The sequence below is a fragment of the Arabidopsis lyrata genome (assembly GCF_000004255.2).
Source record: "Arabidopsis lyrata subsp. lyrata unplaced genomic scaffold ARALYscaffold_7, whole genome shotgun sequence".
Lineage (NCBI taxonomy): Eukaryota > Viridiplantae > Streptophyta > Magnoliopsida > Brassicales > Brassicaceae > Arabidopsis > Arabidopsis lyrata.
This window is the reverse complement of record NW_003302549.1, coordinates 21,139,944-21,274,481: the sequence shown is the minus strand read 5'-3', so window position 1 is coordinate 21,274,481 and position 134,538 is coordinate 21,139,944. Positions and strand designations below refer to the sequence as shown.

Sequence of the window (134,538 nt, the reverse complement as noted above, 5' to 3'; positions counted from 1 at the left end):
GTTGAATATCAAGATGCTTAACCTATGATCTGGATTCTGTAAAAGCCAAATTATTATTAGTTTACTAAAGTTGTTATTATATACCAACATACATAAATGTGAAAAGGATGGTACCTCTTTTCTAATTAAATATTGGCATTTAATGTGAACAAGTTAGTTTTGCTAATCTTAACGTTTCTTCTGATAAGTTTCTCTGTGAATTGTGTTTGGTCACAGGTGAAGATTGAGTTTCTTGTTTGATGATATTTGGTTGAAGAAGTTATCAAAGAAACTGAAGAAAAAAGACATGAAAAAGAATAAGTTTAGAGAGACCTTGAAGTCTTTCTTTGAGAAAGGTGAAATGCTTAAAGGAACTAAAACTGGTAATTTTCCTACCTACGCAACTAAGTTTTGATTCACATGTAAAATGAAATTCTTAGTTCTTGGTCTGATGCTTACATGAAAAGTACTGTCATCGTCTGATGCAGAAATAGATGAAAAGGTGAACAAAATCTTGGGACTGGTTGAGAGTGGAGACGTCAGTGAGGATGAATCTAAAAGACAAGTGGTTGCAGACTTAGTGAAGGAATTCTACAGCGAGTACCAGTCTCTGTATCGCCAGTACGATGATCTAACTGGAGAGATTAGGAAAAAGGTCAATGGGAAAGGAGAAAGCTCCTCTTCATCGAGCTCAGACTCGGATTCTGACCATTCTTCTAAGAGGAAGACCAAGAGAAATGGAAATGGAAAAGTAGAGAAAGATGTAGAGTCGGTAACGGATGCCCTGAAGCAACAAATCGAAGCTGCAAATCTCGAAATTGCTGATCTGAAAGGGAAGTTAACGACAACTGTTGAGGAAAAAGAAGCAGTAGATTCTGAGCTTGAAGTAGCTTTGATGAAGTTAAAAGAATCAGAAGAGATTGGTAATAAGTTGAAACTTGAAAATGAGAAGTTAGAGCACGAAAAGACAACAGCACTGAGTGATAACAGGGAATTGCATCAGAAACTGGAAGTTGCTGGCAAAACAGTAACTGATCTGAACCAGAAGTTTGAAGATATCAAAAAAGAGAGAGATGAACTGCAAACTGAGAGAGACAATGGTATCAAGAGATTTCAAGAAGCTGAAAAAGTTGCAGAAGATTGGAAAACAACGAGTGATCAGCTCAAAGATGAAGCTACTAATTTCAAGCAGCAGCTAGAAGCATCAGAGCAGCGAGTTTCAGAGCTGACCACCGGTATGAATAGTGCTGAGGAAGAGAATAAATCTCTATCCTTGAAAGTTTCCGAGATTTCAGATGAGATCCAACAGGCACAGAAAACCATACAAAAACTAATTTCCGAATTGGGAGAGATGAAAGAAAAGTACAAGGAAAAAGAGAGTGAGCATTCTAGTTTGGTGGAGTTACATAATACCCATGAGAGAGATTCATCGAGTCATGTGAAAGAATTAGAAGAGCAAGTGGAAGCATCAAAGAAATTAGTTGCAGAGTTGAACCAAAGCCTGAACAATGCAGAGGAAGAGAAAAAACTGCTATCTCAGAAAATAGCAGAACTCTCTAACGAGATTAAAGAGGCACAAAACACCATACAAGAACTCATATCTGAGTCTGGACAGTTGAAAGAGAGCCATAGTGTAAAGGAGAGAGATCTTTTCAGCTTGAGGGACATCCACGAGACTCATCAAAGAGAATCATCCTCTCGCGTGAGTGAATTAGAAGCTCAACTGGAATCCTTAGAACAGCGGATCTCAGAGTTGAGTGTGGGTCTGAAGGATGCAGAGAAAGAAAACAAAGCTATCTCCTCGAAAAATTTGGAAACTATGGACAAGCTTGAACAAGCGCAGAACACGATACAAGAACTCAGGGATGAATTAGGAGAGTTGAAAGACCGTCACAAAGAGAAAGAGAGTGAGCTTTCTAGTTTGGTGGAGGTACACGAGGCATATCAGAGAGATTCAACAAGTCGAGTGGAAGAATTAGTTGCAATGGTGAAATCAGCAGATCAACAGGTTGCAGATATGAAGCAGAGTCTGGAGAATGCAGAGGAAGAGAAAAAACTGTTATCTCAGAGAATCTCAGAAATCTCTAATGAGATTCAAGAGGCACAAAAAACCATAGAAGAACACCTGTCTGAGTCTGAACAGTTGAAAGAGAGCCACGGTGAGAAAGAGAGGGAACTTACTGGTTTGAGGGATATTCACGAGACTCATCAAAGAGAATCATCCACTCGTTTGAGTGAATTAGAAACTCAACTGACATTATCAGAACAACGGGTCGTAGATTTGAGTGCGAGTCTGAATGCTGCAGAGGAAGAAAAGAAGTCCATGTCCTCAGAGATTTTGGAAATTACGGATGAGCTCAAACAGGCCCAAAGCAAGGTACACGAACTTATGACTGAATTGGCAGAGTCTAAAGATACACACATACAAAAAGAAAGTGAGCTTTCTAGTTTGGTGGAGGTACATGAGGCCCATAAGAGAGATTCCTCAAGTCAGGTGAAAGAATTAGAAGCACGGGTGGAATTAACAGAGAAACAGGTCGAAGAATTGAACCAGAGCCTGAACAGTTCAGAGGAAGAGAAGAAAGTGTTATCTCAGCGAAATTCAGAAATGTCGATTGAGATCAAGCGGGCGGAGAGCACCATACAAGAACTCAAGTCTGAGTCTGAACAATTAAAAGGGAGCCACACTGAGAAAGACAATGAACTTTTCAGTTTGAGGGATATCCATGAGACTCATCAGAGAGAATCATCCACTCAGCTAAGAGATTTAGAAGTGCAACTGGAATCATCTGAACACAGGGTTTCGGAATTGAGCGAAAGTCTGAAGGCTGCAGAAGAAGAAAGCAAAACTATGTCCACAAAAATCTCAGAAACTTCAGACGAGCTTGAACGGGCACAGATCATGGTACAGGAACTCACAGCTGATTCGAGCAAACTGAAAGAGCAGCTCGCTGAGAAAGAAGGCGAACTTTTACTTCTTACAGAGAAGGACAGCAAATCACAGGTGCAAATAAAAGAACTAGAAGCAACAGTAGCGACACTGGAGCTGGAACTAGAGTCACTTCGTGCCCGTATAACAGATCTTGAGACAGAGATTGCAAGCAAGACCACCGTAGTTGAGCAATTGGAAGCGCAAAACAGAGAAATGGTTGCTAGAATCTCAGAACTTGAGAAGACAATGGACGAGAGAGGAACTGAACTCTCAGCTTTAACTCAAAAACTTGAGGATAACGAGAAGCAATCATCGTCCTCAATTGAAAGTTTGACAGCTGAGATCGATGGCCTACGAGCAGAACTTGATTCAATGTCTGTTCAAAAGGAAGAGTTGGAGAAACAAATGGTGTGCAAAAGCGAAGAAGCCTCAGTGCAGATTAAGAGTTTGGATGATGAGATCAATGGTTTGAGACAGCAAGTGGCCTCACTTGATAGCCAGAGAGCAGAACTTGAGATCCAACTTGAAAAGAAGTCCGAGGAGATCTCTGAATATTTGAGTCAGATTACAAATCTAAAAGAGGAGATCATAAACAAGGTTAAAGATCACGAGAGTATTCTAGAAGAAAGAAATGTTTTATCTGAGAAGATTAAGGGTCTTGAACTTGAGTTAGAGACTCTACAGAAACAGAGAAGTCAGCTTGAAGAGGAGCTGAGAACTAAGACAGAAGAGAACGTTCAAATGCGCGATAAGATCAACGAAGCGTCTTCTGAAATAATGGCCTTAACAGAACAGATCAACAATCTGAAGCATGAGCTTGATTCTCTACATGTGCAGAAGAGCCAAACCGAAGCTGAGCTTGAGAGTGAGAAGCAAGAGAAATCAGAATTGTCGAATCAGGTCACCAATGTCCAGAAAGCATTGGTAGAGCAAGAAGCTGCTTACAATACGCTGAAAGAGGAACACAATCAGATTAACGAACTGTTCAAAGAAAGTGAAACAACACTAAATAAGCTAACAGATGATTACAAAGAAGCTCAAAGATTGTTGGAGGAGAGAACTAAAGAAGTGACATCCAGAGATTCTGCAATTGGGGTTCATGAAGAGACGATGGAGAGTTTACGTAACGAGCTGGAAATGAAAGGAGACGAGATCGAAACTCTCATGGAGAAGATCAGTAACATCGAGGTTAAGCTACGCTTATCGAACCAGAAACTGAGAGTAACCGAACAGGTACTAACAGAGAAAGAAGAAGCTTTCAGAAAAGAAGAGGCTAAGCACTTAGAGGAGCAAGCATTGCTTGAGAAGAATCTCACCGTCACACACGAGACATATCGAGGTATGATCAAAGAGATAGCAGATAAAGTGAACATAACAGTAAACGGGTTTGAATCCATGTCGGAAAAACTCAAGGAGAAACAGGGGAGATACGAGAAAACTGTAATGGAGGCATCGAAAATACTGTGGACAGCGACGAATTGGGTGATAGAGAGAAATCACGAGAAGGAGAAGATGAAGAAAGAGATAGAGAAGAAAGATGAAGAAATAAAAAAGCTTGGAGGAAAAGTAAGAGAGGATGAAAAAGAGAAGGAGATGATGAAAGAGACTTTGATGGGACTTGGAGAAGAGAAAAGAGAAGCGATAAGGCAATTATGTGTTTGGATCGATCACCATAGAAGTCGTTGTGAATATCTTGAGGAGGTTTTGTCTAAGACCGTTGTGGCTCGAGGCCAAAGAAGAGTGTCACAGCGAGCTTAAGGACTCAAGCCACGGTACGTTGTTTATCTTTCCCAAGCCTAGTTTCATCACCTCACATGAATTTAAACAATGAAATAATATGTGTTTATTATTAGGTCTTGGACTCTGGTCTATCAAGAAGCTGGTGGAGAGGTAATTTTTGGTTGGGTACTTTTGGTGTACTTGTGTTCGATTATTTTGTTGCATTTTAATATGTTTGTGTAACTTTTGTTGTTTTTAAAGTCAATTTTGGTTTATTGTGGGCAAAGTTGGTGGTGGTTTTTATGGGAAGGAATAAAGTGGCTCACACAAATGGATTTGATATTTTTGTTTTTTTGTGGGTGGGATTGTATAGAACGATTAAATGTTGCTGTTGGTATAGTGTTTTTACTTGGTTGGTATTTGACTATTTGTTATAGTATCATCTTTGCTCTTTCATAACAAAAAGTTATACATATCACTAAAGAGTTTGGTTCTCTCATTCATCACTTATTTTAATTGTTTTTTTTTTTACATCTCGCCTTAAATTTCTAATGTGAACTAATTTTAAATGTTTAATTCTTTGAATAGCAATCGCTTTCTCTTTTGTTTACTACTGTTTTTCATACCAAAAAAGTCAAACATGTGAATGATAAACAAAACAGAAAAAGTCAGCCAGCCGGATTGGTGATGTTAGATCAATCAATATTTGAAAAAAAATCTATAACTAGTTGATATTTCCTAAATCGAAGTAAAATTGAAAATTAAGTACAACTTGGGAATATCTTAATTCTCTTATTATTAACTTTTAAATAGAAGCTCTATCTACTTTTACTCTAATCTCTCTTAGAAATTAGTGATATAACATCAACATTTATTAAAAACTATAAAGATATATTTAAAATTTGAAAGGAGATAATCATGTGTCTACAATATAACATGTTATAATTTCCAAGTACTTTAATATATTCATATAAATCATATTGGATTATTCCAAAAAAAAAACACTCTCAAAATTTGTTTTCTTATTTAAAAACAATACATTACAGAACAAACTCTACACAAAACTATGAAAAAATAATTTCAAAATCTTGTTTTGCCAATTCAATATTTCTATTTTTATAAAAAATACTAGATTTTAACCCGCGGTACACCGCGGGATGATTTAATTTTAAAGTTAGTATAAAAATATTTTGTAAATTGTATCTCCTTATAACATATTTATTTATATTATAGTTTACAACTGTTATTAAGTAACGGTATACCACGAGTCCACGAGATAATTATTAATAAACTGAGGATTTAACCCGTATTAAAGCGGTATATAAATATTGATTCAAATTCGTCCGCCATATAAATCATTTCCGAAATATAACCCGTTCCGTAATTTCTTAACCCGTCCTGTGATTTGTATTAAAAAAAAAGGATTAAATCCGCATTGAAGCGGCGGATTAATGATATTTTAATCTTTTTATTATTGTTGATTCAAAAACCCGTCCCGCCAAACCCATCCCGCCAAAAAACTCATTTATTTTATTAATGTTCTTATTTATGATATGATTCTGAATCATTGTCTAAATATTTTAATCGATGTAGAACGTTGAACACACATTTTCGTCAATTGGATAATATATGTCCGTTTTTAAAATTTCGAATCACAGTATATGCAGAAAAAAAATTGATTTTTTTTTTACTTTATGTATTATATGATGATTCAAAACAGTTAAAAACAAATCAAACAAAGATGATAGGAGAATCATAATTATAAATCTTAATCAAATCTTCTAAAAATCTAAATTATTAAATATGGAATATTCGGTGTATGAGTTGGGTTAAATATAACCCGACCCAACAAATTTTTTGTGAAGGAATTTTTAAAATGGGTCGGATATCCGATATATCCGAAAGCTTTTTTACCCACCCGTCACAAAAAGTGCTGCGATTATACTAGTATAGATATAAGCCGGCCAGCCGGATTGGTGATGTTAGATCAATCAATATTTGAAAAAAATTCCATAACTAGTTGATATTTCCTAAATCGAAGTTAATTGAAAATTAAGTACAACTTGGCAATATCTTAATTCTCTTATTATTAACTTTTAAATAGAAACTCTATCTACTTTTATGTGTTTATGGAAATACTCTAATCTCTCTTAGAAAATTAGTGATACACTGATACATCAACATTTATTAAAAACTATATAAAGATATAATCATGTGTCTACAATATAACATGTTATAATTTCCAAGTACATTAATATATGATTAATTCTTCAAGATACATTCTAAAATTATTGTGATATATATTCATATAAATCATATTGGATTATTCCAAAAAAAAAAAAAAAACACTCTTCAAATTTGTTTTCTTATTTATAAACAATACATTAATGAAAAAAAAAAAACTCTACATAAAACTATGAAAAAGTAATTTCAAAATCTTGTTTTGTCAATTCAATATTTCTATTTTTATCAACAAAAAAAAAAATCTGTAACATGCATAGAAGCCACAAGTAAAGTACAAGTGGAAATGTATGAGCATAAAACTAATTTTTTAATTTTAATGAAAGGAATCTGAAAAAAAGCAAAATTTTATCACACCCGAATAAAGAGGAAAATGCAAAATATGTCTCCTTTTCCCACTAAGCCACTAGGACAGGTTGTTGTTTCTTTAAAGAAGCAACGGAATTTAACATTTTAGCAAACATTAACTATCACCAGCTATCATGCGCCCACCTCTCCACCGTGCTCTCCATCATCATCATTCATCATCATTCCATATATAAATCATTCACTTGCAGAATCTTCTTCTCTTTCACACTAAATCATCAATGACGGATCCTCCAAGACCCGACCCGTTTTCTGTTACCCGACTCGATTCCGACGCCGGAGCTCTCTTCGTCCTCCAATCAAAAGGTAAAAAAACTTCTCTGATTTTAAATTCAATCTCCGATTTTGGAATTTTTAACTGATTTGAGATTAATTCTCAGGCGAGTGGTGGCACGCCGGATTTCATCTAACGACGGCGATTGTTGGTCCGACGATATTGACATTACCGTATGCGTTCAGAGGATTAGGATGGTGGTTAGGGTTTGTTTGTTTAACGACGATGGGACTCGTTACTTTCTACGCTTATTACCTCATGTCTAAGGTTCTTGATCACTGTGAAAAATCCGGCCGCCGTCACATCCGTTTCCGGGAACTCGCCGCCGATGTTCTTGGTATCATTCGAAATCTCTTCTTTATTTATTTGTTTTTTTTGCTTTTTTTGGATAAATCCGTAAAGGTTGGATCGAGTTTCAATATTGGATACTTTGACTTCTTGTTAGATTCGCCATCCATCACACGTGTCTCTGTAACCGGTTTTTGGTTAGTTAGGTTAGGTCTCTGTATTTCGGTTTATGATGTGTTTAGATTAAACCGGTCAATTTTGAATTTTGAGTCGGTTATTGTGATGTGGTGCAGGATCTGGATGGATGTTTTATGTAGTGATCTTTATTCAAACAGCTATCAACACTGGAATTGGTATTGGCGCTATTCTACTTGCAGGTCAATGTCTTGATGTAAGAAGAAACCTAATTATTTTAATTACTTGCTAAACAAGGTACTATAAGAACTGTAAGGATCATCCTCTGTTTTGTGTTACTACACAGATAATGTACTCGAGTCTTTACCCGCAAGGAACGTTGAAGCTTTACGAGTTCATTGCTATGGTGACTGCTGTGATGATGGTTCTCTCACAGCTCCCAAGTTTTCACTCTCTTAGACACATTAACTTTGCGTCTCTGATTCTCAGCTTAGGATATACTTTCCTCGTCGTTGGGGCTTGTATTAACCTAGGTATAATGATTATTACGTTAGCGAAGAAACAACAAACTACTAATGTTTGAAAATGGAGACTAATTGCTCTGTTTTGGTTCTACAGGTTTGTCTAAAAACGCTCCTAAACGCGACTATTCTTTGGAGCATTCGGATTCAGGGAAAGTTTTTAGTGCCTTCACATCGATTTCGATCATAGCTGCTATTTTCGGAAATGGAATCCTACCCGAAATACAGGTGAGAAATGTCAGCAAGTTATTCAGTTCAAACATTGTATGGTTTGTGCTTGAGATTTTTATGTGATAATTATGTATATGCAGGCAACTCTTGCTCCACCAGCCACAGGGAAGATGTTGAAAGGACTATTGTTGTGTTATAGTGTGATCTTCTTCACGTTTTACTCGGCTGCAATTTCGGGATATTGGGTTTTTGGTAACAATTCGAGCTCTAATATTCTCAAGAACTTAATGCCTGATGAAGGACCGACTTTGGCTCCTATCGTGGTGATTGGCTTAGCGGTCATCTTTGTCCTTCTTCAGCTTTTCGCCATTGGCCTCGTAAGTTTAACTAGTGTGATCGTATTGGATGTTACTTGGCTGTGAGACGAGTGACTAAACGTTTAAATATGTTTCTTTTTTTTTGTTAACTGGTTAGGTGTATTCTCAAGTTGCATATGAGATAATGGAGAAGAAATCAGCGGATACAACAAAAGGGATATTCTCAAGACGTAACCTTGTACCGCGATTGATACTAAGAACGCTATATATGGCGTTTTGCGGGTTCATGGCAGCTATGCTACCGTTCTTTGGTGATATAAACGCTGTGGTAGGAGCGTTTGGGTTTATCCCACTCGATTTCGTGCTGCCAATGCTTCTATACAACATGACCTATAAGCCAACGAAACGGAGCTTCACGTATTGGATAAACATGACGATAATGGTTGTGTTCACTTGTACGGGACTCATGGGAGCTTTCTCCTCCATTAGGAAACTTGTTCTTGATGCTAATAAGTTCAAGTTGTTTAGCAGTGAAGTTGTTGATTAGATGGTTATGATAGTATGGTAAAACATAGACAACACTTGTTTTGTGGGTTTTTTTTACACTTGTACATGAATTTTTTGAGTCGATTTCACCACATGTCCATTATCACACAAAATGCAAAACCAAACTAGTTACAATCAAAGATGCAAGTAAAATCTAACAGGCAGAGATGGAGAGAGAGAGAGAGTTTCCATAGGACCTTGTTCTACATCACCCCAACATTCTTACTCTTGATTCAACTTCTTGATGCAAAGTTTCATCTCCAACCGTCACCACTCAATAAACTGTGAGGGATCAACATGTAACTCTCTTCAGGTCTTTGGAAGCTCAATTCAAGAAATCGCTTCACTGTCGATTTGTGAGTTATAGAGTTCCCATCGACAGTGTAGGAACATCAAAGGGTTTGCCACAAGTGAAGCCACCAGACCAGTAAATAATCTTGTGGATAGGTTGAGTAAAATGTTTGTAGAGATCCGTGTATGAGCCAGTGTAATCACAGTCCAATGCAGGGCATGAGCATTGAGTGAAAGTGCATTCTTTTTCATGAACCCTCTCCATTGCTACACATCGATTGTTTCCAATAGGCAAAGAACATGCAGGGCACTTATTACTCAGTTTGGGACAGCAAGAAGAGCAAGCCAAGTGCCCATTATCACACTGAAATAAGCAAAAACCAATGAAATAACAATTACAACAAGATTCGAGAAAACATAACAAAGCCATTTCCACATGACTTTACATCAAATAAGCATCACAAGAACAAGAATATGAAACAAACCCAACTTAATAAATTCTTCGCTTTAACTCTTAAGTTCACATCTAAGTGACTACAATTTATGAAAAACAAATGTAATATTCGAAACGTAACCTGGAAGGTATGAATAGTGAGTGGCTCGCAGCAAACAGGACAATCGAGTACATACAAATCCAGCCTCCCAGAGCATTTTCTATCGTCTGTTCGTTGCAAGTGAATGTGGCTAGAAGAACCATTTACAAAGCTTGAGGTACTCGCCATATCGAGAAGCTTAACACAAAATGAAATTGAAACGAGTTGATTAGTCCTAAATAGGAGAGATGAGTTTAACCCTAAAATCCCTTTTGCCTTCTTCTCTTTTAGAGCATCTTCAACCCACCTCTATATTTGCTTCTAAACTCTATTTTAGAGGCAAATTTGCTCCAACCCACCTCTATTCTCACCTCTATTCTCACCTCTAAAATAGCGATCTCTATTTTTTTCTCTATATATAGAGGTGAGAATAGAGAATCTCTATTTTTTTCTCTATAAATAAAGTTAAACTTTTTAGAGGAAAAAATAGAGAAACACATTGAAGTAAAAATAGAGAAAACTTATCTCTATTATAAAAATAGAGCTAAAAATAGGGAAATACATTGTAGATGGTCTTAGGCTCCTATTTCCAAAGAGAGTTTAAAGTAAAAGGTGCAAGCAAACATAATGACTAGCTTGGACGGAATTCGAAGAGTTTGATGGGACTATACAAGTTAGTCACACACGTCATTTTACGTTCTTACATTTTTTGCCACGTTGTACACTTACAACAATTGTTCTTGATTAATATTTTCTTTTGTTAAAGGATTTTCTATTTAAATATTATAAAAAGGTAGATTATATACAAAAGCAGATAAGTTAGCGAACTATGCGTTTTAATAGATTAGCTGACCGCCTTGCGGATAAGTTAGCGAACTATGCGTTTTCTCTACCTTTAGGTTTTCATGCTTTAGACTCTCCTCCGGATTCGGTTGGTGTTGTTTTGTTAGAGGATACCGGTGGGACTGCGTTCCCACGTCGGGTACGATTGTAATTTTTTCTTTATGTTTTTAATAATACGGGAGACATTGTTTCCCTTTTCCGACCAAAAAAAAAAGCAGAGTTCCTTTGGGCATAACAGATTAATGGGTTCAGTCCGGATTGGTGTAATACCCTCTCACAGTGGGATTTTTCAGTATTTGTAGATGATTGGTTCGGGTTACACCGGTCAATTTGAATTTCAAACCGGTTATTGTACTGTCGTGCATGATCTGGAATTCAGATACACCGGTCAACTATAAAATAGTTTTTACCTCCTTTGTATTTCATAATTTGCATTGAAGAAAAAATAAGAGCTAAAGCCATTTAAATCTCTTTTAGAATTATTTATCTTGGATTATGACATAGGATTTTGTTTGCGTTTGTGCCTTGATCAGTTCATGTGAACTATTGGGTTGGATTATCTTGGCTATTTATGAACTTGGTCGCTAATTCTACCATAATCTGTATAGTTTCATTCAAATCTGTCTAGTTATATACATTGATAAAATATCGGTTTAGCTCTGTTAGAGCACCATTATCAATGTTCTCTTAATTTTGGTTCTTAATAATTTTTTAGTATTAAATTTAAAAATTTTGGTTCTTAACTTTTTTTTTTGTTCCTTAGCTAAGGAACCCATCTTAGATTTAATGCATTTGGGAATTAATTTTAATCAATTAATTGTTAAGATCATCTTAAGATTTTCTTAAGAATTCATTGATAAAGATGGTCTTAGGCTTTAGCTTTCTATACGAGAAAGTAGGAGTTAAAAATTTGAAATTTGAATTAATGGGCCGTATTGGGCCTAACTTTAACTCTATTAGGCCTATCACTAATCGTGAATCGTGGAAGATGAAGGACCGTCCGATTGGAGTATCCGTTGATACGTTGGGAAATATAACCGTTAGCAAAACGCGTTTGCTGTGAAGACGCATCGAAATATATCTCAGAACTAGATTTGAACCCGCGGTACACCGCGGAGCTATATTTTTTTTTTAAAATTAAAATATAAATTATTTTGTTTATTAATAGAGAAAAATATATTTATTTATATATTTTAAATGTACCATTCATATATCTATATCTATATTTTTTTTTAGGTTTACGGTTGAAAAATATAGGAACGGTAACATATAATTCCGTAAGTAACGATTGATTTGTTAGAGAATTTTTTTTTTGTTTTCTTAATTTAGAAATTATAGTTTCTAATTAAATATATTAAATTTTGTAATATAAGTTAAGTATTATTATGTTTGATCATTTTGTTTGTTTCTAAAATAAATAATGTATCACTTTAGAATATATATAGTTGTGTTGTGCATTGAAAATATGAGTGGGAACAATTATGAATTTCATACCAAATATAGTTTTAAGTTAATTTTGTTATAAACTTTGATTATTAAATTGAACCAATTCTAATATAATTTTTACGAATTAAAAAAAAATGTATGTTGGTCTTTAAAAAAATAACTATCCTATAGACACATTTGGTAATTATATTGTTGTGTAAAAAAAGAAAGTGAGTAGATAATTTATTTTTTTTTAATTTTTTTTTTTCATCAGTGAGTAGATAATTAAGTGTAGTTTGTTGTCGGCACCAATTTTCACTCTTCTTCGATAACCTAAGATTTTCTTTCTCTATGCACAAAATCGTTGTCATAAGGAGCTGAAAGTTCAATCGATTGCTTCATCTGCTCCAAAGAATAGATCAATGTTACACTGTTGTTTGCTACGAATTCCACCGTTTCAACATCAGGGCTCATGAGAACTAAATCGTATACTTCGTTTCCTTTTCTCTTTTTAATCGACGAATCCATCTGGTTTTATTCCTGAATCTTGTAATTTTATTCTCGATTAGAGCTGTGAATAGAAGATTTCATCACAAATCGTCCATAACCCCAAATCCAAACGATTCTATGTATGGATCTAAGGTAAAATCTGCAAATCTATCTTATTTACTTTTTAAATCGATCCCAATAGAGAACAGATATGTTCATTTATACTTTTCGTTTCCGTTTCTCTATCTACGAATCCCTTAATCGATTAGCTAAGTTAAGGGATAATTTATGATTAACATGTTTATAACTTTTCATTGATGATGTAGTTCGATATACGTTTTCCTGCTCTAGCATGTTCGATTCTTAGTGTTGATGCTATGGATATTAGTGGAGAACTGCTTTGCGACGTGGTATGTTTGAAATTGTTCACTGTCTTACTCCAGTGACAATTTTTGTGTTTGAAACATGTTTAAGCTTGTGCAATGTGTGAATTACAGAAACATGATATTATAAAGAGAAGATTAGATTCAAATGGCAACACTTTAAGAGGCAAGACATGACGTAATAGGCGCTACTAAGGTTTGTTCTCTGTCTTTCTGGACTGGATAATCTGTGATTTTTAAAATGGAAGATTGAAACTATTTCGGTATGCTTTTCATTCTATTCTTTAGGATTAAGTGAAAGGTCAGATTCAGTTAGAGTATTGTTTGCTTTTTCTGATCTTAGAAGTGTTCGGTTTCATTGTCCATGGCTTGTTTGTTATTATGTTAATTTGATGATTTTTTTTAAAATCTCTTCAAATTAAGTCTCTGAAGTTGGGACAGAAGAACTGAGTCTCTGCAAAACTGAGTCTTAACAATTACATCGTACGAATTAACTATTTGTGTATCTAAAACTGTCTTTTATGAAAATATCATCCCTAACTATTATAATAGAAAGTATAAATATAAGTATTCTCAGTTATACAATATTCTATCTAATTGTGCAGATGTTGTTTAGAAAAAGTTTTCCACGTCATTGCAATATTTATCCATGTTATATGTTGCTAATTGCTAATAATTTTATGCAGACCAAAACTGCAGTTTAAGAATTAGCAAGGATGGTTCTTTCCAGGTGCGTATTTACTCTACCAGTAAAACTATTTTATGAAATAAACTTAGCATTGAAGTGACATAGGGAAGAAACTGTAAAAGAATGTTGTAGATAAAAATTGAAACCTGAGTCATAACCTCTTCATTTGAAAGTAATAATCACTGTTTGAGTAAAATAGCAACGTAATATGATGCTAATTGTCTTTTCTCTGATATTGTTGTGTCCTTCTCTTCATCTTGATTGAATTGATTGGTAACGTGTGATCTCCATGAACAAAAAAAAAAAACATATTAGTTAGTAATTGTCTGTATTCGAATATATAGATTGAAATTGGTAAGACATAAAAGTAAAGTTGTGTATTAGTAGGGAATAAGTGAAGTCTTTCTTTACTGTTGCATGCATTTTTTTCCCCTGCAAATAATAATAGGTAAAGTTGTGTATTAGTAGGGAATAAGTGAAGTGTTTTGAACATAATTATAAAATAGAGATTAATATGACTAACACCTGTTCATCAGAGATGATAATCTCTAGTGTTTCACCAGTACTCTGCATATACTGGCGCCAGGAGTGCAAGATTTTGACTTGGACCCTCCAAGAAGTCTTGTAGGGACGCACGTCGTTGAGGAAAGCAAAAGTGCAAGCCATTTCGTTTAGGTAAAAGTTTTCAATATCGGGTTTTAGAGCTTTTTAGGTTTGTGAGAGATATTGGAGCTTAGGAGTAGAGTTTATATAGGGAAAAGAATTAGGTTACATGAACCAAAACGTGTGGAATAATATCTTTCAATATAATAGGTTTGTTAGGAATATACCATCTTTATGCTTATAGAATAACGAAATTGATTAATTTTCTAGATTTGTAGGTTGATATTGGAATGAGGATTTCGTGGGATTGAATTAATTAGTTTGTTAAGAGAAGAAAGTTAGGAGATATGGAATTGTGATTAGGAAATTAGTTTTGTTAGGTTGTTAAGAATAGAATTTTAGGAGAAACAAAATTACTAAAAGTGAGAATTCGAAATTTTTTGCTAATAAAATGTAGATTAGTGTAAGGAAGTTTATTAATATATGAATCTCATTTATTATTGCAGGAGATACAATCGGAAATATGAGACTGAAAGAATGGTGAATTGGTTTTGGAATATAACGTGAAGAATATATAAATTGATGATCGAATTAAGTTTGAGATATTTTAGGAAGATTTGAATCCAATATGTCGTTTAAGTATAGTAACTAATTCTGTAGTTAAATATTTGGAGATTGGTAAGTTTAGATTTTATATGTTGATTTAAGATTATTTAATTAATGTGGTTTTGCCAAATAAATAAAAAAAGGTAACGTGATTAAGATGGGCCTAATATTGGGCCTGGTCGTTTCTTTGTTTCACTAAATATTCGACGCAGAGTTTTTCGGAAGTATCCGATTTCTGATTCCTGGTCAAACGTAATTAAAACAACCCGACCCAACCAATGGCATTCTTTGTAAATACTTAGCAACTCCAGTATTTATTTGCTAAGTATTAGATTTTACCCCGCGGTACACCGCGGGTCAATTTTTTTATAACTAAAAATTATTTAGCAAAATTTTAAATTGTATTTGTTTTGTTAATATTGTTTATTTTGTTTAGTGTTTCTGATTTTATAATTAAATTTTGATTTTAAATTCTAAGATTTCATCCATAGTATATTGTTTAATATTAATATCGATCTAAACCCGTTGCACCATATAACCCCGTCCCGTAAAATTAAACATCATTTTTTATTTTTTTGAATAATATTTTTATCCACTACGGGTCGCAGGTTCATGCGGATAAGCCCGTGGAGAGTTGCGGGTTTGCGTGTCGACCCGCCAAAAGAGAAGCTATCTTTTGAAACCTTTTGTTTTATTTAGAGGTTTTGAGAAAGTATCCCTAAAAAATAATTTTCATTATATGAAAAAAAAAAAGTAGAAGAAATTATAATATCAACATTCCCGATTTTTACATCACTCGTTACTATTAATTTTTTTCTTTTTTGCAGATAAAAATCAGAAGTTAACTAAGTCGAGATTTTTAAAAAGATTGTGTAGAGATTTTTGGTAAATTGTTGAGAACATATTTGATTTCAAAATCTTTACTTAAATAGATAAGGAAAGATTTTGTACAGACTTTTGCTAAATATATGAGAAATGAATTTCATTTAACAATCTTTACTTAAATAAAACAAATCTAAATAATTAATGCTAATGGCATGCCATTGTAAATACTTCTCAACTTCAGGATTTATTTGCTAATTGTGATCCAAAAATGTATATATAGATAAATATTTTCTCAATTCTTCAAAGACAAAAAAAAATCGTAATTTTTCTCTCAAATTTCTTTTTTCTTCTTATTTCTTTTGAGAAATTTTCACGATCAATCGGAGATCGGTCTCAAATATTCTTAGATTAGTAAGTTTCTTTTGATTTCTGTAGATCACGAATATACTTCTACGATTTATGTCTCGAGTAATGGATCTGATGTTGTATTGATCTAGGGTTTTGGAGGATGCTTGATTCGGCGTGAAATTGCTACCATGGTCTGGGTTTCTTCTTCCTCGTGGTAATTTGATTTGATTTCTTTCTAATATTTCGTGAATTTGTATTCTAATAGTTCGTATATAATTTCTTGTTTAGGGTTTTGATTCAGTACTTGAAGGTTGCTTGATTCGGCGTGAAATTGCTACCATGGTCTGGGTTTCTTCTTCCTCGTGGTAATTTGATTTGATTTCTTCCTAATTTTTCGCGATTTTCCATTTTTAGGGTTTCTAATTGTTCGTATATAATATCTTGTTTAGGGTTTTGATTACTGGAAGCTTTAGTCTCCGCTTGTAACCCGTCGTCGTCGAGGTATGCATGTCTCTGTCTTTCTCGATTTTAAATTTTGGTTTTGGTTTTGGTTTTGGTTTTTGTCTTTCAACATTTTTAGGATTGAAATTGAACCAGACCAAAATTGTATGATCAGTTCTCGTCGATGAGAATGTTTTGCAATTGACATCTGTTTTGATTTTGATCCAAGTGAGCAAAATTCTGCTTTTAATAAGATTTCAAAGCCTTTTAATTGTTCTGCGGATTCATAGTTTTGAAATCAAGATTTTGTTTTCTCGATCTAACAACAAAATTCCTCTCTTTAATAAGATTTTCAAAGGATTTTAAAAGGATTTTTGGTTTTGATGTTTTTGTTTTTTCTTTCAAAACCCAAAAAAGATCATGGGCAGGGCACTCATATGATAGTGTTCTGTCAGATTCTATTTTGGGGACATTGTCCCGGGCAAAATTTTGAGTTATTGGATGGGTAGTGCATGCATGTTGGGAGATGGGAAAAGTGGTTTCGATTTGTTGGATGGGAATGATCTTACCTCTTAATAAAGTCTTGAAACAGAGACTGAATCATAAAAAGACTTCACAATTGTGCAACCATCGGCTTAGAAAAATCAAAAGACAAAGAGTCAAAGACTTGTTGGATGGTAAAAACGACCAACTGTTTAAGATAAAGACTATGGAAAGAATAAGACTTGTTGGATGGTAAAAACGACCAACAGAGAGAAAGACTATGGAAAGAATAAGACTTGTTGGATGGTATAAACGACCAACAGAGAGAAAGACTATGAAGGGTTATTAAGACTTGTTGGATGGTACAAACGACCAACAGTTTAAGATAAAGACTCTGAAAGGGTTAAGACTTGTTGGATGGTAAAAACGACCAACAGAAATAAATACTATGGAAGGGTTATGAAAACTTGTTGGATGGTACAAACGACCAACAATTTAAGATAAAGACTATGAAAGGGTTAAGATTTGTTGGATGGTAAAAACGACCAACAGTTTTTAAGATAAAGGCTGAACCTAAAAGTAATAGACTCACGGCTTGAAGAGGTCATAAGAGAAAGGCGATGAAGCGGTTTAAGACTTGTTGGATGGTAAAAACGACCAACATATATGGAGTAGTGTAAGATTCGCTGGATGGTAAAAACGACCAGTAGATATGAAGCATTTTGAGACTTGTTGGATGGTAAAAACGACCAACAACTTGTTGGATAAAATCAGACTAACGGCTTAAAAAGATACAAGACATATATACTTGGCAAAGTTCTAAGAATTGTTGGATGGTAAAAACGACCAACATATGTGGAGCAATTTAAGACTTCCTGGATGGTAAAAACGACCAGCAGCTTGGTAGATGGAAACAGACCAACAGCTTAAAAAGAGACATAAGACAAAAAAGACTTGACAAAGTTCTAAGATTTGTTGGATGGTAAAAACGACCAACGCATATGAAGACTTGACAAAGTTCTAAGATTTGTTGGATGGTAAAAACGACCAACGCATATGAAGACTTGACAAAGTTCTAAGATTTGTTGGATGGTAAAAACGACCAACGCATATGAAGCAGTTTATGACTTACTGGATGGCCAGTTTAAGACTTGTTGGATGGTAAAAACGACCAACAGATTTGGCGCAGTTTAGATTTGCTGGATGCTAAAAACGACTAGCAACTATGAAGCGTTTTGAGACTTGTTGGATGGTAAAAACGACCAACATATATGGAGCAGTTTAAGACTGGATGGTAAAAACGACCAGCAGCTATGTAGCGTTTTGAGACTTGTTGGATGGTAAAAACGACCAACAGCTATGTAGCGTTTTGAGACCAACAACTTGTTAGATGAAAACAGACCAACGGCTTAAAAAGAGACATAAGACAGAAACAATTGAAATTGTTCTAAGACTTGTTGGATGGTAAAAACGACCAACATATATGGAGCAGTTTAAGACTGGATGGTAAAAACGACCAGCAGCTATGTAGCGTTTTGAGACTTGTTGGATGGTAAAAACGACCAACAGCTATATAGCGTTTTGAGACTTGTTGGATGGTAAAAACGACCAACAGCTGAAGAAGTCATAAGGCAAAGAGTATGCTACGGTAATTTGACAAACCTAATAGTCTCACGTCTTAAAGAATTCATGAGACAAAGATTATGAGCGGTTTAAGATTTGTTGGATGGTATAAACGACCAGCAGCTTGAAGAAGGCTTAAGATAAAGAGTGAACCTAAATCTTGAAAAAGTCATAAGGCAAAGAGTACGGAGAGGTAAGTATTAGGCATTTACATTATATGAAGACTAACCAATTCTGTTTTCTTCCTCAGGTATGTGCTTCTAAAGGCGTTCAAATTGATAGACTCTGAGGAGATTTCAAGTGTAGCAGACTTCTTTGACAGGTATGTACTTTTCAAACTTTGTAATTAGCTGATACAATTATGAAACTCACAAGTAAGAGACACATACTTGAAGTAGACACTAATTTTGATTTTTTTAGGTATATATATATATGCTTCAGAGGTATTCACATTTTCCTTCCCACCAAAGAGATTCTGAATGTAGCAAAATTCTATGATCAGGTATATGCTTTTCTATACTTTTCTATGGTACATTGATAATTTTCACACGTAATAATAAGTTAAGTGTTATATATATTTATAGTAAAGAAATTAGAAATGAAAACCTAAGCACCATCTATAGTTAAATGTTTCTTAGCATTACTATCCTTGATCTAGTATCTGGCATATTCTAGAAACTTATTGCTAACATATCCATTGATAAAATGGTAGATTTTGCTTTGGGTATTGGAACACTACATTGTGTGTAAAAAATATTCATTATTTTTGTTTCAGTGCTTATATGTATCATAAGTTCTCTCATTTTATGAAATAGATGCATTTTGGAGTCTTCCAATAGATATTTATATTAAATGTAGGTTAGTAATAGGTCATACAGATTCTGATAGTAGTTTCCGTGAATCTCAAATGTATTTGTTTTGCCTTATTCTCTAAACCCTTGGTGATCATTTTAAACATATGAAACGACATTCTGAAAATTCTGCATCATACACTGATAAAAAGGTAGATTCCACTTATGGAAATTGAGAATTTTACATTGTGTATAAAATACTTATTATGCTTCTATGAATGATGAAGTTTCTTATGAAATACACATCTTGTAGTTTCTTGTAGATATTTATTTTGAATGTAGGTGCAAGTGCTGCAGATGATGGTAGTAGTTTTATTGATTCTCGAATGTCTTTGTTTTGCATTATGCTTTAATCCCATGGTGATTGACATTTTGGATTTCTGCATTATCGACTGATGATTACTGTGTTAGATTCCATAAATTGTACTCGTTAGCTTGTGTGTATATTATACAATGAGTGTCTCTGTTATGGAACTAGAATGTGCAATGGATCTTTCTTGATTTATTTACCATTTTTTAATAACACTTTTCTGTGATTGATTTCAAAATCTGAAATTAGTACACTTTTATCATCCCCATTGCAAGCTTGTAATAGGTGCTCTGATCTTCTCTGCTATTTTATGTGGACTACATGTATTCTTTGTCCAATGTTTTGTTTCAGTTCTAGGAACCGTACTACCGTTGTTTGCTATATAGATGTTAGACTTCAAATTTCTTGACTCTCTACACAGATTTATATACAAATTCTAGTTTTGTTATTCACACATCCCCGATTTATATAACATTGTATAAGAGTCTCTGTTTAGTTACGTTTCTAAGAAATGACTCAATTCACTATAAGGTCCATCTTGCAGAATTACAGATATTGTAGGTAAATTCACATGTAACCTTTCTATGTGTATATATATTTCACCTCTTGTCTATTCCATGTTTTATTCTATTTATTGTTGTTTGTTTGTTTACAATGCTTTATGTAATTTTTGAGTTTTGTGTTGCATTATAAAATCTGTATGGTGATCATAGTTCATGCATTTTGGTTGGTTGTGTGATAGTCTTTTGATCATTCTTTGGATGATACCATTGTGACTTTTGCTTCTTGATTCTTGGAATATTTAGTGTGATAAATTTGATTTTTGTGGGAGTATTTATTTTTGCGTGTTTATCCTAAATTATTCCCAATTACGGGGTTCATCAATGTCTATGATTGGTATTATCTCTGTTTTCTTGCTTGTGTGGATCATAATGTCTCTCGTTTTGTGAAATGAATGCATCTTCGAGTCTCATGTAGATATTTATTGTGAACGTAGGTGAGACTCCAGAAGTGTGGTAGTAGTTTCCTTGAATCTCAAATGTATTTTTCTTACGTTATGCTCTAAACATGCGAAATGACATTCTCGAATTCTGCATCATACTCTGATGATTACTGTGTTAGATTCTACCAATTGTACTCTTTGGCTTGATTTTTTTAAAGTACAATGATTGAAAATATCTCTGTTATCGCACTAGTGTCTTTACATTGTTGATGGAAAATTGGAAACTCTTAACTCAATTGAATCAATGTTGTTTTTATTTAGAATGTGCAATGGATCTTTCTTGATTTTCTTAACATGTTTTTTGTTTTATAATAACATTAATTTATGATTGATGTCAAAAACAAAAAATTAGCAGAGAATCTTATCATCCCCATTGTAGGCATGTTGGCATGGTTCTCTGATCTTTTGGTCGACTAAATATACTCTTATGTTTAATATTTTGTTTCAGCTTTATTAACCATAGTTTGCTATAATACTTGTGAGACCTGAAATTTCTCGACTCTCTCTACTCTAGTACAGAGATTTCTATACAAAATCTAGTTTTTGGTTTTTTTTGTATGTTAATATATGTACAAAATCCTACATAGGTAAAGTAACTCATTAAGTTACTCTTCTAGCACTATAAGAGTCTGTTATGTTTCTAAGAAACAGGACATTTGATTGCCAAACCTTTCCAAATTCAGCTTTATCTTTTCAAAATTGACGTTGGGTTATATACCATTTGTAACCTTTTAAAAAATGAATTTTATTGTTGTTTGTTTGTTTAAAATGCACATTTGAAATTTGGATGTTGGTGTTGCTGAAAACCAATGTTTTATGTATTGTTTAGCTTACGGTACTTGCATTTTTTGGTTGGTTGTCCCGGTCGTTTTATTAATCATTCTTTGGATGATACCATATTTACTTTCGCTTCTCTATTCGTTGATTGCTTAGTGTGGTAAATTGCTTCAATTTCTTTGTGAATATTTTTATTCTTGTATGTTTGTCCTAAATTATTATACCCAATTAAGGGTCCATTTAGTCTTGGGCAAAATACCTGAGCCAAAGTATCAAACCGGGACCAAATATGCTTGAACCGAATGGTACTTGAACCGGAACCAAACCGAAATTTCTTCGGTTCTTATATTCATCATTAAGTTGAGAACCGAAGAAAACGGGGACGATGGTTAAGAACCATATACCCGAACGCCTATGACTTGGTCCAATGTCTATGATTGGTTATGCGTACAAACATGACTTGAATCTTTTGTTCAGTGCATAGTATTTTATACGACGAAACCACCTTGAACACTATTTAAACTAATTAAACCAAATAAAGTTAGTTTTTTCAAAGCTGCCAGTAATAAAACAAACTAGTTTATTCAAAGAAAAACAGAGATGTATCTTAAATTATTCCTAATTGGACAAATATCTGGTTTTGGAATATTTCGAGTTCCATTTGAAGATGGGACTGAAACATGATGAGTTCTATACTATACAAGGGAAAATTCATAAGATAGTAATTTTTTTTTTAAATAGTCTTTCCATCTAATTTATTTATGATATAGAATCCAAGGGTGAAATACATGGAATACAAAGGCCGGCAGGACTTTAACCCTTTGAAACTGAGCTTCAAACTCGGGGAGGCAAACAAAAAACGAAAACTTAACATATCTAAACATAAATACAATTTTCTTTTTACTCAAATAAACCGAGATTGCAAAAACTAGCAGGCTATCTATAAAGAAGCATATCACAACCTTGAAATACTCCCATCATCTTGCTTCACTTGGTGATTAAGAGTCTTCAGAAGAAAAACTTTGGGATATCTTCAGTGGCGGAACGGTGGAACCTTAACCAAAAATGTAAAGACCATCATAATCGCCATGGCCGGAGATGTCAAGTAAGCGACTTGAACCGGTAAGAGGAACTCAAACCTAGGGTGATCTCGCCTAATTAGATCCGATTGTTGAAACTGTGTGAGGAAACCCAACAAATTGGGTTGCCCAAATCGAATCACTACCACACCGATAGAGAGTGGCTTAGAGCTATCATGGTTTGGGGCAAGGAAATTCAAGAAAAAAAAAAAGAAAACTGAAACCTGCAACAAAATCAAACAAACCAAACCCTAAATCTAAAAGGAGAAAGGTTGGGAAGGAAAAGAAAAATCGAGACTGAAACGAAGATCTCTCCACACGAAACCAAAGCTAGCTAACTAAACAAAAGCCCAAAAGCTGAACGGAAGCAGTGGCCCACACGGCCACACGCGCCAGTCGGAAACAAAGACCTTAAGCAGCGTCGAGTTCTTAAAGAGAGGAGAGTGATATTTAAGAGAGAGAAAAAAGTGCACGGATTCCGACCTCCATGTGAAAAATAGTCTATAAACCATTCTTGTATAAACAACATAGGAATGCAAATGTAAAGAGGACCAAAAATTTCTGATTTAGAGACTATGTAAACAATTCAAGAATTTATTTTTCTCAAATATTTTTTATTCCGATTTTTGTCTATTGAAGGCTTAAACCCCACATTTCTATATTTATTCGTAATTGTTCGGATACAACATCCACAATTATTATTATTAGGAATGCAAATGTAAAGAGGACCAAAAATTTCTGATTTAGAGACTATGTAAACAATTCAAGAATTTATTTTTCTCAAATATTTTTTATTCCGATTTTTGTCTATTGAAGGCTTAAACCCCACATTTCTATATTTATTCGTAATTGTTCGGATACAACATCCACAATTATTATTATTATTATTATTATTATTATTATTATTATTATTATTATTATTATTATTATTATTATTATTATTATTATTATTATTATTATTATTAGTCTAACACTTAAAAAATGTAACTTCACTCTTCCGCGTACCGTTTTTTTTTTGTTATTTTGAGATGTTAGTTTTGTAGTGCAATTTCAACATCGTCTTTTCAAAAAAATTAGAGTATTTTAAATATGTTTTTCCAATTTTTTGGGTTAAAAGCATTTGATTCAAATAATGAAATCTCAAACCTATTTTTTTTTTTATCATGTTATAGATTTGTAGTTCTACTTGAGAATAGACCTTTCTCTTAAGATATGCGACACAAATTACATATCACTTTCTTTTTAATGTCTTATCTATCATTTTTTGTATATTTTGTTGTAGAATTCATGAATAATATGACCATTGATTATTTATTTTTTTAGAAGATGGATTAATAATGTGTTGAGATTTTCAAGATTTTCTTTTATGATTTCACAAAAAAGTGTGACACTTATGTCTTTATCTTAAATTAAAATTTTAAGTTGAGTTTAGTAATTTTTATTTTTCATTAAGTGAATAATAAATTAAAATTCTTTGTAAGATATCATTCTCTGAAACTAATGTTTCACTTTATATCTATTTTCCTCTTTAGAAACACAGTTACACAAATTGTTTTTAACTATATCATGGATTTAAATTACTTCCATCTAAAACTTATTAACACATTCAAAAATTTAAATATGATCAGTTTAAATTATTTTTTTCTGTTAAAATTTGAATTACATTATTATTACTAATAAAATTCTCATAGTGTTGTTTTTACTATTTAAAATTTTCATTTATTTTCCGTAATTTGTTTTTTTTGTGTTAAATTTTTTATTAATTATAAGTAACATAAATATATACTAAATTAACATTATAAATATATTTTAGTACAAAAATAATAATATAGTTTAAGTGTATTCTTAGATAGACATCTTAGATGGATGAAAACTCCTAAATTAGTACTATAGATTTGTATTTATATAGTATCTTTTGGCAATTTTATGTGAGTATGTATTATATTGAGAGTATGATTTGAGGATCTTCATCATAAATGAAAAATTAAATATATGTGGGGACAAAATCAAATTAATTATTGCTGTGGATCAGTGATAGTATTTGTTAAATATTTCTAAGGTTTACGTGATAGGATTGGGAACGAGCACGAATAGTCAACATACAGAACCTAACTCGTTTTGTTTTAATTGTATGGTAATTAGATACATATTACATGCCTCATGTGTGTAAGACAGTAAGAGTTAAACTCGTTTATTATTACATTTTTCGTTGTTAATCGACTAACTATACATGAAACTTCATAAAAGCCATGTGATTTACGTATTTGTTTAGAAGAACTAGTTAAACTACGCTAATGTTAGTTTAGTAAACGCTAGAGTTCGGGCTTAATAATGGTTAAGTTTACCCAAATTTTAGAATAAATCACTAAGAATATCATAGATTAGTATATGATTGATTATTAATATAATAAATATATAGTCAATTGCACTACATTCACGTGATAATTCCACCAAGCTCGCCTCGGACACGCGTAGAGGTGTCAAGCGGGCCGATAGCCCGCGGGTTTTGTCCAAGTAGCCTACAGCGGGGCGGGCTTGGACATCATTTTTCATGCCCATTAAATAGCGGGCCTCGCGGACAAGCCCAGGCGGATTGCGGGTTTTGTCCGCGGATTTGTGGGCCGGCCCGCGTACTATAAATATTTAATAAAAATAAATAATTAATATAAATAAATAAATATTTTTACATAATTTTAAAAATATATATGTGAAATATGTGAACATATAACGAAATTTAATGTATAAAATTATAAGATTTACAAAAAATTAATCCTAAAAGTTTTTTTTATTGAAAAATTGTTAATTTCAAATTTTAAAAATTAATTTTATTTTTTTTTAATTATTTTTAAAATATTTAAAACTAAGCCCGCGGGCCGGTCCGCTAACTCGTTGGACTTAGCGGGGCGGGCCTGGACATATTATTTTTGCCCGCGATCCTAGCGGGCCGACCCGCCGCGGTCTCATAAATTTAAATGCCCATCGCGAGCCGGCCCAGATGGACGCAGGCCGGCCTGTTTGACACCTTTAGACACGCGTACAGGTAGGTTATCACTTCTCACTTTCCATATCATTTGATGATTTTTAATCATCTAGTCAACTAATTGAGCCTATGGGTCAAACTTATCAATCAATTACTCTAAATTAAAATTAAAAAATGGATTAAGCTTTGTGACATAAAAATTAGGGTCAGTAAAATTAGTTGAGAAACTTTCAGCATTAATAGATCTAGATTAATTTAACAACATGAGCTGATTATATACCACTAATAGGTCTAAATTAATGTTTATTAATTAAATTAGAGCCAAAAAATCCAAAACTATAAACAAAAACATAGAAACCTGTTGTCTTTCACTAAGAAAGTCATTATCGTGGGATTAATTATTTAATATCAAGTATTTAATTAATAAACATTAATTGCAATACTTTCATGTACATACATAAAGAAATGATCAGACCGTCAACACCATTCATAATTCACCACCAAGTACCCACTTCTCTGTCTCTCTCTCCATACATATACTATATTATAGATCAATATCCCATCAATACGTAACAACCACCGAAAGATTACAATTCACAGGCTTCCATTTTCCATAGTTATTGTAGACAAAAAGATTTTGGGGGATATAGATCGATCCATTTTCTACTGTTTGGTACGAAAATATAAAGATGGAGATCAAAGTCAAACCAAAAGCCGTAGAGTCTACGATGATGGCAACTAAAGAGGAGGATGAGATCAAGAAGATGAAAGAGTGTGTGGTGATTGGTCAAAAGGCAGATGAGGAGGTTAGTAGAGGACAAGAAACTATGAAGATCTTGGAGGGTTCACGACAAAACCAAAATGAAACAAAACAAGATGATTTTAAGAATATTGACTCACCATCGTCATCATCATCACTTGAGATGAAGAAGAAGGTGGAAATTGGTAAGTTTCTAATATTTTGCTCCATTTATGTTGATATCTTGTCATATACTTTCTTCTTTTGGTATGACTAATTCATATATGGAACTAATTCATATATGGAACCAACTAATTAAGTTATACATACATATAAAAAATTTAGACAAAATATAACATCTCCTTAGAAATTGTCTCTTACATTCATATACCAAATCATAGATATTTGGGTGAAAAATATTATAACTTTATGGATTTAGCTATTAACTCATGTGGGAACAGAGATGATCAAAACTTAATTAGTCTTTCATTTTTTATTTTTTTAGCTATACTATAAAGTACTATGCTTGTATGTATAATCCGTATTAAGAGTTCACAAATTTTGCAGACAAAAAATTTACGAGTCAAAACGAAGAAAACACCAAAAAGGAAGAGGAGAAGAAGAAAGAGACTAATTACAATAATAATCTTTCTAACATGAAGCATAAGAAGACGAGTTCACACGTATGGGACTGTGGGAGCACTCTCTACGACTCGTTCGAGCTAAACTCGTTCAAACGTCAACTCGACTCAGCCATCTCTGCTTCTTCCGCCAGAACCATGTCCATGTCTCACCTCCCCGACCGCCGTGTCCCTTCTCTCATCTCACTTTCGCCGGAGTATTCTCCTCCTCTTCCTCCTCCACCGACAACTTCTTCTTCCTCCTCCGCCGGTGGAAAGAAACACTCGAACAAGATCTCTCGTTCTCTACAGAGATTCTTGAAGTCAGTGTTCAAACCTAAACAACACCAAAGCTTAAGCACTCCTTCTTCGCCGGTCTACAAGGCGGTGGGTCACGGCGGTGGCGATAAAGATAGATACTACGTTGTTTATGACAAAACGGGTTCGTTGACAACTATTCCAGAGTCAACGGAGAAGGAAGTGAGCCCCGAGATCAACTCTCTTGTTAGGAAGACCGTGTCCGAGAGATTCCCGGCGAGTCGAGTCGTTGGTATTTCATGTGCATGATTATAATATACATCTAAGTCGTATATTTGATATAAATTAATAAATATAAACATGTTATGACTTATGAGATTAGAGTCTTCTTTTCCTTTTTATAAAATAAACATTTTGGAAATGAATAATCGTTGGACGTATGTGAATGTATATAAGTTTTTTTTTTTTTGATAATTAATGTGTTGAATTGAAGTTTGATGCATTTATGATATATATGCAACGTACGATCGTAACCGTTTAGTTTCGATTTATCTACCTTTGAATATGATGTATAACAATAGTATGGGTTATAAAGGAAACTACGTGACGGTTTTGTGTTAAAGTTGAAAAATATGTGATGGAGTTACGCTCAAATATAAGTGGAATATATATATATTAACAATTCATATTTAATGAGTCATTTTCATGGTGAGTATTGAAAATTAGGTGTGGACTCACGTTATGTATGCGCGTTTTATTTATTATTGATTTAGTTATGAATTTTTAACTAGTACATGTAAGGTAAACTTTAAGTTAAAATATGAATTGTTATAAATTTTTTGATGTATGCACGACATGAGGTAGGGTCTATAGGATAAGTCAATTAAAGTGTTCCTTAATAAAGAAAGGTAGGTATAATAGTATATAGTATACACCTTGTTTTTATTTAATGCATTGCAACGTCTTCAATAACGTTGATGTTTTGATGAGATATGTCTCCTCTATGTACCACCATAACCTCGATTTCTTTGCGTACGGCTAAAATAATGATAATTAAACTATACGTTTTGCTTTTAATCTACGGACTACGAAAATTTGATAAGTCCTATAATCTGTACTCAAGATTTATTTTTTTTATTTTTTTTATAATTCATATTGTCTTGTTTTAAACAAGCACTCATTTGGTCTTAAAATTATATGCTTACAAGTTACAATATTCCTATTTTAAATTCATTTTATCTTATTTCATATAATTCCCCAAAATCAAAGGTTAGTCAATGAATGTAAAGATATGTGAAATGAAAGATGATTTTGTCTAAATATCAAATTCAATAGAAGATGATTTAACCTTCATTTCTATAAATTGATCATATTAGTCTATATATATATATATAGATTGTCCCAAGTGGTGATTGCAGAGGTATATACGTGGAAATGAGTAAGCACACAAATAATGATTTGAAAACGTAACAGAGTGAGATTTGTTTTTTCTTTCTCAGAATTTTCTCAACAAAATCCATTGGCTTCAGCGTCACGTTTCATATATTTTTTTTTCGTTTTTGGGGTTAAATCAGGAGTGAGCAGGAGTTTTTGTCGGTAGTTGCATTTGTTTGATGTTTAGGAATCTAAAGAAGCCATTATATGTTCTGTTTTGCTCTGTTTCTTGATTGTTCTCGCAGATTTTAGTCTGTATAATAAACTCTTTAAGTGCAGTAGCATTGCTTAATATATAGCAATTCATAATAATCAAGAAACTGTGATCCATTTCAAGAAGTAAACAATGAGTGCTAATTTACTTCAACAGACTAGAAGAAGAGAGACACACAAAAGATTATCACCATTCTCAGTCAAAAGAAGAAAGCATTAAACACGAGACATTAAGGGAAGTGAAACCAAGATACAAGAAAAGGAAAGAGAGTCATCATAGGAAGAACGGACGGGAGAAGCAAAGAGAATCATAGGATTGAGTTTAGATCTTTTAGCAACTATACAAACTGAGGTTATCTGAGATTTTTGAAACCAGAAATATATCTTCTTCTACCCCGTCTGGTAAACCACTGATTAAATCTCTATAACCTTCTTTTTCTTTTTCGATTTCATTTTGAGACAGACACAGAACAACAACACTTATAACCTGAACAAAAGCATGAAAGTCCTCCGGCAAGAAATTCGAAACAACAGGATGTCAAATAACAAAGTAACAGTCAAGGTCTTTGAGGTTTCTATTAAAACACTTATCTACTCGAAACCACATCAGATGATCTAAATCATTATATTAAGATACATAACCGAGAACAAAAAAAATATTAAGAGCTAGACAGAGACAAATACACTACAAAACCAAATCGCTGGAGACAAAATAGACATGAAAAGTGAGACCACAAGAAGAAAACTTACTTAATTAAGAATCAAATCCAAGCACTGTTTTCGTGTGTGTGTTTGTTAAGTCGCATTGTTTCTCAAGAGTCTTACGTTAAAACTGTGGTTAGCTACAACATTAATTTATCCCACGAAATCATTTTCGTAATTTTCAATTGAACCGGTATCGTAACTTTTGATTGAACTCGGTTTACTCGGACCGGTTCTTTTATCATCTATACATTGTTGTTTCTAGGTTTCCGATGGGAAGCCAAAACTAGAAGACGTCATTGTGAAGCAATTCCCTAAATCTCAATGCACGGTCGTGAGAGGAACGAGGCTTCGAAGCCAGAAGAGACCGCTGCTAAAGCCCTTGAGCTCCGGTCACTCCAGTCCCAGTTCATGTCCAATCACCATCAAAAGATGTAAGTACAATCAGTCTTTTTCTTCTCTTTCCTTCCTCTCAATCAATCAATCATTTGGTTTTGGTTTTCTAGTTACACACAGGAAGCAATTCAATTAAGCGCAAAGCTTCTAGGTATCAATCCGGAGGCCTACACGGCTTGGAACTATCGAAAACTCGCCCTCGAGTCCCGAATCGACGAGGACTCTGATCCAAGCTTGGTCGACTCTATTATCGATGAAGAACTTAGAGTCGTGAGTGTTTTTTTTCTAGCTGTGTTGCTTCACATCCGATTCATGTGAAATTTTGCTCATGATCTCGTTGGTTGTTAATGCTCAGGTACAAAATGCCTTGAAGCGAAACCCTAAGTCCTATGGAGCTTGGTATCATCGAAAGTGGGTTTTGAGTAAAAAAGGACATTATTATTCCTCCTTAGAAAAAGAGTTGCAACTTTTGAATGACTATCAAAAGCAATGCCTTGTGAATGACTATCAAAAGCAAGACGATCCAAAAAAGCAAGACAATGCCAGGAACTTTCACGCTTGGAACTATCGCAGGTGAGAGATTTAGGGGCACATTTTCAATCTCAGCTTTTGCATATTTCTTCATATTTTGTCTCTTGTTCCAGGTTTGTTGTGGAGCTAACCGAGACGTCAGAAGAGGATGAGTTGCAGTATACAAATATGATCAATGATATTTGTTTCAGCATCTATTCTGCGTGGCACTATCGTAGGTATGCATCATATTTCAAGAACTAGATTATATTGATGGTGAGAGAGATGTATATAATTTGCTTTTAAATTCTGCAGTGTTCTAGTTTCAAGTTTAGTGGCAAAAAATGCTGATGGGTTTATGCCAAAGGAAACGATTCGTCGTGAACTTGATTATGTACATAATGCTATTTTTACGGACGAACTTGGCCAAAGTGGATGGTTTTATTACCTTTGGCTTCTTGATCAAACTCTTAAAATGGAGACTCCTCTTCGCTTTTCCTCATGGCCATCAGATGGTTCCATTATCACTACTTTCTGTTCCGAGTCTGGTTCTTTTCCACTGATTCTTTACTTTGACCAAGCCGTCAGTGGAGTTAGCTCGTCTACTGTTACTATTGATTCTGAACTCAAAGCCAATGAGGATCTTGTTTGGGAACCAGTTTCGGATAATAAGAACTCTCAAGTGGACTCTTGTGTATGGGTTGCTCATCTGAAATTTGACAGTAGAGGACCTTGCTTTAGTCGCAAGGAAAACAAAGTCAAGGTCAGCCTTGGAGGAATTGTTTCTTCCATGGGATGTAACTTGAGCACTCCTTATGAGTTTGTATTTACAGTACTGCACACTGTTGGAGAGTCGTCACAACAAGGCATTGTTTCATGGACGGATGGTTTTAACAATTGGGATGATGCACAGTCGAAGGATTTGAATTCTTTTATCGCCTTAAACGCTGATGCGGGTTTTGAGTGGCGTAAGGAAGCTATAAAGATAGAGATTGATCATCTTCGTAATTTGCCTGACAGGTATAAATAATCTTGTAAACTTTCTAGATTTATTAGAAAAGAGTCTTGACCTTTTGAGTTCTTGTTCTTTCCTTGTTTAGCAAATTTGGAAAGCTCATTCTTGCAAGGCTTTTGATGGCTGAGGAAACTATGATCTCGGATGATGCTGTTAAAGGTTTCCATTATACAGAAATCCTCCAGCTCTATAACGATCTCATTGCCCTTGATTCCTGGCATGCCCAGTACTACAAGGATGAGCACAGTGTAGCTCTTCTCCACAAGGTACTTAGTCTTCCTTTTAGCTGTCAATTTGAGTTTCTTCTCTTAAATGTTTTTATGGGACTGTTGATGTTGATGTACAGGTGACTTCAAGCACTGAATCCATGTTCAGACACCTCTTTCGGTACAGGAATATGAACAATATTGTATGTCTTAGGCTCAATAACTTAACACTATCTCGGATAGCCGCGGTTGAGAAGTTGCTATTTGTTCAAATGTTAGATCTCAGCAACAATGAGCTTCATTCAGCTGAAGGTACATTATGTAGTGTGTTTTCTAACGCTTTTTGAGTCATGTTCTATATCAGTTGTTGGATCTTTTAACTATGTATGGGTCTGTATGTAGGATTGGAGGCGATGCAGCTTCTCTGTTGCCTAAATCTGAGTCACAACAGAATCATGAGCTTTTCAGCACTTGACTCTCTAAGACATCTGAAGCAGCTTAGAGTGTTGGATGTTTCACATAACCTCATCGGCGGGGAGCACCCAGTGGACACAACAAGGTACCTTTGTTCTTCGCCGCTCTCTAATTCGGGTGAAGTTGGAAGAGAGGTGCCTTGTAAATACTGGGATGCGTATTTGGTGCTTAGAGATTTGATGAAACTGAAGCAGTTAGATATTAGAGGCAACGACCTAATATTTTCAGGGGAAGAGTTCAGCTCTTTTGTCCGCCAGGTTGTGCCAAAGCTTGTATGGCTTGATGGCCACAAACTCACAAATTAAATGTTGTTAGGCCACTTCTTTTTACTTAAGACAAATCTATTGTTTTTGGTTCCAGACCTAACTAAATAAATTATGGAACTTGTGTGGTTTACTGGTTTAGTTTGATCTAAAATTGTCAGGTTTGATTTGGTTTAACTTGACAAGCAAGTTACAAACACCGTAAACTAAAAACATAAGAAACACACAAATTCATAACAAAAATCAACAAAAGAACACAAAAGGTTCATTGGTCTGTAAGATAAAATCCAATAAAGAAAACAAAAACCAAAGAGCAAAAGGAAGAAACAGAGTTTAGAGTTTTTAGCAACTATGCGAACTTCTTGTAGCTTGACTGAAACATATCCATGGCTGAGAAACCGGAAAAGGATCTTCTAAAGATTAGTACCCTTTATCATCGATAGGTTGAGGTTATCAGAGATTATTTGGATCTCACACTTGGCTGAAGCTACTCTAGGAAGCTTCTGAAGTTCCTTGAATACTTTCATCACATCTTCAACCTCTGGTGTATTGTAGTACAACATCACTTGTTCGAGCTCCGGCATTGTCTCTAGGAATTGCTTGACCTGCATTATCTTATCCGCCACATTTTCTTCAAATTCAGTATCTTCTTCACCAAAATTCAATATCTTTATAACCTTCACCGGACTTGATGATAGGCAAACATCAATATCCTTCTTCACCCTCATATTATCCATACGTTTCAACATGCACCGCCCGTTCTCGTCCCCGAAGTATCTCTCATATCTTTTCCTATATCTATGATGCAGTCCCTGAAACATAAAAGAATCAGTATCAAAGTCAAATTATGTGTGTTTCAAAAGCATGTCAGCGGATGATTTAAAAGATGTATACGGTACCTCGAATATAAGGGTTTGTAGATTTGGACAATTCATGAGTAGAGGTGGTAATGATTTCCATCCTACATGTAGTCCAGTACTAATAGTTAACTGAATCAGGTTCTCGAATACCGGCATTGTTTCACGGCAGCAACCAAGTACCTGAAACAAAACCAAATCAACTCACTTGTGAATTTTCAACATCAACTCAAACAGAGACTAGACTAGTCAAATATCTGAGTAGAAATTTAAAAGATTAGGAGAAAGATCTGACTAACCCTAAGACCATCTGCAGTCAAGTGGAGAGTTTTGACATTGCATATACCCATGAACAGCTTTCTTACATTATTCTTGTCATCTTTAATCTGTTTAGGGTTCTTACAAAGACCGAGTTTAGCTTCGACAAGTGAGTCAAAACTCACTTGTTGATACATGTCCGCAATTGTATCCAAGTACTCTAGGTAGACCAGCTTCGGAAAATCAAATGACAATAAGACGATCGGTTTGAAATCTGTAACCTTACTAAAATTTTCAAAACGAGAAAACTTGAGTATCTTGAGTGTTGGGACAGACACGGTCACTAAGCAAGGTTCAGGTTTTGAAGACTCTTCCCATATCAAATTAAACAGCAATAATTCTTCGAGCGCGTGACAACCAGAAAGAAGCTTGTGAAACATTCTGGTATCTAGCTTAACATAATCAAGATGGAGAGTCTTAAGCTTCGGAAGAGAAACATCACCTTCCACATCAATCTTGACAGCATCCTCAAAGTGTATCTTCAGCCTAACCAATTTCTTGCTCGTAAAGATCTCTGAAGGCAGAGGATAAAAAACCGAGTTTGGACGAAAATGGCGAGGCGAATATGGCATGTGTAGATCAATATCTAACACACCACGTTTCAATACTTTGGGTATCCATTCAAGCACCCAGTTTTGATCAACATCTTGACACTTAACGTGAAATCTGTTCAACGGAGCATTCTCTTCCGCTTGCAAAGCCAATACACCATCCACGAAAAGCATAAAACTTTCAGAACCCTTTCTCATCTCTTCAACAGTCCTTGGACGATCAAAGTCAAGACTGGGTACAAACCGAAGCAAAGGCTTCCATCTTTTGGCAAGAACAGTAGTTGAAGCAGCTTCTTTAGTTGGAAGAAATGATAAGATGTGACATAGCATTGCGTCTGGTAAACCACTGATTCTATCTCCAGAACCATCAAAACCCATCTTTTTCGAACCCATTTTGTGACAGAAACAGATCAGAACACTTACAACCTGAACAAAGACATGTAACTCCTGTAAGAAGAAGCAAGTACCCTCAAAAGTCAAAACCAAAATCGTTGGAGACACATACGAAATGAGAAGTGGGAGCATAAGAAGAAAAATGGAGAAAACTTTCTTAAGTATCAAAGAAGAGTTTTGGCATCACTGGATGGAGAAACCAAATTCAGGGTTTTGTATCTAAAGGGAAGCGAGAAGACGAAAGGTGATAAAGAAAAAAAAAGAGAAGACGAAAGGTTATTCTTTGAAAATCATCGACGATTGGTTTTTTTTTTTTTTTTTTTTTTTTTTTTTTTTTTTTTTTTTTGTTAAAAACGGTAGTTACACTCTTTCTGTAATTAACGCATAGTTACATTCAAGATATATATCATATATATTTTGAATGTAATACTATGCGATTATACTTTTTATGTTAACAGGGAAAGTTTTACTGTTTTATGTGATCCTTATGTTTCAAAATATACGTAAATGTTAAATGTTTATATTTTAAGAAATTTATTTTTGTTTTACAAACTATCATTTACAGTAAAACCTCTATAAATTAAAATTGTTGGGACCATGATATTTTCTTAATTTATAGTAATATTAATTTATTTATAAATTAATAAATATTAATTTATAGTGTAAATGAATAAATATTAATTTATAAAAGGATTTATTTTAGTTCTCAAAATTTTAGAAAGAAATGAATTGAGACAATTTTATCTAAATAAAATTAATGTTTTGAATGGTATAAATTTTGTAGTTTTGGATTTGAAATTTTAATAGTTAGAAGAAAAAAAAATTGAAAAAATATTAGACAATAAAATTACTAAGACTATAAGTGAATTCACTTATACAAGCGATATACGCTAGTAATAATTAATGACCTCAATTGTCGTATTTTAACAGCAATAAGACCATCGAAATTAGAATGATGCATATTCAAAAATTAAAAACTTACAGAAAATCTTGACTATTTTATGATACAGTTAAAGAGTATACTAAAACACTATAATTTTAAACCACAATAGACCAATAAATTTTATTCAATAAAACACTAAAAACATACCTTAGTATAACAATTATATATATATATATATATATATATATATATATATATATTATGTGTGTGTGTGTGTAAATTTATATGATTATTAATTTATGATATTAATAGGACAATATATTTATATATGGATTATGAATACAATATTATCTTATTATCTAATCAAATTTTGTCAAATTTTACACTGGCCTGACTTGGGACCGGATAATTTTATTCATTTATAGTGTTTCTTAATTTATCGAGTATTAATTTATAGAGGTTCTACTGTAGTTTTGTTTTGAAACAATTATATAAAAAAAAAAGACTGCAGAATATAAATAGTTGCAAAATATAATTATATATATATATATATATATATATATAATTTTCATAGAAATTTGTAAAACATCCGATATTTTGAATAGAAATTTGCAAAACAACCTATATTTTGAAAGAAGTGAAGTTTAAATAAAATATGATTTTTGAAAAATATATACAATTATTTTTCGTCGAAATGTTAAATTTCTTGTGTAAGAAAAAAGTTTATATACAAGTCAAAAAATGAATATATTATTTTTTGTTAAGAAACTATAAATGAAACATATCAAATCAATTTCACTTCAAACAACGATGAAATAAAATTGAGCTTTCAAGATCATCCACATCTAGGGACGTGCAAAATATCAGGGATATCCGATCCGATTCTGAAAATGTTTGAAGCTTACAGATCCGAATTCGGATATTTTATATGATATTTCCTATTAGATTTTTATATATTCTTTATCTATTATTGTGTAGATCTGGATAGTCACAGATATTGGCGGATCTAGATCTCGATAGTTGTTTCACGGATCCGTCCACATCCAGCGGTTCCGGATCTAGGTATCCCAAAATTCTATTGAAACTAATATGTGCTCATCTCTATCCACAACCAAGAAACAAAACCAATCATTTTGAGAAATTGAAAGAGTTCGATGATGAGATTATTACCTTTTTCGAGTAATACTAATGCGCGGAATACCTCGTCTCGAGATTAGGGAGAACTTTTCTCGAACGCCGTCGCCATGTCCTTTGTTTGTTTTGAAAAATAAGGGCAGTTAAACATTAGGAGGCGGAGAAATTCGAAGAGGTATATATAAGAGGAACAACATTTTTTGAGGTCAAGGGTTTTCAAAGATTTATTTCCTAAATGTAATAATCTTTTCGAAACAAATATTTAGCATTGACTAAAAGTTTTAGTAAAGACCTTATTTTCATAAAACTTGGAAAAAATAAAAGCGACCGATTTTATTAATTAAAACAATATCTTTTAGATAAACTTTGAAAAATTGCTCAAAAGATGTTTAAAGTAAAATATTTATATAATCTTTTTTTAGCTAATAATTTAAATTAAAGTTCATCAGAAATATTTTTAAATCATTTATAAGATACAATTAAATAACTTTGATGCTTTTTTCACAAGTTAGTGAAGTCCTTTTTCATGTTAAAGAAATAAGTGTACATTTTCCTTCTAAAAAACATTTTCTAAATTGTTCTATATAATTTTATAGATTAAAATTAGTGAAACTTTCTTTGTCAAAACAATTTATTATATCCTTATGTTTTTTTTTGCGTATAATTCCTCATCACATAATATAAATATTTGCCAAAGGAGATTGTAAATTTCTGCAAAATATAGTAAATAATTATCACTCAGAAGAAGTTTAAATTCACAATTGGAGTCATATGATTGAGGGTGGAGTGAAAACTGAAAAATAGATTTGAGAAATATGTTAAAGCTACGGAATCATCTATGTTCCCGTTTTCATTTTAAAGAAGAGCTATATTAATTTATATATCTAGAAGACTAAAAATTAAGAATATATCTATAGTTTTTATATAATTAGTTCTTTCTCATCAACTTATATAAGTTGGACAAAAATGTCTCTCTGTATATAACATATTGTTTAGCAATATAATAAAAATATTATCGATGATTTTTTTATCTGATTATGATAAAATTGTTCATCAAATAGAGTAAGAACATATTATGAGTTACATGTTTATTTACTAGGTTAATATGATAACAGTATATATATATATATATATATATATATATATATATATATATATATATATATATATATATATCCATAAGTTTAGAAATATATCGTGTTAAATCATATTGTATCGCGATAAATTTATAATTTATGTGATAAATATGAATTTATTATGTTAACAAATTTATTATATCAGAATATCATATACAACAAAATAATGAGTTACAAATAATATAATATTTGTGTAGATAACTATTTGATTAACATGTTAACTACTATAATATCATAATAAATTCATATATTATGTGTTAACTATCTATTTATCATGTTAAATCAGTTATCATATTTATATATAGTTATGAAATTCATATATTATGTGTTAAATATCTATTTATCATATTTATACATAATTATGATAAAATGCATATTTATGCATAATTACTCTTTTGTTAACGTGATTAGCTTGACTAAAAATTTAATAACCACTATATATTATTATGAAAGATAAAAAATAATAATAACATGTTAAGTAATATCATATCGTTAATAACAATAAGATAATAATTTATTTACTCCATAAAAAAATTAGGTAATAAATTCTTTAATGTTACATGTATTTATAACGGGTTAATGGTTTATTTAACTTAGTATTACAATCTTTTAGTCGTTAATTTATAAATTATCGGATCATTTTGGATTAATCTCAATTTATGCAGAACCAAGGCATTAATCTGCTTGTTTTCACCAAAATTATTAAACATGGGTAAAGTAGTCAGAAAGTGACAAAAAAGGGAATAGTGGTATGGAGAGGTAACTAATTTTTAGTTCTTTCATATTACATTTGAGGAATACAGTAAAACCTCTATAAATTAATAAACACGATACAATAACAAATTTAGTTGGTCCCGAGTCGGGCCAGTGTAAAAATTAATCATAATCGATAAGATAATAAGCTAATTCTTTTTTTTTGAAATCCCTATGTAGAAATATGGTTTCAAAAATATCATAAATTAATAATCATGTAAATATGTATATATATATATATATATAATATTTTTAGTGTTTTCATAAATATAGCCAAAAAGTTTCTATAAAATTTTCAAATTTTGAATATGCATAATTTTTGTTTTAATAGTCGTATAGGTTTTTCAAATACAACAATGAATGTCACCATTTATAAATTCAAATTTATGTATATCGTTTGTATATGTGAATTCTATTAATCTTTATTATTCATTGTAAAAAAATTTAATTTTTTCGAAATATTAAATATTTTTGAGTCTAAAACTAGAAAATTTATAACATCCAAAACATTAATTTTATTTAGATCACATTGTTTTAACTCATATTTTTAAATTTTTTTTTAACAATTAATACAAAACTTTCTATAAATTAATAAATATTAATTTACATTATAAATTAATATTTTACATTATTAATCAATAAATATTAATTTTTAAGTAAATTATTATAGCTATAAATTAAGAAAATATTATGGTCCCAACTTATTAATTTATAGAGATTTTATTGTAAGTTAAATAGTAAGAAAAGGATTTTGGGTTGTCAAGGCCCAAATAAAGCCCAGAAATGAGTGGGCTAGATGGATAACCGAGTCACAAACCTTAATAGATTGCGTGGACAAAAAGCATAAGCCACTTGCTTCAGACGATGTTGTTGTGGCTCGAAAGCAAAAGCACTTGCGTGCCTCATTTTTAGTATTACCAAGAAAATGTGATCCAGTTCAAGAAGAAAACAAACATTAAACCCAAGTCACTAAAGGAAGAACAAAAAGCAGAAACAATAGAATCTTAGATATTGAGTTTAGCCTAAGACATTATCCATGGCTGAGAAACCACAAGAAGAAACTTCTAAAGAAGAGTACCTCGTTTAGTCGAAGTAGATGATAAGCTGAGGTTCTTTGCTTTTATTTGGACATTGCAATTGGCTGAAGCTACTCCAGGAAGCTTCTCAAGTTTCTTGAATACTTTCATCACATCTTCATCCTTTGGTGTATTGTAGTACAATATCACTTGTTCAAGATCCGGCATTGTCTCTAGGAAGTGCTTGACATGCTCTATCTGCTCCTCTACGACACCACCAACTTCATCACAAGACTCAACATCTTCATCATCGTAGTCATCATGATCCTCATCAACACCATCATCATCAAAAGTTTCACCAAACTTCAATATCTTTAGAACCGTCACCGGACTTGATGATAAGCAAGTATGGACATCCAACTTCGCCCCCCAATGATTCTCATATTTGCACAAGCATCCGTCCTTGTCCCCACATCTATCTGTATATTTGTGATGCAGTCCCTGAACCATAAAAGAATCAGTCTCAAAATCAGATTGTGTATTTAAAAAAACGTGTCAGCAGTTGTTGTAAAGGGTGTGTATAGTACTTCGAATACAAGGGTTTCTAGACTTGGACAACTCTTAAGTAGAGGAGGCAATGATTTCCATCCTACATATGGTGTAGTATTAATAGTTAACTCGATTAGGTTGTCGAATACCGGTATTCTTTCTCGGCAGCAAGAAAGTACCTGACACACAAACCAAATCAATTACAGCATCACTCAGTTGTGAATCATGATTATTAAACTCAAGCCCTTAATCATTTCTCTACTAACATAAACAAAAGTAGTCAATAAAAAGATTAGGAGAAAGATGATACTAACCTCAAGAGTGTCATTAGACAAGTAGAGGATCTTAACATTGCGTATTCCCATGAGAAGCTTTGTTACATTAATCTTGTCAGTTTTAGTCTGATCATCAGTTGTCTTTCGAAGTCTGAGATTAGCTTCGACAAGCGAGTCAAATCTCACTTGTTTAAACCTGTCCACAATAGCATCAGAATATTCAAAGTAGACCAAATTCGGGTTATCAAACGACAATGACACTCCCGCGTTAATGTTCTCCTCATCATAGTCTTCATACTCATGAAATTCAGCCTCATAGAAATCTTCAGAACGGCAAAGCTTTAGTCTCTTGAGGGTTGGGATAGACACTGTCACAGGGCAAGCTTCATGTTCCAAAGAATCACCCCACATCATATTAACCAGCACTAGTTCTTCGAGCGCGTGACAGGCAGAAAGAAGCTTGTTAAACGTACTGGTATCGATCCGAAAATAATCAAGATGGAGGGTCTTAAGCTTGGGAAGAGAAACACCACGTTTAACATGAATGCTGACACCATCCTGAAACTGTATCTTGAGCCTAACCAATGTCTTGCTCTCAAAGATCTTAGAAGGCAGAGGATAAAAACTCGAGTTTTCACAAAAACCACGAGACGAAGGGATGTGTAGATCAATATCTAACACACCACGTTTCAAGACTTTGGGTATCCATTCAAGCACCCAATATTGATCAACAACATCTTTACACTTGACGTGGAACCTCTTCAACGGAGTTTTAGCTTCCATCTTTTGGCTAGGGCAGTAGTTGAAGCAGCTTCTTTAGTTGGAAGGAATGATAAGATGTGACATATCAGTGGGTCTGGTAAATCGCTGATTCTATCTTTAGAAACACCAACAACTTTCTTTCTCGATTTCATATTGAGACAGACTCTGATCAACAGTTACAACCTGAACAAAAGACACAGATACACTCCGGTAAAGAAAAGGATTCGAATTTCATTTACTAACTGATAACAAAAATACCAAAAAGGCTAGATACAAAACGATTCTTTATCACAGAGAGATCCATTACTACTTACTTACAACCTGAACAAAAAGACTAGATACAAAAGAAGAAAATGGAGGAAACTACTAGGTTTACCAAAGCAGAGAGCCCAACGGTTGAGTTTTGACAGTCAGGGTTTTATAGCCAAAAGGGTAACGAGAAGACGAAATGTTAGGGTTTTTTTTTTTTTTCTTTTATTAAATCGTCGACGAAAGTCGCATTTTTTTCTCAAGAGTCAAACTGAATTATAAGCAAAGTTCAATTAACCTTTAAATTGTTATTTTTTTTTCAAATTTTTTTTTTATGATATCCTTCTTCTCTGTTGTATAACTTTTTTTTTAGGGAAATTGTTAAAAATACCCCTTTTGGTGTGCCCCTTTTCAAAAATGCCCCTTTTAGATGTCCATTTTAAAAAATGCTCTTTTTTAAATCTGAAATTTTTATAAAGTTTTATTAGGTTTATAAGGTACTTATGTATTGTAACTACTATTTGAAGACTCGATCCAAGTATTTATAAGGTTTTATAAGGTGTTTTTAAAGGTTTTACAAGTTATTTTAAAAGATTTTAAAGGTTTTTCAAAGGTTTTACAAGATATTTTTAAGGTTTTTAAAGGTATTTAAAATGCATTTATAAGGTATTTATAAAGTATTTATAAAATTTTAGATACATAGAAATGTAGTTTGTGTATGTTTTAATAATATTACATACATATTTGGGTAAATCTTATATTTTTAAGAGCATTTTTTATAAGATTTTTAAAAAAGGGTATTTTTTAAAAGTGGCATTGAAAAAGTGGTATTTTTGCAAAAACCCCTTTTTTTATCACAAAATACAAGTATTATTTATTTTAAAACTTTTTTAAAATGTCCTCATTTTCATTTGACATTTATAATTTACAAAGATTTTTTTCTTTTATTAATAAAAGGATTATGAATTCAATATTTTTTCATTTTCATAAAAAAACCAAGCAGTAGGATCGATCAGTGAGCTGTGAGCATGTGGTTTAGTGTGTGATGATTGATGAATTCGCTCTTGTGAATTCAATATTTTTTCATTATTTTTACAAATGCTAAGAATTTTGTACAAAAACTATCATTTGTATTTTTGGGTTTTGTTATTTATTTGACATTCAAGATGAGATCAGTGTTATGTAAAAACAATCTTACCAAAAAAAAAAGTGTTATGGTAAACAATGCTCTGAAAATTGTATGTCAACTTTGACTTACAAATCAAGATTATGCTCATAATTAGTAAATTACAATTTCAGGTATATGAATGAGTCAATTTTCTCAGAATATTCATCGCACGGTTTTTAAATCCACCATGAGGATTAAACTTGATGAAACCAATATACAGATTTAATCTGTTAAATACTTTTTATATGCACTAACGTGCTTAATTAATAGCAACGTAATTAAATTCATTATCATCAACAAACTGTGATACATTTCAAGAAGATGAAAGACAAACAAAAGATGATATCACTATTCTGAGTCAAAAGGAGAAAGCATTAAACACAAGTCATTGAAGGAAGAACAAACAAAAGACAGAAACAAGAGGATCTTGAAGAGAGTTTAGTTATTCTTAGCCTGATACATATCTGATCTTCTCAAGAAGAGTCCGGAAAAGTAGATGATAAGCTGAGGTTATCTGAGATTATTTGAACAATGCACTTGGCTGATGCTACTCTATGAACCTCGTGGAGTTGCTTCGATACTTCCATCACATCTTCATCATATGGTGTATCGTAGTACAATATCACTTGTTCAAGATTTGGCATTGTCGCTAGGAATTGCCTGACTTGCTCTATCTGCTCCTCTATGTCGGCACCATTTTCATCATAAGATTCATCATCCTCGTTGTCGTCATTCTCATCCTGATCATCATCATCATAATATATATCACCAAACTTCAATATCTTTATAACCTTCACTGGACTTGATGATAGGCAAGAACGAGCCTCCCACCCACTACTAAATTTGCACAAGCACCCGTCCTCGTCGTCACATCTTTTTGTAACTTTGTGATGTAGTCCCTGAAACATAAAGAAACCAGTTTCAAACACTGTGTGTGATGAAACACATGGCACCTGTTGATTTAAAGAATTGTTTATGTAAGGTACTTCGAAGACAAGGGTTTCTAGACTTGGACACTTCTTGAGTAGGGCTGGCAATGATTTCCATCCTACATCTGGTGCAGTCTTAATAGTTAACTCGATCAGGTTGTCGAATACCGGTATTGTATCACGGCAGTAACCAAGTACCTATAAAAAACAAATCAAGTCAAGCCCTTAAGCATTGCTCTATTAACAGAAACAAGACTAATCAATATATATATCCAAATTTTTTTGTTTCTTCTTCTTTTACTTTTTGAGTGGCAACAAACAAAAGATTAAGAGAAAGATGAGACTGACCTCAAGAGTGTCATCAGACAAGTAGAGGATCTTGACCTTGCATATTCCGGTGAGAAGATTTGTTACATTAATCTTCTCCTTGGACTCCAGAAAAGTGTCAGTTGAATACATTGGCCTATAGATCAGATCAGATGTCATTCGAAGTCCGAGACTAGCTTCAACAAGCGAATGAAAGCTCACTTGTTGATACCTATCCGCTATAGTATCAAAATATTCTAGGTAGACCAGATTTGTATTATCAAATGACAACGAAACACTATCATTATCCTCATCAAATCTTTTAGAACGACAAAACTTCAGTATCCTGAGTGTTGGGATAGACACGGTAACAGAACAAAGCTCCCGCGACATCAAACTAACCCGAGAATCGTCCCATATCAAATCAACCAGCACTAATTCTTCGAGCACGTGACAACCAGAAAGAAGCTTGTTAAACGTACTCGTATCGATCTTGAAATAATCAAGATGGAGTATCTTGAGCTTCGGAAGAGAAACATCACCTTCCACATCAATGCCAACGCCATCTTCAAATCTTATCTTCAGTCTAACCAATGTCTTGCTCACAAAGATATCTTGTGGAAGAGTATAAAAAGAGTCCATACCATCCCAAGACGAAGGGATGCATAGATCAAGAACTGATACACCACGTTTCAACACTTTGGATATCCAATTCAACACCCGATATTCATTGACAACATCTTTACACTCAAGGCGGAATCTGTTCAACGGAGCATTCTCTTTTGCTTTCAAAGCCAATACACTATCCACAAAAGCCATAAAACTTCTAGAATTATTCTTACTACTTTCTCGGGGATGGAGGTAGATGGAGTCATCAAAGTCAAGATTTGGTACAAAAGCAAGCAAAGGCTTCCATCTTTTGGCAAGAACAGTAGTTGAAGCAGCTTCTTTAGTTGGAAGGAATGATAAGATGTGACAAATCATTGCGTCTGGTAAGCCACTGATTATATCTCTAGAAACATCAAAACCCTTCTTTTTCGAACCCATTTTGTGACAGATACACTTAAAACCTGAACAACGACATGAAACTCCGGTAAGAAAAAGGATTCCAAATGTCAAAACCAGTTTCAGGTTCTTTGAGGTTTCATTAAGATATACACAACCTAAGAAACAACAAGTACCCACAAAACCAAAACAAAGGAGACATATATGACATGAACAGTGAGATCATAAGAAGAAAATGGAGAAAACATACTTTTAGAGTATCAAAGCAGTGTCCAAGAAACACAAACAAAAGATGAAGCAAACAAATTGTGAGGTTTCTAAATCGTCGCCAGAAGGGACGATTGGCTTTCTCTTTGTGTTTGTCAAGTCACAATTCATTTCTCAAGAGTCCCAATAATTTAATTTATATGAATAATAATAATAATGTGATCTTTAAACATAATTTTGATCCAACGGTATCCGTAACCTTGATGTAAGTAATGTGTTGGATGTCTTTTGAGTGTCTAGTAATTATTTCGTCTATTAATACAATGTCATCTCCACCACAGCTGTCAAATTTGTTTTATTTTTATATTTGACACCTTTAATTTGTTATAAATTAAATTATAAAACTTCTTAATTAAGCAGATTATAAAACATAAATAAAACTCTATAAAATACTTAAAAATATCCTTCTTATTTATTGTATAACTTTTTACTACATTATAGATATTTATTTAGTTTTAAACTTTTTGAATATTCATTTACATTTTGATGTTTACGATTAATTTTTTATTTCATCTAAAAACATACACATGATTGTACCATGCAAATGCAAAAGCAGAGATACAATTATAAAGAACCAACTGTGACGTCTAACACATACATACATGATACATCTATCTTCACTTTGTAAAGATATTTGATTCTTGAATCAATTGATTCAAATCTCCAGTCTACACAAGAACACCAACATTCTTGAATCGATTTCATCTACATTAATTATAGAAGGCGATGAAGGTGTGTGTTTGGTGACTTGAACTCTTCCTCTATATATACTGTTTTGTTTGGACCAGGGGGGATTTAGGCCCAGAATGGCAACCCGATTCGGGTGTGATGTGATGACCCTAATCGCATATCACCATCGAATGGCAAAACGATTAGAGTGTGATGTGATTCAAGTGTTGTTACCAAGCGATTAGGTTCTTGTAATTTACTCTTACTCTAATCGTTGCACAAACGGAATTTAAACCTACGATTAGGGTGCGACAAGTGTGAGTTTTAGGTATATTTACCAATATATCCTCAATTATTTTTATTATATCTAATTTCAAATTTTAATATTTAATAATTAAAAATATGATTACAACAAAATTTCCGTTTTTGGCGGTAACATGAAATTTACATATTTTTCTGGAAAAAAAGAAATTCACATTTTTTGCGGGAAAACGCGGAATCACGTTTTTGGCGGGAAAACGCGGAATAACGTTTTTGGCAGGAAAACATGGGATCATATTTTTCGTAGAAAAACGGAAATTACGTTTTGGGCGGGAAAACGTGGAACCAAGTTTTTGGCGGGATGGAATCATGAAAACATGTTTGGTTACTTGACTCTTCCTCTATACTGTTTTGTTTGGACCAAGGGGGATCTAGTTAGCGTGTGAAACAAGTCAACCTCGAGGCCTTGAGGTTTCTGTTGTTTGCGGAGGAACCCATTGGTGAGCCTATGGTTTAGTGTAATGAATTCGCAGGCTGAGATAGATCAATATGGTTCTTGAGGGCTATCATAATGCTATGATTTTATTTATTTCACATTCAAGATGAGATCAATGTTCGGTTACAATGCTCCATTTTGTATTTCTACATTGACCTACAAATTAATATTATTGCTCAGACTCAGAGAAAGCTTAAAACAAAGACAATTTAAGTTCATAACTTCAATTTCAGGTCCACAAATGAGTCAATGTTCTCAGCTGAAACCAAGATAAAGAACCAGATTTATCTGCAGTAAATCATTATAATCAAGAAACTGTGATCCATTTCAAGAAGAGAACAATGAGTGCTAATTTTCTTGAACATAATAGCAGAAGAGAGAGCAAACACAAGAGAGCAAACACAAGATGAGATCATAAGAAGAAAATGGAGAAACATTAAACACAAGTCATTAAGGGAAGTAAAACAAGAGTTTAGATCTAAAACCAAGACAAGAAAAGAAAAGAGTCTTCAAAGATGATCATAGGATTGAGTTTAGATCTTTTAGCAACTACACAAACCTTGTAGCCTGAGAAAAGGATCTTCTAAAGACAATGACTCCATTTAGTCGGACGCATTAGATGATAGGTTATCCGAGATTAGTTGGATTTTGCAGTTGGCTGAAGCTACTCTTGGAAGCTTCTCAAGTTTCTTGAACACTTTCATCATCACATCTTCATCATTTGATGTATAGTAGTGCAATATCACTTGCTCAAGATTCGGCATTTTCTCTATGAAGTGTTCGACATGCTCTATCTGCTCCCTTAAGCAATAAACAAATTCCTCATCTTCATCATCGACTTCAACGTCCTCATGATCATCACAAATTTCACCAAAGTTCAATATCTTCAGAACCTTGACCGGACTTGATGATAGGCAAGTACGAGCAACCACTTCCCCCCCAAACCCAGTAGGATGTCTGCATAAGCACCCGTCTTCATCCTCACATCTATCTGAATATATGTGATGCATTCCCTGAAACATAAATGAAACAGTTTCAGAATCTAAGTGTGTTGAAAAACGTGGTAGGGTTGATTTAAAGGGATTGTGTATGTATATTACTTCGAATACAAGGGTTACTAGATTTGGACAATTCTTGAGCATAGCAGGCAATGATTTCCATATTCCATCTGGTTTAGTCTCAATAGTTAACTCAATGAGGTTGTTGAAAACCGGTATTGTATCACGGCAGCAACCAAGTACCTATAAAAATCAAGTCAAGCCCTTAAGCATTGGTCTATTAACAAAAACAAGACTAATCAATATATATATCGACAAAAATTGTTTTGTTTATTCTTCTTTTACTTTCAAGACTAGTAATTAACAAAAGAGTAGGAGAAAGATGGGGGACTGACCTCAAGAGTGTTATCAGACAAGCAGAGGATCTTGACATTGCATATTCCGGTGAGAAGAGTTGTTACATTACTCTTTTCCTTGAATGACATAGAATATTCTGTTTCATGATACCTTTGGTTATAGACCAGATCAGATCTCAGCCGGAGTCCGAGACTAGCTTCAACAAGCGAATCAAAACTCACTTGTTGATACCTATCCGCAATAGAATCAATATATTCTATGTAAACCAGATTTGGATTCTCGAATATTGACAGTGACACACTTTTGTTAAAATCTTCAGCCTCATCAAACTCTTCAAAACGACGAAACGTTAGTCTCTTGAGAGTTGGGATAGACACATTCACAAAGAAAGGTCCAGGCTCCAAAGACTTATCCCACATCAAATTATACAGCAATAATTCTTCGAGCGCGTGACAACCAGAAAGAAGCTTGTTAAACGTACCCGTTAGGCCGTTACTATCTTGAAATAATCAAGATGGAGAATCTTGGAAATTGGAAGAGAAACATCACCTTCCACACTAATGTTGACGCCTTGTACAAATTTTAATTTTAGCCTAACCAATGTCTCGCTCACAAAGATCTTTGGAGGCAGATGATAAAACATCGAGTCAAAACTATCCCAAATCGAAGAGATGTCTAGATCAAGATCTGATACACCACGTTTCAACACATTTGGTATCATTTCAAGCACCCACATTTGATCGATGATATCTTCACCCTTAAAGTGGAATCTGTTGATCTTAGCATTCCCTTGCAAAGCCACCCCATCCACGAACCGCATAAAACTTCTAGCATTCGTGCTCCTTTCTTCGTAAGTCATTGGAGGATGGAAACACAAAGAGTCATCAAACTCAAGACTGGGTACACACCGAAGCAAAGGCTTCCATCTTTTGGCAAGAACGGTAGTTGAAGCAGCTTCTTTAGTTGGAAGGAATGATAATATGTGACAAATCACTGCGTCTGGTAAATCGCTGATTATATCTCTACAACCACCAAAGTCCTTCTTTTTCGAACCCATTTTCTGATACAAAGATCAACATGACTTTCAGTGAGGTCCAAGAAAACATTCAAGGTTTATTAAAAACACGTTTAAATTCTTCTATAAAATTTTATAAGTTTCATTTTTTCGTAAAATTTAATATCGTGTGATTCCTATATGTTTAGAATTTAATACTGTATGTGCTTAGAAAAAAAAATAAAAAAAAATAATAATAATACCAATAATAATAATAATAATAATAATAATAATAATAATAATAATAATAATAATAATAATAATAATATGTGCTTTGAAATATATTTAAGAAATATATATATTGAAAAGTTTGTGTAATTTTCAAAATTGAAAACAATAAAAATATCTACAATATTCTTGATTTTTTTTTTTGAAATATTTATATGATATTTTATTTTTAATTCAACTATAGTTTTTTTTTGCGGATTCAGATAGTGGTGGATCCGGTTAATTGTTTCATGGATCTAACGAATCCGGATATGAGTATACCAAATTTTCAGGGTATCGAATTCGTGCCCACCACTATCTACAACCCAAGAAACGAACAAAAATCTTGAAATATTAAAAGAGTTCGATGATATGAGATTTTTACCTTTTTCGAGTAAGCACTACTACCTCGCTTCGAGATTATTGACAGATTTTCTCGAACGTTGTCGTCATGTCTTTTGGTTGTTTTGCAAGATAAAGAAAATAAAAAATGAGAGGCGGAGCTAATAGATTTAAGATTATGTTTTGAAATTAATAGAGACGTATATTAATACAGAAGAGAAATATCGTTTAATTACTAGGATTTATTTCCTAAAAAGGAATAGATTTTTCATTTTAGCATTGACTGAAAATTTCAGTAAATACTTTGGTTTAATATAATTTGGAGAATAAATTAACACTGGCCGCTTTTATTTTAATCTATATTTACATAAAAAACTAGAAAAATAGCTCTAAAGATGTTAAAAGTAAAATATTATAAATAAATTTCATATGAAATACTCGATCCGAAGCTAAACCTGATCTTTGAAAATATTCGAACGGGTTTTAGAGGCCGGAAATTCGGGTACCCGAAAAAATCTAATCCGAACCTGAATCCAAACGAGTACCCGAAAAAACTCGAACCTAATTAAAAATCATTAACTCATTTTACCTAGTTTTGTGCTATTTCATTAAATTTTGGATATTTTAAATAGTTTGGGTAATTCAATTACCTATATTTTCGGTTAATTTGGATATCTTTAAATAGTTTTAGTTTTTTTTTACTGGATTTTTTGAGTAATTGGATAATTTTGGGTCTGCCCGTAACAATCCACAATGTACTATATGCGTTCAACTAGGATTACTCTATACTTTTGACCTCTACCAATTCACCCTCTACTCTTCTTATTCTTTCTAATTCCACCCAATCTATAAATTTCAACCCAATTTATCAAATTCAATTAATTTTTGTAATTGCGATTTAAATTCAATAAGTTGGTGTTCACTGTTTCGCTATTTGAGTAAACTGGAGTTTTAGATACTTTTAGGTAGATTTAACCAAAAATGAATTATAATTATAAATAAATAAAAAATAAATTATTTTTATATCAAAATAACTAAAATATCCAAAATAACCGAAATATCTGAAATTTTTAGTTACGTTTATCAAAATTTAACAAAAAAAAATTCAAATCTAACCAAATTTGTTTCTTTCAGTATTTTGGATATCCGAACCCGAACCAAACCCAAACCGGACAGATAAAATACCCGTACGGTTCCTAAAGGTCTAAATCCTAAAATCCGAAAACCCAAACCGAATCCGAGCGGATATCCAAACACCCAGCCTTATGAAATACTGTAAAAATATGTTGAAATCTATATAATTTTCATTTTTAAAATGTATTAAAATTAAAAAATCCCAAAAATAGTCTTAAAATAACTCATACGAATTATTTTGTAAGAAATATTAAAAGTACTTTATAGATATTTTTATCAGTAATTATGAAAAATATTTAGAAATAAAATAAAGTTGTAAATAACATTTGTTTTTTTTCCAAAATATTGGTAGTAGATAACTTTTTTTTTTAGTGAAAGTGTTTTTTTTTTTAATATATATATGTATTGGGCAATTAGTTTTCATGAAGGGCCCAATTCATGAACCAGATTTAATCTGTTTAATGTATAGTAGCAAGTACTGTGATCCATTAAGCAATGAGTAGTACTAATTTTCTTCAACATTCTAGAAGAATTTTACTATTTTCTCAGTCAAAAGGAGAACATTAAACACAAGTCATTAAGGGACGGTAAACCAACAAAAAAGAAAAAAGAAAGAACAATCAGCAGTACATTAATTACGTATAATATATTTGTTCATATATTTTTGAAACTAATTCCATAATAATCAACGTTTTTGTCATTAATTTTGCTTATTTTAGCCAATTATCATTAATTGAAAGATATCTTACTTGCTTCAAAAGATTTCTAGAAAATTTATCACAACTAACCTATCTATTTTATAAATTAATTAGATATTTTTATTTTGGTCGTGTAAACTAAATAGATATGAAATCCATGTAACTAATTTTAATTTAATTAGATTAAATCGAAATTATGGTATTTTCATACTTAAAGCTTACCAAAGACGTTTAATTATTCAACAAGATGATAAATATTTATTAAATTTTGCGAATCATAGAAAAAAAAATTAATTTTTAATCGTTATATTTCACCTTTCAAAGTTTCAATCTCTCATATAACAAATAAGATATAGATTCTATTATTCCTATGTCCAAACTCTATTTTGTTGTAAGACTAAATAATATTTTCATTAGAGCTGTCAAAGCGAGTTGATTCATCCCGTTAAGCCTGTTTTGTGATAGGCAAAATATATTTTGACATATAGTTAGTCGGTTCACACGACCCGTAGATAGCATATATGAAACACAAACCCGTCCTGCAAATGTATGCTGATTTGCGGGGTTTTCTGTGGATTTATTTTAAATAATTTTAAAGTAACGAAAATTTAAAATACTACTAAAATAAATAAATAAAGAAAATTTAGAGAAAATGATTTTATATCTCATTATATTTATAAATATTATAATTTCTTTTATTAAAAATTTTTAAAATTACCAAATGTTGAATAAATTATATTTTTATCAATAAATACTAACATGCGGGCTGATCCGCTAACCTGCGGACGAAAACCGATTAAAACCTATGATCCACTGCGAATCAATCCATGTGGCCCGTTTATTTACGGGTTTAATATATTTTCACAAATCTGCCCCATAGTGAGATGATTTGGGCTCGACCCACGGTTTTTGACCTAATTTGACTGCTCTAATTCCTATGAATCGTCTAATTTTAGAATTCTAAAACATAAAATTCCATTTTGTAATCATAATTACTATGAACGGTTTAATTATAAACAATTGAATATTTTCTTTACAATTCGTTATTATGAATATTTATAAGTACACTACACGATTCGCTCTACGTAAAACACGCACAATATTAAAATCAACATATGTAAACCAATATTCTCCCGCGGTGGACCACGGGTCCGATCCTAGTTTTCTTCAACATTCTAGAAGAATTTTACTATTTTCTCAGTCAAAAGGAGAACATTAAACACAAGTCATTAAGGGACGGTAAACCAACAAAAGAGAAAAAAGAAAGAACAAACAGCAGAAACAAGAGAATCTTGGATTGAGTTTAGAGCTTTTAGACTAAGAGATAAACAAGAAGTTATATGCGAAAAGTTGGACTTTGCAATTGGCTGAAGCTACTCTAGGAATCTTTTGAAGTTCCTTGAATTCTTTAATCACAAGTAGAGGACTTAATTTCTATGTTTTGTTTATTCTTCCTTTTAGTTTTCTGATTAATAAAGGATTAGAAGAATATGGGACTGACCTCAAGACTGTTATCAGACAAGTAGAGGACTTAACATATAAATCCTAATATGGATAAAGCCAGAAAGAGCCATGAGGCATACAAGAGACATATATGGGCTGATAATGGTGCAGCATCACACAAAGCCAAGAGCGATGCTTAGTTAAAGTAGTCTACACTACCTAACCAAAACTCCAGTTTACCATTAGAAATGAAGACAATTAAAGTTGACATAAAATTGAAAGCATTAGCCATTAAGACTTGAATTAAGCTATGTACAAGGCAGGCGAAGAAAACGTAGTTTACCACAAACCTGTAAACCTTGACTATAGTTATGAGCTTTGAGCAAGAGATTTGGAGACAAAAGCTGATATTGCTTTGAGAGCGACATCTTCGACTTCATCTTGTGTTAACTCCTTTGTTTCAAGGTGTTTCTTCCCAATCTTGAAGGAGTGATCTCCACCATCAATCACATGAATCTCAGTCACAGCTTTCATTTTGTTACAAACAGCTTCTAGCTTATCCAGAGGACACATCGGATCTTTGCTTCCCTTTTGATACAAAAACCATTTTACAATCCAAAGATCCAATTATTTCCTTAATCATTCATGTGCAACAACATAGAGTTTTGTTACATTATTCATAGTATACCTGCACAAACATCACAGGGACTCCCATTTCCAGCAAGGTCTCGTCTCTTATCACACCTTTCGCGCCCTGAAAACGACATATATCATTCAATTGGTCATTCATACATAACAGGAAAAAGAAATCAGCTTTTCATGGTCATAAGCGCAAACCTTAAGTGGATATCCTAAACATATCACAGCCGAAACTGGAACATCTTCATTCACAGCTGAAACCATACAGCTTACTCTGCAAGTGATAATAAGATCACACTCAACATCGAAACATATGCGACAAAACAACATGCCTGAGCTGGACACAAGAAGAAGTGTACCTAGAACCCATAGATTTGCCAGCTAATATCAAAGGATGACCAAGGAATTTAGCAGCAGTTTCTTTAACAACATCCAAATGAAACTCAATCAATTTCTCCGCTTTCGGAGCAACTCTTCTTTTCCCATCAGCAAGATCTACACATCAAGTCCAAAATCACTTCAAGCTTCAAGTAAAAATAATCAAATTTTACGATTCACACAAAATTAACTCACAAGGATAGTCAAATGTGACCACTTCAACAGCTTCTAATGTCTTCTTTAACATTTCTTTCCATCTAAACCAAACCCACCAACAAATATAGAGCAAAATTCAGACTAATCTCTGTGTCTAAAACATTCAAACAGAAGAAGATTAGTAGTACCTAATCATCCAGTCGGAAGAAGAGGGAGCACCGGCACCGTGAGCGAATACGACGACCGGCGAACATGCAATCTCTTGTTTATCAGTACATGATGCTTCATTCTCCTTTCTTCTTTTCCTCCGTGAAGCCATAGAGGAACCTAGAAAACTCAGACAACAGTAGACTCCAATCCCTAAAAAGGATTTGATTTTCGCGCCAAATTAATTGGGCCAACAAATAATACTGAATCCATTAAAACTTGGGCTTCCAAAATAAAAACAGGCCCAAAACTATTTTTATCGATTTTAGAAAACGTTAATAATAGTTTAACACCGTTTATCAAAACCTCCACAATGCAGATTTCCTTCTTCACAAGTCACAACAATGGCCTCGCTCACCGTTACCGTCACCGTCACCGTTCTTTTGTTCCTCACGTTGGCTCTCTCCGTCGCTTCTACCAAGCCGGAAAATGACATCATCGACGAAAGCCTAACCACTTCATCAGCCGAACCTGACCCAGATTCCACAAATCCCACCCTTCCCGGATCCGATGAGGTCACAGTGCCGGTGAATTTCGTCAATTTCCATCCGATCAATCGTCATTTCCCTAGACGTCCGTTGACGATGACGGCTCCTTTCAAACGCCGACCGCGCCACGAGCTGTTGGGACGTGGTCTTCAGATCTCTTACGGCAACGACATGATCTTCTCCGGCGAAGAAGTCAAGGCGACAGGTACAGACGCAGATATTCCGGCGATCAAGATCTTTGTCGGGGGCTTCGCGACGGAAGAGGATGATAGCTCCAAGAAGATTACGGTGAATTTGGTAAAGCGTAAAGAGAATATGTTCAGGAGAAAGATTCGCAAGTTTCTTAACCATTTGGTCTGAAGAAGATGAAGAAGAACAAGACTCGAGTTTGTTGTGTTAGAATCTAAGATATGTTTAAAGAAGCTTCTTCTGGTAAATAAATATCATTATCCATATGATGTTAAAATGATGAGAAGATGATTTTGTCTATATAACAAATTCAGTAGAATATTATTTTGTTTTGTGAAACTTTAATTATATAATTTGATTATATTAGTCTATAAAGATTGTCTGACTCAAGTGTTGATTATGAGGATGACAATAACTTACGTTAATCTACATGTAGTCTCTTATCTTTGGAGAATTAGGATTGGTTTTCGCAGGAACCGCCTTGTTGGGTGGTTGTGGTTAGCTCAGGGCAAGGCGTGGGGTTGACCTTGGAGGCGGCGCCTACGACATCTGAGCATTTCCATATTGGAGTACTTTTTGTTCCGGTGAGTGTAACATTGGAGAAGCAGAGATTGGTGAAAGGTGAATCTTTTAATCCCTGAACCATACCAGCACGCTCGACTTTGATTCCCCATACGTTCTTGATCGTTATGCCTCTTACTATGGGAAGAGCGGATGTGTTGAATTTATCGTCTGGGTGATCTCCGGTGTCGCCAGAGATCTTAATCCCAGTCCGGACTTTTTCCAGGTAAACTCCGGAGATTGTGATCCCTTGGATGCTTCCTCCTCGGCCAATGTTTGTCTTGATGTGGATGCCGATACCAGAATTGTAGAGAGTGATGTTTTCAACTGTTACATTTTGGATTCCGCCAGAGGTTTCGCTTCCAATCGCTATTCCAGCAAAAGGGGAAGATCCAGTGATGCGGCGGATGGTGATGTCACGGCTTGGAAGGTTGTAGGCAATGCCATACTCATCCCAGCCGCTTTTTACCGCAACAAGGTCATCACCAGTAGATATGTAGGAATCTTCTATACAGACGTTAGAGCTCGAATCTGTGGCAATTAGTAAACACACCATTCATGATTTGAATCGAAAACAGACATGATTAAGTGCAAGGGAAACTGATAAAAACCTGGATCAATTCCATCGGTGTTGAAGGAATCAGTTGGAGCGAGAATGGTAACGTGATGAACTACAACATTACTGTACGAAAAGATATATAGTAAGTACTAATTACCAAGTTCATGAGATGGTTACAAAGTGAGATTGTGAACCTGCAATAAACAGGATGAAGTGTCCAGAAAGCGGAGTTCTGAAGAACAACGTGAGAGACGACGATGTTTGTTGAGTTCTTGAATTCAATGAGACCCGGTCTAGTAAACTCTAGAGTTCCATGTCTCCACATGTTCCACCAAGGTTCTCCTTGGCCATCAATCGTCCCATTTCTGCCTAGCAATGGCTTCTTATTTTCAGCAACAAGACAATCTGATTATTGCAGAAGATACACAAAGTAATCTCCGAACCAACCTCACCTGTAATAACAACGTCATTGAGTCCATCTCCATGAATAAAGCTGATATATCTTCGTCCAGGGCGCTCCCGTCCTCTTCCATAAGACGGCAAAGGATCGGTCAAACGCCATTTCCCCGTATCCTAAAATACTCAAAACAATCATTTCTCATAAGGCAATTCTATGAAATCACATCCAAACATAAATCGCAATGTACAAACAAACAATGCCTAACGTAATCACTAAATCAAGTTCTGAATCAGTAATCATTCACCTGAACGGCTTTAATAACTGCACCATCGGCGAGGTATAGAGTCATATGACTAGTAAGATTGAAACTCTGAGTCAAATAGACACCACGAGGCACATGAAGAAGCGTTCCTTGGCTACTGTTGTTGGAGTTTCGTATCCGATCAATCGCTGTGTTGAATGCGTTGGTGTTTAAGGTCTTTCCGTCACCGACAGCTCCAAAATCAAAAATCGATAGCATCTCGGTCCTGTGTTTCATCGGAACTATACCAGAGCATGTAATCGGAGCTCCGAGCGAGAGATGGTGAGGCAAAACAGTGGAGAGCAAGAAGAGTACGCAAACAGAGATCGGAGCTCGAGAAAGCGTCATATCGGAGATTGAAGAAGATAGAGAGAGAGTAAAATCTCAGTGGAAATTTCTCACCGGAGAATTTTGATTACTGTGGATCTAGCTGGAGAGAAGTAATGGCAAGGAAGAAGAAAGCTAAAAGCAGAGGGGATTGTTAATTTACGTTTTTGTCCTTCACTTAGCTTAAAACGGTCTAAAAACTAAATTTCGAATGTCGACAAGTTAATCTATAAAAGGGAATCATTCTAACTAAACTAACCCTATAATGTGTAAAAAATTACAATAGAATGTCATTGGAAAATTTAAAACCAACGACTAAAAAACAGAAATCGTCAGAGGGTATAATGGACAATTTTAAGGCCAATTACACGCGGATCTTGGATCCATTACCAGCGGATCTTGGAGCAAGCAGTCGGATCTCTATCCAGAAGTGCATAATGAGCTTACTGGGCTTAGTCGATGTTGGGCTTTTATATTTCTCTCGCATTTAGTAGATCTGCATTAATTCAAAACATAATATTAGATTCGTGATTACTAAAGATAGTTTTCATAACAAACAAATCTATATTTACTAATTAACTAAACCGATATTTCGCATTTAGTAGATCTGCATTAATTCAAAACATAATATTAGATTCGTGATTACTAAAGATATTTTTCATAACAAACAAATCTATATTTACTAATTAACTAAACCGATATTTCAATAACAACTCAATCCCATATATTTAGATGATTTAAAGAAAACTTATCTCTTAATATTCGATTTCCTTGATTTGTTATTACTTTAGCCAATAATAACAAACTCTATATCTTCATATCCGAATAAATTAAGCATATACCTTAACTATTCTTATTCTCAAATCTTCTCTTAGACGGGAATTTTTTAAACCCTAAGCAACCCTATACTTTCTCCATCTCTTATAAATATAGAAATCAAACGACATTCTCAATACACACTAAGCTATCAAACTCAAAGCATACCTCTCAAACAATGGCTCTTCTCATCACAGAACTTAATGCAGTCAAACCATTCAAGACTCAATGGAAGATCCAAGTGAAAATCGTCCATTCATGGACTCAATACACCCAATACTCCGGGGAGACTGTCGAGATGATTCTTGCTGATACATCTGTAATTTACGATTTATCAATAGTATAGATTTACTCTTCTAATGATTATTTGTAAATAAAATGTTTAATTATCTTTTTTTGCTAAAGAATAATGAAGCAGGAGCATTTTGCAATAAAGTGCTCAAGCTATAGAATAATCTGGATAAAAAAAACTTATCTTCATTATTCTTCTTCTTTTGAGAAACCATCGAAATATGGCTACTAATCTGAAACAAGTATAAAAACAAAAAAAAGATTATAGATTTACAGCTTAAAAGATATACTGAAATTGATTAGATTTAGTCTATTAACACTATGAATTTTGAGAAGAAACAGATTGATTGACTAACTAACATGTTTAAACAAAACGAAACATGTAAAAAAATTGCATGCAATTAGATATGAAAAAGGTAATAATTAATCAAATTTTTGAAGGGTTATTCACAATCGTTGTATAAGATCTATAATGAAACAAGAAAAAATCTATGGTAGAAACCCAATCGACAGATTCCAAAAAAGTTCAAACAAAAATCAAAGAGAAGAAAAGCTTACCTCTTTTAAGATCTTATAATTTGCAAAGAATTGATGTATAAGCGAAGACGATGGAAGTGGATTTCAGATGGATTTCGATACAGCTTCGTCGATCGGCCGACAAAGATTATTTTCTCAGATTAGAAAATTGTCGAAGGTTTCAGACAAAGAACAAAAAGGAGTATCTTCCGAGATAAAAAAAAACATAATATGAAATAATGTCAGGACCAATATTTGTATGTTTTACGGCCCAACACAAATATTTATGATGAATGTATATGGCCCATTACGACAAATATCTTGAATTTGGACCAAGAAAAAAAACAAAATGTGACCATGTTAGTGTAAAATTGATATTAATCATTATAAATTAATAGTATAGAGTTGTATCAATATAAAAAAATTAATAGTATAGATTTGATATTTTTTCCTTACTATACTAATTACTAAACACAGAAATTATGTTACAAAAAAAATTTAATTTAACAAGGTAATGTTTTGTAATACCCAACTATTTTTATACAAAATATACCGGAATACATATGTCTCGAACGATTTGATCAGTTCCCAATACTAATATATTCAATCCTGTAATTTGTTACATAAATCTATTTTAAATAGTCATAACAAATTCAAACTGATACACACATTCGAAACCTAGATGTCATAAATTTTATACTAGAAAATCGTATGGTACAAAAACCCCGCACGTACGTGCGGATCTTGATCTAGTACTATTTACAGCAAAATCATTAAATTATAAAAAGTTGACCCCAAATTAATCTGAACAAGGCTAATAATTTATAAAATATATAGTTAAAAATTAAACTCATTATGTAATAAATTTAGTGAAAAGAATAATTGTACAATTGATTTTTTTAAAATAATATTATTTTTTATTTGATAAAGAAGGAAAAAAATCGATACAAGGAATATAAAGATCTATAAAGAAGAAAACAAAATAATAGGTTGGTTGAAAAATCAGTGGACTAATAAATGAAAAGAAAATGATAGAAAAGTTTTGATTTTATCTACGTTTGAATTATTAAAAGCTACAAAAATATAACGGGCCTAAACGAGCAGGCCCATAACTATACCAAGGCGATAACATGCAATCAAACACCATAATGTACAAACAAATATCACTAATCTAATAATAATATTCTCACTATAGAAAGCTAGATTTTTCTCAAGTGAGCAACATAAGTACAACATTCTTCTAAAGAAACTTTCTTTTTTTGCGCTACAAGTATGACTTTAAATGTAACGTGTACAAGGGGCAACACTAGATCATGAAACACTTTAAAGGAGTAATTAGAAAACCGTAAGCTAGTGTCAATAGTCAACTGTGTTTAAACATAGATAATTCAAGTCTGTTGGACCATAAATGTCGTTAACTGTGTTCCAAATTTGGGTTTTTCTTTCATCTTAAGAAAAAACAAAACAAAATAATTAAATTTTAAAAGTTACAAAACTTAACGGGCTTAAATAAGCAAGCCCATAACTACGGTTTGGCCCATTGTTTTTTTCCCCGCCAAATTTGCCCTAATTCCTTTCTTCTTTCCCGCTATTCCAAAATCTCCCAAAAGCTCAAGTTCCATCAAAATGCCACAATTTTTCTAATCAACATTGTTCTCCGTCAAGCTTCTCCTTCAAAATTCGTAAGCTTTCTGTTTTCTAACTCTTTTTGGTTTCAGTATATGAATCAATCCGATTTTGATGTTTCTGTGAATCTCTGCTTAGAAAAAAAAATCGATTTTTTTTTGCTGCCCAGATAGTGAATCGATGACGAGAGAGGAGATTGAAAACAATGGTGAAGATATGATGATTGATGACCCAAAACCCAAAATCGAAAACGATTTCAATGTTCATTACCTCCGGATTTACTACGGCAAGTTTTGAAATTTATCACATTTTTGGTTTTTGTTGTCTTCCATAAATTTATCATATCTGAATTTTTGCTCATAACAACATATTGCAGGAAATCTGTTTCCTTACACTGATATTCACAAATGGCTTTCTTATGGACATGGTACTTGTTTGTCTACTTGTGTTTTTCTTTCACATATGAAAGGTTATAACTTTGTATGACTTTGTATATTTATGTGAATCTGTAGATGGGAAACATCCTGGTTGTGATGAATACTACTTTGGTAGAAGAGAATTCTCGTTTACGCTTGAAAATGATGTTTATTTGCGGTATAAGTCTTTTAAGAATGCTTCAGTTATGGAAGATGCAATCAAATCGAATTTTCCTTACAAGATTGATATTGGTGCTGTGTATAGCGTTGATGTAAGTCGAAAAATCCGTTTTTCAAGCTTTGTTTCTGGTTTATGTTATAGAAATCATCATGCTTATTTGAGTTTTATGAATTGTTTTTTTCAGCCAGATAAGAGACATGCTTATGCACATAGTGGAACCAATTTGTTTACTCCAGTGGAGAGGGAGTTAGTCTTTGATATTGTGAGTTTTAATATCTTATTTAGAATATCTTGAAATTGGTTTTGGATTCTTATTCTTATGTATTTTGTTTTTGTTGCTTGACTTGAATATGTTGTTTCCTCAGGATATAACAGATTATGATGATGTTAGATACTGTTGCTCTGGAGCTGATGTTTGCTCCAAATGTTGGCCTTTAATGACAGTTGCTATCAAAGTCATTGATACTTCCTTAAGAGGTATCACAAATGTTTACTTAACTTTCAAATAGATGATACAACTATAGTGTGTAGTGTTCCTGAGATTTTCCATCCCTATGAGTTTTTGTAATATTTATATCCCCTGTAACGTGAATATCATTGTGGAGTTCACTGCTTGATCTAGTGTTTGTCAATGTGCAAGAATGTTTGGTCTTATCATAGACCAAACTTGTAGTCACTCATTTTGGTCTTGTCAATTGCAGAGGATTTTGGTTTCAAACATATTCTCTGGGTCTTCAGTGGACGTCGTGGAGTTCACTGTTGGGTTTGTGATGCTAAAGCTCGAAGGTGAAAAAATTACTAACATTATTATTCACTTCGCTTGGTATATGAATCACTTTCTGCATTTCATCTTGTGTTTTATGAAATGAAACTTTGTTTGATTAAATCCTGCAGGTTGACTAATGAGCAAAGATCAGCAGTTGCTGAATACTTCCGTGTTTATAAGGTAGTGTTCTCAAGAGCTAAATTATGGTTTATTTTGTTGGTTTATTGCATTGTGAAATTCTCTGAGTTTAATTATTGTCTATGTGACACAGGGAAATGAAAACAATGCAAAAAAAGTCGATCTTATGGGTCATTCTCTTCATCCGTTTCTTGCGTACGGGTTTCTCCATCACCTTTGCCTTTCTGATATCAAAAACACTGTCTTTATTACTAATTTCTTCTGGGCTTTTCAGGAGATCATATGTGGACTTTCTTAAGAATTTCTTTGAGGGTGAGTTACAAGCAAATCAAAGTTTATTCTCAAGCGAAGAAAAATATGAGAAGATACTTGGGATGATTACAGATGAAGGTATGAAAGAGTGTTGATGTATTTTTCCAGCCTACGCTATGTCCTAACCTCAGTTTGGTCATTTACAATGATTTACATCTTCATGACAGATATTCAAGCAGACCTCAGAGGAAAGTGGGAGAATTCTGCGAGATCATCTCTATCAGAAGAAGCCACCAGCCGTTTAAGGTGGGAGCAGCTTAAAAAAAGGCTTCAATCGAAGAAAAACAAGGTGTGTAATGTTTTAAATGAATTGAAAACATGTATGTTAAGTGCCTTATTTGTCTTGCACTCAGGTTTTAGCTTGATAAACTTGAATCCTAGATTTGCTCATCTTCAATCCTGTATTCAATGTTTTAGGCTCTATCACTGCGGACATGCGTAGAAGAAATTGTCTTCACCTTTACGTATCCTCGAATTGATTTGGAGGTTTGTTCTTATGCTACAATTTTCATAAACCCATTGTGCTATTATGGTAGATATTTTCTCGCTGTATTAGATCTTATAGCAGCTGACAAGTTAAGTGACTGTTTAGTTGTATGGTTTCTTCTTTTATTTCAGGTTTCAAAACAAATGAACCATTTGCTTAAAGCACCCTTCTGCGTCCATCCCAAAACAGGTCCCTTTCATTGTTTCTTGAATATATCATACCAGTTGATTAGACTCATGTTCATACTTAATACGATATATGGATGTGAGCTCAAATCCTGAAGATATGTTTTCTCGTTTTCAGGTCGTGTATGTGTTCCTATTGACCCGAATAACTGCGATGAGTTTGATCCATTGGCAGTTCCAACTCTTTCACAGGTAAAATAATAAATAGTGTGATACGCTAGAGTGTGGATCTGAATTAGTTTATCATAGAGATATTTTTCCCTAAGCTTATACTTCATCTTCTAATGATTTTCAGTTAATTGAAGAAATCAATTCCGGTGGCCTCAGAATGGATGTGGATGATGATGGTATGTTCTCAACTACAATCATTGTTATTGTTTTGGATTAGAGTTGACTAGCAATCTAGCATAGTTAATATCAGTTATTTAAACCTGCAGATTCAGATAGAAGTTTACTTGGGAAATCAATCAAGTTCTTCAGATCCTCATTCCTAGAACCGTTACTAAAATCATGCAAGGTAAATCTCTCATTGCTCTATTTTTTACCCAACGGGCCACGGTTTTGAATCAGTGCTTGATCATACCGAAAACTATGTAAAACGGTTCTGATGAAGTTGTTGGAAGAGTGATAATATGTTAATGCAATGTCTGCAGGAAGAAATAGAGAGTTCATACAAAACCAAAATTGCTAAGACTAAGGATTCATTCAGCTGGTGACTAAGGTATTGAGTTTAATGCAGTTTATAGTCCGCTTATTTCAGTCTTAGTTTTGATTTCAGTTTGTAATGTACAAGCTTCACTAAGCTTTATAATCTATCAGTAGAGTCTCTTTATATTGTTGTGATGTTTCCTAAGAAAATTATTGCTTTTAAGCGAGTGATTGAATATATTTATATGATTATGAATCATACCGATATTAGGTTAGTAATTAAAGATCGTTAAGATAGCGAATGTTGAAAGGTGTAGCCACAGTTTGGTCACCATCAAGAAGTGCTTTGGCAACAATGAGATTGGCAGCTTCGGTTGGGTGATACGCGTCCCAGAAGACAAACTTGGACCGGTCCTCACAAGCCGCTTGGCTTGAGTTCTGGTTCGGTCCCTTAAAACATGTAAACGGCGGAAAGTAGCCGCCACAACACGGCTTGTCTGCGTTCTCCAAACCTTCCAAACATTTCATTAGATTCTAATCAATAAAATCAGTGATGGGTCGTTACTAGAATCAGTCAAAAAACTAATCCTTACCAAACTGTCGATAGTTTAAAACCAGTTTCAAGAAGAGGTCGTAAGAGTTGGCGTAGACAAATGTAGCGTTGTAATCTTCAGATCTTAACTCATTGTTAAGTGTCTTAAGAGAATGTCTAAGCTTCATGTTATAACCTCGGACTATTTGGTTGACTTGTTCGGAGCATTTTCCGGCTGGTATTAAATTCAAGGCACGAGCAAACGGTATGCAACCAAGTGGCCCTATCCCAACCACCACGAACTTCCTAGCTCCTAGCTGATGCAATCGCTTTAAACACGCAATTAACACCGATTTAGATTGTGTTTACGTCTACGTTTTGTTAATTGTTAGCGTAACAAAAATTTGTACAATTTGCAAAAATATTCATGAAAACTTTTGTCTCTTTGCGTAAAAATATTTTATGAAAAACCAAGGCATAAATGGACCCATTGATATTCCTTTTATTATTTCATCACGAATCTACTATTGGACACAAGTGAATAAGTGATGATAACAAATGATCATAATAATTGTTTGACTCAGACTAGTCAAGGTATCCGAATATGTAGCATTTTTTTTTGTCTATATAGTAATGTACTATTTTTTATTACCTTCAGATGTGTGGTTAAATGGAGGACCATGGAATCTTGTAGGACATCAATGGGGAGTTTGTCTTGAGAGAAAAAAGGTATTGATGGTTGAATATTATTCAATATATCATTTGAACCAATTGTCATTGTGAACATTGCCTTCTTCAACATCTCTTTTGTACCATTTTCACCAATCACTCTTACCATGTAATCTCTACTCTTCTCAAAATAACTCACTTGTTCTCTTAGCGGAACTCTCCCGATCTTTCACATATTCGCAAAATTTCCGTTTCATACCAAATAAAAAACTTGGTTCAGAATTTTATTTTTGTTTCACAAAAAATATCAATTTATAAACATGAATTTTATTTAGAAAAAAGTTAATGGATGGAGCTTACAAAAAAAAGTCCAGTGTCGTCCAAGATTCCAGCCGCACCAGAAGCATAGTTGATTCCATTGAGAAATGTGTTAGCCTCAGAGTTTGGTTCAAGATATGGAGGTGGTGCTGATTTTGCTCCTAAGGCTTCACCTAATGTTTTAATTTTAATTTATTCAAATAAACCATATATTAGTCTATCTTATATTATATGATTAATGGTTATATATTTTGTGTAAACCAATTAAACACAGAGTGGCATCATCTTAAACTAAGAAAAACATTTAGTGATTGAAGAGATCTAGGACCAATTCAAAATGGTTTACTAAATTATTAAAATTAAATAGAACTCCTTACCAAACTCCATGAATGTTGCATTTATGGAATTAGCATTTGACTTCTCTTACATTACAAGTTTTTTTATAACTCTTAACTAATTTATTGGTCCAATCCAATTCAGTTATGACTTTACATGCTTAAAGAAGAGTCAACTTGTCAATAGTTGACTTCAAGTGTGTACAAGGATCTTGTTCTGTTAGATACTTAATTAGATCGAATTAAATTCATATTATTGTAACTAACCGCTAAATCATGCACATTTATATCTAATTACGTAGCTTTCAACTTTCTGAATTAATAAAATACTACTAATTATTATTACATGTTGAAAAACATAGTCATGTCTATGTTTTAGATTCTATTGTAAAAAAAAAAAATCCAATGCGAAAAAGGAGTCAAATCACATATACCACAGAAAAAAATGATCTACGCTCTACGTACGTATAACCTCTAAAATAAACGTACATACCCACGATATCAGAAATGGTTCGACCATTAGTGAATCTTCCCGTGGGTTGGCCATTGGAAGGTCCAAAATCGATGCCATAAGGCGAAGAATCGGCTTTCGACAATGTGAAGATATAATTGTTGTTTCCAACATCTACCAATGAGTCTCCAAATATGAAGTTTGTGAAAGATTGAGCAGCCTGAAAATGTGATAGCCAAAGGAGAAGAAAAGTGAAATTGAAAGGCTTGAGAGAACATCTAGAAGTGAAATCCATTTTTAACTTTCTCAAATCCTTGCCAATGTGGTAGGAAGATACGAAAGAGACTTGTTTGGTTAAATAAACTTGAGTACGTTAATACTTTTTGAACCATTCCTTTTGCTTATGTATGTTATAGCATGACTTGTTCAAAAGATAGCACATGGTTCTTCTACGTACACTATCATTACTTTGTTGGTCGTGGTGTAACATAAAAATTGTTATTTATAGATTTAATTTTGTTTAAATTAACACAAAAATTGTTTCCTCTTGTGCACATAAACTCGACTTTTATGACATTTACATGATGATTGTAGATCTCAAAAATAAACTTAAGTTACTTATAAAGAATGATCGATTTTTGACTTCCAAGTTTGTAATCAATGTTATAAATAGGACAACAAACTAGGCTAGGCTGTCTTTTAGATGGACCGGGTAATAGTCAAAGAGAGTGATGGCAAAGAGCTTAATTAATGGCACATGTGACTCATCGAACACGCTTCTTCCTATTTTTTTCTTCTCAAACAACACTAGACAAAATAGTTTCCCCTGATTCCCAAATTAGTATTTAGATTTAGAAAACTTTTAAAATCATCTGAGTTATTAAAAAAAACCAACACTAAAAAGATCATATATATAAAAGTTACTCAATTCTCTCTATCATTCCGTCACGTCATCACACGAGAGAAGGTCATGCGTCCATGAATGAATAGCCAAGAAAAATAATTCACTTTTATCTTTATTTTCATCGCCTTTTTCGTCTTGTAAATATATTTTCTCTCGAATCAACTGTAATTGTAACTACAAGATGTCGATCAACAAGTGAGCAAAATTAAAGAAAAGAAAAAAAACAAAATTTCGAATTCTCAATAGAAAACAAAATTTGGTTATTTCAGTCTTAAGGTTAATTGGTTTTATATAAAAAAACACACATAAAAACGATATGTAATTCGGTTTGGCTCGATTTCGGTTATTTTCAGTTTATTCCATGCTTTTTTCAAAAGCAAAGTAACATTAGATTTTTATCTTGAATTATATCATCTTTAATTTAGATTTTGGTGAAACGGTAAGTACATTCCAATATACTATACAAATATAATGGTACACATAATATTGTTATGAATATATCATCTTTCAAAGAATTTATTTCCTCTTCTCGAACATGTATTGACAAAAACTTTGTTAAGAAAATATCATGAGATTGAGAAACTTTATTCATGTAGCTTATAACTAAGAAAAAGAAAAAAAAATATAAAAAATTGATTAAAAGAAAACCAAACAAGTAGTATTATAATAATAAAAAATAACATACCTAAAAAATGGTTTTACGTTTTTAAACCAAGCCGAACCGAAACCAAAATATTTTAAATAATTGTAACCACACGGTTTTATTTTGGAAAAAACCAATCCAAAACGAATCACTTAAATACAGTTTGCTTCGATTTTTTGGAAAATGTTTCCTACTCACTTAAATACAATTTATTACTACGGACTTAGGTTCATGATTTATTTTTATCGATAAAATAAGTTTTAAAAGAAGAAATACAATGTATAAAAAGGAATATTTATAATATTAATAAACACAAAGTTGATCAACAAAAATATTTGACATTAATTTGTAAAAAAATTAAAGCAAAAACCCGCTGGTAAAACCGGTACTCTTATAATTTTCTTTTAATAAATATTGTATATATACTTTTTGGCAGCATTTGTGTTCAATATATCTAATACTCCCTACGTTTCATAATATAAGTCGTTTTAGGTAAAAACACGCCGATTAAGAAGATCTACTTTTTAAAAGTTCAACCAATCATAAAAGAGACTGCATAATATAAATAATCATAAAATATTAAAATAATAAATCATTTGTATTGAAACTCGAAAACGACTTATATTGTGAAACAAAATTTTTTATTCAAAACGCCTTATATTATGAAACGGAGGGAGTATATACTTATGTATGTGGGTTAGTTTCAACTAAATACAATACCGGACTTTGTCGGGATTCAGATAAAACCCAAACATATAATCTTTACAATTATAAATAAAACAAACTTTTAAAATGCAATTAAAAATGGTTTCTTGTAAGAAAACACTCTATGTTAAAAAAAAAAAAACTAAGGATGGTATTTATTCGAATACTTTTTTTAATCGGTTATATAAATAATTTCGAAGATATTGTTGTACCAAGATAAACTAAATACATATTAAATTTATTGGATTTAAATTATTTTATTAAATTATCAAAAAATTAAAAATATATAATGTTAAAAGATGTTTAAAATAAAATTTGTTTGTTTATGTAATGACTATTCAATTCAAGTCGTGGCACATGGATATATCGACCCCAGAATAGACATCTTATAAATCGTCATTCCACGTCACTTTTATTCGGGATTCCCTTAAGGTAATATGTAATAAAAAAAACTAATGCATCATTAAATAGAAAACTAAAATGCGATGGCATATGAATATAATCCATGTTCTAAAAATCCTCGCCTACACCCGATTACTCCCCGCTTAATCGCTAGGCCCACTCTATCCGCCTCGATTAATGACTAATCCCTTAAAGAAATCAGTCACCCGATTACTCTCCGCCTAATCCGATTACTTCCCGCCTAATCCGATTATTCCCCGCCTAATCTTACATACCCCGATTATTTTTAGATTGCTAGTATAAAAAAACTTTTTATTTTTGTTATTCAATCATTTGAATTGGGAGTTTGTAATGTTTTACAATAACTTATGTTCAAATTTTAATAAAAATCATAAATTTGAAATAAAAATCATAAAAATTTGTCTCAAAAAATACATTTTTATGTGTTTACTGCAATTTTGAAAATAATATTAGATTAATATGTTTTAAAAATATTAAAATAACCCTAAAACTAATCCCCGATTAATCCTCGATTTTAATCCGATTTTCCGATTAATCGCTAGGCCCATGCCGAACGCCCGACTAGCGCCTAGCAATTTTTAAAACAAGGAATATAATGCATCTCCCAAGATGGTACAAAATTAATGTTTATCTTTAGTCGTCAGATTCAACCTTGAGACCACCCAATCTCCTTCGAGGGGTTTGAGCGGGAGATTCAAATCTCCCCAAATAATTTGGAAAAGTAATCAAATGATAAAATTTCATATAAGAGAACAAGTGTGTAAGAGCATGAATAACGGAGCATCTTAGCCCATATCTTAGTTAATTATCTTAGGTTTTAGCATTTAAAATTAAATCAAAAATGATTAAAAGGCTAAGAAGTAAATCTTAGCTTAGATGTTTTTTGTGTGTTAAGATGTGTACATGTGTCTTAATATAAGTGGGCGAGAAAAAAGACAAAACCAAAAATTAAATTTAACGCGTTTTACTTTTTTTCTCAGTGAATTATACAGTCAACGGGAACGAGTATAATTTGGGTTACTATCTCACGGATGGCATTTATCCTAAATGGGCTACTTTTATCCAATCTATTTCACTTCCACAAACTGAAAAAGCATCTTTATTTGCAACCCATCAAGAAGCTTGCCGTAAAGATGTCGAGCGTGCTTTTGGAGTTTTGCAAGCTCGATTTGCTATTGTCAAAAATCCGGCTCTTCTTTGGGATAAGGTAAAAATAGGAAATATTATGCGAGCATGTATAATACTTCACAATATGATAGTAGAAGACGAACGAGATGGGTATACTCTGTTTGATACGACCGAATTCGAACAAGCGGAATCTGCAGGAAGTTCACGGGTGGATTTCACATATTCTACAGTTATGCCTTCAAATTTCTTCGATACGATGGCCACTAGAACTCGAATTCGTGATCGAGGTATGCATCTACAATTGAAGAAGGATTTGGTCGAGCATATATGGACAAAATATTCTAGAAATTAAGTTTAAAATATTTGTGCTTTATGTTATTTATGTTATAAATTGTATCTCATGTATGTTTTAATTTTTTTAATTTGCAACAATTATTAAATTTTCTATAATTATAAATTTATTTTTGTATTAATATTTTTTTTTCTAAGAACCACATGTTAAGAACCTACCATTAATCACACAAAAATCTTAACCCAAAAATACTATATCTTAACTATCACTTTTACAAATATATTACTTAAATATTCCTAAGATTTATTTCTAAGATACTACCAATAATCATGCTCTAAGCATGCTATTCAATCAAGCTCTCACGAGATCCCCAATAGGAGGAAGGAGGGAACTCGGTCGGAGGCAAGGCAAAGTAATTGACATGATGCAGCTAATCCTTGATCCGAAAGATCGTTTTCGAGAAGAAAGATGCCTTAAAAACGGAACTTGTTATTCTTGAGAAAAAAACACAAGAAAACACATTATCTTAAATATATTATATATATATGAAAGCAATATATAAAAATCCAAATAACACAAATTAAATAACAATTAATATGACATACTGGAACTCGAAAACAAGCATTGGAATTATCTCTCTGTTTATATATCCCAATACTCAAGCTTTAGAGTTGCATTGTAATTTAAGTGTTAAAGGTCCACCGGTGTATCAGTGACTATACGACCGTGGTACATTTTTGTTTACTTCATATCAACCAATATACCACAATCTCCAAAATAGGCGCAAAATGAAATTAAAAACCCAAAATTTTACATGAATATTATATCAAATTAAAGGATTTTTTTTTTTTTTTCAAGTTAAACACTTGTTATTCATACTTTAGTATATATAAAACAAGATCTTCATAGGAACAAAAATATAAACTAGTAAGTCATAGTAATTGGTACTTTTAGCCCTCAAAAGTCTCTCAAACCATAACTTAATATAGTACATTCCAAATTATAAACATATTATGAGAAAAGTAAAATGAAAATTAAATAATTAATTTAGGGTTTGCAAAAAAAGGTTCAACCTCCACCCAATTCATCACTTTGGACAGCAAATAATTTTAAATGAAACAATAAATTCATATATCTGTCTTCTGCTATAAATTACCCTCTCTCTCTTATCATCATCATCAATTTATATAACTCTCTCAAAAAACACATTTCCAAGATTCATATCAAATCCCTCCTTCAACATCATGGGCATTGCACGGTGGCTCAACCGCACCGTGGGCTTCTTTGTCTTCGCTCTCCTCGACATTGCCGATTTCTTGCTATGTTATACTTACAAGACTTTGGATTACTTCTTGGAGTCCGAGAGGAAACCTTGCTACTGCTCTTCTCCACCAGAGGCTCAAGCCAAGACCGAGAAGATCATAGTGTCGGAAAGAGGCGGGTACTCAAAGGTTGTGTCTCTAACAAGAAGTAAGATCCATTTGGATGAGATCTCGGACACGCTTTACTCACGTGGTCCTTCACTTCTAACGAGGCTCTCTAAGCTCGTGAGGTCCGTGAAATGTTTTAATTATAAGGGTTTGATCATGAGAGGCAATGTGGTGGAATCTTGTGATCATGGTGAGTCTAAGAAGAAGATTAGAAAAGCTAAAAAGAGATTAATGACTTTGAATTCTACGGTGGTTGAGAAATCTTCGACAGCTCCAAGATGGTCGGATTGCCATTGCAGCTTCTGCACTTCTTGGCTTACTTCTCCCAACAAAGATTCTCTGTTTGTCAAAGTTCAACAACCCAAAGGTAATTAATTTATCCACTTCCACATTTATTTGTACATTTATACACACAATAAATGTAAATGATATAAATCTCACCAAGCAAGAAAAATGGTTCTTTGTTGTAAAAATGCTAACATTAGCTTAAAAAAAATAAAATCAGCCATTACAAAAATAAGTTTTTACTTACAAGAATTATAACATTTTTATTAGCCTATCAAATTAAATGATACAAAGGGTTCTGCATTTTTGTTAGTTCGATATAAAAACTATTTTTGTTGTTACGTAAAAAGTACTAGCATTTAATATACTCATTACTATATTTTTCTTGTCGCCATCCGATATCGGATACACAACAGTTTTCTTATTTTGGGGAATATATTAAGGTAACATATAAAATAAATGAAATATATTAAATATGTGCAGATAACAAGAAGGCCCGAGACAACGTTGTGTTTATACATGGTTTCGTATCATCATCCGCGTTTTGGACGGAGACTCTCTTCCCAAATTTTTCTGATTCAGCCAAATCAAACTACAGGTTCATCGCAGTCGATCTTTTAGGCTATGGAAGAAGTCCTAAGCCAAATGACTCGTTATATACTTTAAGAGAACATTTGGAGATGATTGAGAAATCGGTGATCTCTCAGTTCAAGCTCAAAACATTCCACATAGTAGCTCACTCCTTAGGCTGCATTTTGGCTCTTGCACTCGCAGTTAAACATCCAGGAGCTATCAAATCCCTTACTCTTTTGGCTCCGGTAAGTCAATTATACACGATTTACTTTGAATTGGTCTTATTTCATTTTTTTTTGCTTAGAATTGATTATGCCTGATAATATATCTTTAATTTTTAAACCAAAAAAAAGTATATATCTTTAATTTATAAGTTGGTCTAAGAAGTGTGGAATATATGTGTTTTGGTTCGTGTGTCTTTGATTCATGTTTAGAAAGTATATCAGCCAAACCAAAAATGAATAAATTTGGTACTAATTTGATTTTTCCTTGGAAATTCTTTTTTTGTCAAGTATGTTTTTATTTTAGCTATGAATATTTTGGAATTAAGAGGTAACTAACTGAAGTTATAATATGGCAGCCATATTACAAGGTACCAAAGGGAGTCCAACCAGCGCAATACGTGATGAGGGAAGTGGCTCGGAAGGAAGTTTGGCCACCGATGCAGTTTGGTGCATCGGTACTTAGCTGGTATGAGCACTTAGGCCGCACCATTGGCCTTGTCCTTATCAAAAACCATCACTTGATTGAATTTGTCACCCGCCTCCTCACCCTAAACAGGTACATATCTATATCATATAAAGGTTTTTATATGTCACAAATGGAAACCTAAATAAACTTGCTCCTAATCACGTTTCAATTTAAGTAGAATAGATAATACTTTTTTGTGATAAAAGTGTCGGGTCTTTGGAAACTAGAATAAGCAACATCTAGAATAGATAAGTTACGTCAACAATATTTTGAAAACTAGAATAAGCAAAATCAACCCGGAGATCACGGTTCATGCGGTTCGGCCATTCGCCCATTCGGAGAACAATGAAATGTCTAAAAATCTATACGTTTAATGAACCAACCACTCGTCTTCTTCAATACCTTGAAATTGACGTGTCGGAATTGTTATATGTAATATAATGAACCTACAACTTTTTTTTCGTTATCTAAATACTCTTTGATTGGTCCACTTTAGTAGTTCTTACATAAATTATGTGATACCATATTAGGAATTATTAATAGACGAGTTATGCAATCTAATAGCTTTAGGTAGTAGAAAAAGTTGTCTTGAAACATAGAAAGCGACTTATAACGACCGTGTCTCCTCCATTATTTGACCCCATTCAATTCCATTTTGGCGTTTTATATCATAACAAATATATGTATAACTTTTTACTATTTATATGCCATATAAATTAATTTATTTTTCTTTCTATGTATGCAGGATTAGAACGTATTTGATAGAAGGATTCTTATGTCACACACATAATGGGTCATTTCACACATTACACAATATCATCTTCGGGTCAGGAGCCAAGCTCGAGTCGTATCTCGACCATGTCCGTGACCACGTGGACTGCGACGTTGCCATCTTCCACGGTGGCAAGGACGAGCTCATTCCTGTGGAGTGTAGCTACAGTGTCAAGAGCAAAGTACCACGTGCCACTGTCCACGTCATCCCTGACAAAGACCACATCACCATTGTGGTCGGCCGACAAAAAGACTTTGCACGAGAGCTTGAGCTCATTTGGCAAAGATCCCAATCAACTTAAGTGAATATATTTTATAATGATGAAACTCTTTTTTTTCTTTCTATAAAGTATATATTTTTCTTATTACAAAAGTTAGATATATATCGTTTTCTATTCAATCAAGATTTTGTTTTATTTTCCAAAGAAAGAAATGTCAAACCTCTAATTTTATTTTTCTTTTTATAAAAGAAAATTAGGTGGTGTTATTCAATGATGGATTTTAATAGAATTGAAATCCAACACTAATCCAGTGTTATTCAACTAATGATTATAAATCTAACGTTAAAATCTGGTGTTATTAGATCTTATACTTCATTAGATTTTAAAAGTTTGGTGTTATTCAATGGTGGAGTTAAAGTCAATTCTTTAAGGTTTGTAAAATCCAGTGTTATTCAAAACTAAAAGACTTGTAAAATCTTTGTATATTAAGTCATTTCAAATGAAACCTCTTTGGAGTTTCATGAGTAAATTATTAGAATCAAAATCCAAGATATACTGCAGGGATTTTGAAATCCATACAAACAGATTCTTAAAACCAATATCAGAAAACAAATCTAAACCTTAAAGAATTGACTTTAACTCTACCATTGAATAGAGTATTGCATCTTGCAGAGCCACTTCCTCATGTTATACAAAAAGTTGATGTGATTGTAATCGAATACTTTAATGTTTGTCGGTGTTAGAAAAAAATCGGTGATTAATGGTCCATTTGTTTTGGTATATATAGATGTTGCAGTCAGATTAAACATTCAAGTAATGTTTGTTATCAAACTGTTTTTTTTTTCATTTAGGTATAATTTTGTTCAAGAGTTTGTAAAAAACTTACGAATATAGATAATCTTTTTTTCGGAATATAAATATGTATAATTTTGCTATATATATTCGATTAATATTTTGTTTTTATTTTATCAGAGAAAAAATGCAAAGACTCTAATTCTTTTTTTGGAAAAAAATAAGAATGTAGCAACAGCCTCTTGTAGACCACTTAATATATATATTCGATCCTTTAAACCATAAGAAAGATATATATTAAGTGGTTGTGTGGAATCGAATAGTCCATTTGTCGATGTTAGACCAAATTCGGTGACCAATTAAGAGAATAACATGAATATTCGAAGTTGTTTTGTTTTCTTAATTAGATTTGAGTGCAACATGTCAAAGAGCGACTCATAAATCATAATATTACAATGTTCGATATATGACTAATCAATTGGTAGGATGTAGTATCGATCCTAGTAATCAGTTTTAAGAATCGTTTGTCATTAAATGTAGTTCTTAAAATTGTGATAATCATCTCATAACCATGGTCCATGGATTCGATAAATAGTTGATATAAAATTCAGAAAATACAAATTAAAAAAAAAATACAAATGAAATATTTTTCAACAAGAGAGGGAATTAAATGAAATGGACCGACCATAACCATATTGTATGATGGTGAAATAAGACGTGGGCTTAGTTTACTTCTCAACTCGTCTCGATCAGTCTATATTCGACTATGAGAGCCTATTGAATGCATTCACGAAAAAAATACCTTAACTATTTCAAATAATACTATATGTGCTGTCAGAATACACAATGATCAAAAACAAAATTTCAAAAATGATAAAAATACTTGCTGCGGTAAAGTTTTATCCGGTATGATCGGTAATGAAATCCGTATAAAGCTTCTTGATGGCTTAGCTTCCGTATTAACATAAAACCAGACATCAAACCTGTCAAGAATACATGTCCCGGTAGCGTGTCTATATTTACTAGTCGTTGGCTAGTTCAGTCGGAAAATCACTACATAGCAGGTCTACCCAACCCAATATCTAACAATGGTATCCAAAACTCACCAAAATTTTTCTCAATTTTAGCAAGGAGCATTGGGAGAAATTATTTAGAACATGAGAACTAGTCGTTGAAAGTCAACTTTTAACTCCGAATTCCGGAAAAAAAAAAAAAAGACATATATTTTGATTCTTAATTCATTGTAAATCACCACAAGGGTGTCCTAAATGACTTAATAGCATATTTTTGTGATAAAGAGATTTATCTACTCTTCAACAAAGGATCTGTCGAAAGTCGAAAGATAGCTGCACCAAATCCTCGGAAGATACCAAAGCAATTGTTACCTAAGTCCTAACGATAGTGAAAATCTTGCAAAATATCTCATCAATTCAAAAATGCCTCAACATTAGCTAGGAGAAACGTGAAGCATGTAGTATCTGTTTTGTATTTCTTAAAGATGCTTTATAATGAATAGCATTTACAAGTTTTGTGAATGTATTTGAATATTTGTTTGTATTAAAATATTTTTTCATATAAATTTGTTTCATAGATATATGATTTTATGCCTAGTCCAGGCGAACTAATCGATGATTATATATAGTTACCAATAGTTATGATCGTTTGGGTGGCAATTTCTATTAAGGACGAGTCGGATTGACGATTTTTTTGTTCCATAATGTCTAGTGAAAGCATCGCAGTTGCAATAGCATTCCCACCTATTTAGATAAATGATATATAAGCTACGATATAAAGTGTTTGTGATGCATTTAAATGGACACACGTATTAAAATGGGTTGCAAACACACGTATAAAAATGCAGATTTGTTCTTTCTTTTTTTAGGTTCTATATATAGGATCAGAGCCGTCCCTGAGAATTTGAAGGCCACAAGCAACAAAAAATAATTTGAAGCTTATGATTTGTAAGAAAAGATTAAAAACGAAAAAAAAAAAAAACATTGAAAATAGAGTTAGTGGATTCGAACTGGTCATCTGCACACATTATAACACACTTAAAACCACTAGACTACTTGAACATTATTGTTAAAAATGTGGCCGATTATATATATGGGGGATTTGGGGCCGCAAGCGCAAGCTTGCCTTGCTTGGCCTCATGGCCGGCTCTGTATAGGATGTTGCCTAAACATCATTTTGGGTTGCCAAAATAATTCTTAACATACCTACACTAACTTACTTTATTTCAACTATCCCTGCGCATATCTAGTATTTTTTGTATTAGCCAAATTAAGAATGGTAGTAGTGGTTCACCAAACTTATGTGTTTTTCTTTGTTTTTGTCTTCAGCCGGACCACCTTTAGTTATTATTTTTACCACATTTATAAGCATCCATGTTCCTTAAATGGCTTCAAAGAACGTATCAAATACAATGGGACATATATCTGGAACAACATAGTACGTCTGTATTTTTTCTCAAAAATATAGGGACTAGATATATATATATATATAACAAAAATATAGAGATCGATGCTAGGTAAATAAATTTTTGGAAATAAAACAATAAAGAAACTATTGTTGGTTTTATGAAATTAAGCATATTTCTTTTTTAGATAGAATGTGATTCCACATTATCCCATTGTATTCACTTGCATGAATGAATGACACTCGTCGCATCTTAAGGCATATATACACTAAGATAAAGTAATATGCAAAAAAAAAAAGAGAGATAAAGATAACATGAATGGTATAATATAGTTTCACCCAAAAACATGAATGATGTATATATAGTGACGAAATTAAACATAACAAATGTACTTGTTACGTTAATTATATATGATCGGTGTTCACCAAATGCAAAATCATAATATTGAATGGTGAATTGAAAGTGTGGTTTAAATAAGAGAAATTGTGTAAATTTGAAATTTGATCAACTATATTTATAAAAATTAGAAAGATCAAAACGATTTTTACAAAGTTATTACAATCATATCTATAAGATTTTTTTTTTCCAATTTTTTTTCTTTTTGCGGTGAAGACAGCAAACATTCGAAACTTTTTATAGAGCGAGTGAAATAGGATTGATTCTGTTTTTTTCACCTTTGTGAATCATACGTTTCCAAAGATATAAAGTAAAAATGAAACAAGAAGAGAATTCACTCATTCTATTAAAAGTTATTTTTTGTAAGCATCACCTAAAGCAAAGCATCTGCTTCTCTTATGTCTTATCCATCCCACTTGTCCTTCAATTCCTCTTTTTCCTTTTCTAATTTTTTCCACTTACAAAAATTCAGGTTTTTTGAAACAATAAATAAGTAAATATATAAGGAAATAAAATAAGATAAAACACTAAAAATACAATAATTTAATAATATATTTCGAAAAAAATATTCTAAGCTAACGAATAGGTAGTATAATTATGGGAGAATTTTTAAAATGCCCATTTTCCAATAACGCTTTTATATACATTGATCTTGAATTACGTTTTATCTAGTTTGTTTGTGATTTTGAGCATAATATACATCAAAATTCGGTTTGCTAAATTTATGAATATGGTATGATATATTTGTTCGTCATTCACGTACATATATACACAAATTAAGGAAGAATCTGCTCTTGTTTTCTTCTAGCTATAAAATTAAGTCAGAAGTCAACTATCAACCTCAAACTTATAATTAACCTATACAACTTATTATCACTTGAGATTAGGTAACCCCAAAAATTCCTAGCAAAACCAAACAAAGTAATCCATTATCACCCTTAGAAATTCAAAGAAACGAAGCTAAACCAATTATACCACAAAAAGAGAAGATGAATGAAACTAGAACTAACCTGTAGATTGATTACTCGAAGAAGCCAAGATCGAAGAAGCGATATAATTGAGGGGAATGAAGCCTGGTCCGACGTCATTAACCGTTAAAATCGATCATTCATGTATATATAGACTAATAAATAAAGAAGAGACATAAAATCAAATATAGATCTAAGTTAAGGGCCTCGTGCCAGACAACATTCCCCTCAAAAGAAAAAGCTTCACTGAAGAACATGGACTCCATATAAGAAAACCCTAGCTTTTAACAGAGAGAAAGAGAGAGAGATGAGCTTAATTTATAAACAAACAAAAGTGAAAGAGGAGGAGACAAGAAAGCAATGATGAAAAGAAGAGGGAAGATATTATTAGGAAAAAGATTGTGGAAATGTAGGGGTAAAAAAACAAAAGCTTAATAAAAAGGCAATTCCAAAAAGATAGAAAAATCGAAAAGAACAAACATTTTAAAGTCATAATGATAAAATTTTGATGACTTATTTCCACTTCTTTTTTAGTTCATCTTTGAATCTAATAATAATGTTTTCACATTATTCTAGCTCTTGGAATGAAATGTATGTAAAATAATCTCGGTTAAAGTTAAAAAAGAGAGTCAAATATTTGTTCTTGAATTTATTTGATTTTGAATGATTACTAACTAAAACCTTAAAAGTATATATATGACCGGATCGGTTTTTACCATAATGATGAAAATTTAGTCAAAGTGGCTAATGAGAAAGTCAAAAGAGATTAGTTGAGAAAGGACCCAATATAGGTAGATGAATGAAAGATAAAAAAGAAAGAAGAGAGGTGAATTATTGGAACATGATTAGGTTTGGATCTGATTTATATGTCATTAGAGAGAGAAATAGAGAAATGTCTTCACCGTCCTCATTTACTTCATGTGACAATCACATGCCTCCCATATCTCTCTCACCCACACATACACATATAATAATGATACTTTGAAATACATATTTTAAATTAGTAGTTGACAAATATTCAAATTATCCTTAACCATGCTTCGAATGTGTTTTGTAGATGTTTATGTATTTCGGTATCAAGAACACCATTACTAAAACAAAATTTGAAAGTAATGTTAAATACTCTATAATAACATTTTCGATTTATGAGTTTTTTTTTTAATCTAATAATGCAAAACAAAATCGTTTAACGAATTCACAAAACAATTTTCTAGATTTATTAAAGTCGTTAGCTTCTATTGAGATTTTTTTTTTCTTTAAAAGAAATTAGTTTAAAAATACACTTTTCAAATTGGGTTAAGTTTGTTTAGATGAAATTAAATTGACATACAATAATCTTTTTTTTTTATTCAGATAATACTCGAAAAGGTTTACATACATCTCTCTATCGGAATCTAAACTTTGCTTAAATATCTCCCAAATGGGACTTGAACTAGAAGTTCTAGGAAACACAACCTTTAGAAAATCCTATGAAACACAATCTTTAGAAAAGTCATAGAAAGATATCATAAAAGACCAAAACCACTTGGTCATAGGATTCTACCACTAAGATATGTAACAACATTGTAACTCTTTGATCATATTCACTAATAAATCACCAAAACCGTAAGTCGTATATTTAACCACTTTCAAAATTTATTTTTCATATTTAGAAACTTAAATCGTGTTGTGAGAAACAAATAGATCTAATGTAGATAAAAAGAGTTAAAAAGAAAATTAATAGGCGAATTTGAGAAGACTCATGGATACAATTGGAAAAGTGAACCAAGGAGTGGTGGTCTAGTAATAATGGGGCCAAATCTTTCGTATGTATACAAATACGGGTTATAAATGGAACAGAGGCATATCTCCAACATGAACTGCAGGACTTAATTCACTAGCTGACTCTGCATCCACGACAGGTCGCTGTATGGTTTCACTTAGAATAGACGAGCCATGTCCAAGACCAAGCATTGTGTTGGACGCCGATTACAAGTCTCTTGAGTCTCCTCCCTATGGACAGAACATCGTCCTTCATCTTTCTTCTTGACGGGTTCACATAGTGTCACTGAAACTTGGTTTCCTGCAGCTGTAAGAGAACCAAGTATTGATATGGAGACTCATGGCCATGGTGTCTGACTAAACGAAGCTTGTAACTACAAATCTGTATGATCCCTAGGTGGTTGGGATAGTAAAAGCATGAAGGAAGTGATCAAAGACATTTATTAAAAAGTGTTTTTAAGAATGGTTGAGAGAAGGAAATGTACCTTTGAGAGCCTGGTTTTTTGGTGATGAGAACTTTTGGAAATAGTAACACAATGCTTAAAAACACAGACCATCAATATATAATCACCACCCACTAGTGGAGAGTGGTCAAACAGAAGCCAATCTAAACATGATGAGGCTTGTGTAGCTAACAATACTACACCTAAAGACAATGAGAAGCTTTCTTTAACAAAGACAAGACGAAAATTGAAATTGCAACCAACTCAATGCAAAGCCAGATCACTTCTTCATTCAAGAATATTATCTTATACAGAACCAAGATTACTCGTCCTAGGAATACACAAATCTTATGTCTTGGATAGGAATTTACAACATACCAAATCCACAAAACCAACCCATCAATAGAATAAAAGAGACTAGTTTATTTGTAACCTATGTGTGACTATCTAATAGTCTCATGACAGGCTAAGGAGAAATTCTGAAACTATATTAGCCAAGTTAAAAAAAACCAACGGATATTATAGAAATTCCAAGAAGGCTTGTTCGTTTACATTCTCGTTGATCTACATGAAAATTTTATTCTAAAAGGCAAGATTCATAGGAAAATTGAGCTCTTATAGCTCACTCTTGACCTTAGGATCCCCATTTGGTAACACACTTTGCGATTGGGCCAACCGTTTTGCTTCCTGAATTCGAACAAAAACTAATTGTCACCCTGACATACCATTGTAGAGACAATCTCATATAGGAAAAAGGAAGGTAACAACTTACAGCGGCATAACTAGCACGTATTTCTCTATACGTATCGACTTCATCAGGAAAAGTCTGTTCAAGCTCCTCCAAAAGATGTTTTCTCAAACCCTGTATGAAAAAATGTCCGACTTTAAAATCATGGGTATCCAAATCGAGAGAATCAATAGAACAAAAGGGTCACCTTAAAAGCATCAGTCTTGCCCTTTGTAACTTGATTTCTAGCAATGCAGCTATTATTAAGAACATTCTTTGTAAACTCATCTGGGTTCTTCCCATCATCAATCAAGCTAACATAAACAAAGATATAACATAAGAAAGCAACCTAAAAAACTATCTTCTGGTGAAATCTAAAAAGGACTTGTTCTCACTTAAGAACCTCCATGGGGACTTGAATGTTGCATTTATCAGAAAACTGAGCCATATTATCAAGCTCCATCACAAGACAATTGCTGCATATAAACAAAAATTTCATTCACATAATACTCAAAACAATGGACCAAAAAGTCTCCTGGGAACAAGAAAAATTACAGGCGTTGGAGGAGATCAAGCTGAGAAGCGGGAGTGAAAGAAGAGACGGTGAGTTTTAATTGATGAAGGAGTACTAAAGTTTTCTGATTCGAGTTTATGACTTGGTTCAGATTCTCCTTTGAATCGTCGACGGTTGCAATTGCATTGCTTTCACCAATCCCGGCGATTGTGTTCTGTGCTTGATTCATCACCGATAGCTAGAAACGCGATAAAAACACACGAATTAGGGTTTTGAATCACGGAAACAGAGAGGTTGAGGGAAACAATCGATGTAGATCAAGTTCGATTGAAAAAATTGGATGAAATTTCTGGGGACGATGAAACCCTAAGGACCGCCCACGAAGAAGAAGAAGTTCAGAGAACGTACATGGATTTGAGAAGAAGATTACAGAGAAAAAGTCAAGGTGGTCAAAGAAAATTGACAATCGAGTTTTGAATTTGTTTGTAGTCATTGATGGGCCTTTGGGCCTTTCTATGGTTTTCAAGAGTCAATCATGTCGTTAAGACGTTAACGGTTACTAATGGGTTTATTGTTTTGATTTGTTTAGAACCATCTGGTTAAGTGTAAATCCATGTTCTATAAAGAATGATTCGTAGTGATAGGGCTGGGCTTTTAAACCGAACCGAATGTACCGAACCGAAACCGAAGCAAAAAAAATGAACCGAACCGAACCGAAACTTTGAAAATAATCGAATGGATACTAAATTTGATAACCGAAATAACCGTAACCGAATCGGTACCGAACCAAAATATTTTGGGTAACCGAAATACCCGAAATACAATTATATTTTCGAAATAATTAGTTATTTATAGACCAAATAATCAAAAATACTTGAAAAATCTATAAAAATAGTAAAAATACTCAAAAATATCCAAAAATATTCGAAAATACTCAAAAATAACCGAAATATCCGAAAATATCCTAAGCAAAATAACCGAATGGATACTAAATTTTGAAACCGAAATAACCGGAATCAAACCCAAACCGAACCGAAATTTCAAAATATCCGAATGGATACTAAATTTTAGAACCGAAAACCGAATGGACCCAACCGATAACCGAACAGATAACCGAAAGCCCAGGTCTACGTAGTGAGCTAAAGATTTAACAGGTGTTGGATGTTACTTTGATCGATTTTGAGAAAAGAGCTAAGTGTACTTGAATCCTCATAAACCCCGTAATTGAAATCACCCGTAAACTTGCTCCGTCTCTCGATTTAACAGCATACCTCAAATAGTACTTGATCCGGTCAGCCTCGGTAGAAACGCACCGAAGTGTTTCATAGTGGACTTTTCCCCGAATAGCCTATTCAGAGTTTGAAATGTTTTCCAAACCCAGAATTCCCACACATACGTGATTTTTGTTTTCAGGATGAATCGAACTTGGGTTAGTTTCTTCCAACCTTTCCCCAATTCTCCCTTACCACTAGACCACAGCTGTGTGGGCAATTAACATAAGTTAACCATACATTTAAACGATATAGTAAAACCTCTATAAATTAATAATGTTGGAACCGCAAAATTCTATTAATTTATAGAGGTATTTATTAATTTATAAAGAGATTTTCCTAATTTGGTAAGTTTTTTAAAATTTTTTATGAGAATATAAGCTTCCATTCATTATTTGAAATATCTTTCTAGAACTAATTACAAATAAAAACAATTATCATGTTTAGAAAACAACAGGAACAGTTTTTGATATAGTAAAAATTATTAAAATTAAATTAAAATTAACTAATGTGAGTTTAAGCAAAAAGAAACAATACTAAAATTATATTTCATTAAAGTTATTATATATAATTATAACATATATATATATAGTTGATATTTTATATATGTTTCTATAGAATTTTCAAAAAAATTATTATCTTATTAATTTATCGATTTGTGTCACTTTTTACACTGGTCCTAACTCGGGACCGGAAGAATTTATTAATTTATAGAGATTATTAATTTATCGAGTATTAATTTATAGAGGTTTTACTGTATTTTGAAAATTGAGACTTTTAAAGAAATTTTTATCTATAAGGCTTTTTTATAATGTAACATAACCTGAGTTGGATTCATATTCCAGCTAATCGGATCCGGAGATGATTGTCACGTTGGTGTAGTATGTAATAAGTGGTACATTTTTTATGTATGTGCACGAGAGTTCACATAAACGATCGACACAACACTTCACGAAATCTTTTCCAATTGGTTTCGTTCACTTTTTCATTTTCATATTCATATAAAGTGAAATCAAGCAGATAACATTTGGTTTCGTTGGTTTTGAACTTCACAAATAGAAAATGGTTTTAGTAAATAGAAAAAGAAGAAAAAAAAAAAAAGACAAAAAGAGTAATCTATGTTCACAAATAGCACTTGATTATAACAGTGAATCTTTGCAAAAAAGTTAAAAAAACTTTCAAGAAACTGATCCATCCAAAATACACTATCTTGTCTTCACTCTACAAAATTCCTGTCATTACTCTCTCGAACCCTTTCTCTTTTCGAATCTTCCCACTTTGTTCCATCTTCTCCTTCTTCTTCTCTCTTCAATGTTTCCACTCTCACAAAATCTCCATGACTACAAAACGTATAGACAGAGATTTCCCATCTTCCGACGATCCTTCCGCCGCCGCTAAACGCCGTGTCAACGACATCGAATTCCCCGAAGAAACACTCGAAAACGACGGTGCCGCCGCCGCAATCAAACTCCTTAGCTTACTCCTCCAATGCGCTGAATACGTTGCTACTAATCATCTCCGTGAAGCTTCAACACTCTTATCCGAAATCTCCGAGATATGTTCTCCGTTCGGTTCTTCGCCGGAGCGTGTCGTCGCTTACTTCGCACAAGCGCTACAAACGCGCGTGATCAGCTCTTACCTCTCCGGCGCGTGTACTCCACTCTCAGAGAAGCCACTCACTGTTGTTCAGTCTCAGAGACTCTTCTCCGCCTTGCAGACTTTTAACTCCGTTAGTCCTCTGATCAAATTCTCACATTTCACGGCGAATCAAGCGATTTTTCAGGCGCTTGACGGTGAAGATTCCGTTCATATCATCGATCTCGATGTTATGCAAGGTCTTCAATGGCCGGCTCTGTTTCACATCCTCGCTTCACGTCCTCGAAAACTCCGATCAATTCGAATCACCGGATTTGGTTCCTCCTCCGATCTCCTCGCTTCCACTGGCCGGAGACTCGCCGATTTCGCATCATCGTTAAACCTGCCTTTCGAATTCCATCCAATTGAAGGAAAAATCGGAAACCTAATCGATCCGAGTCAACTCGGGACGAGACAAGGGGAAGCTGTGGTGGTTCACTGGATGCAACACCGGTTATACGACGTCACCGGGAACGATCTCGAGACGTTGGAGATTCTACGGAGGTTGAAACCGAATCTGATTACGGTGGTGGAGCAAGAATTGAGCTACGACGATGGAGGAAGCTTTTTAGGAGGATTCGTGGAGGCTTTGCATTATTATAGCGCGTTGTTCGACGCGCTTGGAGATGGATTGGGTGAGGAGAGTGGAGAGAGGTTCACGGTGGAGCAGATTGTTTTGGCGACGGAGATAAGGAATATTGTGGCGCATGGAGGAAGGAGGAGGAGGAGGATGAAGTGGAAAGAGGAGCTGAATCGGGTCGGGTTTAGACCCGTTTCGCTTCGGGGTAACCCGGCGATGCAAGCGGGTTTGTTGTTGGGTATGTTACCGTGGAATGGATATACTTTGGTTGAAGAGAATGGAACCCTCCGTCTTGGTTGGAAGGATCTCTCGCTTTTGACTGCCTCTGCCTGGAAATCTCAGCCGTTCGATTGATTTTCTTTATTTTTAAACAGTTTTTATTACTATTATTTTTTATTTAAAAGAATAATGCAAAGTGGATAAAATTTGGGAAAAATATCGTTAAAATCCCCAACTTATTCAAAATGTTGATTTAAATCCTCAACTCATGACGAAACGAAATAAATATCAAACTTATGTTGACTTTCCAAATAAATATTAAACTTATGTTAACTTTCCAAATAAACACCAAACTTTCATTGACTTTCCAAATAAATATCAAACTTCCGTTGACCTGACCATATAGGTACGACGTTAAGTGGGTTAATAAATCTTTAACTCATGACAAAACGAAATAAATATCAAACTTATGTTGACTTTTCAAATAAATATCAAATTTATGTTGACTTTCCAAATAAATATCAAACTTCCGTTGACCTGGCCATATTAGGTACGACGTTAAGTGGGTTAATAGATCTCATTAACGGAGGTAATTTTCTGTTAACATATATGTTAATTGATAACGACATTGTTTCATATAACAACAAAACGACGTCGTTTTGTCGTAACGATTGAATTAAATCCCTAAAGTCAATCTTAGATCCCCAAATCGAGCAAAATCCCTAACCCTAAATAGAGTATGATTTGAAACTCGGGATTTTATTGAACAGTTACGACAACACGAAACAACGTATACGTACATGTGTTAATCGAAATGACACAACTTTACGAACAGACACAACTATACGTACGTACATTCGTGACTCTTACGTAAATAACTAACTTATATGAATACGACTTAGATGAGATTTGATTATAGTTCAACAATACTGTCATTTTTAATTAGTGGATCTGTTAACAGAAAATTAATCCCGTTAACATTGTCTGTTAACTCACTTAACGTCATGCCTAATATGGCCAAGTCAATGAAAGTTTGGTGTTTATTTGGAAAGTCAACATAAGTTTAATATTTATTTGGAAAGTCAACATAAGTTTGATATTTATTTCGTTTCTTCGTGAGTTGAGGATTTAAATCAACGTTTTGAATAAGTTGAGGATTTTAATGACATTTTTCCCGATAAAATTTACTTTAATCGTTACGGATATTAAAATTTACTATTATTTTTTTTTTGCATCTAATATTACAATTTTTTTTCTTACAACATCAAGTTTTAAACGTAAAAATTTAACTAAAATTTAGTTTAAAGATAAGATTTAGGTGATAAATATTTTGAAATCAAAACATGATTGGTAAAAAACTAGTTATTCTTACACGTGTTATACTTTTTTTTTTCTCTCTCTCATAAGTCATAACATCACATAATTTATATGAACATGTAAGATAAAAATCAAATACTAAAGTTTCTTTTACCAAAAAAAAAAAAAAAAAAATACTAAAGTTTATTAATGTGAACAACTTATATCAACATATATAACTATGAAATCAAAATTGTTTGTAACATTTTACAAAATCTATATATTTATCTATATCCTCCCTCTTATCTTTTTTTTTTCTACTGCAATTGTGAGTTCCATAAGTTGTATTCATAGTTTGATTGTGAAAATCAGAGTTTATTAAAAAAAATCAAAAAGCTTTTTTTTTTTTGTTTCAAACACATCTTTGTTCATTTACTACTCCTTAATAATGAATGTTTTATACACAGTTACACACCATCAAATACTTTTATTGTCGTATTTGTTTCAGGTGATCAAGACTATATTCACGCTAATGCAGCACCTCAGCTACAAATACAATAATTGATTTCTCAAAAAATTCATTTTACTTCATTTTACTAGCTGCACAAACTTCTATTTATCACATTCAGAGGCAAATGAACAATGTTCTCCACAACATTCAGGATATTCCTCTCTCAAGTATTTTCAATTTCATCGATAGAGAGATCCATAATACTATAACCGGTAGAAAGCATAGAAAGAGATGGAAAAAGCTTATGCTTCTTTGGATTCGATAACTTGGATTCTCCATTTCCTTTCAAAATGGATTGTAATTTTGTTTATATTTATTTTGCCAAGATTACTTTATTTTTAGGTAATTGCTTTATAATACCTAACATTTATTTGATACCATATTTACAATTTAGAAAGAAAGTGAAAACCCAAAAACCAAAAAAAAAAAAACACCATTATTTTGGAAAAAAAAAAGAAATGACCCAACTGTATGAAGGCCCAATAAATAAGTGGGCCCAAATTTCTATAAACGACCATCGACTTTTTCAATAATCAATTTCTTTCTTCAATTCAACAAGCATAGCAAATTGCTATGATTACTCTGAGAATCAGAAGAAGAAACCTTGGTGAACAAAATCCCTAGTTTTGGGATGATGTTTCCACGTCTACGATTGACGAAGGTCTTCTTCTCCCCGATCCTCGCCGGCAAATGGATCGTCTTTGCCGACGGTAGCAGCGGTGGCGGCGCCGGTAGAAATGGCTACTACGGCGGCTTATGGTCGTCGGCTATTGTTCCTTCCAATGTTGGTTTAGCTGTCGCTGTCACCGTCATGGCCGTGGCCGTTGCTTTCACCGTCTACTCTCGTAGGTATACACACAAAAAGATCTGAATTTATGTTCTAATCGATTTCTTCAAAGCTTAAGAAGCAAAGCTTGTTCACTACTTAGTTAAGTAGTCATTTGGTTACCCAGAGATTGGTTCTTGCTTCTTTGTTACCTCTCCAATTTGAGACTGGATCCTCATGCCTTTAGTTTCGAAGAATTCTCTGTTAGTTAGGTCATTGTGATTGAGCTCTTGGTCCAATGTTAGTTGCTAATTCGTAAGACTCTCAGGCTGAACTTTGTCCTGGCCATATTCTGTATTCATAGACTTTGATGCTTATTATGATCTTGAGGCTCCAATCACTAAAGGTTTTTATAGTATTATGAGAGAAAATGTAACCGATGTTTAACGTTTGCTTTTAGGTTGTTTGTTGGGTTTTCTTTTGTATGTCATGTTCTCTTGGTTAGTATAGAACAAGCGGAGTGATTTTCTAGGAAGGGTGGGGAACTCTGAAACTTCCATGTATAAACTCCTTAAAGAACTCTCGATAATCAACTCCACAAGCTTTGTATTTGTGTTTCTTCTTTTGCAACTTTATCAGACACACAAGCTTTTTTTTTGCTAAATCTCTTACCATCGAACTCAGAAATCTCTTTTTATTGTTATGACTCTTTCTACAACCCAAGCAATGAAAATATTTTGTATAGGTTCTGCATAATAAATATGCATATCATGAACAGTTGAAATCTTATAAATGCAGCCTGATATAGATTTATGTCTCTGGTCCTTTTATTTTGTTCTAATTCTTGGCATCTCTTGGGCTGTTTCTGTATATAACGATGAAGTGGTTAAGAGTCTTAGGTCTTCTGTTGTGTGTTAGAACTCCATTGATACTTGCAATTCTTTTAACATATATGAACATAGCACATAACATGTAAGATTTAGCCTGTCTTATTTGTTCAAAAAAAGCTTTTGTCACTACATTTGGTTTGGTTTATGTTTTTCTTTCTAAATTTACTGGACGAAGTTGCTCATTCTTTGCTCATCCACTTCTTCAGAGGAGGCATTGGATCACCTTGGTCACTGAGGAGAAGAAAGCGTGTTCTTCAACCTAAGCAGTGGAATGCTTTTTTCACAGAGGAAGGGCGACTCAGTGATGGAGGTGCATTTCTGAAGAAAGTTCGTAGTGGGGTATGTTGCTAAATAAGAAAACAGTTCTGAATGAATGAGTGTTTCTGTAGTTGATAACCTTGTGACACTCTGATCTTTACCAAATTTCCCCATATGCCTTGATATAGAAATTCTTAATTTTGTTTCAGGGTGTACATCCAAGCATTAGACCAGAAGTTTGGCCGTTTCTCCTTGGAGTGTAAGAATCAGCATCTTTGTCACTGTTCCTTGTTATATGTATACTTTTATCTTTTGCCGCTGCCGTGGTGATATTTTGTTCGGCCTTATGTTCATAGTCATGCATGTTTTTAAATGTTCAAGTGTATTTTTTTCTTTGGGGTTGGCTATTGATGTTATATAGGTTTAAGGTTGAATAAATAGTGCAACAGCAAAGCATTCATTAACTAGGAGATGGGAGAGTTGCCTTAAGGTTTTTCTTCCAAGAGATTTATAAGATTAGTCCTAGTTTTGCCATACCAAAACTCCACCAGCCGTCGCTCTACATTGCATTTAATTTGATAATGAACCTTGTGTAAGTTGTTAGTATTCTTTATCATCCCGACACATTGTAACCTTATTCTACTTACCTCTCACAGGTATGATTTAAACAGCACCAAAGAAGAAGAGACTCTATTCGACAACTGAAACAGTACGTTCGCTTGGCTTCTCAACTTTCTACCAATATTACGTTTCCCATTTTTCTCTGTTTTTTAGGTGGCAGCCGGTTATCAACTTGCTCAATGTGTTGATAAAACTAGGAATAAGAAGTCGTAGTTTGGATCTCCTATCACTTAGATTTCGTGTTAGTTTGTAAGTAACTTCTTTAATATCTGAAAATCCTGCAGGACGGAATATGAAAACCTGCGGAGACAGTGTCGTGAGATTCATGAACGCAATGAAAATGGCTGCGACTCAAAGCAGACAGCTCAGAGCAGCAACACTGAAGACAGTCAGGTTCTTGATTCCCATGATATTGAGGAAGTCGAGAGTTCCACAAGATCCATCACCGTAGAAGAATCAGAGAAGTTGAATTCTGAATCGATTATGCAGGATGAGATCTGTGAAAAGAGCGATATCACCACTGACGATGCTGCTGGTAATGACTCAGACTCAACCAACCCTGACGAAACCGAGACTTCACCTCTTCTAGCTAACGAAGAAGTAGAAAGCCACAATACTGTTAACCAAGAAAAAGACAATTCGTCTCCATCATCAAAGCCAAAATCTCAGGCAGCGGAGGAGGATTTCATGTCAACGTGGCAGAGAATTATTCGCCTAGATGCCGTGAGAGCAAATGACGAATGGGTGCCCTACTCACCGTCTCAAGCTGCTGTTTCTGAGACAAAAGCCCGAGGAATAGCCATACAGGTTGGTCTCAATGACTATGACCACTTGGAACCCTGCCGGATATTCCATGCAGCCCGCCTGGTCGGTATCCTTGAAGCCTACGCAGTCTACGATCCAGAAATCGGTTACTGTCAAGGAATGAGCGACTTACTATCTCCTTTAATCGCAGTGATGGAAGATGACGTCTTAGCATTCTGGTGCTTTGTCGGGTTCATGAGTAAAGCAAGGCATAATTTCCGGCTAGACGAGGTTGGAATCAGGCGACAACTCTCAATGGTATCGAAAATCATTAAAGTTAAAGACATTCACTTGTACCGACACTTGGAGAACCTTGAAGCAGCAGACTGCTTCTTTGTATACCGTATGGTGGTAGTTCTGTTCAGACGAGAACTAACCTTTGAGCAGACGCTGTGTCTCTGGGAAGTAATGTGGGCGGATCAAGCCGCAATAAGAACTGGGATTGCAAAGGCGACTTCTGGGAGAATCCGGTTACGAGCACCACCAACAGAAGATTTGTTACTTTATGCGATAGCAGCGAGTGTGTTGCAGAGGAGAAAAACAATCATAGAGAAATACAGTGGGATGGATGAGATAATGAAGGAATGTAACAGCATGGCTGGTCATCTTGATGTTTGGAAACTTCTAGACGATGCTCATGACTTAGTCGTCAAACTTCACGACAAGATCTAAGACTTATATCTCTCACTCTTGTTCTATCTCTTACTTGTTTGTTGCACTCTTTGTTATTGTTACATAAAATGTGATAAAATAAAATAAAAAACACATCGTCCTAAAACGCTTCAAAATGTCTTCATTATTGCTAAAATTCAAATGAAGAAATTAGCCAAAGAGAACCCGCTGAGGCAAAAAGAAGGATTTGACTTTATTTGGTTTTAGGAGCCTCTAGTTGAGCTAGAGGTTTAACCGTAACAAACCATTTCTTCGTTTTTTCAATTTCCAGAACATCATCAGATCTCTCTTCTTCTTCTTCCTCTTCAGACTTTAGATTTATTTTGTGATCAGTCTTCTGACTATAACATACTGCGATCTTTGTTCAGCTTCTCTAATGGCGGATAATGTTGAAGAGCCTCAATTGCAAAATGGAGCGGCACCAGCTGAGTCTGAAATCGAGCAGAATCCGACTCCGGAACCACAACTCCAAACTGAGCCCAAACTTACCGAAGAAATTCCGGAAATAGAAACGGATGTGAAGCCGGAGGAAGTACAATCGGAGGTAACAGATGCGAAGCCGGAGGAAGTACAATCTGAGGTTAAGCCGGAGGAAGTACAATCTGTGGTAACCGATGCGAAACCGGAGTTAACCGATGTCGATCTGTCTCCGGGAGGATCTGAGGAGATCCCGATCCAGTCGAGGGAGGTGAATCAGGAATCTTCTTCCATTGATCAGGAATCTACTTCTGTTCTGAAGAAAGAAGATGATGGGAACAAGACATTTACCATGAGAGAGTTGCTTAGCGAATTAAAAAGCGAGGAAGGAGATGGGACTCCTCACAGTTCTGCTTCTCCCTTTAGGTTTCTTCTCTCTTTCTCTTTAAATTTCAGCTGATTTGAGTTGAATTGTATAATTTGATCATGTATGTAACTACTATTTGGAAATTGGTTAACTTTGTTTGTGCTTTTGTCTTATACTCTTATGATTTTGCTCAGTCGAGAAAGTGCTTCTCAACCAGCGGAGAACAATCCTGCAATGGATCTGATTAACAGGATCCAAGTTACCGACGAAGAGGGTCGATCCCGCCAGCGTGTTCTTGCATTTGCTGCCCGCAAGTATGTAACACTTATGATCTCCTGTTTAAGTTTAGATGAGAAATGAAAGTTAGTTGATTGCTTGACCAATGAATTAGATTGTTGTTTTTTGTTTGGAACTTATGCCCTCATAGACAGGTTTGATAGATTCAGAGATTTAGTAAAATAGTTCCATTGAGCGTATTGCTCATTGGTAGGCTTGGTATGTTATGTTTGTGCTGTTTCGGGCGGTGAAGTTATATAAGCTGTAACTTTGTAGGTATGCAAGTGCGATAGAGAGAAATCCAGATGATCATGATGCATTATACAACTGGGCACTTATTCTCCAGGTTTGGTTTCTTTTCGAGTATTTAGCAGTTTTCTCTTTCAATCCCTTTCTCGGTCGCTCTTTCTCTCTTATATGTGATTAGCTTTCGTTAGACATTTTCATATGAACGTGAGTTAAGGATGTGGGTTTGAATTTGAATTTGCCTAGAACTAGCTTGTAAGTTGTGTAAATTGTTGAAGGAAAGAATCGAAAGATAAACAGAAATAAGAAGCTGAAACATACATCCAAAATTCATAAAACACTGGGCATGAGATAAAAGTATTTCTGTAAGAGCTTAGAAGTGTCTGTCTTTGGGGACATCTGAACATTTTTCGTTCATATGCGTTTACTGGAAACAATGCTGTATTCATCACTTCACTTACCATATGTTCTCCACAGGAAAGTGCTGATAATGTCAGTGCAGATTCTGTTTCACCTTCTAAAGATGATTTGCTTGAGGAAGCTTGTAAGAAGTACGATGAGGCAACCCGTCTCTGCCCGACGCTTTATGATGTATGTATTATTAGGATTATATATCTGATTAGTTTTGTTTCTGGTTTATGTAACTGAAAATGCAATATAATGGCTTTCAGTTCATAATAAATGGCTTCAACGTTTATGTATGGCGTGTGTGATTCTTTGACAGGCTTACTACAACTGGGCTATCGCAATCTCTGATAGAGCAAAGATGCGTGGTCGCACAAAGGAGGCCGAAGAACTATGGGAACAGGTAAGTAATATTTCATATAATATCAGGACTGACAGCACCTTATCCTGCTAAGTGTGAAAACTAAATATTATCGTTGTTTGATCTCAACTTCTAATTCTAAAGAACTGTGTGTTTAACATTCTGATTTCAGGCGACTAATAACTATGAAAAAGCTGTCCAGCTCAATTGGAACAGCTCCCAGGTATGGTCCTTTCATCTACTTCATCTGATATACGAAACTTCACAATACTGTCTCTTCAGAATCAAACCTTTGTCAACTATATGATGTCCTTTTTAAGCCTGTGTCGTCAATTGGTTAGTTCTATTTTGCAGTCTTTTGATTACCAATTATCAAATTCTGCAGGCATTAAACAACTGGGGACTGGCGCTACAGGTAACTGAGTGACATGTGTTTAATCTCCATGATATGTTATCACATAAAAAATGTGTTTTCCTAAATATTAAGATGCTAAAAACTTAGGATATTCCTTGTGTATTGTCATTAGGAACTCAGTCAAATCGTTCCTGCTAGGGAGAAGGAAAAAGTTGTCAGAACTGCCATTAGCAAGGTGCTTATTCGTCTTTCGAACTAATGTAAACCTTGCATTTGATCTGCACGATTAATATCTTATTGTCCCTTTTTACTTGTTTTACCAAACAGTTTCGGGCGGCGATCAGGTTGCAATTTGATTTCCATCGAGCCATATACAACCTTGGAACTGTTCTGGTAAGTTTCAATCCTTTCACATCATAACTCTTTACATACAGGATTATAATTTCAATCCAGTTAATTAACCTCTGCGGATTCTTCTCACATATACAGTATGGATTAGCAGAAGACACACTTAGAACCGGGGGTTCAGGCAACGGCAAAGACATGCCTCCCGGTGAGTTATACAGCCAATCTGCCATCTACATTGCTGCAGCTCATTCGTTGAAGCCAAGTTACTCGGTAAGCCTACTATATCTATTGTGTTGGAATCAAAAATGTTTGAGGCATATTTCTATAAGATTGAATGCCAGACTTAGTTTCATCGCTTCACCGCCTTTGGGTTAGGCTGATCCTTTTACTGGTCCAGGTTTACAGCAGTGCTTTGAGACTCGTTCGCTCCATGGTACATCCCTACTTTCACTACGTTTTGATGACCCAATCACTTCGCACAATCAAGTTGATTTATTTGTGGAAATGACCAAAAGTAAAATTGAGTTTATTTTGGCAGCTACCTCTACCACATCTTAAAGTTGGATATCTAACTGCAGCACCTGTGGGAAACTCACTCGCTCCTCACAGTGATTGGAAACGCACAGAGTTTGAACTCAATCACGAGAGGCTTCTACAGGTACTCTCTCAGCGCCAAAAGATGATGGATAATGTTTCTTCAGAGATTTTAAAGTCACTGCTGGCTTGTAGGTACTGAAACCTGAACCAAGAGAAATGGGACGAAACCTGTCAGGAAAACCAGAGACAATGAGCACAAATGTGGAGAGGAAGACGGTAAAAGTGAATATTACAGAGATTGTGTCAGTGACGCCTTGTGCTGATCTCACTCTACCTCCCGGTGCTGGTCTCTGCATTGATACCATTCATGGCCCAGTCTTCCTGGTTAGTCTCCAATCCTGATTTTTGGTTTAAGATCTGTTGGTTTGGTTTTGGTTATGATATGGTAAAAGTATAACCAAATGAATTTGCATAACAGGTTGCAGATTCATGGGAGTCTTTAGATGGATGGCTTGACGCAATTCGTTTGGTTTACACAATTTATGCGAGAGGGAAGAGTGATGTTTTAGCCGGTATTATCACCGGTTAATAAATACTTCACTTATATAATTTATTTTGCCTTTTTTTATCCATAGTTTTGTGATCTTAGCAGAAATTCTCATTTTCAAACATGCTGATCTTTTTTTTTGGGACCGTTTTTCTTATTTACATCGAATACAATTTATAAAGATATGTGATATGTCTCCCAATTGTAATAGTTTATCCTCGAATGTTTTCTTTTGGTTTGGTTTGGTTTAGTACATCCGTATCAAATGTTGGGCTAATAAGCCCATAAGTGTAGGCTTTAACGGCCCATTAAAACTCCGCCTCTCTCCCACTCTCTTTCTCGTAATCGCTGTCACTTTCCACCGAGCTCGAAGCTCAAAAATCATGGCGTCTCTGTCGTGTCTCTCGATTTGCGGACTTTCATCTTCCGCCTCTTTCTCCCCCAAGCCCCGACTAGTCTCTTCTCCTCCGTCACCGCTTCCTCTAACCTATCCCTTACGAAACCCTAAGAAGGTGATCGATCAAAACTAGCAATAATTCTCTCGAGATATTTATCCCAATAACTTGTTTCATTTCTTCATTTCTCAGCTATGTAGGAAGAAGATTAAGAGAGTAATTTGCAGAGCTGAGTTTTCACAAGACGCGCCACTCGTAACCGCCATTGGTGCGTGTATCCTCAGTTCATTTGTTTTTCCGGCGGCGAAACGAGTCAACGATGAGGAAGAAGAAGAAGAAGAAGAGAACTCAGCAATTGTGTCAACAGATATGAGATTAGCCGCCATGGGAATCATTAGCTTCATACCTTACTTCAATTGGCTGGTTTGTGTTCATTTCTCTCCTCTTAATCCTAATAATAATCTCTTAGTTATAATTAATTAAAACTCTAAACAAATTCGATTTGATGATTTAAATCACAGAGTTGGGTCTTTGCTTGGCTTGACACTGGAAAATCTCGTTATGCTGTTTATGCTCTTGTTTATCTTCTTCCTTATTTGAGGTAATCTTGTTACAAAACACACTTATGTTATATGTCCACACATTTGGAAGAAGCAAAATTGTTTAGTATTTTTCATGTGAGTTTGGTCATCTGTTGTTCTGTTTTAGACAGTGTTGTGTTTTTATTCATGTTTTTTTTTTGGCAGTTCGAATCTGTCTATTTCTCCAGAAGAGAGCTGGTTACCAATTTCAAGCATTGTCTTGGGCATTATTCATGTTCAGGTTCTGATTATTATGTCTTTTCCAAATGTTTATGAAGCTATTTGATTGCAACAGAGTTTGGTGTTTTATTATTTATCCTCTGTTTTTTTTTTGGGGTAGCTTGAAGCAAGCATTGCAAATGGTGATGTTGAGACACTTTCATTCTTCAGAAACACTTCTGATGAAGATTTTTCATCTAAGAAACGAATCCACTTTGACAAACATTCCAAGGTAACTTTACTAAAGCAAACTTATACAAATTCTATTTATAATTTAGTTTTGATTTGTTTTTTTGCATTGTAGGAGAAAGACACTGACACTGAAAGTTAATTGCCCCAAAAACTAAAGTGAAAAAATGAATATTTGTAACCAAACCTTAGCTAGTAGTTTTGTTAATTTTTAATTTCCTCAATATTTCAAATTTATAAAGTTTAAAATTTCTTATAGACGACCACAACAATTCAAACCCTTTTACCACATTTGGATTTTTTATCCACCTCAATGTATTTCTCTTTATCCACCTCAATGTATTTCTCTAATCTGTATTTGTTAGACATAAGAAAAAAAAAAAAAAAAAACTTGAGGCCCATGGGCCCTTACTTTAAAGCATCGTATAAAAAGGAAGAAGAGGCCCATTTGACATTTTATCGTTCTTTTCGTGAAATGTTTTCGGTAACGAAAGGTTTAATCAGAAACTTGAGCTTGTTCCAAGTTCGTCTTCCTCCTCTCGTAGCAGCAGTAATGGCTCCTTCAAGCGTCGTTAGGGTTTACTCTACTGCTACCTCTCCTTCTCCTTCTGAGGTTTCCGTTAAGAAAGTTGGTACTCATAATGGAAGCTTTCACTGCGACGAAGCTCTCGGTTGCTTCATGATTCGCCTCGTCGATAAATTCTCCGGCGCTGATATCGTCCGTTCTCGTGACCCTAAGGTAACACAATCAATCCTCCTGAATTAGCTCTGGCTTAGGAAATGGATTTGTTAGTTACTAGAAATGTTGTTGTTCGAAATTTTGACTTAATTTTGGAATTAGGGTTTTTGATGTAAATCTGGCTTGATTTTGAGGAAGATATGATTCTCTGTTGTTGTATGGTACATGTAGATATTGGCAGAACTTGATGCAGTGCTTGATGTTGGAGGTGTTTATGATCCGGAGCATGACCGTTATGATCATCACCAGAAAGGTTTTGAAGAGGTTTTTGGACATGGCTTCAACACTAAGCTCAGTAGTGCTGGTCTTGTTTACAAGGTATTGGTTGTTGTTTGCTCTCATTCTCACTATGAAAGATGGAATTCTGAATGTTCTTGTTTTGTTGTTTTACTTTCAGCATTTTGGTAAAGAGATCATAGCTAAAGAACTTAATGTTGACCAAGATCACCCTGATGTTCTTCGATTGTTTTTAGCTGTCTACAAGAGCTTCATGGAGGTATTTGCAGATTATCCTTTTCCAAACCAAATTTTAGTTTCCTTTATGTAGAAGTGCATATTGGTTATTCTTCATGTGGATATCAATTCTTGTTTGTTTTGATGACGTTATGTTGCTTAATTTTGACAGGCAATTGATGCTGTGGACAATGGAATAAATCGGTATGATACTGATCAGCCTCCACGATATGTGAACAACACACATCTGTCCGCAAGGGTTGGGAGATTAAATCTGGATTGGATTGACCCTGACCAGTCACAAGAAAAGGAGAATGAAGCTTTCCAACGTGCAATGGCTCTAGCTGGAAAAGAGTTCCTCGAAGTAAGATCTCTCTTATATAACACTATGTGATTGCTTTCTAGTTTTTCTATGTCCATTGCAATGGTATTTTCTTTAAAGGTGAAATATGTTTACTGAAACAACTAAAGCTTATGGTAGCTTCTTTTTTACATTGTGTTGTAGAGTGTCCAGTTTCATGCAAGATCATGGTTACCGGCTCGATCAATTGTGATGCAGTGTCTTGAAGAAAGATTCAAGACAGATCCCAGTGGCGAGATCATGATATTGAATAAATTTTGCCCTGTAAGTGTTTCAATACTCTATTCCTCTTGTCGATGCTAGTACTATTTGAGTCTAAAGATATTAACACTGGTTCTCTTGTGAGAAGTGGAAGCTTCATTTGTTCGAGCTTGAGCAAGAAATGAAGATCGAACCTCTCATCAAATACGTCATCTACCAGGTACACCTTTTAAGATAGAACCTGTCATCAAATAATGGATCTCTAAAACTGGTTTGAAATGTGAAAAAAAAAAAACAGGACGAGAGAGGAAAGCAATGGAGAGTTCAAGCAGTGGCGGTTGCACCAGACAGGTTTGAGAACCGAAAGCCTCTCCCTGAGAAATGGAGAGGCCTTAGGGATGAGGAACTCTCGAAAGCTGCTGAGATTCCCGGTTGTGTCTTTGTCCACATGAGTGGCTTTATCGGCGGAAACCAATCGTATGACGGTGCTTTATGCATGGCTCGAACTGCACTCACTCTCTGACTCAGCTTTGGCTCGGCATCAAGAGAATCATTTCCTTATTACCCATAGAGAGAGAGAGAGAGAGAGTGGATTGCTTTTGTGTTCTTTAATTTCTGTTTTTATTGAGTGACCATTTGATATTTGATTGATTCTTTTTTGGATGGAATCATATCTTCACTATCTTTGATATACTTTGAATACTTATTTCATTCTGTAGAAATTATCTTCTAGTTCATGTACAACACGAGGATGTGTTAATGATGATGAAACCAATACGTTCCTTGAGGAAATAATTTTTCTACAAAATACTTAACTCTGTCAGAATCAATGGGGTGGTAAGGGAAAATATCACTGAAATTAAAGGATGCTATTCAATAATGGAATTTAATATAATTAAATTAAGGGTGATTTTGAAAAGGGCAATTTACACAAATGGCACTAAAAAAGTTTATTATTCCAAAAATGGCACTTTCTTTTGAAACTTCCAAAACTAGCACACAAAGTTTTTAATCCTCTAAAAATTAATTAAAATAGAATTTCATTTCTTCCTAACCCGACGGCTTTGCTTCCAACAAACCCGACGACTTCCAAAAACATGTCGCTTTCGACGACTCCGTCGCTCACCGGATCTGATTTCTTCACCGGAGATTCGAAGACTTTGCCGGAGATCCGCAGTATTCGTCGGATTCATTAGGCGTTATCTCCTCCGACGCCGATTGTGCAGGAAAATTGGATTCATTAGGCGTTTGTTGATCACTTCCCTTTTAGCAGGTTCCACAAAGCTTCTTCCCTCTTTGGGGATTTATTGTTCATTGTTGTATCAGTTACTAGAAGTTCGATTCTAGGTTTTATTGCTCCATTAATTCACTAGTTTTGTGTTGTCTTATGAAGACTAGAGATTTTGATTTTTGGCTTGGATTGTTCTGTAGCTTAGTTGTTGGAGACCATTGCATAGTAATTGAACATTTAAGAAATGTAGAGTTTAACTTTATGGTTTTTATAGCTCAATCAATTAGGTTGGATTGACTATTCTATTTGGGTTATTGCATTGAACATGGAAGAAATGCTGCATTATGTTGTCTCAGAAGATGTTTCATGTGCAACAACTAAGCTACAGAACAATAGATTTTAAGAGCTTGTTTAACTGAATTTTGATCTATTGGATCCTTTGTTGTGGTTTATACGCTCAGAGATGCTGTGGATCATTTAAGAATATTTGTTTCAGATTCTTATCAATAGCCTAGATTGTGTATGAAGAATAACAATGATTATGTCCTTGCATGGTTTTTACAGAAAGTCTTTGCTGATTTCTGTTATAGTTTAATACACTTGTATTAAAAATATCCTGAACTTTTGTATTAAGAAGAACGTGGCATCATACATGATGAAGACAAAGTATGATATTCATGGATTTCCTCTAGCACTACACATTTGGATTCTTGAGTCTATTCCAATGCTACAAACAGCCTACAGCCGAATCAGTTTAATAGAGAGGCCGACTGCATTCTTGTGTGAGAAATACACGAGCTTACCATCACCACAACTTTCTCAAATACAGAATATTGAAGCATCTAATCATGTAAATTCAGTCTCTTCTTTTTATGGTTTAAACTAGTTTTGGGAAAGATTTATAGTAATTCGGGATGACCTTCCTGATTTGGGAAGGATTTATAGTAATTCGGGATGACCTTCCTGATTTGGGAAGGATTTATAGTAATTCGGGATGGCCTTCCTAAATTATGTAATTGAATGTATTAAAGTCTGCTGAATGTGTTTGTTTTTGTGTAGCTGAATGTATTTTGCATCTTACCTTCAATACCTGATGATCCTGAAGATAAAGTTTCACTAGAAGACGAAGATGATCCAGAATTAGGTCTGCTGGTCGAGCTTCTAGGTAAAGGTTACAAAATGAAATCTGAAGATTGGACAAAAAGAACACTTGATGTAGGAGCCGTGATAGAAGAATTTGCAATGATTCAATGCCACTCGATGAGGATTGAAGATTTCTCCAAACTATGTGATCAAGATTCATAAGACATCATAAACAAGTTGGCTATCGATATCTTCAACAAGTGTGTTAACATTTCTCAGGACTATGTTTCTTTAATTATATGTATGCTGTTTGTGAAACCGTTTTAGACTGTTTTGGTACTTGTATGATGGTTCTAAGCTAGAAAAGTATCATATGTTTCTATTAGACAATGTAATGGCTTTTTGAGATCATCTGTGAAAAATTCAAGAAGGATTGTCGAATAATTCAGGAAAGAACCTATCAAATTCAGGAAAGCCTTCATAAAATATAAAAAAAACCACAAAAAATAAATAAATTCAACCACTACTTGAACCCAAGACCTATTGTTATTGTAACAAAACATGTAACCAGTAAACAAAGCTTCTCATTCGTGAATATCTTACAAATGAGCATCCTGAATATGTTTTAGGAAAGTCATCCTAAATATGTATGTGCCCTTCCTAAAACATATACAAATGAGCATCCTGCTCTATTCCATGTACAACACATATAGAAGAAGTTCCGACTGATGGATGAAGTACCTACAAGCAAAAAACATAGACAGGAAAATAGACAGAGAGTTAAAATTGAAAACACATGACTAGAAAGCATCATATCTGTATATTGCATTATTTAGGGAGGCCATCCTAAAATACACGTATCCTTCCTAAAACCTATGAAAATGAGTTTTTACCTTCTACTTTTCATGTGCAACCAACAAGATTTCTAATACAAAATCAAACTAAAAAAAAATCCAAAGAGACAACAAGATTAGCTGCAAAAGACAACAACATTCTTGTAATGTCTATACAATCCATGGGTGGAATACAAATGATTATAATATCCCAATTGGGCAAAACTTGGTGCTTCTAATAAGCTCTGTAGACTCTGTAAAATAAAATAGTTGTAGCCTGTTATTAGACAAAGGAAATCATGGATTGTATTGTTAGTTGTGATTGATGAACAAATTAAATAACACTCATAGTAAACTAGAAACTCGAGAGCAACAATCAAATCCAAGAGCTATTAATCAAGAACTAATCACTAAAAGAGTTCAAATCGAGAGCTAATCAAATGGAGGAGCTAATCAAATCCAGAACTATATCCACATCCAATCAAAGCGAGAGCTACACTCACAAGCTAATCAAATCTAGAGCAAAATCACAACGTTGATCAATTTTAGGAGCTACAAACCCAGAAATACATCCACATCGAACCAAATCCAGATCTACAATCACAAACCTCTAATCAAATGCAGGAGTTACAAATCGACATCAAACCATATCCAGAGCTACAATCATAAACGTCTAATTAAATGCAATGGAGGAGTTACAAATCCAGAGCTACAATCACATACCCATGATTTCGCCGTGAATCCCAGAAATTAACTCTCTGATTGCAGCTCTAAGATCGGAAGCTTCAACGGAATTGAAGATCGGAGATTGGAAGCTTTACCGGAATTGAAGATTGGAGATTGAAAGCTTCAGAGGAAACAACAATCGTAAGCTTCTCCGTCGAATGTGTTTAATGTTTATTTTCTATTTTAATTTATTAATATTTTTAAAAATTAAAAAGGGATTTAAAAATGCTATTTGTGGAACTTTAGATTTTGAGTGCTAAATGTGTCCATAAAACTTGTTTAAGTGCTATCCGTAAGAATTTCTCTTTTGAAAAATACCCTGTTTTTGAGTTATACTTTGAAATCCTAATCTACACAATCTAAGGTTTTTCTCTCTTCTCTCTCTTAAATCTTTTAGAGAGAGAAACTCTGTTTCTTCCGCCGTCCGGATATTTCCGGTAAAGCCGTCCGGTTAATTCCGGCAAAGCCGTCCGGTTGTTGCAACCGGTTTCAGTCCGACAACCACCGGCTTATTATGCGATGGTTGGGTCGTCTATCATTTCCGTCATTGACCGTTTCTTTTTACGGTGATGGACGGCTTGAGTCCGGCATGTGTCGGCTCTTTCGGCGACATCATGGTCGGTTTTCGTCTAGGGTTTCACTGTCTCGTCTCTGTGATTCGTCTAGCTTCGGTTTATCTTTTGATTTGGTTTTTGTTGTTTGTGAAGTTGCTTCTTCTCGAAGGTTCCGACAGCTTCCTTTGCCTTGGAGAATTCACTTCGATTCGAGTCTCTGTTGGTGCATAAAAAAATTGGGATTTTGGATCTGTTTTTCGAACCATCCTTTGACTTGATTTGTTGGGAAGCTGCAGGTTTTTGAAGCAATATCTCAGTCTTCGTTTTGTGACATAATGAATAAAAAAGAAGATGTTTCTTTTAGCAGTTCAGGATGCTTTTGTTGCTTTAGAATTAGTTTGGGCACAGTGGTTTTGAAGGTTCTGTGACGGTTTTCAGTGTACCGGAGAAGATGTTCCGGTGACTCCATTTTGCTGGCATCATTACTCAGGCCACTTTGATGACTCACCTTTTCTTTGGCTGATTGTGCAACACGTGGATTCATCCTTATCTCTTTGTTATCGCTTTTGATATTTTATTTTAGTTTGGCTTTTTAATCAGGGTTAAGCTTCTAGTGTAGATTGTTTTAGTTTTATGCTTTTATCTGTTTAGTTGTTTTATAATCAGAATAGAAGTTATCACCCTGCTCGGATGTTAAGATGGTGAGCAAGAAGCAACCATACTACAAGCATATGATGGAAGCTATAAGATCAGCTCTAAACCTTTGAGTTTTGATGTTTGGTCTTATTGAGATTAGTTATGATGTTGCTGTTAACAAGCTACCATTTCACAACGTTCCCTTTAGTGGCAGAATGGGTTGTACTTTACTTGTATTTGGTTGATTGTAAAATTTGTTGTTGTATCTTGTACTTGCCTCTCCAACATGGATTCTCCATTGATGGATGATGCTGTTTGGATGTTATATATACAAAGACACCCTTTGGAAAAAAAAAAACTTTAAATGATCTTGGTACCGTCTTTGTTGACGAAGTTTGAGCAGCTTAAAAAAAAAAAGCATGACTATTGGTGAATATTTCTTGATTTATACGGATTTGAAATTTTAATTTTTATAAAACGTTTTAAGGAAAAAAAATCGATAATGCATGGAGAAGATGGTTGCCATCAGACGATTAAACAAACAGTAACTAATATTGGGCCGATGCGTGTAGGCCCATAAAAGCCCATTAAGAGAAGGAAACCCTAAAAACGAGAACAAAGGGATATACTGAGAGCATCTCGTTGGTTACAAGCTTTAGGCTGCTCTAACGCCTCCTTGCACCTCTTTTCTTCTCTCTCTCTTTCGTTCTCTTCAAGGTTAGTCTTCTTCTTCTCGTAGATCGTCGATGAAATTTCTCTTTGTTCCGTTTTGATGTTTAGATTATCGCGTTCTGCTGTTGATCTATGTTTATATCGCTCTGTTATCTCAATCAAAGAACCTTTGATGATTTATATCTGATTGTTGTTTGTTTCGACGAGTCTCTGTAGTTTTTGTACCGTTTGTTTTTCGTATCGATCTGGTTTAGATAGGTCTTTTATAGAATGAAACAACTCTGAATAGATCAAACGTTTTTCATAATCTCTTGTGTTTACTGTCTTTATGCATCATTCATCTTCTTCTTCTTCGACGATTTGCTCTGTAACTCTCCGAATTGATTTTTCAATTTCATCTGATTTTGTTTAAGGTTTCCTTTATCTGATTTTATCGGTTTGGGGTTTATTGTTGTAATAAAATTGATAAGGGGGGGGCACAAATCCAAACCGACTTGCCGTAGTATTAATAAAGAAGTCCTATTCGCCGTTCGCCATTCGCAGAGTAAACAATTTCTAGAGAGGATGGAAGATAACAAAATTTTGGGAGGAGACCTTCACAAAAATATGAAGGAGGAGTTGGAACGCAAACGCAGAAAGGTAATTCCTCGGTTCCATATCTCTAAAATAATCCCTGAATCGGGTTTCATCTCTGTTTTCGTCTAGGTTTAGGGTTTCATGTATTCGTGGGATCGAAATTGTCGGTTCCATCTCTCAAACAGTCGTGAATCGGATCTGATCTTTTTGTTTCCTGAACCGGATCTGATTCACTTTCGTATATCGAATTCGAATTCGTCGAATAATTGTTTCAAAGTCGCCACGGCTGCTTCTGATATCCTAAGTCTATATTTTCTTGTATGCAGATGGGAGATTTGCAGCCATTCGCGAGTAGGATGGGAGACTTTAACAAAAATTGGGTGAGGTTCGAAAATAACAGAAAGTTGGAGATGTTGGAAGGCAAACGCAGAAAGGTAATTCCTCGGTTCCATATCTCTAAAATAATCTCTGAATCGGATTCCTTCTCTCAAACACTCGTGAATCGGATCTGATCTTTTGTTTCCTGAACCGGATCTGATTCACTTTCGTATATCGAATTCGAATTCGTTGTTTCAAAGTCGCCACGGCTGCTTCTGATATCCTAAGTCTATATTTTCTTGTATGCAGATGGGAGATATGCAGCGCCTAGCGTGCCAACGACTCATGTGTGATCAGTACTCTCGTCTTGGCCATTGCAAAAGAGGTGACCGATGTCCATTCCTTCATGGCAAGCGAATGAAGCCCTTGTATCGGAATATGTAAGTCTTAGTTTATACATATGTTTCTGCATCACATACATACATACATGATGAATTCTTCTTTCTTTGTCATGTTTTAACAGTTCTGACAATCCAGAACTAGTTGCGTTCATGATGAAAAACGGTAACATGCCTGCATGTCCACCAGAGGATCCCACCGTGAAGATGCTTTACGTCAAGCGACTGAGCAGGACGACACTCGTTGAGGAGGACCTGCGAGACTGTCTCAGCGCTTATGGAGATATCGAATCTATCAGAATGGTGCAAGAGTCAGGAAACAAAAAGATCAGATCCGATTCACGACTGTTTGAGAGGCAGCAGAGAAATGCATGGAAGATCTCAAAACTTGGGTTGAGATCAAGGGTCACAAGCTGAGAATTTTGTGGGTTTACCAGTACCAGCCTCATCGATACACTACCATTTCCTCCAACCAACATGGTGTTGTCACTGCATAGAGATATTTCGATGCCGCACTCGCATTTGTTCTCTCTTTATTTAATATAGAGATATTTCGATGCCGCTACCTCTATCCTATCTTCGACAAGAGCCTATCCTATCTATAGAGTGTTTTCTTGGAATATCTCTATGCGTTTTGTCTATCATCGATTCTACAGCCACCCTGGCACTTATCCCTTCATAGCTCTCTTGCTTTGAGTTCAATCGTAAGCTCAATATCTCTCCCGATTTTTGATTAATCCTTTTCGGAGAAGCAAGAAACTTGAAACCCGATCAATTTCCGAAGCCATCATTACTAAATTCGAGAGGAAATGGCGGAAGATAAAGCTCACAGAATCGCCGGTGACGCATTTTCCGATGCCTGGAAAAAAAAAACCGGTTGAACGGTGTCCAAATAGCCTAATTTTAACCGCTTTTATACCGATACGGTTTAATATGCGTAGGCCAAATTAGGTTTTGGACCGCCCAAAATGGGCTATATCTTTATAAAATCAGAGACGGTTTGGAAAAAAGTCAAAGTCAACACGGGTCAACGCAAAACGGACACGGGTCAACGAAAAACGGACCCACGCAAAACAGGCCCCGTTTTACATGATAATCCACATAAATCGACCTCGATTTGTGTGCCAAACCGTGTCTAAACCGTGTGCGAACCGTGTCCCAATAGCCGGATTTTTAATTAATTTGTACGGACCCGGTTTAATATGTTTGGGCCAAATAAAGATTTTGGGCCGCCTATTATGAGCCTAAAAAACACTTTATCTCCCTTTAAAACACGATCACTCTTTTTCTGAGATCAAATGACGACGGCTCCGATGTTATATTCCGCCGGAAACTCCCTCTTATGGAGGAACCGTACACCCATACCACCGTCTCGACCTCCGCCTTCTTTCAAATCTCTCGTCTCTCCCTTCTCTTCCATTTTAGTGTTTATGATGAACAGAACCAGAATTTCCCCTATTTCTTGCTCAGCTGAAATCTCCTCGAATGTTGCCCTCGCGCAGAGCCAGCCTTCCTCTGATTACAATCGTAAGCTCTATACCTCTCCCTCGATTCCTGATTTTGATTGAGCCTCCCCGGAGAATTAACAGTGTCTCTGTTTGTGTAGCCTTGTCTGATTTCGCTCAAAATGTTTCTGGCGAATGGGACGGTTTCGGAGCAGATTTTTCACGGGAAGGGAAACCGATTGAACTATCAGTGGTTCCAGAAGCTTATAGAGAATGGGAAGTGAAGGTGTTCGATTGGCAAACGCAGTGTCCCACTCTTGCTCAGCCTGATGATGCAGCCACTCGTTACTGCATTGACGAGAGGAGCATTGGTTCTGCGTTAGCCTATTCGTATTCTTTCATTGGCTCCTATGTTGCTGTGTGGCCTCTGGGGAAGAACAATAGTAACCAGCTAGAGGTTGAGCATTGTCTCATCAATCCAAACGACAAGGTGTCTCGTGTGAGGGTTATCAACTTAGCAGAGACGGAGGTGTTATTGGGATGGTCCCTTCAGGATGGTGATCAGCTCGTAGCTCTACCTTTGCCTCTACACCTACCACAGCAGCTTCAGTTGTAACCGGTTCTTGGAGAGTTCTACTAGCTTTCAGTCCTCTGATTCCAGTGTATACAACCATTCAATGATTGATTAGGTGGTTTATGATTGTGAGAATGTTCAGGGTTGTATTCAACAAGTTACTGGCAAGAAAGTGATTGGTACTGTGATGCTCACATCAAGAAAGCAACGACGGAGAAAGGGTATTTTCAGTAGGATGGTTGTTTGAGCCAGGCCATGCTATCAGATTTAGCTTTGTCTTCTCCAAGGATTCTAAGCTAAAGGTAAAACAATAATCATTCTTATAATTTTCTTTATAGGATATGGGCATATATGTCACATTACAATAATCTCAAATGAATCCTTCCCTATATGAATGATGTTGGTTCAATACATATCATTACATCTTAGAGTTGCACAACCTTTGTTGATTCAATCTTTACTGAAAGCTTTGTAGCTTTTGCATCTCGTGGCTCAGCTCTATCAACAACGCAGACCAGTCTAGACTATCACTTCGAGCGGAACAATAGCACTAGTGCTCAATGAAGGTAATTTTCCAGATGAATCAAAGTTCAAAAATTTGTTTTCAGGTTCCGATTACATTTGATGGCAATAGCTAAAAGTGCGGCTCAACATTTAAAGAAAGATGATTGGATTCTTATTTATGTGAAGCTATTTGTGTAGCTCAATCAGCTTCCCAAAAATAAGAATCTGATCATCATTCTTTAAATATTGAACCGCACTTTTAGCTAGATTGCCCTCAAATGTAATCGGAACCTTGAAAACAAAATTGTGAACTTTGATTCATCCGGAATGGGCATGGGCACCTGCATCGCGCAACATGTCCTTACAGCAGCAGATGATTCAAATCCGTTTTGGAGGATCTTGGAAAAGGCTGTGAAGGACGCTAGAGATAAGACTAGTAAGCCTGAGATATTCCCTGCATCAACAGACGCTCGTTACTTTTGGAAAGCTGGTGAGCCTGCTTTTGGGGTCTCTCCTCTATCAAACACTCCAAGTTTGCTTCACAAATCCGAGATATTGTGCTAAGTAGTTTATCTGTTTGTCTAAGTTCATATTCGAAGACATGCTCTAGTGGTCGACATGTTTTAATGAGTGGTCAATTACCTTTCAGGTTTTCACAATTGCAGCAGCTGATGAAAGGAAGAACATTGTATTGTTGGCCTTTGAGACAATGGAAAAAATTGTCCGAGAGTATTTTTCATATATCACAGAGACGGAGGCAACAACTTTTACTGATTGTGTTAGATGCCTTATAACTTTCACAAACAGTAAGTTTACGAGCGATGTTAGCCTGAATGCTATCGCGTTCCTACGGTTTTGTGCTCTAAAACTTGCAGAGGGAGGCCTTGTGTGGAATGAGAAGGGTAGGTCTAGCAGTCCCGGTACTCCAGTCACAGATGATCATACACCAACTTCCCAAAATTTTATGGAAGCAGATGAGAACATATCATATTGGGTTCCTTTGCTCATAGGTAATCTGATATATTTTCTTAATCTGTGAATAAAATCTCGATTGAAATGCATCACAGATATTTCTGGGCACCTTACAATTTTCGTATTCACATATTTCATTGATAATTCTTTCAACTTGGTTGATATTGATTTGCTTGGAAGTTAGGAAAGAACAGTTCCCTGTATTCTAATCAAATTTTTTTTATTGTTGTCACAGGATTGTCTAAACTAACTTCTGATTCGAGATCAGCAATTCATAAAAGCTCCTTGGAAGTGCTCTTTAATATTTTAAACGATCATGGGCATCTGTTTTCACGAACATTCTGGATGGGCGTTTTCAGTTATGTTATCTATCCTATATTTAACAGTGTGTGGGGCGAGAATGATATGCTTTCTAAAGATGAATAGAGTTCATCGCCATCCACATTTTCTCCACGTCCTAACGAAGCTTCTTGGGATGCTGAAACTTCAGCTATGGCGGCACAGTCTCTGGTGGACCTATTTGTCAGCTTTTTTACTGTTATAAGGTCCCAACTTTCAAGTGTAGTATCTTTACTCGCTGGTCTCATAAGAAGTCCAGCTCAGGGTCCTACAGTAGCTGGAGTGGGTGCGTTGCTGTGGCTAGCGGACGAACTGGGTGGCAGTTTCTCAGAAGATGAGTGGAAGGAGATTTTTTTGGCTGTGAAAGAAGCTGCTTCATTGACATTGTCTAGCTTCATAAAAATACTGAGAATCGTAGATGACATTCCAGATGAGGAAACATTGTCTGATCAGGACTTTAGTAATGAAGACGATGTGGACGAGGACAGCCTGCAAATTATGTCTTATGTTGTTTCAAGAACAAAGAGTCACATAACCGTCCAGTTGCAAGTTGTTCAGGTATGTACAAATTGTTGTATGTTTTACTTTACCATATTGGCTCCAGAATAATTGATCTAAAGCCATCCATCTCTCATTCGTCTATTTTTTTGCTCCTGTTTTCAAGTAGTGACTGATCTCTGCCGAATCCATCAGCAGTCATTGTTGGCATCACACGTCACAGTTATACTGGATATACTCTCTTCGTTGTCATCACACGCCCACCAGCTAAATTCTGATTTGATACTGCAGAAGAAACTGAGGAGGGCATGCTCTATCCTGGAGCTATCCGAACCTCCCATGCTTCATTTCGAAAATGACACGCACCAGAACTACCTGGATGTTCTCCAAGACCTACTGACATACAATCCAGGAGTGTCCTTGGAGCTAAACATAGAGTCTGAACTGATCACAGTGTGTGTGAAAATACTGAAGGTGTACCTGAAATGCACGTTGTTTCAGGGAGGTGCCGAGTTGGAAGAGACCAGGCAGCCTAAAAACTGGATTCTACCCATGGGAACAGCATCGAAGGAAGAAGCAGCAGCGAGATCTCCGCTAGTAGTTACAGTGTTGAAGACACTGAGGGGACTGGAAAGAGATTCATTCAAGAGGTATGCACCGAATTTCTTCCCGTTGTTGGTGGAGCTTGTGCGAAGTGAGCACAGCTCCGCACAAGTCCCACAAGTCTTAAGCACCGTGTTCCTTACGTGTATGGGTCCAATGATGGGTGAATAGAATAGGGATGGGCTATATAAATTACGATGTATTTTGACATTTGGAGCAGCTGAAGGATATATAGATTGCAAGCAGACACAAATCCCTCTTTTTCTTCTTTTGTTGTTTCTGCTAGATTTACAGGTTTTGTGCGTTTGGTTGGTAGTGATGATATAAAGTAATTGAATATTGTTATAGAAGCTAAAAGAATTGGATTATGAGATTTGGGTTATCTGCACTGCCTGATTTCGATTGTGAATGCAAAAAACTCTCTTGAGCATACATATGTTTCTGCATCACATACATACATACATGATGAATTATTCTTTCTTTGTCATGTTTTAACAGTTCAGACAATCCAGAACTAGTTGCGTTCATGATGAAAAACGGTAACATGCCTGCATGTCCACCAGAGGATCCCACCGTGAAGATGCTTTACGTCAAGCGACTGAGCAGGACGACACTCGTTGAGGAGGACCTGCGAGATTGTCTCAGCGTTTATGGAGATATCGAATCTATCAGAATGGTGCAAGAGTATAATGGCGCTGCGTTTATCACATATGGAACCCGAGAGGCAGTAGAGAAATGCATGGAAGATCTCAAAACTTGGGTTGAGATCAAGGGTCACAAGCTGAAAATTTTGTGGGTTTACAAGTACCAGCCTCATCGATACACTACCATTTCCTCCAACCAACAGGGTGCTGTCACTTCAACTCAAGAGGGAGCTTCGTCTTCATCTTCTGCTCTCGAGGTGAAGAGGAGGAAAATCGAGTGAGAGACATTTTGATCTCAAACCCTACCTTTTGTGCTACTGTTTTTATTGTTCGAAAAACATGTTTGAATCTTCATATTTTGATCTCAAACCCTACCTTTTGTGCTACTGTTTTTATTGTTCGAAAAACATGTTTGAATCTTCATATTTTGATCTCAAACCCTACCTTTTGTGCTACTGCTTTTATTGTTCGAAGAACATGTATGAATCACGTTATAATACATTTCTTGTCCTGCTTATCGTGTTAGTTACTCGGAGTCACCAGAGCTAGATAGTATAAGCCAAGCTGGTGATCTCTCACATTTCAGGACCTGCACTTACATTTGTGCTACTCAGCTGATTTCAACTACAATGTCATTTGAATGTATCCAACACATCAAAGTAGAGTTATTTTATGAAAGCTTTGTTCAGAGGTGAGAACAACCTGAGCTTATGGAATTATTTTACTGTAATTCGAGAGAAGAAGGATTTGTAATTCTTCATGAAAGCTTTGTTCTGAAATATACTCTGTTTCTGGAATTCGAATAGCATTAATGAAACTCTTTAAATGTTTTTTTTTTTTTTTTTTCTTCTCTCTCTTAAATCTTTTAGAGAGAGAAACTCTGTTTCTTCCGCCGTCCGGATATTTCCGGTAAAGCCGTCTGGTTAATTCCGGCAAAGCCGTCCGGTTATTGCAACCGGTTTCAGTCCGACAACCACCGGCTTATTATGCGATGGTTGGGTCGTCTATCATTTCCGTCATCGACCGTTTCTTTTTACGGTGATAGACGGCTTGAGTCCGGCATGTGTCGGCTCCTTCGGCGACATCATGGTCGGTTTTCGTCTAGGGTTTCACTGTCTCGTCTCTGTGATTCGTCTAGCTTCGGTTTATCTTTTGATTTGGTTTTTGTTGTTTGTGAAGTTGCTTCTTCTCGAAGGTTCCGACAGCTTCCTTTGCCTTGGAGAATTCACTTCGATTCGAGTCTCTGTTGGTGCATAAAAAAATTGGGATTTTGGATCTGTTTTTCGAACCATCCTTTGACTTGATTTGTTGGGAAGCTGCAGGTTTTTGAAGCAATATCTCAGTCTTCGTTTTGTGACATAATGAATAAAAAAGAAGATGTTTCTTTTAGCAGTTCAGAATGCTTTTGTTGCTTTAGAATTAGTTTGGGCACAGTGGTTTTGAAGGTTCTGTGACGGTTTTCAGTGTACCGGAGAAGATGTTCCGGTGACTCCATTTTGCTGGCGTCATTACTCAGGCCACTTTGATGACTCACCTTTTCTTTGGCTGATTGTGCAACACGTGGATTCATCCTTATCTCTTTGTTATCGCTTTTGATATTTTATTTTAGTTTGGCTTTTTAATCAGGGTTAAGCTTCTAGTGTAGATTGTTTTAGTTTTATGCTTTTATCTGTTTAGTTGTTTTATAATCAGAATAGAAGTTATCACCCTGCTCGGATGTTAAGATGGTGAGCAAGAAGCAACCATACTACAAGAATATGATGGAAGCTATAAGATCAGCTCTAAACCTTTGAGTTTTGATGTTTGGTCTTATTGAGATTAGTTATGATGTTGCTGTTAACAAGCTACCATTTCACAACGTTCCCTTTAGTGGCAGAATGGGTTGTACTTTACTTGAATTTGGTTGATTGTAAAATTTGTTGTTGTATCTTGTACTTGCCTCTCCAACATGGGTTCTCCATTGATGGATGATGTTGTTTGGATGTTATATATACAAAGACACCCTTTGGAAAAAAAAAAAAAAGTTATACTTTGAAATATACTCCTTTTCTATTTTATTTTAATAAATATTATAATTATATATAAGATAACAATTTTGTTCAAATTTAAATTTAGAGATATATTTTTAATAAATAAGAAAATCGAAATTTAGAGAAAATATGTACTAAATTCGAAATAATATAATTATGGTTATATATATTTTCAACACAAAAATAGTTTATTTATTTTGATATATTAAATTTTAACAATATTATAAAGTCTATCGCTTAATATCTATCATATTATGTTTTTTCAATAATAATGAATCATTAAAATTTCCACCATATGACTTAACAAAAAATCATACTTAACATTGGTAGAATGCTATTATTCATTATTGTTCTTAAAAAATATTTAGGATAATGAATCTTTGGAACTATTAGTTATATAACATTAAAAGTTACAAAACAACATCCATGGTGAAAGACGAACATGATTTGGTCTACGGACAACTTTTTAAAAATTAGATATTTAATTATTACCAACAAATTGATTTAATATTCATAATATAGATCCCTTTGCTTAATTATTATTAAGTTTCAATAAGAATATTTTTAGTAATTTTATAACTTTACAAATTATTTTTAAAAGAAAAACAAAAAGAGGGTATTTTTCAAAAGTCTAAACAAAAAGAGGGTATTTTTCCAAATTTACTCTTAAATTAAAGCATAATTCAAATTAAAAATTCTGGTATCATTGAATATGTTGTTCATTGTGGATGTCGGATTCACACACTCAAGTATTTTTATTAAGTAGGAAAGATTACTCTTGAGAGACAAAAAATGAATATGTAAAAAGCTTATGAATTGCTACAAAAATTGCTCTAGTATTTCTTACTCGAGAGGAAGATCCCCTTTTTCATGGCCATTGACCCTTATATTTATACATAGAAAAACGACATTTAAATTGTTAATTAAATACAATTATTCTCTCTTAAATGTGTCCGTTTTGGTCTTTGACTTTAATGCTCAACGTTCGAATTTTGAGTTGACTCCATTCTTCATGGGCCTCGCCTTTTGGCCCAAATAACCTTGAACCGACTTAACCGTGACTTCGACGCTGGACTCATGTCGAAGTGCAGTCACTTCGGATTATCCTTGTGGTGATAACCACTTCGACTGTTCCTTTGGCTTACGGATCCAACGGGCTTTATCCTTTATGGGCCTTTATCTTGACTACGTGGCAATCTTTGGTTGGTCTCGAACTTCTGGTGCGGGATCCGACACCAACAATTAGCCCCCCAAGTTTTTCGAAGTGCTATTCCAATTCGGAGGACTTCAAATGCTTTAATGACCAAAGATTGCGTTTCGAGGAATCTTCTAATTTTCCCGCCAAGATCCCATCAGTCCTTTAATTTCGGCGCTATCCATGTTTAGTCGCGTGACATCTGTCATCATCATGACCGTATCTCAATTATTTACAATTAAAGCGGGAAACCTTTCCACTTCCCCCACGATTCCCAAGGCGGTTTCACCATTATCACTTAACTTCTGTGAGGTAACTTCTTTCATCATTACTTCTTTTTACTCTTACGTTTTAGCCGAAACTCCTCTCTTCTCTTTCTTCGCCGACTCTTTCTTTGCCGGATTTTAAATTCCTCATCTTTTCCGATGACTTCTGACTCCGAAAGACCCGAGTCTCCATCCTTTGAAGGTGGCTCTAGTAATGACGAATGCACTCGTCCTAACGATATCGCAGGTCCGCACTACAGATCCACCTGTACCCTTCAATCCCTAGAGCGATTAAAGGGGCTTTGCCAGATTCCTCCCGGAATCATAGCGGAAGCGCAGATAGCCGACCCTTCGGAGTCCCGGGAAAACCGTGACGGCTATTTTTGTGTCTATGAAATCTACTTCAAGAGCTGCGGATTGACTTTCCCCCTTCCCAAAGCCCTAGTTCGATACCTAGCGGCTCTTGAGATCGCTTTACCTCAGCTAACCCCCAACCTCCTCCGAACCATCCTCGGAATCATAACTGTTGCGGCGGAAGCGGACTACATTATCGGGGTCCCCGAACTGAACGAACTTCTAAGCGTGAGAAGTTCATCAAAGAAAACAGGGTACTTCTCGGCGTATCCAAATGCCAATAGGAACGTCATCTCGCATCTCCCAAACAAGGATGAAAACTGGCACCATCCTTGGTTCCTGATTAAGAAAACTCCTACTTCGATTGGAAATCTTTCCGACGTACTCCCATCGAAGTGGTCTGCGAAGCCTGGTAGAAATTAGGTCGTATATTCCTTTCCTGGTTTTATTATTTTTTACTGACCAAACTCGTTGTTTCACTTCGCAGCTCTCATCGCTTCAACTCTTCCGACTGAAGAATTTGTCAAGTTCTTCAAAACAATCCTTGAAGGGGAAACCCTCTGGAATTCTTTCACCCTCGATCGGTTCATTGAAGCCAATCGAAAACTCAGGATGAGTCCCCCCAACCAACTTCATCGTCTTCCGCCTCCTCCCTCAACCCAGGGAATGTCAGCTCGGGCCTTCGTTGCCCAACGTAAGAAACTCTCCAAGCCGATAGCAGAGGCTTGTGATGAAAACAAGGTGTTCCTTGCGGCCGCCATTGACAAAAAAGACTACAGCATGACCCTGCTGGTTGATGACAACAGCATCGAGGGAGCCAGATCCTTTGCTGCTTTCAGATTGACTCCTCGTGACGAACGTCGTGACGAACGCTCTCCTCGGAGGGATCGATCTCCTCGTCGTGATTCACCTCGTCCTCCCCGAGATGATTTTAGCAATGAACCACTTAAGAACTTGGTTCGCAGGAAGAGGGACAAATCCTCTCGTAGTGATTCTTCCCCGCGGAGGGAGAAGTCGAGGGCCCGGACTGACCGTTCACCCCGATCATCCCCTCCTACTGAACCAATGGGTCCTCCTCGACCTGTTGATATGTCTTCCAAGCCTGATAGCGAGAAGACTGATCGGAGTGCATCTCCTAAACAGGGAGATTCTGAGTCTCGAGATGCTCCCTCGAAGTCCAAGCCTGCTCTTGTTCCCCAAGTCAAATCACTTTCAGGTTTGGTGATTTACACACACTCAACAGTTTTTATCTTTGCTAAGATTCCAATTTTTACAAATCTTCTTCCTTCGCAGCTATGGAGAAAGAAGGCAGCGCCTCCCGATGCTTCAAGACCCGATCGGGTACGATCTTGCCAGATTTCAACAAGTGGCGCCCTGCGATCCGTGAACGCTACTTACTTCACGCTCATCACTCATCTCGGGTTAGTTCCGCTTTATTTTTCTGATTGCATTGCCATTCTTCGAACTGAATTGCCATCCCGGGTTTATGTATAATGCCAGGCTAACGGCGAGCTTAACGACATGATTGAGCATTACGAAGGGTTGGTCATTGGACGGGAGAAGGAAATCGATACGTGGAAGAAGAAACTTTCTGCTCTTGAGGCTGAACTTAGTTCTTCTACCGGCTCCAAGCACAATCTGGAGGACAAGGTCGACAGTTTAACATCCGAGCTTACGAAGATAAAGGGGGAGCTGCAAGACCAGTACGACCGGAATTACAAACTCCAGGATGAACTTTCTGGTGTGCAGGGTAGACTTCATGAATCCGAATCAACCGCCGATACCCTGAACAACCAACTTATCGAGCTTAACGCGAAGTACAAGGCGATAACCAAGTTGCGTGATTCCGAGTTGGCTAGGTCGGCGTCGAAAGCCAGAAAAGAGGTTAAGGGATGCGGGATGGAGTTGATCCAAGGGGCCATTCGCTTCATTCAAACCGAGAGAGCTAGGTCAGATCTGGAGTCAGACATCAAGGAGCACGAGAGCAACCTGATTCTGTTGGATCAAATCCATGATGCAGATTTCTCCGAGGTGCAAGAGAGGACCGAACTGTCAGATAATCTCTTTGAAAAGCGGAGTCGCTTGTCAGCTCTTCCCACTTCGACTTTCAACCCGCAGGACTTTGAGGAATTCTTCACAGAATCGCCTCCTATAAGTGAATCGGGTCTCGACTGGGCAGGTAACCTTTGGCTCCTAACATTTACTACCTTTTTCTTGCCTTATATTTTTTATTTGACTGGAACTGTTTTTCCTAGGCTCAAGTGGGACGGAAGATGTCATCCCACCCGAAGTTCCCGCGGCACCGGAGGTCACCCCGGAGGATGGTTGTATCGTGGAGAGCGGTCCAGGAGCTTCATCTGATCAAGCACCAATCAAAGAGGCGAGTGAAACTTTGACAGCCGAAACGGAATCCGAGGTGGCTGTTAATCCATAGTGGCTGTGTCCACTTTAAACTGGGAATTGTCCCGCTTAGTTTAAAACTAAATTTCGAACTTGTTTTTGCCTAAGGAGGCTTTTATAATTTCTTTTGAACAAGATATTTGCCTGAGGAGGCTTTTAAACCTTTCTAGGTTATGACCCCAAGGGGGTTTGGTTAAAAATATGTGCGGGTTTGCAAAGTCCGCTTTTAACCCTTTGTGGCCTTGTGGTTATGCTTTCGAGATTTTTAGGTTGATCAGACCTTTCTCTTTAGAATGCGAGAACTGAGCTCGGCTTATTGCGAGTTCCCCACTTCGGGTTTAGTCAACTCGGTAAATTTGTTGGGCTTGGGCCTTAAAAACTCTTTATAGTTAATGATTTTTTTTTAAGAAAGAATGCGACGGTTGATCTTTCAACCCTTGAAAATAGGAAAAGCGGTGCATCTTTAAGGCAATAACTGCATTTTCTCGATTTCCAAAAATGGTTTAAACCATTAGGGCACGCCACCATTATTGAATTTTCATTCCCAAGACAAACCCTACCCCTATTATAAATAGGAGTTTGTTCGCCTTTGATCTTTTCTTCAAGAAACTTGATAACTCGTTCAATAAACACCACATTAATGGAGAACGAAAACGCAGCCCCCGTTGATCCCGACAGCCCACTCTTTTTATCCGGTGATGGTTTTGAACCGGCCGGCGTTCTTTTCCCTCACGCCGTCTTTCACTTTCCTTCAAAGGAGAAGAAGGAGGCTTGCGACTTTATTGACAAGGTTAATATCCGTCGTCCTTGATTAAAAACTTTCTGTTTTATTTTATTCATTCATCTTTATGCTAGGTCGCCGACAAACACCGTCGCCTGTGTGAGGAGAGGCAGCGGCTAGGTCTCAAAAGGCAGACACTCGAGGCTCGCATCACTCGGGTGGAGAGGAAGATAAGGGCTCTGGAAAGTGATCCCTTTCAATGGGAATGGCGGAACTTCGATTCTGTTGCTGAGATCTCGAAGATGCTTCGGATGTATCTCCGTGCTAAAGGAGTTCCGGGTCCCATGAATGCCCCGGTCTATACCGTTCCATCTGATAGCGAGGAAGAAGACGAGGAGGAGGCCAGTACCAATCGGAAACGCGTTCGAGATCGTCCCAAAGTGGATGCCAAGAACAAGGCGTCCACTTCGGAAGTTAAACCGGCGATGAAGGAGCCTGTTCCTGAGCCTCTTCCTTAAATGTTCCCTAACTCTGCTTTCGTTTTTTTTTTTTTTAAACTCGTAATGGGCTTCGGCCCCCTTTTTATTTATGGAAACTCTTGCAACTTTCCTTATTCTTCAAAATATTCTCGGTGATACGACTTTTAATGCAGGATCGGTTTAGGGCTTAAATCTCTCCGCGAATCACTCCATTCCTAGGATAGAATCTGCAGCTTACTAGGGATATGACATTCCTATAAATTATAGTCTCAATTTCCCTTTACTCCTCACCACTCTTTTTCATTTTAGCAGACATGGAGTTCAACCTTCGATGTTCAGAATCTATGTCCGACTTCTCCAGGATCGGAATGATAAACGAAGATGTTCCAAATGAGCCAAACAGGCAGCCTCCTCCACCTCGCGGCTTCTTCAGATCTCAGATCCGAGCTCCATGTGCTTTGATCAGGGATCTCCCCATTAGAGACCAAGGAACAGCGATGGCATTCATAGAGGCACTCGCGCTTCAACATCGGAAGATTACATTGGAAAAGAGGAGACTCCGGAAGAGGATTAACCGGATGCAACGCAGGCTTACTACGGTATCAAGAGATCTTCACATCCTTGAATCTCACCCCGGAGAATGGATCGAACTTGGAATCTCTGACTTCGCTCGAATTCCAGACTGCATGATGTCAATCCTTGACCTTGCTGGCCAAGGAGTCGAAGTGTTCTGCTCGTCAACAAGATCTCCATAATCCGAAGTGTACGATGAGGGATATTTTGCCTTATTTGCTTGAATAAACGCTCTATTTCCAATTTCTTGTATGTTCGCATAGCCGAACTTTTATTTGCTTCGCTTGTTCGCATAGTCGAACCTTTTCCTTTAATACAGAAATAAAACAAAAATTTTTATTAATAGCTGAACTCGTTTCCGAGCTGCCTACGTACCCATTTCGGGATCAAGCCACACCGTATTTCATGTACATAAAAAATGCATGTAGCTTTAAACATAGAACTTCTTTAGGTTGATCACATTCCAAGGTCGCTTGACTGGCCTGTCTTCTAAGTCTTTCAGCTTATAAACACCGCTCCGAACCACCTCGGTAACAATGTAAGGCCCTTCCCAATTGATGCCGAGTTTACCGGCACCTTCTTCCTTTTTATTGTCAAAGACGCGCCTTAACACATAATCTCCCACGAAGAACGGCCTACTTTTGACTTTAGAGTTGTAATATCGGGCTGCTGCCTGTTAGTAATTCTGAATCCGAATCAAAGCTTGATCACGCCTTTCATTTATGGTATCTATTGAATCATTAAGCATTGCTGAATTTTCCTCTTCATTTAACGGTGCTTCTGTTCGGCGAAGTCCGGGAACGTTTAGTTCAGCTGGTACCACCGCCTCCATACCATAAACCAAAGAGAATGGAGTTTCTCCGGTAGGTCGCCTAGGGGTTGTACGATATGCCCATAGGACAGGTTGGAGTTCTTCATACCATCCTCCCTTTAGATGATTTAAACGTTTCTTGAGATTGCTCAATATCGTCTTGTTCGCGGCTTCAGCTTGACCGTTTCCTTGCGGATATCGTGGAGTAGAATAACTAACTTTGATCCCCCAGTCCGCACAAAAAGCATCAAACTCGTGTGAAATGAATTGTGGTCCGTTATCAGTGACTATTTCGTACGGAACTCCATGTCGACATATAATGTTTTTCCAAATGAAAGTTTTCACCGCCGAATCCTTGATACCAACATACGCCTCAGCTTCAATCCATTTCGAAAAGTAGTCCGTAAGGACTAAAAGGTATTGTACACCTCGAGTTGATTTGTGCAATGGTCCAATGATGTCCATTGACCACCTCATAAACGGGTATGGGGCGGAAATGGAGGAAAATAATTCCGAAGGTTGATGGATCAATGGTGCATGGAGTTGGCAGCGCTTACATCTTTGGGCGAACTTAACACAGTCTGTGATCATAGTGGGCCAATAATATCCCATTCTTTTAACTTTAAAAGCCATAGCCCTTCCTGATGAATGACTCCCACATAATCCTTCATGCACCTCGCTCATAACAATTTCGACTTCGGGCCCAAAAATGCATAATAGGTAAGGATCACTGACACCTCGTCTATACAATGTGTCCTTTGATAGACAAAATTTCGCGCTAACGATTTTCATTTTCCTGGCCTGCCACTTATTCTTTGGGAGCTCGCCTGTCATGATGTAGCGTTTTATTGGCTCCCTCCAGTCAGCCCCCCAGTCTTTAGCCGGAATTTGGTCGACCTTGTGGTTCTGGTTCGGGATGCTTGTTTGGTTTAAGAATATTCTCCTCGATTAATGGCTCGGTCTCTAATACTGTTTCTGGAATCACATCTTCTGCGAAGGTAACAGGCTCCTCGTTAGACGTATTTGCTCCTTTTGATTTCCTCCGTTTGTTGGGTGGCGGTTCGACCTCTGGTTCGCCATGGTCACGTGCCGCTGCTCGAGATCTTGTAACGACGAGGGTTTCCTTGTTGTCCTGAATGCTTCGCTCCGAAATGCATTCCACTGGAATAACTCTTTTTACTTCAGGATCTGATGTTGATGCTAACGCCGCAAGTGCATCCGCAGTTGTATTCTCCCCCCGAGGTATGCGAATTAACTCGAATTTCGAGAAATTTTTAGATAGATCCTTCACCACTTCGAGGTATGCTTCCATTCTTGAGTCTTTAGCCTCGTAGTCTCGATTAAATTGGTTAACCACTAATTGCGAATCACAATAAGCGACTATTTCCTTGGCTCCAACTCCTTGTGCCAACCGAAGTCCAGCAATCAGGGCTTCGTATTCTGCCTCGTTGTTGGAAGCATTAAATAACAATCGGAATGACTGTTCTAGAATCTCTGATGTCGGAGACTCCAACTTTATATCTAGTTTCCGGATCCATCATCGACTTACTTATGTAGTAAATTGGCTTCTGCTCTCCGCGGTCTTCCCGGACCAGGACTCCACTAACCGCATGGTTCGAAACGGATACATATAAATAAAGCTTCTCATCTACTTCTGGTTTGGACAATATAGGTGGTGTGGTTAAGTATGCCTTAAGCTGCCCAAAAGCCTCTTCGCACTTTTCGTCCCAAAGGAATCCTTTGTTTCCTTTTAGAATTTGGTAGAAAGGTAACGACTTATCTGTTGATCTTGAGATAAAACGATTCAAAGCCGCAATCCGCCCAGTCAACCATTGTACCTCCTTGAAGTTTCTTGGAGAGGGCATGTTTAGAAAGGCGTTGATTTGATTTGGATTGGCCTCAATCCCTCTTTCCGTCACAATATAACCAAGAAATTCTCCGGATGAAACTCCGAATGTATACTTCGCCGGGTTCAGCTTCATTTGATATTTGTTGAGAATATCGAAACATTCCTCTAAATGCTTAATGTGATCTTCTTTCTTTTTCGATTTAACCAACATATCATCTATGTAGACTTCCATTGTCTTCCCGAGGTGATTGTGAAACATTTTGTTAACCAACCGTTGATAAGTTGCTCCTGCATTTTTCAAACCAAAAGCCATTACTTTGTAACAATAGATACCTCTATCCGTGATAAATGAAGTTTTTTCTTGGTCTTCGGGGTTCATCATTATTTGATTATAACCCGAGAAGGCGTCCATGAAGGTCAACAGCTCATTCCCAGCGGTGGATTCCACAAGTCGATCTATATGCGGGAGCGAGAAACTGTCCTTGGGACATGCTTTATTGAGGTCTGTGAAGTCAATGCAAACCCTATCTTTTCCATTCTTCTTTTTGACAACGACAGTGTTTGCTACCCATTCCGGGTATTGCACTTCTCTTATGGATCCTATCTTCAAAAGTTTATCCACCTCGTCATTTACTATTTTTGCTCGCTCCACTCCGAGCTTTCTTCTTTTTTGTTTTACCGGTTTGAAGCTTGGATCTACGTTTAATTCATGACAAATTATACTTGGATCTATGCCAGGCATGTCCGTTGCTGACCACGCAAATGATGTTTTGTTTTTCCTCAAAAGTTTGATCAAAGCTTCTTTTATTTGTCCAGTCAAAGTTGCTCCAATTCGGACTTTCCGATCTGGTTTGTCCTCTTCCAACACCACTTCGATTACTACATCCTCCTTTTCTTGTCCACTAGGAAATTTCGATATTGGTCCCTCTTTTGCGGGCTTTGTTAATTGCTATTGGATCTTCAAACGGTGGCTAGCTAGATAACACGTCCGTGAAGCTTCTTGATCTCCTCGAATTGTTTCCACTCCACTTGATGTTGGAAATTTGACACATTGATGATATGTAGAGGGGACTGCTTTCATTTGATAAATCCAGGGAGTCCCGAGGATGATGTTGTAAGCTGCGGGCTTATCGAAGACAACGAAGTCCACGATCTTCGATACCTTTTTGGCAAGGACCGGTAGCTTGATTGTTCCGAGAGACATGGCTGACTCGCTTGTGAACGCAACTAATGGTGATGGAGGTCCTACTATGTCCGCTCGGCTAATTCCCATTCTTTCTAAAGTACTTAAAAAGATCAAGTCGACCGAACTGCATGTATCGATAAGGATCCTTGACACTTCGAAGTTGGCAACATCAAGGGTAATGACTAGAGCATCATCATGAGGTTTTTCGAGGTGCCGCGTTTCCTCTTCATTAAATGTTATTGATGCACCCTGAAAATCCACTTCTTCGCCCAAACTTGTTTTGAGTAAGACATTTCGCCTATGTTTCTTGATGGAACTTATCTTCATGGAACTTATCGAATCTCGGCAAAGTTTGGAACCTCCTAGAATCACATTGATCTTACCCTTCGAACTCCTTGGTTCTTCCTCACTGGAAAACCTTGGTCTTTTAGAATTTTGATCTTTGGAGTTATCCCTTGCCTCGTGGTATTCCTTCACGAAATCTTTTATGTCGAATTTAGAAAGATCTCCGCTGGCCCAAAGCTCTGCGAGGTGCCTTTTAAGGACACTACAATCCTTGGTTAAATGTCCGGTTACTTTATGAATGTCGCAAAATAGACTTTCATCACGGACCCAAGTATTTGATCTTCCTTTCCCTTGGAATTGCTTTCCAACGGTACTGTTGAAAGGTTGCGATCCAAATTTTCTTGGTCCTTTGCTCTCCCTAGGCTCGAACTTCTTGGTAGGGACGGTGACTGCCGGCTTTTCTTGTTTATTTCTTTTGGCAAAATTTTCTTTCTCGTCCTCTACTTCCATCCAATTGTTTGCGCGGAAGAGTGCATCCTGAATTGTGTCTGGTTTATGAAGTATTAAATCTTCTTTAAACCTTGAATCATGTCGCAATCCTTTTCGTAGGGCAGATAAAGCTGATTGCTGTGAGATTCTTGGGAGCTTCGACAGCACTCCTTTGAACTTGGTGATGAAAACTCGAAGTGACTCATTTGATCCTTGCGATAAGTTCCAAAGATCGGCATTCGAAACGCTTTTATCCATAAGGATGGAATATTGCTTTAAGAACACGGCTGATAGTTCGTCGAAATTGCTGATCGAACCCGGCTCTAATTGGGTGAACCACATTAGAGCTTGGCCACATAGATTTTCCGAAAAAAGCTTGCAGTAACCTGCGTCCTCATCAGCTTCATCCAGTTCGACTCTTCCAGTAGCGATCAGAAAAGCTGCGAGATAGCTCTTTGGATCTTCCAATCCGCTGTAAGGGTCCAACTTGAGCTTCCGGGAATCTTTGATTCTCAAACTTGCAATTCGCGAGATGAAAGGTGTTCGCCTAGCTTCTTCAATGACTCGGTTGATGTCTGGCTCCGAACTTGTAGCTTGATGAAACTTGGATTTCATTTCTTTTAACTCCTGGCTAACCTTCCTCATGGTCTCGAACTGGTCGAGGCTTTCCTGCTCGTATTGATCTGCAAGTTGATCTTCATCTTCGACATGTGTCTCCCCTTCCAACGGTTGAACTACCGTATTAATAGCACCAGGGGTCGTTTGTCCACTGGTTTCATTTCGCGCAGCAGAACTTGGCGAGTTGGATACCCTTCTCCGGATTCCCACAGGGTTTCCTGCACTTAAAGAGCGAACACGAGTTTGTATAGTACTGACGTTTTGACTAAGAGATACCTGGGATGTTTGCAACGTGTCGACGGCTTTTTCCACATTCGAGAATTTCTGAGACATTTCCGACATGGTTTGTTGCATGGCTTTGAGGGTTTCGGCCAATGATAACTCAGTGGCGTCTCCTCCGGACATTGCTGCTTATATCGGAAATGTAGTAAAGAAAAAATCTGACCACTCAAGAATCTTCTGTCCCCACAGGCGGCGCCAAAATGTGGATGTCGGATTCACACACTCAAGTATTTTTATTAAGTAGGAAAGATTACTCTTGAGAGACAAAAAATGAATATGTAAAAAGCTTATGAATTGCTACAAAAATTGCTATAGTATTTCTTACTCGAGAGGAAGATCCCCTTTTCCATGGCCATTGGCCCTTATATTTATACATAGAAAAACGACATTTAAATGGCTAATTAAATATAATTATTCTCTCTTAAATGTGTCCGTTTTGGTCTTTGACTTTAATGCTCAACGTTCGAATTTTGAGTTGACTCCATTCTTCATGGGCCTCGCCTTTTGGCCCAAATGACCTTGAACCGACTTAACCGTGACTTCGACGCTGGACTCATGTCGAAGTGCAGTCACTTCGGATTCTCCTTGTGGTGATAACCACTTCGACTGTTCCTTTGGCTCACGGATCCAACGGGCTTTATCCTTTATGGGCATTTATCTTGACTACGTGGCAATCTTTGGTTGGTCTCGGACTTCTGGTGCGGGATCCGACACCAACATTCATGAATATAAATTCTAGTATTGTTGAATATGTTATGACACATCAATTTTAAATTTGGTGTTATTATAGAACATATTACATACAATGACACGATTTCCATCTTTTTTTTTCTTGAGAATATTAATTCCGACCATCGCAATAAGAGAATCAAGCTAAAGACACTATCTCCTTTTTACTTTAGATGTTTGATTATTTTTTATATACTAGATTTTAACCCGCGGTACACCGCAGGGCTATAAATTTTTTGAAAATTATCTATTGCTCTGTTTGATTTAAATGTACTTATTATATATATTACCCCGCATTAAACCCGCGGATCGATTTTTGATAACTAAAAATTGAAATTTTAAGTTGAATTTATTTTGTTTAGCATTTATTGTATTTTGATAGTTAATTATACGATTTCATTCGTAGTACCGCCTCGTAATAATATTGATTCAAACCCGTCATACCATATAACCCTGTCCCGTGAAATTAAACATTATTTTGTTATTGTTTTTATAATGTTTTAATTTAAAAGACATATATAATTTGAGTCAATTTAAAAGTTTGCTTTAAATGGCTCCCATAATATATATATTTTTAATTGTTATAGAGTTCAAATATCATTAATATTATAAACTTTTTATAAAATTTAAATATTATTAATACTTTAAACGTTTTATCATCTTAAAATATTTACAATGTTTAAACTTCTTATAAATTCTTAGAAAGTTTAAATATTTATAATACTTGAAACTTCATAAAAGTTTTAAGGGGCTTTTGCAAAAATGCCACTTTTTCAATGCCACTTTTCAAAAATACCCCTTTTTTAAAACCTTATAAAAAATGCTCTTAAAAATATAAGATTTACCCAAATATGTATGTAATATTATTAAAACATACACAAACTACATTTCTATGTATCTAAAATCTTATAAATACTTTATAAAAACCTTATAAATGCATTTTAAATACCTTTAAAAACCTTTAAAATATCTTGTAAAACCTTTGAAAAACCTTAAAAATCCTTTAAAATAACTTGTAAAACCTTTAAAAACACCTTATAAAACCTTATAAATACTTGGATCGAGTCTTCAAGTAGTAGTTACAATCCATAAGTACCTTATAAACCTAATAAAACTTTATAAAAATTTCAGATTTAAAAAGGGGCATTTTTGAAAATGGACATCTAAAAGGGGCATTTTTGAAAAAGGGCACACCAAAAGGGGTATTTTTAACAATTTCCCAAGTTTTAATATCGACCCAAACTTCATAATTGTATTTTGGTTGTTAATTCTAAGATTCCACTCGTAGTATATCGTTCTGTATTAATATCGACACAAACCCGTCACACCATATAATCCCGTCCCGTTAAATTAAACATCATGTTATTTTTCTTTTTAATAATAATTTTATTTAGAAGACATATAATTAGAGTTCATTTAAAAGTTTGTTTTTAAATTGTCTCTATAGTATATATATTTATAATTTTTATAGAGTTCAAATGTTATTAATAGATAAAGTTTTTTATAGAATTGAAATATTACAGATACTTTTAAAGTTTATAAAATTTAAATATTTATAATATTTAAATTTCTATAAGTTTAAAATTAATAATATTTAAAATTCTTATAAAGTTAAAATATTCATAATATTTGAAACCTTATGAAATAACAATAATCTAAAATAACATATTATTCCGTAGACATAAATAATATTTATATATTTGGTAATAATGTTTTTTTGGAGTTAATCTAATTTATAACTAAACAAATTATTTATAGCCAAAATGAGTTTGGTTTATAATAAGTAATATAGCAAAATGAGTTTGTCAAATAACGAATAGTAACCATAATTTAATTAATGTACATTAAAATAAATATATTTAAAAAATGAATTACTTAAAAAAATTGATTTTGTCAAAATTAATTAATATCTGTAAGATATTATGGAAATGATTAGTTATGGTTAAGATATTATGTTAAGATTTTTTGGTAATTAATATTTTTGATTTAAATTTTCGAAATTAAATAATTAATGCTAATGGCATGCCATTGTAAATACTTCTCAACTTCATGATTTATTTGCTAATTGTGATCAAAAAAATGTATATATATATATATATATATATATAATATATATATATAGATTCATGTATATTTATTTGATTTTTAAAAGTATGCAATGTTTTAACGAAATAATATTTTGTAATACAAATATCAAATTAATTTTCTTTAACTCTCTCTTACCTCCAAAGATGATATCATTAGAAGGAGACGGTCAGACGACGATGCCGATTGCGCTGCCGATTCAAAGCAAAGAGGCTTTGGATAATAATTTTCGTCAGAGGTCGAAATGTATGAAACGAGTGAAGAAATACGAGGTAATTTTTCATCTTCTTATATATTGTAAGAGATTTGTTTTTCAATCGGTTATCGATAGAGATTAGGGTTTTAATAAGAATGGATTTTAGGGATTCGATACCACTGACGCGAGATATGGTCCTGAACTTCAAAAATCCATCTGTGATGAAAGGTGGTCACCATGTTGTACCTTAGTCCGCCTTTATGCTAGGATGGGCCTTCATCGTTACAATTTGCTTCAGGTTATTCTAAATCAATACTCTTCTCTTTTCTTTCTTTCTTTATGTCTTGTTATCTTGCACCACAATTCAATTTCTTTTGTTTGTTCATCAGGGTAAGAATTTACAGCTCAATCGCGTAAAGAAATACAATATGAGTACGCATTCTGCTGCTTGCAATTACTACATTACTTTGGTTGCTATGGATCCTGCTCGCAGCAAACTTTTAAATTTCCAGACTAAAGTTGGTGAAGAACGGTTTGGCAAGTTTATTTTGACGTCCGATATTGCTAGACCTCGAGGGGAAAACACTGAGGATGGATCGTTGATAACTGAACACTATTTCTACGTCAAAGGTAGCTTGCCTACGTGCCCCCCGGAGGATCTTTTCCAAAATAGTAACCGGTTTTACGTGGTGGAGGAATCAGAGCTGCAAGTCAATGACTGGATTCGTCTCTATTTGGAACTTGCAGTTGCCACAACTCATAGGAGCACTGGTAGAAATCATGATCTATCCGGCTTGAAGATTATGAAAGTGGCCATAGATACTTGTGAAGATGTACCTAATGAGGCATCACAACAATGCCATTAATGCGATTGTCTACATAAGGTACAAGGACTTTTGTGAGTCTCGGGTTGGTAAGGATGTTGATCGCATAGCTATTGTTAAACGAAGCTTCAATGAGCGTAATGGATGCTTCATTCTCGAGGGTCAGAATGAGGTTATCAAATCCTAGGTGGCCCATGGCATTCAAAAGCTGTAGCTTTGGCTTGGCTCGTCCTCTGCACAAGAAAATATGGATCTTATAAATAAACTATTAATGGTCAAATAAGTTACTTTTTTCCGTTTGGATTGTTAAGGTAACTTCCGTGGTGGGGTGTCTTGTTTTCGAAATCTCCCTCTCCTTGTATAATTTAACATAGGGAAAACCCCGCTTTATTTGATATTTGCAAGAAAAACTACTTGAACTTTGCATAAATTTCCATTCCCTCTATATGTGATGTGGTGTCTTGAACTTTAGGTAATTTCTGTGGTATGGTGTCTTGTTTATTTATTTTCCTGCACAAATTTCTATCTCGGGTTGGTAAAAGGATGTTGATTGCATAGCTATAGTTAGAAGAACACCTTCATTGCCCATATGAGGTGCTTCATTATTGAGGGTCGGAATCAGAGTTCAGAGATTATACCAAAACAAGAGGAAGACGCAGAATGCAAAACTTTTGGTTAGCCGGTGTTTAGGCGTCCGTCCACAAATCGTTGTGGTTATCAAATCCTAGGAGGCACATTATTGCATACGAAAACTGTGGTGTTGGCTTCTGCACAAGAGAAGATCCATTTGAAACTATCGATCAGATAGATATAATATATTTTACTTTGTCACAAAATGAGTGGAATAAAAATTAAATCCCTAAAACTTTGTAAAAAAATGTGGACATACTGTTGTAATTCATAACATCGTTAAACTGACATATCGTCGAACAGATAGAGGGCAATACAAGATTTATATATCGATCATTGCCTCCAAACTCGGAGATTTCACTTTTCTTTGATTCCAAAATCTTCTTCAGATAGTTCCGAGATCAAGAGTTTTTAGCTGCATCGAAAACCCACTTAATCTCTTCTTCTCTAAAGCATCTATGGAGATCTCCGGCGAAGAAGACAAAGAAGAAGCTGTTACTCTCCCCAAAGAAGTAAGCAATGTCTCAATCTCAGATGGTAACAAGTTCGTATACCAAATCCTCAATGGTCCTAACGAACCATGTTTTGAGAATTTCCGAATGGATAAGCCTGTCTTCTATAAACTCTGTGATCTTCTTCAAACCAGAGGCTTGTTGCGTCATACGAATCGAATCAAGATTGAGGAACAGTTAGCTATCTTTTTGTTCATCATTGGTCATAACCTTCGAACTCGAGCTGTTCAAGAATTGTTCTGTTACTCTGGTGAAACCATAAGCCGCCATTTTAACAATGTTTTGAATGCTGTTATTGCAATCTCTATGGATTTTTTTCAATCCAATCCAAATTCTGAAGCTTTAGAGAATGATGATCCTTATTTCAAAGACTGTGTTGGTGTTGTTGATAGCTTTCATATTCCGGTTATGGTTGGTGTCGATGAGCAAGGTCCGTTTCGAAACAGCAATGGACTTCTTACTCAGAATGTTCTTGCAGCTTCTTCGTTCGATCTTAGATTCCGCTACGTGTTAGCTGGTTGGGAAGGTTCAGCTTCTGATCAACAAGTTCTCAAAGCAGCTTTGACTCGGCGTAACAAGTTACAAGTTCCTCAAGGAAAATACTACATTGTTGACGGTAAGTACCCGAATCTTCCAGGCTTTATCGCGCCGTATCACGGTGTTTCAGCCAACGCAAGAGAAGAAGCAAAGGAAATGTTCAATGAGCGACACAAGTTGTTGCATCGAGCTATTCATCGGAGTTTTGGAGCTTTGAAAGAACGGTTTCCGATTCTACTATCAGCTCCTCCGTATCCTCTACAAACGCAAGTGAAACTGGTGATTGCGGCGTGTGCATTGCACAACTACATCCGCTTGGAGAAACCAGATGATGTAGTGTTTAGGATGTTTGAAGAAGAGACAATGGCAGAAGCAGGAGAAGACAGAGGAGTGGCATTAGAGGAGGAACAAGGAGAGATAGAGGGACATGAACATGGGTTTAGACCGGAAGAAGTTGAAGATAGTTTAAGGTTAAGAGATGAGATTGCTTCTAATCTTTGGGACCATTATGTCCAAAACCTGTCTACCTTCTAAACTTTAGCTTCTTTATCAGTTTTTTTTTTGTGTGTTTTGATTTGTTAGAAATGATATAAGTCAAATAACACTAATTATGTTTGTTAAGTAAAAAAAATCCTTTACATCAAATTCAAATGTATCCAAACACCAAATGTATATCACACCGATCTCAGGGAAGAGAAGACCAAAAGGAGAGTAAATATCAAAACCAGAGCTTTTGAATCAGGAGCTGATCACTGCTTTTTGCTTTTTCGTAATCCATTTTCGCTTTGCGTTCTCTATAGCATCCTCTTTCAGTTTCAGCAGATCTTGGAAGGACTGGTTAAATTGTGACTCGATCAGATTAAGTTCTGTCTTGAGATCTTCTGGGTAATCATTGTCTGAAATGGAAAGATTGTAAATGGTTGACATCATTGAGCAAGAATCCAGATACGAGCTCATCGACTCTGCATCTCGACCAGCTTCCGTGGCAGCATTTCCGTTGTTTGAGGAGTAGGGAAAGTAGTAGTCTGCTGATATGTCCGACTTCATTGATTGTCCTGCAGCTTCTTCATCTTTCGAGTTCACAGTTTTCTGATTTGCTGCTTCATGATCCTCATCATGGGTTAGACGTGGAGAGTTTTGATTATGATGCGACGAGGTCCGGTCAGAGTGAAGTTGCATTATCAAGTCATCGATCATATCAGCTATCACAATAACCTCTTGGCTATTTAAATGCAGTTCCTCAACCATTTCCTCAGCGATTGCTGTTGCTGTGTCTGAATCCAGATAGAATGCAAAGTGTACGATTCTACATTTACCTGTATTAGGGCATTGAATTGATTCAGTAAATGAAATCTGTGAGAGGAATGAATTGGATAGAAGATTTTATTTTATAAGACGAACCAGACGGGTCAGCAATACGGAGAACCATAGACGCTGTGACATCATCGCTCCTCTCTCCTCTCAACCTGAACTCTTTATTCTCTGCAATCCTCTGAAGTTCAATGGTTTGGGACCATGGGTAGTCTTCGTTGCTTGAAACACTTTTATTCTCGTTATGATCCACATCCATGGGAAGATGTTCAAGCTGTGGTGGTCTCACAGATTTAGATGATGTGCTTGATGAAGCAAGGAGAGCAGAGTCCTTGCCTACATCTCTTGCAAGGAATGGGTCCTTTGAGAGCTCGACGGCAGTTGGTCTGGAAGAGGCAGGAAGAAGACATCTCTCTATGAATTGCCTAACTTGATGATCATCAACTTTACCGAGAGACTGAGGCTTTATGTTCTGCAAATGCAAAGTTTCAAAGGGGAGCCCAGCTTCAAAGATAATTTTGATGAAAGTCAAGATTGTGAAAGACTTACCGAGGTGACCTTTTTATAAATTTGAGCCTGGTTTCTGCACTCATTGTATGGATATTCACAGGTTACCATCTCCAACATACACATGCCAAAAGAATAGATGTCCACAAGCTCATTGTATTCCTCTTCATACAGCTCAGGCGCCATGAATTCAGGAGTACCTGAATACGCTCAAAATTTCAGTTACAGCAGATTTTCCAGGGTCTAGGAAGGAAGATGTTTTATGGTGTATTACCTATCACACTTCGAGCAGTGGATTGCTGCAGTACAGTTGCAAGCCCGAGATCTCCAATTTTGACCTCTCCAGTATTTCCATTGACAAATATATTGTCACACTTTAGATCCCGGTGAATTACCGGAGGGTTCTGAGAATGCAAATACTGTAGGCCTTTGAGAATCTGCCTTGCCCAGTTCTTGATGGCCTTGGGATCGACCTTCCTATGCTTCTTACGATATCTTCACATCAAATGAAAAGGTGTCAAACCATGTGATGCACAAAAAAAAAAATGAAGGATAATCAAACAGAAGAGAAGTGATGAGATACTTACACCCTCAGACTACCAGAGGTGAAAAGCTCAGTGATCATGTTAATAGTCTTGTTCTTTTCGTCAACCCAGGAGTAAAAGAGTTTGATAATGTTTTCATGTTTTAGAGCTTTTAGTAAATGGACTTCAGAATATAGCCTTTCAAGTTGACCAGGCATCTGCATTACATCTTCAATGCTAACTAGGTTCCAAGCAACCTCAATCCCGTCTACTTCGTCAAACGCCTTATATCTGATTTTATACGAGATTTAACAAACAAATCAGAATCATTTTTCTTTGGAACTTAAACATAAAAGCATAATAGGGTGTAGAAACCATACACAGTCTTGAAAGCTCCTCTCCCCAGAACATCATCATACTGAAGAACAAAATAAAACAAAGGAATCGCAATCAATATATTGTTTTCCACCATAAATACTCAAAAAATCAGCAATGCAACATGATCTTAAGCTTGATTGTTCCAAATGTATAACAATGAACAAAACACACATTGCTATAAGCCAATAATAATCACCATACGATCAAAGTAACAGCTCTCACTAGGTAGAACTACAGAGAGAAGTCATCCGAACTAGGTCAAAATGCTCAAATTCTGATCGATTTCGTCATAATTCAACGATTAAAAACTCAACCAAACGAGATTGAATCAACGAAGAGAAAATTGCAACGGTGACGTACCCTGATGTAACGGCCAGAAGGATCTTTCTCGGCGAAATCAGCCTCTTCCATGGACGATATCTGACCTAAAAATCCAGAACCAGAAGCCATATATGTATGCACAACAAACAAACCAATCGAAAACAGAAGAAGAAGAAGAAGAAAAAAGTGGAGAATTCGAGGTGAGATTGAAAACGAAAGAAAGAAAGAAAGCTGAAGAGGTTATTACAAGAAAAGGTTATAAGAAGAAGAAATTGACGGAGGAGACGGGGACGATACAATCGGAGAAAGCCTCACGAGCGAAGCAATAAGAATCGATTGAAGATCGAAATCGTGATCGGAATCGGAGTTTGGCGGCGAAAGGAATCCCCATAATCTCCGATTTTCCGATTTCCCGATCTCTTCTCCCGTCGTGATTCCGTCGCGTCTCTTTTATCCGATCAAATCCTTCCATTGATGATCCACCATGATTTGATTTGGTTTTCCCTCGAAGAATCTGCTAGATATTGAGAAAACCAAGGATGATTGATGATGAAGATGATGAAATCAAAGAAAGGAATTTCGGAGAAATGGAATTAAGAAAAAAAAAAAAAAAATTGTTGGTTGGAAAGTCAAATTATCTGTCTTTATCAACTAACGCACTTTCTCATACGATCCAAAAATAAATATTTTTGAGATTAATCTACTAATGTATCCTCTATTTTCATTTCATTTATCCTCTAAATAATATAAAAATATTATTTATATTTAACTAAAAAATTAACTAATCATAAAAATAAATTTGCATAATATAAATGATCACAAATTATCAAATACATTTAATTTAAATATAAACTAATAAAATATCTTATGATATTAAACAATTTAAAATATCTTTAGAGGGAATACTATTTAAAGATTTTTTTCTGTGCATGGAAATCAAGAAATTGTGGAATTTAAATTCTCTAAGTTTAATAACAGAAATACCTATTTCAAATTTAATGAATCTCGGATAGTATAGCATTAATACGAAATCTAAATCATTTTGTCGTTGAATAATATATTTTGTGTTAAAAGTCCAATTGCTTTGATTGAAGAGAAATGGTTAAAAATTGCCCTTTTTCAATACTTATTTTAAAAAATGCTCCCTTTGAAAATCCATTTTTAAGTTTGTCTTCTTTTAGTTTTTAATGACCATTTTACCCTTATTTAAAACAAAATTAGGTCCACAAAATA

The 134,538-nt window shown here is 35.1% G+C and overlaps 30 protein-coding genes, 5 long non-coding RNA genes and 1 pseudogene across 43 annotated transcripts in view; 23 read left to right on the top strand and 13 right to left on the bottom strand.

The window, feature by feature from the left end:
* The window catches only part of LOC9306687 (paramyosin), a 6,514-nt gene extending 1,411 nt beyond the window's left edge, over positions 1–5,103 (top strand). The window contains exons 3-5 of the mRNA XM_021016918.1: positions 217–362; positions 468–4,683; positions 4,765–5,103. Coding sequence (XP_020872577.1) covers positions 287–362; positions 468–4,669 — 4,278 coding nt within the window. The 5' untranslated portion in view covers positions 217–286 and the 3' untranslated portion in view covers positions 4,670–4,683; positions 4,765–5,103. The remainder of the gene's footprint in view (positions 1–216; positions 363–467; positions 4,684–4,764) is intronic.
* A 2,149-nt stretch (positions 5,104–7,252) lies between these two features.
* LOC9304650 (probable GABA transporter 2) lies at positions 7,253–9,592 on the top strand. The gene is made up of 7 exons (XM_021019451.1): positions 7,253–7,543; positions 7,618–7,848; positions 8,093–8,190; positions 8,281–8,467; positions 8,553–8,683; positions 8,767–9,003; positions 9,101–9,592. Exons 1-7 carry the CDS (start codon positions 7,459–7,461, stop codon positions 9,488–9,490), a joined length of 1,359 nt encoding a protein of 452 aa, XP_020875110.1. The 5' UTR covers positions 7,253–7,458; the 3' UTR covers positions 9,491–9,592.
* LOC9306686 (putative E3 ubiquitin-protein ligase SINA-like 9) lies at positions 9,553–10,664 on the bottom strand. The gene is made up of 2 exons (XM_002868531.2): positions 10,356–10,664; positions 9,553–10,144 (listed from the first exon to the last, which is right to left on the bottom strand). Exons 1-2 carry the CDS (start codon positions 10,500–10,502, stop codon positions 9,851–9,853), a joined length of 441 nt encoding a protein of 146 aa, XP_002868577.1. The 5' UTR covers positions 10,503–10,664; the 3' UTR covers positions 9,553–9,850.
* A 2,193-nt stretch (positions 10,665–12,857) lies between these two features.
* Positions 12,858–15,465, top strand: LOC9306685 (endoplasmic reticulum-Golgi intermediate compartment protein 3). Of its 2 annotated transcripts, XR_002330231.1 has the most exons (7): positions 12,860–13,067; positions 13,151–13,223; positions 13,397–13,480; positions 13,568–13,649; positions 14,140–14,183; positions 14,678–14,816; positions 15,251–15,465. XR_002330231.1 is itself a non-coding variant. In XM_021016772.1 (4 exons), exons 1-4 carry the CDS (start codon positions 13,054–13,056, stop codon positions 13,628–13,630), a joined length of 234 nt encoding a protein of 77 aa, XP_020872431.1. In that variant the 5' UTR covers positions 12,858–13,053; the 3' UTR covers positions 13,631–14,062. The 2 variants fall into 2 exon arrangements, 1 of the variants encoding a protein (XP_020872431.1); XM_021016772.1 differs by lacking the exons at positions 14,140–14,183; positions 14,678–14,816; positions 15,251–15,465 and having other exon boundaries at positions 12,858–13,067; positions 13,568–14,062.
* Positions 15,466–16,490: 1,025 nt separating this feature from the next.
* On the top strand, positions 16,491–23,335 carry LOC110226943. 2 transcript variants are annotated; one of them, XR_002330835.1, is made up of 4 exons: positions 16,491–16,586; positions 16,673–16,737; positions 16,973–19,392; positions 19,491–23,335. It is a non-coding gene; the product is annotated as an uncharacterized LOC110226943 (long non-coding RNA). The 2 variants fall into 2 exon arrangements; XR_002330834.1 differs by having other exon boundaries at positions 16,673–16,888.
* Positions 23,336–26,541: 3,206 nt separating this feature from the next.
* On the top strand, positions 26,542–28,161 carry LOC9306684 (probable inactive serine/threonine-protein kinase slob1). Its single transcript, XM_002870567.2, has 2 exons — positions 26,542–27,015; positions 27,377–28,161. The coding sequence occupies exons 1-2, from the start codon at positions 26,760–26,762 to the stop codon at positions 27,994–27,996; spliced, it is 876 nt and encodes a 291-aa protein (XP_002870613.1). The 5' UTR covers positions 26,542–26,759; the 3' UTR covers positions 27,997–28,161.
* A 2,167-nt stretch (positions 28,162–30,328) lies between these two features.
* Positions 30,329–33,020, top strand: LOC9304649 (geranylgeranyl transferase type-2 subunit alpha 2). Its single transcript, XM_002870566.2, has 8 exons — positions 30,329–30,470; positions 30,543–30,702; positions 30,788–31,005; positions 31,077–31,181; positions 31,258–31,962; positions 32,043–32,223; positions 32,304–32,475; positions 32,566–33,020. The coding sequence occupies exons 1-8, from the start codon at positions 30,361–30,363 to the stop codon at positions 32,940–32,942; spliced, it is 2,028 nt and encodes a 675-aa protein (XP_002870612.1). The 5' UTR covers positions 30,329–30,360; the 3' UTR covers positions 32,943–33,020.
* Positions 33,021–33,111: 91 nt separating this feature from the next.
* On the bottom strand, positions 33,112–37,289 carry LOC9304648 (putative F-box/LRR-repeat protein At4g00320). 2 transcript variants are annotated; one of them, XM_021019333.1, is made up of 4 exons: positions 37,073–37,289; positions 34,057–35,052; positions 33,800–33,940; positions 33,112–33,712 (listed from the first exon to the last, which is right to left on the bottom strand). In XM_021019333.1, the coding sequence occupies exons 2-4, from the start codon at positions 35,017–35,019 to the stop codon at positions 33,314–33,316; spliced, it is 1,503 nt and encodes a 500-aa protein (XP_020874992.1). In that variant the 5' UTR covers positions 35,020–35,052; positions 37,073–37,289; the 3' UTR covers positions 33,112–33,313. The 2 variants fall into 2 exon arrangements, with proteins under 2 accessions (XP_020874992.1, XP_020874993.1); XM_021019334.1 differs by lacking the exon at positions 37,073–37,289 and having other exon boundaries at positions 34,057–35,100.
* A 2,379-nt stretch (positions 37,290–39,668) lies between these two features.
* Positions 39,669–42,122, bottom strand: LOC9304647 (putative F-box/LRR-repeat protein At5g41840). The gene is given in 4 exon segments (XM_021019428.1): positions 39,669–40,442; positions 40,529–40,669; positions 40,805–41,541; positions 41,544–42,122. Coding segments are annotated over 4 exon segments (1,467 nt in total). The 5' UTR covers positions 41,680–42,122; the 3' UTR covers positions 39,669–39,989.
* A 596-nt stretch (positions 42,123–42,718) lies between these two features.
* On the bottom strand, positions 42,719–45,314 carry LOC110226775 (putative F-box/LRR-repeat protein At5g41840). Its single transcript, XM_021019437.1, has 2 exons — positions 44,222–45,314; positions 42,719–44,071 (listed from the first exon to the last, which is right to left on the bottom strand). The coding sequence occupies exons 1-2, from the start codon at positions 45,224–45,226 to the stop codon at positions 43,418–43,420; spliced, it is 1,659 nt and encodes a 552-aa protein (XP_020875096.1). The 5' UTR covers positions 45,227–45,314; the 3' UTR covers positions 42,719–43,417.
* A 1,983-nt stretch (positions 45,315–47,297) lies between these two features.
* LOC9304646 (putative F-box/LRR-repeat protein At5g41630) lies at positions 47,298–49,289 on the bottom strand. Its single transcript, XM_021019778.1, is given in 3 exon segments — positions 47,298–48,118; positions 48,271–48,717; positions 48,720–49,289. Coding segments are annotated over 3 exon segments (1,656 nt in total). The 3' UTR covers positions 47,298–47,479.
* A 3,909-nt stretch (positions 49,290–53,198) lies between these two features.
* LOC9304645 (KAT8 regulatory NSL complex subunit 3) lies at positions 53,199–54,812 on the bottom strand. The gene is made up of 6 exons (XM_021018695.1): positions 54,472–54,812; positions 54,323–54,384; positions 54,109–54,244; positions 53,948–54,023; positions 53,799–53,864; positions 53,199–53,698 (listed from the first exon to the last, which is right to left on the bottom strand). Exons 1-6 carry the CDS (start codon positions 54,600–54,602, stop codon positions 53,480–53,482), a joined length of 690 nt encoding a protein of 229 aa, XP_020874354.1. The 5' UTR covers positions 54,603–54,812; the 3' UTR covers positions 53,199–53,479.
* Positions 54,775–55,491, top strand: LOC110226617. The gene has a single exon (XM_021018696.1). It carries the CDS (start codon positions 54,835–54,837, stop codon positions 55,336–55,338), a length of 504 nt encoding a protein of 167 aa, XP_020874355.1. The 5' UTR covers positions 54,775–54,834; the 3' UTR covers positions 55,339–55,491.
* Positions 55,492–55,512: 21 nt separating this feature from the next.
* LOC9306683 (probable polygalacturonase) lies at positions 55,513–57,436 on the bottom strand. The gene is made up of 5 exons (XM_002868526.2): positions 56,992–57,436; positions 56,740–56,860; positions 56,482–56,656; positions 56,340–56,410; positions 55,513–56,259 (listed from the first exon to the last, which is right to left on the bottom strand). Exons 1-5 carry the CDS (start codon positions 57,334–57,336, stop codon positions 55,622–55,624), a joined length of 1,350 nt encoding a protein of 449 aa, XP_002868572.1. The 5' UTR covers positions 57,337–57,436; the 3' UTR covers positions 55,513–55,621.
* Positions 57,437–57,907: 471 nt separating this feature from the next.
* LOC110226618 lies at positions 57,908–59,159 on the bottom strand. Its single transcript, XR_002330561.1, has 3 exons — positions 58,981–59,159; positions 58,300–58,655; positions 57,908–57,922 (listed from the first exon to the last, which is right to left on the bottom strand). It is a non-coding gene; the product is annotated as an uncharacterized LOC110226618 (long non-coding RNA).
* A 1,365-nt stretch (positions 59,160–60,524) lies between these two features.
* On the top strand, positions 60,525–63,953 carry LOC9304644 (DNA primase small subunit). Of its 2 annotated transcripts, none has more exons than XM_021019944.1 (17): positions 60,525–60,620; positions 60,734–60,850; positions 60,941–60,991; positions 61,077–61,252; positions 61,346–61,423; positions 61,527–61,638; positions 61,863–61,947; positions 62,056–62,107; positions 62,199–62,260; positions 62,340–62,455; positions 62,545–62,666; positions 62,795–62,863; positions 62,996–63,053; positions 63,168–63,241; positions 63,345–63,396; positions 63,487–63,566; positions 63,703–63,953. In XM_021019944.1, the coding sequence occupies exons 2-17, from the start codon at positions 60,745–60,747 to the stop codon at positions 63,763–63,765; spliced, it is 1,356 nt and encodes a 451-aa protein (XP_020875603.1). In that variant the 5' UTR covers positions 60,525–60,620; positions 60,734–60,744; the 3' UTR covers positions 63,766–63,953. The 2 variants fall into 2 exon arrangements, with proteins under 2 accessions (XP_020875603.1, XP_020875604.1); XM_021019945.1 differs by having other exon boundaries at positions 60,533–60,620; positions 60,738–60,850; positions 63,703–63,924.
* On the bottom strand, positions 63,887–67,067 carry LOC9306681 (GDSL esterase/lipase At5g41890). 2 transcript variants are annotated; one of them, XM_021019946.1, is made up of 5 exons: positions 66,045–67,065; positions 65,259–65,389; positions 64,882–65,124; positions 64,291–64,558; positions 63,887–64,209 (listed from the first exon to the last, which is right to left on the bottom strand). In XM_021019946.1, exons 1-5 carry the CDS (start codon positions 66,295–66,297, stop codon positions 63,977–63,979), a joined length of 1,128 nt encoding a protein of 375 aa, XP_020875605.1. In that variant the 5' UTR covers positions 66,298–67,065; the 3' UTR covers positions 63,887–63,976. The 2 variants fall into 2 exon arrangements, with proteins under 2 accessions (XP_020875605.1, XP_020875606.1); XM_021019947.1 differs by having other exon boundaries at positions 63,953–64,209; positions 64,291–64,546; positions 66,045–67,067.
* A 4,205-nt stretch (positions 67,068–71,272) lies between these two features.
* Positions 71,273–74,262, top strand: LOC9304643 (probable lysophospholipase BODYGUARD 2). The gene is made up of 4 exons (XM_002870563.2): positions 71,273–71,894; positions 72,296–72,630; positions 72,966–73,165; positions 73,821–74,262. The coding sequence occupies exons 1-4, from the start codon at positions 71,342–71,344 to the stop codon at positions 74,146–74,148; spliced, it is 1,416 nt and encodes a 471-aa protein (XP_002870609.1). The 5' UTR covers positions 71,273–71,341; the 3' UTR covers positions 74,149–74,262.
* A 4,131-nt stretch (positions 74,263–78,393) lies between these two features.
* On the bottom strand, positions 78,394–79,094 carry LOC110226758. Its single transcript, XR_002330680.1, has 2 exons — positions 78,685–79,094; positions 78,394–78,577 (listed from the first exon to the last, which is right to left on the bottom strand). It is a non-coding gene; the product is annotated as an uncharacterized LOC110226758 (long non-coding RNA).
* A 1,250-nt stretch (positions 79,095–80,344) lies between these two features.
* On the bottom strand, positions 80,345–82,585 carry LOC9306680 (mediator of RNA polymerase II transcription subunit 10a). 3 transcript variants are annotated; one of them, XR_002330829.1, is made up of 6 exons: positions 82,129–82,489; positions 81,969–82,049; positions 81,782–81,887; positions 81,619–81,708; positions 80,889–81,533; positions 80,345–80,710 (listed from the first exon to the last, which is right to left on the bottom strand). XR_002330829.1 is itself a non-coding variant. In XM_021019926.1 (6 exons), the coding sequence occupies exons 2-6, from the start codon at positions 82,314–82,316 to the stop codon at positions 81,462–81,464; spliced, it is 537 nt and encodes a 178-aa protein (XP_020875585.1). In that variant the 5' UTR covers positions 82,317–82,325; positions 82,496–82,585; the 3' UTR covers positions 80,345–81,461. The 3 variants fall into 3 exon arrangements, 2 of the variants coding, with proteins under 2 accessions (XP_020875585.1, XP_020875584.1); XM_021019926.1 differs by adding an exon at positions 82,496–82,585 and having other exon boundaries at positions 80,345–81,533; positions 82,129–82,325; XM_021019925.1 differs by having other exon boundaries at positions 80,345–81,533.
* LOC110226557 lies at positions 80,431–80,760 on the top strand. The gene is given in 3 exon segments (XM_021018499.1): positions 80,431–80,451; positions 80,571–80,672; positions 80,674–80,760. Coding segments are annotated over 3 exon segments (210 nt in total).
* A 1,778-nt stretch (positions 82,586–84,363) lies between the features above and the next one.
* On the top strand, positions 84,364–85,962 carry LOC9306679 (scarecrow-like protein 23). The gene has a single exon (XM_021019531.1). The coding sequence runs from the start codon at positions 84,695–84,697 to the stop codon at positions 85,925–85,927; it is 1,233 nt and encodes a 410-aa protein (XP_020875190.1). The 5' UTR covers positions 84,364–84,694; the 3' UTR covers positions 85,928–85,962.
* A 2,166-nt stretch (positions 85,963–88,128) lies between these two features.
* LOC9306678 (small G protein signaling modulator 1) lies at positions 88,129–91,716 on the top strand. The gene is given in 6 exon segments (XM_021016433.1): positions 88,129–88,448; positions 89,462–89,594; positions 89,723–89,772; positions 90,170–90,192; positions 90,195–90,222; positions 90,419–91,716. Coding segments are annotated over 6 exon segments (1,644 nt in total). The 5' UTR covers positions 88,129–88,230; the 3' UTR covers positions 91,611–91,716.
* Positions 91,717–91,872: 156 nt separating this feature from the next.
* LOC9306677 lies at positions 91,873–95,630 on the top strand. The gene is made up of 14 exons (XM_021016432.1): positions 91,873–92,453; positions 92,589–92,708; positions 92,947–93,016; positions 93,394–93,507; positions 93,641–93,724; positions 93,855–93,905; positions 94,068–94,097; positions 94,210–94,272; positions 94,365–94,430; positions 94,527–94,655; positions 94,783–94,818; positions 94,924–95,043; positions 95,115–95,306; positions 95,401–95,630. The coding sequence occupies exons 1-14, from the start codon at positions 91,987–91,989 to the stop codon at positions 95,509–95,511; spliced, it is 1,653 nt and encodes a 550-aa protein (XP_020872091.1). The 5' UTR covers positions 91,873–91,986; the 3' UTR covers positions 95,512–95,630.
* A 103-nt stretch (positions 95,631–95,733) lies between these two features.
* LOC9306676 lies at positions 95,734–97,436 on the top strand. Of its 2 annotated transcripts, none has more exons than XM_021016434.1 (6): positions 95,734–95,981; positions 96,057–96,287; positions 96,386–96,465; positions 96,611–96,686; positions 96,786–96,896; positions 97,348–97,436. In XM_021016434.1, the coding sequence occupies exons 1-6, from the start codon at positions 95,853–95,855 to the stop codon at positions 97,351–97,353; spliced, it is 633 nt and encodes a 210-aa protein (XP_020872093.1). In that variant the 5' UTR covers positions 95,734–95,852; the 3' UTR covers positions 97,354–97,436. The 2 variants fall into 2 exon arrangements, with proteins under 2 accessions (XP_020872093.1, XP_002870605.1); XM_002870559.2 differs by lacking the exon at positions 97,348–97,436 and adding an exon at positions 96,969–97,181.
* LOC9306675 (UPF0160 protein) lies at positions 97,335–99,351 on the top strand. The gene is made up of 7 exons (XM_002870558.2): positions 97,335–97,592; positions 97,764–97,910; positions 97,990–98,088; positions 98,218–98,409; positions 98,551–98,670; positions 98,756–98,827; positions 98,906–99,351. Exons 1-7 carry the CDS (start codon positions 97,407–97,409, stop codon positions 99,128–99,130), a joined length of 1,041 nt encoding a protein of 346 aa, XP_002870604.2. The 5' UTR covers positions 97,335–97,406; the 3' UTR covers positions 99,131–99,351.
* Positions 99,352–99,668: 317 nt separating this feature from the next.
* On the top strand, positions 99,669–101,358 carry LOC9306674. The gene is made up of 3 exons (XM_002870557.2): positions 99,669–99,880; positions 100,476–100,688; positions 100,898–101,358. The coding sequence occupies exons 2-3, from the start codon at positions 100,491–100,493 to the stop codon at positions 101,141–101,143; spliced, it is 444 nt and encodes a 147-aa protein (XP_002870603.1). The 5' UTR covers positions 99,669–99,880; positions 100,476–100,490; the 3' UTR covers positions 101,144–101,358.
* A 68-nt stretch (positions 101,359–101,426) lies between these two features.
* On the bottom strand, positions 101,427–102,686 carry LOC110226066. Its single transcript, XR_002330197.1, has 2 exons — positions 101,815–102,686; positions 101,427–101,662 (listed from the first exon to the last, which is right to left on the bottom strand). It is a non-coding gene; the product is annotated as an uncharacterized LOC110226066 (long non-coding RNA).
* A 1,597-nt stretch (positions 102,687–104,283) lies between these two features.
* Positions 104,284–111,723, top strand: LOC9306673 (zinc finger CCCH domain-containing protein 40). The gene is made up of 5 exons (XM_021019283.1): positions 104,284–104,387; positions 104,756–104,981; positions 105,245–105,352; positions 105,546–105,676; positions 111,068–111,723. The coding sequence occupies exons 2-5, from the start codon at positions 104,907–104,909 to the stop codon at positions 111,492–111,494; spliced, it is 741 nt and encodes a 246-aa protein (XP_020874942.1). The 5' UTR covers positions 104,284–104,387; positions 104,756–104,906; the 3' UTR covers positions 111,495–111,723.
* On the top strand, positions 106,118–108,079 carry LOC9306672 (annotated as a pseudogene).
* Positions 111,724–112,163: 440 nt separating the features above from the next.
* Positions 112,164–113,236, top strand: LOC110226683. Its single transcript, XR_002330618.1, has 2 exons — positions 112,164–112,535; positions 112,631–113,236. It is a non-coding gene; the product is annotated as an uncharacterized LOC110226683 (long non-coding RNA).
* A 1,371-nt stretch (positions 113,237–114,607) lies between these two features.
* On the top strand, positions 114,608–117,518 carry LOC110226832 (meiosis-specific protein ASY2-like). Its single transcript, XM_021019608.1, has 5 exons — positions 114,608–115,470; positions 115,546–116,274; positions 116,352–116,479; positions 116,559–117,235; positions 117,297–117,518. The coding sequence occupies exons 1-5, from the start codon at positions 114,864–114,866 to the stop codon at positions 117,490–117,492; spliced, it is 2,337 nt and encodes a 778-aa protein (XP_020875267.1). The 5' UTR covers positions 114,608–114,863; the 3' UTR covers positions 117,493–117,518.
* A 1,294-nt stretch (positions 117,519–118,812) lies between these two features.
* LOC110226988 lies at positions 118,813–119,456 on the top strand. The gene has a single exon (XM_021020098.1). It carries the CDS (start codon positions 118,973–118,975, stop codon positions 119,411–119,413), a length of 441 nt encoding a protein of 146 aa, XP_020875757.1. The 5' UTR covers positions 118,813–118,972; the 3' UTR covers positions 119,414–119,456.
* Positions 119,457–127,727: 8,271 nt separating this feature from the next.
* Positions 127,728–129,025, top strand: LOC9304641 (UPF0725 protein At3g57210). Its single transcript, XM_002870553.2, is given in 4 exon segments — positions 127,728–127,837; positions 127,928–128,059; positions 128,151–128,615; positions 128,617–129,025. Coding segments are annotated over 4 exon segments (846 nt in total). The 5' UTR covers positions 127,728–127,744; the 3' UTR covers positions 128,773–129,025.
* Positions 129,026–129,441: 416 nt separating this feature from the next.
* On the top strand, positions 129,442–130,925 carry LOC110226463. The gene has a single exon (XM_021018272.1). It carries the CDS (start codon positions 129,674–129,676, stop codon positions 130,796–130,798), a length of 1,125 nt encoding a protein of 374 aa, XP_020873931.1. The 5' UTR covers positions 129,442–129,673; the 3' UTR covers positions 130,799–130,925.
* Positions 130,855–133,940, bottom strand: LOC9306670 (serine/threonine-protein kinase WNK8). The gene is made up of 7 exons (XM_021018271.1): positions 133,345–133,940; positions 132,987–133,024; positions 132,670–132,897; positions 132,357–132,577; positions 132,125–132,282; positions 131,666–132,047; positions 130,855–131,580 (listed from the first exon to the last, which is right to left on the bottom strand). Exons 1-7 carry the CDS (start codon positions 133,432–133,434, stop codon positions 131,003–131,005), a joined length of 1,695 nt encoding a protein of 564 aa, XP_020873930.1. The 5' UTR covers positions 133,435–133,940; the 3' UTR covers positions 130,855–131,002.
* Between the last annotated feature and the right edge of the window lie 598 nt (positions 133,941–134,538).

Coding starts and splice junctions, on each gene's coding strand:
- LOC9304650 (XM_021019451.1), top strand. CDS start 7,459: ATGACGGATCCTCCAAGACCCGACCCGTTTTCTGTTACCCGACTCGAT. Junction 8,191..8,280: donor TTGCAGGTCAATGTCTTGAT/GTAAGAAGAAAC, acceptor GTTACTACACAG/ATAATGTACTCGAGTCTTTA. Junction 8,468..8,552: donor TGGGGCTTGTATTAACCTAG/GTATAATGATTA, acceptor TTGGTTCTACAG/GTTTGTCTAAAAACGCTCCT.
- LOC9306686 (XM_002868531.2), bottom strand. CDS start 10,502: ATGGCGAGTACCTCAAGCTTTGTAAATGGTTCTTCTAGCCACATTCAC. Junction 10,145..10,355: donor TCACTATTCATACCTTCCAG/GTTACGTTTCGA, acceptor TGCTTATTTCAG/TGTGATAATGGGCACTTGGC.
- LOC9306685 (XM_021016772.1), top strand. Junction 13,224..13,396: donor ATTCTATGTATGGATCTAAG/GTAAAATCTGCA, acceptor TTGATGATGTAG/TTCGATATACGTTTTCCTGC. Junction 13,481..13,567: donor GAGAACTGCTTTGCGACGTG/GTATGTTTGAAA, acceptor TGTGAATTACAG/AAACATGATATTATAAAGAG.
- LOC9306684 (XM_002870567.2), top strand. CDS start 26,760: ATGGAGATCAAAGTCAAACCAAAAGCCGTAGAGTCTACGATGATGGCA. Junction 27,016..27,376: donor GAAGAAGAAGGTGGAAATTG/GTAAGTTTCTAA, acceptor CAAATTTTGCAG/ACAAAAAATTTACGAGTCAA.
- LOC9304649 (XM_002870566.2), top strand. CDS start 30,361: ATGCACGGTCGTGAGAGGAACGAGGCTTCGAAGCCAGAAGAGACCGCT. Junction 30,703..30,787: donor TCGATGAAGAACTTAGAGTC/GTGAGTGTTTTT, acceptor GTTAATGCTCAG/GTACAAAATGCCTTGAAGCG. Junction 31,182..31,257: donor TCTGCGTGGCACTATCGTAG/GTATGCATCATA, acceptor TAAATTCTGCAG/TGTTCTAGTTTCAAGTTTAG.
- LOC9304648 (XM_021019333.1), bottom strand. CDS start 35,019: ATGGGTTCGAAAAAGATGGGTTTTGATGGTTCTGGAGATAGAATCAGT. Junction 33,941..34,056: donor TGACTGCAGATGGTCTTAGG/GTTAGTCAGATC, acceptor GTTTTGTTTCAG/GTACTTGGTTGCTGCCGTGA. Junction 33,713..33,799: donor TACAAACCCTTATATTCGAG/GTACCGTATACA, acceptor TTTATGTTTCAG/GGACTGCATCATAGATATAG.
- LOC110226775 (XM_021019437.1), bottom strand. CDS start 45,226: ATGGGTTCGAAAAAGAAGGGTTTTGATGTTTCTAGAGATATAATCAGT. Junction 44,072..44,221: donor TGTCTGATGACACTCTTGAG/GTCAGTCTCATC, acceptor TGTTTTTTATAG/GTACTTGGTTACTGCCGTGA.
- LOC9304645 (XM_021018695.1), bottom strand. CDS start 54,602: ATGGCTTCACGGAGGAAAAGAAGAAAGGAGAATGAAGCATCATGTACT. Junction 54,245..54,322: donor GGTCACATTTGACTATCCTT/GTGAGTTAATTT, acceptor CTTGATGTGTAG/ATCTTGCTGATGGGAAAAGA. Junction 53,865..53,947: donor GTTTAGGATATCCACTTAAG/GTTTGCGCTTAT, acceptor TGTCGTTTTCAG/GGCGCGAAAGGTGTGATAAG.
- LOC110226617 (XM_021018696.1), top strand. CDS start 54,835: ATGGCCTCGCTCACCGTTACCGTCACCGTCACCGTTCTTTTGTTCCTC.
- LOC9306683 (XM_002868526.2), bottom strand. CDS start 57,336: ATGACGCTTTCTCGAGCTCCGATCTCTGTTTGCGTACTCTTCTTGCTC. Junction 56,411..56,481: donor CTTCATCCTGTTTATTGCAG/GTTCACAATCTC, acceptor CTTTTCGTACAG/TAATGTTGTAGTTCATCACG. Junction 56,260..56,339: donor CACCGATGGAATTGATCCAG/GTTTTTATCAGT, acceptor TAATTGCCACAG/ATTCGAGCTCTAACGTCTGT.
- LOC9304644 (XM_021019944.1), top strand. CDS start 60,745: ATGACGAGAGAGGAGATTGAAAACAATGGTGAAGATATGATGATTGAT. Junction 61,424..61,526: donor GGGAGTTAGTCTTTGATATT/GTGAGTTTTAAT, acceptor TTGTTTCCTCAG/GATATAACAGATTATGATGA. Junction 62,667..62,794: donor TTCAATCGAAGAAAAACAAG/GTGTGTAATGTT, acceptor TCAATGTTTTAG/GCTCTATCACTGCGGACATG.
- LOC9306681 (XM_021019946.1), bottom strand. CDS start 66,297: ATGGATTTCACTTCTAGATGTTCTCTCAAGCCTTTCAATTTCACTTTT. Junction 65,125..65,258: donor ACGACACTGGACTTTTTTTT/GTAAGCTCCATC, acceptor AATATGTGAAAG/ATCGGGAGAGTTCCGCTAAG. Junction 64,559..64,881: donor ATTTAACCACACATCTGAAG/GTAATAAAAAAT, acceptor GCGTGTTTAAAG/CGATTGCATCAGCTAGGAGC.
- LOC9304643 (XM_002870563.2), top strand. CDS start 71,342: ATGGGCATTGCACGGTGGCTCAACCGCACCGTGGGCTTCTTTGTCTTC. Junction 71,895..72,295: donor CAAAGTTCAACAACCCAAAG/GTAATTAATTTA, acceptor AAATATGTGCAG/ATAACAAGAAGGCCCGAGAC. Junction 72,631..72,965: donor CCCTTACTCTTTTGGCTCCG/GTAAGTCAATTA, acceptor ATAATATGGCAG/CCATATTACAAGGTACCAAA.
- LOC9306680 (XM_021019926.1), bottom strand. CDS start 82,316: ATGAATCAAGCACAGAACACAATCGCCGGGATTGGTGAAAGCAATGCA. Junction 82,050..82,128: donor CTTGATCTCCTCCAACGCCT/GTAATTTTTCTT, acceptor GTTTATATGCAG/CAATTGTCTTGTGATGGAGC. Junction 81,534..81,618: donor TACGTGCTAGTTATGCCGCT/GTAAGTTGTTAC, acceptor GTTCGAATTCAG/GAAGCAAAACGGTTGGCCCA.
- LOC9306679 (XM_021019531.1), top strand. CDS start 84,695: ATGACTACAAAACGTATAGACAGAGATTTCCCATCTTCCGACGATCCT.
- LOC9306677 (XM_021016432.1), top strand. CDS start 91,987: ATGGCGGATAATGTTGAAGAGCCTCAATTGCAAAATGGAGCGGCACCA. Junction 93,508..93,640: donor TCTGCCCGACGCTTTATGAT/GTATGTATTATT, acceptor ATTCTTTGACAG/GCTTACTACAACTGGGCTAT. Junction 94,819..94,923: donor TGAGACTCGTTCGCTCCATG/GTACATCCCTAC, acceptor TTATTTTGGCAG/CTACCTCTACCACATCTTAA.
- LOC9306676 (XM_002870559.2), top strand. CDS start 95,853: ATGGCGTCTCTGTCGTGTCTCTCGATTTGCGGACTTTCATCTTCCGCC. Junction 96,288..96,385: donor TACCTTACTTCAATTGGCTG/GTTTGTGTTCAT, acceptor TTTAAATCACAG/AGTTGGGTCTTTGCTTGGCT. Junction 96,466..96,610: donor TATCTTCTTCCTTATTTGAG/GTAATCTTGTTA, acceptor TTTTTTTGGCAG/TTCGAATCTGTCTATTTCTC.
- LOC9306675 (XM_002870558.2), top strand. CDS start 97,407: ATGGCTCCTTCAAGCGTCGTTAGGGTTTACTCTACTGCTACCTCTCCT. Junction 97,593..97,763: donor TCCGTTCTCGTGACCCTAAG/GTAACACAATCA, acceptor TGGTACATGTAG/ATATTGGCAGAACTTGATGC. Junction 98,671..98,755: donor TATTGAATAAATTTTGCCCT/GTAAGTGTTTCA, acceptor TCTTGTGAGAAG/TGGAAGCTTCATTTGTTCGA.
- LOC9306674 (XM_002870557.2), top strand. CDS start 100,491: ATGATGAAGACAAAGTATGATATTCATGGATTTCCTCTAGCACTACAC. Junction 100,689..100,897: donor ATATTGAAGCATCTAATCAT/GTAAATTCAGTC, acceptor GTTTTTGTGTAG/CTGAATGTATTTTGCATCTT.
- LOC9306673 (XM_021019283.1), top strand. CDS start 104,907: ATGGAAGATAACAAAATTTTGGGAGGAGACCTTCACAAAAATATGAAG. Junction 105,353..105,545: donor TGGAAGGCAAACGCAGAAAG/GTAATTCCTCGG, acceptor TCTTGTATGCAG/ATGGGAGATATGCAGCGCCT. Junction 105,677..111,067: donor AAGCCCTTGTATCGGAATAT/GTAAGTCTTAGT, acceptor ATGTTTTAACAG/TTCAGACAATCCAGAACTAG.
- LOC110226832 (XM_021019608.1), top strand. CDS start 114,864: ATGACTTCTGACTCCGAAAGACCCGAGTCTCCATCCTTTGAAGGTGGC. Junction 115,471..115,545: donor GAAGTGGTCTGCGAAGCCTG/GTAGAAATTAGG, acceptor TTCACTTCGCAG/CTCTCATCGCTTCAACTCTT. Junction 116,480..116,558: donor ACGCTCATCACTCATCTCGG/GTTAGTTCCGCT, acceptor GTATAATGCCAG/GCTAACGGCGAGCTTAACGA.
- LOC110226988 (XM_021020098.1), top strand. CDS start 118,973: ATGGAGTTCAACCTTCGATGTTCAGAATCTATGTCCGACTTCTCCAGG.
- LOC110226463 (XM_021018272.1), top strand. CDS start 129,674: ATGGAGATCTCCGGCGAAGAAGACAAAGAAGAAGCTGTTACTCTCCCC.
- LOC9306670 (XM_021018271.1), bottom strand. CDS start 133,434: ATGGCTTCTGGTTCTGGATTTTTAGGTCAGATATCGTCCATGGAAGAG. Junction 132,578..132,669: donor ACCTCTGGTAGTCTGAGGGT/GTAAGTATCTCA, acceptor TTTGATGTGAAG/ATATCGTAAGAAGCATAGGA. Junction 132,283..132,356: donor CACTGCTCGAAGTGTGATAG/GTAATACACCAT, acceptor GAGCGTATTCAG/GTACTCCTGAATTCATGGCG.